At 34.2% G+C, this 141,237-nt stretch overlaps 12 protein-coding genes, 1 long non-coding RNA gene, 1 other non-coding gene and 2 pseudogenes across 27 annotated transcripts; 8 read left to right on the top strand and 8 right to left on the bottom strand.

The window, feature by feature from the left end:
* Positions 1-8,345: 8,345 nt before the first annotated feature.
* Positions 8,346-12,418, top strand: LOC7473229 (transcription factor BHLH094). 3 transcript variants are annotated; one of them, XM_024606206.2, is made up of 6 exons: positions 8,346-8,764; positions 8,924-9,154; positions 9,320-9,385; positions 9,817-9,885; positions 10,003-10,074; positions 12,106-12,418. In XM_024606206.2, exons 1-6 carry the CDS (start codon positions 8,522-8,524, stop codon positions 12,160-12,162), a joined length of 738 nt encoding a protein of 245 aa, XP_024461974.2. In that variant the 5' UTR covers positions 8,346-8,521; the 3' UTR covers positions 12,163-12,418. The 3 variants fall into 3 exon arrangements, with proteins under 3 accessions (XP_024461974.2, XP_024461975.2, XP_002311780.2); XM_024606207.2 differs by lacking the exon at positions 12,106-12,418 and adding an exon at positions 10,741-11,274 and having other exon boundaries at positions 8,347-8,764; XM_002311744.4 differs by lacking the exon at positions 12,106-12,418 and adding an exon at positions 10,754-11,274 and having other exon boundaries at positions 8,350-8,764.
* On the bottom strand, positions 11,328-13,830 carry LOC7473230 (protein SHORT HYPOCOTYL IN WHITE LIGHT 1). Its single transcript, XM_002312655.4, has 4 exons — positions 13,563-13,830; positions 13,273-13,485; positions 12,146-12,211; positions 11,328-11,765 (listed from the first exon to the last, which is right to left on the bottom strand). The coding sequence occupies exons 1-4, from the start codon at positions 13,749-13,751 to the stop codon at positions 11,622-11,624; spliced, it is 612 nt and encodes a 203-aa protein (XP_002312691.1). The 5' UTR covers positions 13,752-13,830; the 3' UTR covers positions 11,328-11,621.
* A 505-nt stretch (positions 13,831-14,335) lies between these two features.
* Positions 14,336-14,407, bottom strand: TRNAN-GUU (transfer RNA asparagine (anticodon GUU)). The gene has a single exon. It is a non-coding gene; the product is annotated as a tRNA-Asn (tRNA).
* Positions 14,408-17,343: 2,936 nt separating this feature from the next.
* On the top strand, positions 17,344-32,880 carry LOC112328341 (DNA mismatch repair protein MSH6-like; annotated as a pseudogene).
* LOC127905706 (histidine kinase CKI1-like) lies at positions 25,353-30,138 on the bottom strand. The gene is made up of 7 exons (XM_052455530.1): positions 30,085-30,138; positions 29,596-29,832; positions 28,794-29,462; positions 28,160-28,535; positions 27,506-28,062; positions 26,014-27,354; positions 25,353-25,574 (listed from the first exon to the last, which is right to left on the bottom strand). Exons 1-7 carry the CDS (start codon positions 30,136-30,138, stop codon positions 25,353-25,355), a joined length of 3,456 nt encoding a protein of 1,151 aa, XP_052311490.1.
* A 7,379-nt stretch (positions 32,881-40,259) lies between the features above and the next one.
* On the top strand, positions 40,260-52,703 carry LOC7473232 (phospholipid-transporting ATPase 3). Of its 2 annotated transcripts, none has more exons than XM_024607705.2 (27): positions 40,260-40,657; positions 40,753-40,818; positions 40,996-41,057; positions 42,000-42,081; positions 42,249-42,359; positions 43,502-43,579; positions 43,742-43,838; positions 44,512-44,618; positions 44,867-44,932; positions 45,957-46,078; positions 46,181-46,265; positions 46,354-46,431; positions 46,534-46,650; positions 46,820-46,969; positions 47,110-47,214; positions 47,731-47,873; positions 47,955-48,056; positions 48,150-48,213; positions 48,307-48,519; positions 49,106-49,271; positions 49,389-49,468; positions 49,563-49,802; positions 50,447-50,668; positions 50,745-50,912; positions 51,455-51,799; positions 51,901-52,007; positions 52,134-52,703. In XM_024607705.2, the coding sequence occupies exons 1-27, from the start codon at positions 40,481-40,483 to the stop codon at positions 52,438-52,440; spliced, it is 3,660 nt and encodes a 1,219-aa protein (XP_024463473.2). In that variant the 5' UTR covers positions 40,260-40,480; the 3' UTR covers positions 52,441-52,703. The 2 variants fall into 2 exon arrangements, with proteins under 2 accessions (XP_024463473.2, XP_024463475.2); XM_024607707.2 differs by having other exon boundaries at positions 40,482-40,657; positions 41,001-41,057.
* Positions 52,704-56,572: 3,869 nt separating this feature from the next.
* Positions 56,573-57,750, bottom strand: LOC127905620 (uncharacterized). Its single transcript, XR_008059809.1, has 2 exons — positions 57,612-57,750; positions 56,573-57,456 (listed from the first exon to the last, which is right to left on the bottom strand). It is a non-coding gene; the product is annotated as an uncharacterized LOC127905620 (long non-coding RNA).
* LOC7473233 (CLAVATA3/ESR (CLE)-related protein 25) lies at positions 57,749-59,803 on the top strand. The gene is made up of 2 exons (XM_002311747.4): positions 57,749-58,323; positions 59,285-59,803. Exons 1-2 carry the CDS (start codon positions 58,040-58,042, stop codon positions 59,322-59,324), a joined length of 324 nt encoding a protein of 107 aa, XP_002311783.1. The 5' UTR covers positions 57,749-58,039; the 3' UTR covers positions 59,325-59,803.
* An 11,696-nt stretch (positions 59,804-71,499) lies between these two features.
* On the top strand, positions 71,500-75,393 carry LOC7473234 (serine/threonine-protein phosphatase PP2A catalytic subunit). Its single transcript, XM_052454850.1, has 6 exons — positions 71,500-72,203; positions 72,700-72,814; positions 73,852-73,960; positions 74,040-74,117; positions 74,562-74,753; positions 74,849-75,393. Exons 1-6 carry the CDS (start codon positions 71,948-71,950, stop codon positions 75,020-75,022), a joined length of 924 nt encoding a protein of 307 aa, XP_052310810.1. The 5' UTR covers positions 71,500-71,947; the 3' UTR covers positions 75,023-75,393.
* A 302-nt stretch (positions 75,394-75,695) lies between these two features.
* LOC7469067 (transcription factor MYB1R1) lies at positions 75,696-81,278 on the bottom strand. The gene is made up of 6 exons (XM_002312659.4): positions 80,740-81,278; positions 80,372-80,580; positions 78,723-80,132; positions 78,532-78,652; positions 77,992-78,285; positions 75,696-76,025 (listed from the first exon to the last, which is right to left on the bottom strand). Exons 1-3 carry the CDS (start codon positions 81,017-81,019, stop codon positions 79,683-79,685), a joined length of 939 nt encoding a protein of 312 aa, XP_002312695.3. The 5' UTR covers positions 81,020-81,278; the 3' UTR covers positions 75,696-76,025; positions 77,992-78,285; positions 78,532-78,652; positions 78,723-79,682.
* An 8,420-nt stretch (positions 81,279-89,698) lies between these two features.
* Positions 89,699-93,983, top strand: LOC7469068 (protein COFACTOR ASSEMBLY OF COMPLEX C SUBUNIT B CCB4, chloroplastic). 4 transcript variants are annotated; one of them, XR_008059864.1, is made up of 9 exons: positions 89,699-89,916; positions 90,026-90,186; positions 90,300-90,399; positions 90,491-90,564; positions 90,712-90,890; positions 90,959-91,029; positions 92,069-92,152; positions 92,348-92,505; positions 93,417-93,983. XR_008059864.1 is itself a non-coding variant. In XM_052455146.1 (8 exons), exons 1-8 carry the CDS (start codon positions 89,737-89,739, stop codon positions 92,435-92,437), a joined length of 939 nt encoding a protein of 312 aa, XP_052311106.1. In that variant the 5' UTR covers positions 89,699-89,736; the 3' UTR covers positions 92,438-92,617. The 4 variants fall into 4 exon arrangements, 1 of the variants encoding a protein (XP_052311106.1); XR_008059863.1 differs by having other exon boundaries at positions 93,604-93,983; XR_008059865.1 differs by lacking the exon at positions 93,417-93,983 and adding an exon at positions 91,824-91,918 and having other exon boundaries at positions 92,348-92,395.
* Positions 93,984-94,101: 118 nt separating this feature from the next.
* On the bottom strand, positions 94,102-96,314 carry LOC7473236 (glycosyltransferase family 92 protein RCOM_0530710). 2 transcript variants are annotated; one of them, XM_024607126.2, is made up of 2 exons: positions 96,055-96,314; positions 94,102-95,957 (listed from the first exon to the last, which is right to left on the bottom strand). In XM_024607126.2, exon 2 carries the CDS (start codon positions 95,803-95,805, stop codon positions 94,285-94,287), a length of 1,521 nt encoding a protein of 506 aa, XP_024462894.2. In that variant the 5' UTR covers positions 95,806-95,957; positions 96,055-96,314; the 3' UTR covers positions 94,102-94,284. The 2 variants fall into 2 exon arrangements, with proteins under 2 accessions (XP_024462894.2, XP_002312696.3); XM_002312660.4 differs by having other exon boundaries at positions 94,102-96,226.
* Positions 96,315-98,047: 1,733 nt separating this feature from the next.
* Positions 98,048-102,022, bottom strand: LOC7469069 (TORTIFOLIA1-like protein 4). The gene is made up of 5 exons (XM_002312661.4): positions 100,987-102,022; positions 100,645-100,753; positions 99,893-100,467; positions 98,996-99,442; positions 98,048-98,584 (listed from the first exon to the last, which is right to left on the bottom strand). Exons 1-5 carry the CDS (start codon positions 101,788-101,790, stop codon positions 98,573-98,575), a joined length of 1,947 nt encoding a protein of 648 aa, XP_002312697.3. The 5' UTR covers positions 101,791-102,022; the 3' UTR covers positions 98,048-98,572.
* A 20,729-nt stretch (positions 102,023-122,751) lies between these two features.
* On the top strand, positions 122,752-133,011 carry LOC7469070 (paired amphipathic helix protein Sin3-like 4). 7 transcript variants are annotated; one of them, XM_024606271.2, is made up of 24 exons: positions 122,752-122,821; positions 123,268-123,458; positions 123,901-124,092; positions 124,203-124,389; positions 124,477-124,575; positions 124,733-124,897; positions 124,981-125,320; positions 126,189-126,325; positions 126,900-126,975; positions 127,060-127,089; positions 127,326-127,606; positions 127,705-127,859; positions 128,192-128,319; positions 128,432-128,686; positions 129,020-129,694; positions 129,831-129,922; positions 130,531-131,172; positions 131,274-131,374; positions 131,448-131,586; positions 131,683-131,835; positions 131,935-132,098; positions 132,172-132,271; positions 132,398-132,575; positions 132,695-133,011. In XM_024606271.2, the coding sequence occupies exons 2-23, from the start codon at positions 123,379-123,381 to the stop codon at positions 132,545-132,547; spliced, it is 4,341 nt and encodes a 1,446-aa protein (XP_024462039.2). In that variant the 5' UTR covers positions 122,752-122,821; positions 123,268-123,378; the 3' UTR covers positions 132,548-132,575; positions 132,695-133,011. The 7 variants fall into 7 exon arrangements, with proteins under 7 accessions (XP_024462039.2, XP_052310926.1, XP_024462037.2 ...); XM_052454966.1 differs by having other exon boundaries at positions 122,763-122,921; positions 132,673-133,011; XM_024606269.2 differs by having other exon boundaries at positions 122,763-122,921.
* Positions 133,012-135,588: 2,577 nt separating this feature from the next.
* LOC18101699 (uncharacterized) lies at positions 135,589-138,153 on the top strand. Its single transcript, XM_024606593.2, has 4 exons — positions 135,589-136,519; positions 136,696-136,893; positions 137,030-137,121; positions 137,247-138,153. The coding sequence occupies exons 1-4, from the start codon at positions 135,740-135,742 to the stop codon at positions 137,956-137,958; spliced, it is 1,782 nt and encodes a 593-aa protein (XP_024462361.1). The 5' UTR covers positions 135,589-135,739; the 3' UTR covers positions 137,959-138,153.
* Positions 138,154-139,069: 916 nt separating this feature from the next.
* Positions 139,070-141,237, bottom strand: part of LOC18101700 (DExH-box ATP-dependent RNA helicase DExH15 chloroplastic-like) — a 2,310-nt pseudogene continuing 142 nt past the window's right edge.

A 141,237-nucleotide genomic window follows, 5' to 3' on the forward strand; every position in this document is an offset into this window, starting at 1 on the left:
GCTGTCACGTGGCCCAATTCTTTACTGGATACGGAAGCTCATGCTGATTGCTGACAAGATGGGCACGTGGGTGAATCTATCTCATCCACTTCTTTTGGACACGTGAAATTACAATATCTAGGACTCGGGGAAAGAAAGCAATCTCTCTTGTTTCTTTTCCAAAGCTCGCAAGGGAAGATGCCTCTTTTGTTGTTATGCCTGAAAGGATAAGGAAGAGTTATTGCGATAGCGAAATATGTAATAGTCTTCTAAAAATATGTTTTCTATTTGAAATGTGTTTTTAAAAAATTTTAAATTTTTTTTATTTAATTTTTTTTTATATATTTTCATATTATTTTGTTGTATTGATGTTAAAAATAATTTTTAAAAAATAAAAAAAATATTATTTTAATACATTTATAAATGAAATGCACTTTAAACCAGAAATGCTATCATATTTTCAAACACATTCTTAATATATACCGATATTTTTTGTGGTTGTCACTAGATTTTAAAAAAATTATAAATTATAAATTATTTTTAACCAATATTCATGAAAAGAATATTAAACTTGTAGTCGTGGTAAAACATAATTTCAATTGTAATGTCAAAAGAATTCTAAATAATTAAAAGCTAAAATAAAAAGGCTTGTAAAGAGCAAGTAAATATTTATTTTTTGAGTTTTTGAGTTAAATATTTATTTTTTTAACAATGATTATTGGTGTCCTTGACTTTCCCTGTATATATCTTTTGATTTTTTAGTTTTTGATGGTGGTTTCTAGATTTTGATCTAAATAATTTTCCTAAATATGATGTAAGAATGGAATTATTAGTTGAATCCAATTCATTATCCGAGATCGTAAATCAATCTAATAAAGCTTTTACACGTCATTAAATTTGTTGACGTCGTTATGTGATCGATACATTAGTAATTGTTTAATTATAAAATTATAATTTTTATATTAAATGTAAAAATATTTATTTTTTAAGATTCAAAAATTAAATTAAAGATTTGGAAAATTTTAATTGGTTAATGCATGATTTTAAATAATAAAGTAGGTTTATCTAATAATTTTTTATAAAAATTAGTCGATGATGCTTAGTTCATTGTGTAAGAAATTTTAAATTTCTGGATTATGTAAAAGCCACCTCCTACAGTGGATCCAATAGAACATATCAATATATAAAAAGCTTTTGAAAAAACGTTTTTGATGTTTTTATATAAAAAATAATTTTTTAAAAATAAAAAAATATTATTGTAATATATTTCTAAATAAAATATATTTTAAAAAATAAATATAATTACACTTCCAAATACGATAGCAAACTGCAATCACACCGTGCGAATTTTTAATGCAGAGAATTCTTTTTACCATTAATTTTCAGGGGATGTTTCTCCCAGTTTATTGTTTGTCTGCTACATTTTCGTTTAAAACGATCAGAACTCAAATTCATAAGTCTTGATTTAAGATGCAAGTTGTATATTTTTTTTGTTAGTATGTATAAAAAAAAGGCATGGATCAAACATATAGGGTGACCTAATTGAAAGTCCGTCATTGTTTAAAATGTTACTGCTGTATCAACTTCGGATTATATTACTATTTACACCTCTACTATAGTTTAATTAAATGTTCTTTTATGTCCCACTATACTGCGGTTCAAATTAATTTTTTTAATATAAAAAAAAAACATCTAAGTTGTAGTTAATATTTTTTAGTAAAAAAAACTAAAATTGTATTGATATTGATCCAATATAACCGGTTAATTTAATTCAACTCGAGTCATGAGACCGGGATAACACCAAAAAAAATAAATCGAAACAAATTATGAAGCTTAATTTAGAATCAACTCAATATTGAATGATAAAATTAAAAAAAACAAAAAAAACAAAAAAAAAACCGTTAAAGTCAACAAAATAAACTTGTGACCCGAGTAATAAGACTGTGATAACCTCATAGAAAGTTAATAAAAAAACAAACTATGATGCTCAAGTCCCAATCAACCTAATGTTAAATAATTAAATAAAAAGCAAAATCAAATAAAAAAAGATAGAAACAATGACCCGAGTCAACCCGAATTAACCTGTCAAACCCGAGTAAAGAGACCATGATAACTTCATATAAAACAAATCAAAACAAGTTATGAAGTTTAATATCCAGTAAACCTAATGTTGAATGATAAAATTAAAGAAAAAATAAGTTGAAAACTAAAAAAAAAATATCATAAATGTTTTTTTTAGGACTAAAGTGTATACTGCCTTGGCCTTTAAGTGTTCACTGCTACAATGAAATGCTAGGGGGTTTTAGTATATTAATAGGATTTGGGTCCATGCTTTGCTGCGAGTTGGATAAAAAACATATAACCACACTAAAAAATATAAACGGTGTTATTTCTTCTTGTAAACAATGAAATATTTGAAATGATGATTAAAAACTTGACTAGTGTATCGGAATAAATTAATTAACCACCATAAGTGTTAATAAATAAAAAAAAGTTGGCGTGACTTGTTTGACCAAGCGGGCAAACAACTAACTGGCCGTTTAACTCAAATAATAATCTCATTAAAAAAAAAAAGCATCCATCATTCTAGTTTTGTCTAGCTCTAACTTAAATATGAAAACAAAAAACTGCCAAAGCATTAAACTGGAAAAAAAAAATGAGGGAGTGAAATGAGAAAACGAAGATAAATTGTATCGATCCGAGTTAATACACTAAATTTATAACTTGGATAATGAACAAGACCGTAACGAGTTAACCCGACTAGATAATTTATCTTTCATTTTCCTTCCCTCACTCTCTTTCTAATTGGACCTTCATTGAGTTTTAATTGACCACAAATCGGATTAAATCTAGAAGCAAATACAAGAGTTATGAAAGAATTTAAGTTAAAACTTTAAAAATATGGCATATTATATTGATCTCAGACATCTTTAATAAGCAAACTAAATTTAGAACCCGAGTTAAAATATGATCCCAATCAAGCATAATGTTTTTAAGCTAAGCGATAAAAAATGATAAAACTATTTTTTTAAAAAAAAAAACAATGATAACAAAAGGCTAAATCAACAAGGTCTAATAATTTTTTTTAATAAACTTATATTTTACCTAAATAAAGATTAAAAAGAATTGCAAAACAAAAACCATAAAAAACCTAGGTACATGGGCCAAACAACCGAATGCCTCTAAACATATGAAAAAAAAGAAGCCCAAGCCCTATTTTTTTAAGTCGTCTGCCCTTTTTATTGAAAATAAATAAATAAATCAGGCGACATATAATCTACTGAAGTAAACAATGTGTTGCTCATCTACCTAGAATGCGGCCACCATAATGGTGGCCGGAAAATCAAGGCAAAGGTATTTTTTACTAAAAAACTCTTTATTTTTCAACCCATTTTAACTTAAAAAATACCTTATAAACACCCACACAACACTCAGAAATCAATTTATCAACCTAAAAAACTAAAAATACAGCCCAAAAACATGAAATCAATTCGGATTAGATTTTTCTTCCTCGACCTTGATCTTATATGTTATCTTAAAAAAATTGCAAAAACCCCCCCTCCCTTCCTCCATATTCGTAAACCATCTATATAATTTTACATATTCATTGTTATAAAATTTGATCAAGTTTAGCACTTAACTTATTAATTTAAAATGATAATATTTCAAGATTTAGAATATTTCTTAAAAAAAATAAAATAAACCAAGTTGACCATGTTATTGGTTAAATTACTGGGTTGATCATGTTTGATCACATCAACTCCTATATAGTTCAATATGAAACTTGGTCTGGGCAAACAAATTATTAGATCAACGTACCTTATATCAAGTTCATCTATCCTACACTCACATGAGATGTTCCCAACTTTTTTTTTTTACAAAACACTTAGGTAGCGTTTAATTGTTGTACCGAGACAAGGACAATAAATACAAAGAAGACAAAACAAAATAAGATTATGACATAATTGTATTTGGTAGCATTAGACAAGACAAAATGACTGTTTATATATCATGTTTGATTATGGTGGACAAAACATGCTAAATTATAAAAAAAATCTATTTTTCTCTTAATATGTATTTAAACTTGCATATTTTAAAAAAAGTTATTTGATATTTTATTTTTTTACTTTGGTTTATATCAAGTGCTAAAATTAATAATATTACAATAACCCTATTTATAAAATCATAACTGACTTAATGAGTTGATTTGGGGTCTAAACTGGTTTAAGTTTAAGAAAAAATAGAGGAAGTATTGACTAGACTTGATCAAGTCAAAAACTCAGGTCAACTCGGGATAAAACACAGGTCAAAAACTCATTGACTATTTTTGAAAAAAAAAAAAATTTGGGTCAACCGAGTTGACCCTCCCAACTCATGACCTGAACCTTGTCTCGGGTCGACTCCCGAGTCGGATTTGAAAACTATGATAATAATCATTTTTATTCATACATTGACGCGAGTCAACCCATGTTGACCCTTCTAACTTGTGACCTGGGCCTTGCTCCAGTTGATTCTCGAGTTTCTTTTTAAAACTACAATAATAACAACTTTTATCTTTATATTGATCTGATCAACCTCAGTTGACCCTCTCAAACCTTAATCATGGCCTTACTCCAGGTTGACCCCTCAATCAACTTTTAAAACTATGATAATAATCACTTTTATCTTTATGTTGACCTGGGTCAATGATCAACCCCAATTGTAACCCGAGCTTCGCCCCGGATCAATCCTCGATTCGGGTTTTAAAACTATGATAATAACTATTTTTATTCTAACGCTGACTCGGGTCAACCCGAGCCTCGACCAGTGACCCGAGCTTTGCCCCCGATCGACTCCCGAGTTGTGTTTTAAAACTATGATAATAATTATTTTTATTCTTATATGTTTTAGTTGGACAATTTTGAAATTGAGAATTTTTTATATGAATTTTTTATTAAAAAAATTATAAAACATGTTATCTCTAAACCTTCTATTTTAAAAATATAAAAATTCACTTTAAAACTATAACAGAGAATTATTTCTATAACTAAATATATCTTTATCTTTATTTTATTTTTATCTTCCTTCCCTGCAGTAGACCAACCAAGTGCTACCCTAAAAACACGGAAGAAAGTATTAGTGGACAGACCCACGCTAATGAGGAGGTTAACTGTAGAAGAGAAGATAACACGGGGCCACTCAACGATGGTCCTCAAATATCAACTCATTAAGACCCATGATTATCTGAAATCAACAACTCAAAAACCATCATCATGCAACTCTTCTACGTCGTTTAACATCATAACTAGCTTTGATACCCGCGCGATGCCGCGGGTCATTTTTTTTGCATAAAAAAAATAAAAATTTAAAAATATTGGGTTTTTCTGCAAAGTTATACCAAAGAATCTTGGGTTTGGCTAAAACGCCTGACCTAAGAGTAATATTTATAATATTAATAATAAAATTAAACTTGTATGACCCAAGTTTAAGTGAGTCTGGCTGTAACACCGGACCCAAGAATACTGGATGTGGGTCTGGCTATAAGGTCGTGTCATAAAAGTGTGATAATTAAATAGATTAATTAAAAAAAACAAAGAACAAAAATTAACAGGAAGGAAAAAACTAATAAAGAAAAGGAAAAAAAATTGAATTAATTGGGTCAACCTTTTAAACCAGGTTATCCCGTAAAACCTGGGATTTGCGTTATGAAAGTTTGATAACTAAATAGAAAAAAAAATGACGGGTTTACCTAGAATTAACCGGGTTAACCCATCAAACCAAGTTAACCCGTCAAGCCCAGGATACGTGTCATGAAAGTATGAAAGTCTGATAATTAAATAGAAAGAAAATTAATTTTAACAAACTAAACTAAATGAAAAAAATAACTCGTCAAATCAGGTTAACCCATCAAACCCGAGATTCGTATCATGAAAATCTGATAACTAAATAAAAAAAAATTCAACATTAACAAACTAAATAAAAAAAAAATTCATAAAAAAATTAAAAAGAAAAAACAAAAGGAAAAAACAATTATATAATATAATACAATATAATAATAATAATTATTATAATTATAATTATAATGAAAAAACGTGGGGAAAATTTCAAAAAATGAAAAAAAAGTGGGGAAAGGTAAAGCTAAAGCTAAATTCTCAACTAACTCAATATTGAAAAAAATAAATTTAACAAAGATAATTTTTTAAAAAAAACATGTGGGGAAAACACTGTAGCCAAACAAAAATCATGTAAGGGAAACACTGTAGTAATCCATAGTATTTTTTTTTTAATAAAAAAAGCTACAAAGTTAATCTCTCAACCAGCTTAATATATAAAAAAAACCGACAAAGGCTATCTTAAAAAAAACGAAGAAGTCAATTTTGGGTAAAAGAAATGAAAAAAAAATCTACAAAAAAGGAAACAAAAGCGAAAAAAAAACACGTGAGGAAAGCTACAGTGTTTTAAAGAAAAAGACAAAAAAAAATAATAATAATAATAATAAAATATGTAAAAAATGACAATTTTGAAAAGAAAAAAAAAACTACAAAGCTAGATTATCAGCCAGCTCAATATTGAAGAAATAAATTCGATAAAGATAATTTTTTAAAAAAATATATTGGGGAATTTTTTTTTTTTTAAAAAAAACTACAAAGCTAAATTCTCAACCAACTTAATATAAAAAAAATAAAATCTACAAAGACTATTTTGAAAAAAAAAAATAAAGAAATCATTTAAAAAAAGAAAACAATGTATGAGAATATTATAGCAATCCATAATGTTTTAAAGAAGAAAACTACATAGTTAAATTTTCAACCAGCTCAATATTTAAAAAAAATTAGCAAAGATAATTTTGAAACAAAAAAATTAAGAAAAAAAACAAAACAAAAAAAAGAAGAAGAAATCAATTTTGGGTAAAAAAAAAATCATAAAAAAACATGTTAAAAAAAAAAACAAAAGCAAAAAACAAAACCGAAAAAAAAAAAAAATACAGTTAAAAACCTACGCGTTTTAGAGTTCTTATTAATGATACACATAATTATTAGACATTAATTATCATGGAAAATGATATCCTAATCAAGAAAGAAATAAAGCATATAAAAACTATGACGTCCATCCAAACCATTTTTACAGTATAAGAAACAAAATTTTATAAAAACACTTAATAGATAAAAATTTAAAAAAATAAAGAGGAGTAGACAAAATATAGTCGGATTATAAATTTAGGCGGACCTAATTAAAACCTATTGGTTTTTTTAATAAAATATTTTTTAAAATAATATTATTTTAATTTTGTATTTGAAATAAATGAATTAACTAAATCAACTAAAACCTAAGCATGGACAAAGAGCTCAGAGAAAGAGAGTTTAAAAGGAAATTGATTAAAACAAAAATTGAAAGAGGTGGATAAATTACTATGCACGCATAAAAAATATTAACTCGAGATTTTAAATCAATGAATGTTATTTATTTCTTCGGTTTAACTCGAGATTTTAAATCAATGAATGTTATTTATCCCTTCGGTTTTTTATTTAATAGTTCTTATTTTTTTATATTATTTTTTTGAGCTTTTTATCAAATTGAATTTTTGTCATTTTCATTATCTAACATTGAAATGTTATTTTTTCTATTGATTTGTTTTGTTTTGGTTTTAAATTTGATCTTTCTTTGTTTTCTTTTGATTTTAGATTTTTGATTCGATTTGTTTTGTAAAATGTTTGCTTTTTTTAATTTTTAAAAAAGAAATTTCACCCTTGAATCATCAATGTCTTTTTCACCATAATTTTTTTGTTTGGCATTTAGTCCTCATTCTTTTATATTACTATTTTATTCAAGAGGGGCTTTTATCAAATTATTATTTTTTTCAATTTCATCCTCTGATATCGGGTTGGTTGTGAATTGAGAGTCGTGATTTTCATCATTAGAGTTGCATCGGGTTCATGATCAAGATGACTAGTTTAAAAGGTTGACTCGGGTGACATTGGTTTTTTTTATCCTTCGACACCTTGCATTCTATCATTTTTTCAGGTTTTTTTAAAAATTATCATGGCTTCATGCCTGAATTGTATGTCAATAAACACACTCAAGTTTGCTTAGTCATTTATTTTTTTTATTTTTTATTAATTAAAAAAAAACAATAAAAATACATTTTAATCTAATATTATGATGGGATAAGATAATTTTATTCGATTTTATGATCTAAATTTTAACTTTTTCTTATTTTTTTAATCACAATTGTGATCTCTTGATTATTTTTATGCTAATATTTTTTTTTTCAGCCCGCAGCACAACATGCGTCGAGTCACGGACTAGTAAAGTCTAAAAGCTCACAATAACTGCTGACTCCCTGTCTCACTCCACTAGAAGTAAGTGACCACTTCAGTAGTCAGAGTCCTATTTAGTTCCAACTCCCAAGGAAGTGAGTGATAGATAGCACAGTGCACACAAACCTCCACTGTCTAAGGAGATCACACGCCAACATCAACACTTGTCTCCCCCTCCCCCTCTCCTTGTCTCTCTATTCTAAATGTGCTAGTTCTCTTCTTTATTTACTGGGATTGGGGTTTTAATGATCAGGATGGATCCGCCTGCAATGATGAACGAAGGGGGCCCCTACACTTTAGAGGAGATCTGGCAATTTCCCATCAATGGTAGCGGAAGAGGGCAGTTTGAATTACTTAATTTGGAGCGGAGAGCAGCAGCTTCTGCCAGGAAACGCCGCGAGGTTGATTTGGATGTTGATGATTCTTCTTCTTCAAAGCCTACAACTCTCTCTCCTACCAATGCCAATACCAACACCAACGGACTTCTGGTATTTTATCCATCTCTGGATTTCTTTCTGATCTATTTTATTTAATGTTTTATTGATCTAAATCAGCAACAGTCTTGAGGTTTACAGTTCAAGATTTAGAACGAGGTTTTTAGGACTTAGCTGTTCCTGTTTTTTACTTTTGAACTGAATTGGGAGCAGAATGATTGTGGTGGTAAGCGGCTTAAAGCATGGGGGAGTAGAGATGACAATCATCATCATCATCATCAACAACAACAACAACAACAGCATGATTCTAGAAGTGAAGCAGAACCCAGTTCAGGCAAGCTTGTGGAACACAAACCTCAACCACCAGAACCGCCCAAACAAGATTATATCCACGTACGAGCAAGAAGGGGTCAAGCTACTGATAGCCACAGTCTAGCTGAAAGAGTAACTTTCTTTGTTTATATCCTCTTAAACTAATATCTATTTTGAAAAGAGAAACTAAAAAATGTATTTTTTTTAGTATTTAGTGAATGATAATCATGACATTTGATGGAGAGTTTTCATCCAACAACGTATGACTTTTGCTTATGAGAACTGTTATGTGGACAGGCTAGGAGAGAAAAGATAAGCGAAAGGATGAAAATTCTTCAGGATATCGTCCCAGGTTGTAACAAGGTATGGTACAGGAATTAACTTAAAATCCATATTTGTTTCCTTTCTGACAAGGAAAATTTATTTTGATTGAGTCCCAAAACACTTGCATGTTTGGTCCATCATCCATCTAGTCTTGCAGAAAAATATTGTGAAATGAATTTAGATGTCAATTTGTCAATAGATATGTTAGAGTAATGGAGGACTGGGATTTAGGCAACAATAAGCCTAAATTCACTGTTGTAAAAATTGTGGATTATTATAAAAGAACACTTTTGAGGTTGTTCTTGAGCTTCCTTATGCTAACATTTGTTTGAGCAAAGTTTGACAAGGCAGATGTTTGGAGTTCACTTCTGTAAAAATTATATTATAAAGGAGTAGTTTTGAGCTTGATTTTGATTTTTTGGATTATATTTATTAGAATACTGTCAGATAAGGCAGATGCTTTGATGCAGGTTACCGGCAAGGCCCTGGTCCTTGACGAGATTATCAATTACATCCAATCATTACAACGTCAGGTTGAGGTATGAATTCTTATTTCTTATAATGGACTGAGTGCAGAAACAAGCTGTATTCCTTTTGTTCTCGTTTTATCCCTATTGACTTTAGTATTAAGTCCTACAAATTACTGGGAATTGCAGTTTCTATCAATGAAGCTTGAAGCAGTTAATTTGAATATGAACCCTGGAACTGAAGTCTTTCCTTCTAAAGATGTAAGTGCCAACACCCTGTCCTGTCGCTATTTTAAGCATACTTGAATTGTTAGAGTACTCAGCATTTCCGCGGTTGTTTTATGCTCTATTGTTACACATGGTGGTTTATTTCAAACCACCAAGAGGAAGAGGGCATCCAGAGTCCCTCAGTCATCCTTTACCATGTAGATGAGATGGTTGGCAGTTCATACGAAGCAGAGATGTATTATCAAAGGAGGATTATTGAGGATAGTTAAACAATCTCTGCTTCTTTTAGATTCCTCCCTCCTTATTTTCTTTGATTTTTGATCTGTTAGGAAATAGAGTTTATCGTCTTACCAGAGTTTGCATGATATACTTGGTTGTGCAATCTTGCTTTTGCTTTTTCCTCTTTCTGCTTAGGCATTACTATAGCACAACATTAAATTCTGTCGTAGATTAACCTTGCAAGTGGCAGACATGCTTAAAATGACAGATTGCCTTAATGAGTTGACCTCCTCTATATGATCTTTTAATGGTGATTTTCCAAGGTGATGACTTCTAGCTTTGTGTAGTTTGATTTTTGACATTGATGAATAAGAGAAAAGAGTTGAGAGCCGGGTCTAAGTTTATGTTGATAAATAGAAAGTGAGCAAAGATGCTGTGATTTCCTTTGTTTCATGAATCATGAATCTCATGAAGAATCAGTTTTCCATTTCAGTTTGGCCAACATACTTTTGATACTGCTGGCATGGCATTTGGTTCACAAGCCACGAGGGAATACAATCACTGTACATCACCGGAATGGTTGCATATGCAGGTTGGTGGTGGTTTTCAAAGAACGTCATAATATAGAAAATCCTCCTCAATTACCAGCAAGAACCTTCAAGTGGCAATGCTTCTTCTTCCTTCATTGGCTGTCAAAATATACGCGCTAGGTTAAAACGAATAACACGTTTCCAATTCAAGCTGCTCTGAACATCTCCATTTGTGCTGCTCTGAACATCTCCATTTGTTTGTGTTGGAAAATGATCCTTTTACTCCATATATCTTAACAGGCATAATGTTCTTGTCTGTACTAATACGCGTACAGATCCTCCTAGAATGGGTATTAATCTTGTTAGATAAAGTTGCATGTCTAATATTTCTAGTGATCACATCTTGTATAAACTTTATTTTTGCGTTGTGTTTGTTAAGAAGCTGAAAGCTTATTCAACAAAGGATGCCTGTTTGTGTTGTGTATCTTCGGGAGTCCAAAGTTGACGAGGGTTGCTCTCTGTGCTTAACTCTGTTCATTTTAGCTAATATGAAGAGACTGCACTTCAATCGTCCCATTATTTCGAGAAAAATGAGTGATTCTTCTTTACAGCCTGCTGTGGTGATCTAAAAATAATAATAACAATAAAATCCTAATGAATTAAGCCAATAAAGGAGCGTGCGCTATCGGGAGAGAGGGGGTGCGGGGGGTTGGAGCCTTGGAGGTATGTTCGGTACCATTGGTAGCAATCCCATTGCCAAATTTTAGCTTGTAGAAATAACCAGCAGCATTTGCGAGGAAATCCAAAAGAGTGCTCCAGAAAAAAGTAATATTATGCCACTGGCTGTGTTGTACCGAAGGAACTTCCACCCTTGCTAGAAGTGTTCTCGCTTGACTGGAAGTACGAAACGGCTGTCCAGACAACACGCAGGAGCAGGATCACCACAAACACGGTGCTTCCAAGAGTGCAAACCACCTGCAATAAACATTTACCATCACTAAGTTACTAGCTCATTTCTCCAATATACCATCGACTGTAGAAACCACATCACCTGGTAAAATACTTTAGGTTCACTTGCCTGTTGATAGGTTTGATCAAGAGAAATATTTCTCCCACGGAAACATGGAAAATATGCTATTTGATTGTGCTTATATTATATTATATAGTGGTCCTAGCAGAAAGTAAAATTAGAATATACTCTTAGAAGGAGGTCACCTTCTCAACTTCTTTTCCCAAAAAAGATTATATATATATATATTACCTACTTCCGCATATCATACATGTTCCTAATCCTTGTGCTTTTTCAACATTGAAGGTATCTAAACCACTCAGAATTGGCAATGGTCAAGGGATACCTCAAGAAGCGCTTTAACAATAGAAAGTGCAGCCAACAGCAGAATCCCATCAACAGCAAAAGACACCTGAATTCCCGGTATGAAAGATTTTAGAAGAACAGAAGAAAATAAGAGTAGGCAATCATATCCTCAAAAGAAAAAAAAGGAGTGAGCCATTAGCAGCAGTTTGAGTGATATTCAGAGTTCATAATTTAGCAATTTCTATGCAGTCTTTTCTTCTCAAAACAGGATCTGTTAACTACATAAAAAAACCACCACCATTATTTCTGCCAAGCCTTGCATGTGTCAGGTTCGATAAATATTTTCATGGCAGATGGTTTCCTACTCAACTTCAAGTGAAACTTGAGGAGTGTCAATGTTCCAGTCACAAAAATTGTGATATAAGCTATACCTCACTAAACTGCAATTTAAATTCCTTCCATAAATCACTGGTTGGCATACTTCACTCGTATCAATAAAAAAAAAGATGTGAATTTTCTACTAAATTCAAACTCTCTGTTAGATCCTCTACGATAAGCATGCTAGAGGGATTTCCTGGTGAAACACTTCAATTTTATACTTTTATTTTCTCAACCAAGTCAATCAAATTCACTGGCATCTCCTCACACTTCAGACTTCAGCATCCCTGTGCTATACAACCTGCAAACTAGAGTCTATTTTCTACTGCCATACAAGAACTGCATCAGCTCACGGATACATGAACAGACCTTTCTCTATGCTGTGACCAGAACGGTTCAACTACATTAGCTCACAATCCAGAAGAATAATTTAATGTTTTAGACTTGCTCACCCCTCGATCATGGGGATAGGCCATAGCCTGCCCATCATACAACCAAGCATATCTGCAATATAATAAATAGCCTATTTACAATATTAAACTTCCCAGCCTCCAATTTGAGGGATCTTGTTCAAACAGTACTTAACCTCATCAGCTGCCTAAATCAACTAAAATATAGAGAAAAAACATGACCATTCGAGGGAGTATTGAATCTGCTGGCTTTAAACCATTGAAAAAAAAACCTTTCATCCTATATTCTTAATGGGCATTTTTAACAATTCAATGTTCAAATTAAGCTACAACAAAGGTGAGCAGCCAAGACTGGACAAGAGAAGAAAAGATAATTTACCAACTGGGGTGATATAACAGCAGGTAACATAGAGCGAGAAGCTTTCTTGGCTCTCTTAGATAACTTCTTGAACATGCTTTGCAAGAACCTGATTAGTAAATCAATGCTACTCTCTGTCTCATCCTCATCACTGATCTCCTCTTCGTCGACCATCATGTCATAATTATCATCAAAGAAGACTTCATTAATCTCCTCAGGCACGTCACTATCCAACTGGGGAGGATAAAAATGTTAATTATATAATAATTATTAAATGATGAACTGATCAGTATTACAAGGGATACTCTCACCTTGCCATGACAAATGATGAATGGATTTTTGGGGGTCTTGTAAGGAGGGGCGAGGCAGCGGAAGTAGAAGGATTGGTGAGAGAGTGAGAGCTTTGGAGCGTGTGAGAGCACTGTGAGATGGAGGAGATGCTTGGTAGTTGGTCTGAAAATAAGACTAAAACCTAGTGATAAGGTTTTTGTTATTGCCATTTTTTCAGTTTGCCGGGTGTGGCTTCAGATTACTGGAAGCCTCGAGTCGAGTAGTGAAGTGGCATATTAGGCGCGTGTGGAAAAAGGAGAAAAAAAAAGTATAACAGCAAATTTATTTAAAAAAAAAAAATTAAAGTGAATCGAATTAAACCAAAAAACAACCGATTGGTTCAGTTTTATATTTTTTAAAACTTAATAAATTTAATTTAATTGATGAAACACCTTTTAGTTAACTATTTTTACATGTTTTAATTTAATTAATTTTTAATTTATACTGAGTTTTTTTATTTGGTTTAATTTTTTTAATTTTTAAAATTTAAAATCAAAACCAAGCCTGGCATGGTATTTTTAAATTTCCTAATCAAAATTATCCAAAAATTCAAAAAACTACTCCATTCAAGTTAATTTCAGATTAGTTTTTATAAATAATTTGATTAATTCACCCTCTACTCATTTTCATTGATCCAAGCTTTTGTAATCTGATTAATTAAATATTTTTGTTAGTTTAAGCCTTAAGGACCAAGGACTTGCTGAAAGAGATGCTGAAGGCGATGCATCGTGAAAGAATTCGGAATGAATCAAATCTCCCCAAGTAGGATTCGAACCTACGACCAGTCAGTTAACAGCCGACCGCTCTACCACTGAGCTACTGAGGAACAACGGGAGATTAGATCTCATAGAGTTCAATTCCCGTTTTCAACCCACGACCAATATGAGCTCGAAGTTTCCTTCGTCCTGACACGTGGTACGTCTTTAAAAAGAAGAGAGTTCAAGTATGGACGAAACATTTAGATTTTTTTTAATCTTAATTGCCTGGGCCATGCAAGTTAGTCAGGCACACCATGTTTGGGCCAGGCCTAATATCTTTTTCTTTTATTTTTTTTTTAATTTTTGGTTTTGTTTTTTTACTTAACAATTTATTTTTTTTAAATTCTCCCATGAATTCATACACTTCCTTTTAAGTCATGGTATTTTGTTTTTACATAAATTAAAATATAGTATTACGATACAGATTTATGATAGGTTTTTTATGGAAAAAATGTTAAAAACTTGTAAAAAAATAACAATTTCAAATAAATTAAGAACTCGTTGTAATAACAGTTTTTGTTTAGTATTACAAATATTCAAAGAATATAGTGTTGAAAATTAAATATACATTAGAATTTATTTAAAATAAAATTTTTCCTCAGGATAGATGCCCTGAAAATTACAATAATTTCTTAATAGTAATTTAGTATTTAAATACTTTTTAATTCAATGTACATAGTTTAAAAACTATATCTTTGAAAGGGATCTTAGTGTTAAATATTTTGAAATTAATTATTAATTGATATAACGCGTGATTCACATGATATTTTTTTAAACATAAATGATCAAGTTCTATTAGGCGTAAAATCGTTCGTTTTAAAAAAGTTTAACGTTTAATAGATATTAAGTTCTCTCAAATTACATGTGGCAATTTAAAAATCATAATACCCTCCAATAATTGAATATAAAAATCAATTATTCAATGTAAAAAAAATTAAAATGCCCTCCAATAATGTGTAATTAACAAAAACAAAAAACATGCGAAAATGATGAAAATGCCCTTAGACAATTTTGTTTTTTGATTTCAATGGTAAAAATATATTTTTACTGAATTCTAAAAATCAAAAGACATAAATACCTCTCGGTCAACAGTTCTTTTAATTGCTAGATATGCTCTCCTTCTCCTTTTCTTCATATTTCAAGCTTGTGCTCTCCCCTCGCACCTTGCTTCTTGGTTGTTGCAAGCCATCAACACCATATGTCTACATCTCCTCCACCTTCAGCAAACCCACAACTAAACATTTTCTGGTTGGAAACAAGTTTAGCCAATTAAACAACATAGCATTAAATAACCAGATGAATATCAATTAAATATTAAAGAAAGGTTAATTTCTTTAAAGAAAAGAAAAGTTTTTGAAAATGTTTTAAGGGATACAAGAATTAATATATTCTTAAAAAATCCAAAAATCTTAAGAAATAAAAAAATTCCAACAATACTTGGCAATTAAAATTCTTAAGCATTCTCGAGGGAAAAAAAATCCTTTTAATACAAGTTAACCCTTTGAAGATGTTTAGTAGTAAAAATAATTGACATGCTTAGATAAGAGTTATCAAAAACTCTCAGCCGTTAAATTTGTGACATTATTTTAGAAAATAGGAAAATAAAATACTCAAATTAATATTTAACAAATAAAATATTTTGGAATTTATTTAAGATTAAGATTAAGATTAAGACTAAAATCTACAGTTTACTTTTAAAAATCAAATTTTTTATTTTATGAAATGAAATATTTAGGAAATAAATAAATGATCTAAAATTCTTAGCCATTAATGTTTTCGAAAACAATTAAATTTCTGTACATTTCCTAAAAAAAATCGATTTTTTTTTCTTGGAAATATGAAAAATTTTCAACGGCTAAGAATTCCTGAAATTTTTATAATTTCATTAATAAATTCAATATTTTATTTTATAAAAGATAACAATTAAGATTCTTAAAAAAAAACAATGACCGAGTATATTTTTAAAGTGGTTTTACTTCATATCTTGATTTAAAAAAAAACATTAAATAGGCGTCGATTTAGAATTTAAGATATTGGACCAGAAAAAATGGGACTCGTAAAGATATAATATAACTAATATTTCTTAACATTACAGATTATATTAGAAGGGAAAAGGGGCTTGTAAAGATATAATATAACTAATATTTTTTGTTTAAACTAATTTCATGGATGATATGTGTCGAGGATAAGGGTATTAATTATAGATTAGATTTGACAAACCCCTTCAACTGAATCCCCCTATTTTTTTTTTTTGTAACCAGTGCTGCAGCCAAGACATAAAAACATTGTGGGGTTGGGTGGGGATTGGAGACCACGTCGACGACGACTAGTTAACAAAAAAAAGGCAAGGATTTAGATTTTTATTTTAACAAATACACTCTTATTATAGAATCATGAATTATAAATATTTGATTCGACAAATGCACTCTTATTATTATTTCATATAATTTATGGCTAAAATATATAGATTTTATCTAATGAAGACAATAAAATACACAAAAATAATTAAATCTTTTCTTAGCTTCGTCTTTTCTCCTTTTTTTTTTTTAGGATTTGAAACTGAGATGAATTTTCACTCCCTTTTTGGAAAAGAAACTATCATTCATGTGGATTTAATCAAGGTGATTAGGCATTTAAACAGCTAGAAATGAATCTATTAATCAATAACTCAATTTTTCTTCATTTTTTCATTTTTAAACATCATTATTAACATGCATGGGTGACAGACAACTAATTAGTGGTGAGAGTAAAGGCTTAACAAAGAGTAACATATTCCAAGCACTTGGTTCCCGTAACTTTTCTTTATGCTTTTAAATGTTTTTTAAAAAATATTTTTTATTTGAAAAAATATTAAAAAGATATTTCTATATATTTTTAATAATTTTAATTTAATAATTTTAAAAATTATTTTAAATTTGTTTTTTTAAAAAACATTCTCCCTATCTCAGTCAACTCTTAGAAGTGCAGCGAAGTAAGCTTTAAACGCCCGCAATCAATGATCGCCCACATTCCCGCCAATTAACGAAGATCGAGAACACTTGCCGGGGACCTCATTAAATTCCCGCCAGCGACATTCCAAATCATCATTATTATTATTATTACAGTAATACCTGGAAGCCAAATTTAAAAAACTCCACTCTCCACCTTTTTCGTTCTTCATCTTCCCAATCCATCTCATTTAGTTTGCTCGCTCTCTGTGTTCAGTCTCTACCTCTCTCGAAGCTGCAAAAAATAAAATAAAGATTGAAAAAATGGCACCGTCGCGTAGACAGATCAACGGTAGATCACCAATAGTAAATCCACAGCGCCAAATAACTGCCTTCTTCTCCAAGACGACGACGACTCCTTCTCCATCTCCTTCTCCCACGCTCTCTAAAAAACAAATCCCTAAATCTTATACTAAACCTAACCCTAGCCCTAGCTCTCGAACCCAAAGCTCTAGTTCTAGCCCAACTACTCCTTAGCCACTCCAATCTAAGCCTAAAAAACCCCTACTAGTTATTGGACAAACTCCTTCACCGTCTCCTTCAACAATTGGAGTGTATGGCAAAGAGGTGGTGGAGAGGAGGGTTAGGTTTTACTGGCCCCTGGATAAGAGCTGGTTCGAGGGTCGTGTCAAATCTTGCGATGATGAATCGAAGAAGCATTTGATACAATATGATGATTCTGAAGAGGAATTGTTGGATTTGAGCAATGAGAAGATTGAGTGGGTAGAGCCATGTTTTAAGAAATTTAAGAGGTTGCGCAGGGGTTCTTTGGGTTTTTGGAAGATTGTGCTTGAAGATGATGAGATGGAGAATGTCGAGGGCGATAATGGCGGTGCTGGTGGTGGTAGTGGTGACGACGACTCGAGTGATGAAGATTGGGGAAAGAATGCGGAGAAGGATGTTAGCGAGGAGGAGGACGTTGATTTGATGGATGAGGAAGAAGCGGATGATGGCAAGAAAGGAAAGAGAGGTGGGAAGGATTCGAGGAAAAGGAAAGCGAGTGGAGAAGGTGGAAAGTTGGATTTGGGAAAGAAGGGAAAGAGTGGTGGGGATGCAAGTACGGGAGGAGTCAGGGTTTCAGTTGTGGATCCTGTAAAGAACAAGGAGAGCAAGTAATTGTTTTTCCTTCTCTATTTGTTTGGGATAAGGGGGGTTGTTGGAAGAAATTTATGACATGGATTCATCACATTTTATTTAGAAAATCCTAAAAAGACGTACTGAAGTCAATAACAAAATGGGTATTGTTGGACAGGCTGGAAATACTGACTCGTTAGACATTACATGAGAGTTTCTTTATGATTCAAAGGGCTTCCTTTTCTTTGTAGTTTCTATCTGGATATGTTTGTCTCTGCAGTAGCATATCTTCATTTATGCTATGATCACGGTTACTGCCCAAGGATAATTATTTCGCTACAGTAAATGTTTGCTTCTATAAAATTTTTGAATAAAAGGAGCTAGAACAAGGTTTTACATTCCCATAAAAAGGGAAAAAATGACAATTAGGTCACGCATCGCTGTTGTTGAATTTGTGCATGTTTTACTGCAGATGGAGTTTTTAATGGCTTTGAAAATGCCTTGATGACTGATGCATCAGAAAGATTTAGCACGCGTGAAGCTGAAAAGTTTCCATTTCTTGGACGGTAAGTTCTCATTGCAACAATGTGGTCCATATGCTCTAGTCTTCATTCATACCTATGATCGTACATCATTTTGAAGAGAATGGAGAAACCATGCACTTCTTTCAGTGCATTGTTTGCCTGCGTTATTTTCATTTTTAACCCTTCTCACGCATGTGAATCTCATGTTTTAGGCCCACTGATGTACATCTTGATGTAGTGAGGTCAACCCAGCAAAATAATTAAGTAAATAAATAAAGAACACAGTAAATAGTTGATGAAGCTCCAACTGTTTGTTGTTTTGAATGAAGCATCACCCTTGATTGCTACTTGCCTTGATTCTGAAACAGAGAACGCAGGGATGCAAAGAGAAGGCGTCCTGGAGATGTAGCAGGACTCTATACTTGCCCGCTGAGTTTGCAAAGAGTTTAACAGGTGGCCAGTTAGGGGCTTTCATACACTGATTGGTTTGAAACTATTGAAGGAGCTGTCTTCTTGAATTTCATTGTTTGTTATGTGCAGAGACAACGGTGGGAGTTTAAGTCAAAGCACATGGATAAGGTTTTGTTTTTCAAGGTATGTACATAAGTCAGATGGATTTCATACATTCATCAAATCTCTCTTTACTAGGTTCTGCCTAATAATAATTATATCATTTCTGCTGGTGCAGATGGGCAAATTTTATGAGCTCTTTGAAATGGATGCCCATGTAGGAGCTAAAGAACTAGATTTGCAATATATGAAGGTAGGATTCATTAAGTGCTAACGATCATGAATACTATCTTTTGGACTCTGCTGTCTTTGTTGACTCTTTCTCAATGCAATCATTTAATCAGAAGGCATCAAAATTGGCCTGAGGCATTTGTCTTCTATTCTTGGTTACATATTTTGGAATTTATTTGTTTCTTTGGATTTTGACTCAAGTTATTATATGATTCCTTCTTGGATGCTTAGGGAGAACAACCTCACTGTGGCTTTCCAGAGAAGAACTTCTCTTTGAATGTGGAGAAATTGGCTAGAAAGGTTGGCCTGTACTTATTTTCTCCTTTTTTTATTTAGCCTCATTTGTTTCTCCAATGAAATTTAACAAGCTGCCTTGAAGAGCAGGGTTATCGAGTTCTTGTTGTAGAGCAGACAGAAACACCTGAACAGTTAGAGCTTCGTCGCAAAGAGAAAGGTTCTAAAGACAAGGTCTGAATTTATTTCACGTCCCTGAAATGATTTCAGTTTTTACCTCGGAATTTCATCTTCCACTGTTATTCTGCATTTGATTGAGCGGACTGCTCTGTTATTTGTTGATGATCAACCTGCAGTCATTTTAGGACCATGTTTAAATCAGATTCATAAATCACTTGAAACTTAGGCTAGATGTTAACACTAATCACATGTTGGATTACTTGTCTTAATAATTTTTTTTACGATGTTTTAGGCATTCTCTTGTTAGTTTCTTTCATCCCAAGTTTCGGCAATTATTTCCCATTTGTTTAGGTTGTAAAACGTGAAATATGTGCGGTGATTACAAAAGGAACACTAACTGAGGGGGAGTTGCTTTCTGCAAATCCTGATGCTTCTTATTTAATGGCACTGACTGAAAGTCGCCAGAGTTTGGCAAACCAAGGTCTTGAGCGGATTTTTGGTGTTTGTGCTGTTGATGTCACTACTAGCAGAATCATTCTTGGACAGGTTTGTTGATTTTTATCAGATTCTATTGTGTATTAGTTGATGAGATTGTTTTTTGAGGCTTTGTTGATAATTCCATTGTGTCATCTGTTTTGCTAATATCTTTTATTGTCAATTCCCTTTTCAAGTTTGGAGATGATGCTGAATGCAGTTCATTGTGCTGTCTATTATCTGAGCTGAGGCCAGTGGAAATTGTAAAACCTGCTAAAATGCTTAGCTCCGAAACTGAGAGAGTAATGGTGAGACATACAAGAAATCCCTTGGTCAATGAGTTGGCTCCCCTCTCAGAATTCTGGGACGCGGAGAAAACTGTTCAGGAAGTCAAAACTATCTACAAGCCTATTGGTGATCTTTCAGCTTCTGGACCCTTAAATAAAACAGATTTGGATACAACTAACCTTAATGTTGGAGAATATAGGCCAAGCTGCCTGCCCAGCATTTTGTCAGAGTTTGTCAATAAAGGAGAAAATGGAAGCCCTGCTCTCTCAGCTCTTGGAGGCGCTCTCTATTATCTAAAACAGGCATTTTTGGATGAGACATTGCTTAGATTTGCGAAATTTAATTCCCTTCCTTGCTCTGATTTCTGTGAGGTTGCTAAGAAACCATACATGATTCTCGATGCTGCTGCCCTGGAGAACCTTGAGATTTTTTAGAACAGCAGAAACGGAGACACTTCAGGGTAAGGGTGTCATATGCTCTTAAATATGCCATTTTTTTTTTCTCTCCTGAAAATTGTTTGAGGTATTTTGTTATCTATGAAGGACGCTGTATGCGCAATTGAATCATTGTGTGACGGCATTTGGAAAGAGGTTGCTGAAACATGGCTAGCAAGACCATTATGCCATTTGGAATCAATTAAAGATCGCCAGGATGCTGTAGCAGGTCTGCGGGCAAGTTTGCAGTAGGTATTCATTTTCTAGCATGAGATGTTTTGCTGGGTGAACTTTATATATATGTAATTGGAATTTTAGACCTTGGTGAACAATTCCAAAGCCTCTAATGCTTGAACTAAAAGTTACAGTTTATGGATTGATGATTTATTTTGAGGAAAGTGTCAATTAGCTATCATATGCCAGTTTTTCCATTTGAAAATTAACGGGCTGTGTATTAATGAAAAACCTAAAACAGTATTACTGTTTTGATTCCCAAATAAATATGGGGCTGCTATCATTGGCATGGTTCATTGCCTTTTCTCTTTCCATTTTCTTGCTCCAAGTTTTTCAAAAAAATGGATTTCTTAAGGTCTTCATTGTTGCTTGCAAAACTTGAAATCTCGGGCTTGCAGCTATGATGTTGCAGGTTCAAGGCTTGAGAGCAGCCACTTCTAGAAAAATTGCAGAAGGGCAGGACTGTTTTGAAATGGTCCCTTCAAAGTTTATACTTTGATGGGACCATAAATATCTTTTGGTTTTCAAAGTCCAAGGAGTATAGAGTGCTTTTCTCCATATGATTAAGTGCTCTCATAATTTTTCAAGTTTTATTTTTGAGCTGAATATTTTGATCTCTTCAATTTTCTGCCTGATAGTTGCATTTCTTTTATATTTTTCATTCTCTAACCAGCTAATTGCTGTTTGAGTTTGCATTCTGATATCATAGCTAACTTTCAACCCATGATGGTTGAATTTCAAAAGGTGATGTCCGGGCTTCCAGACATTGAGCGGCTGCTTGCACGCATATTTTCTACCAGGTAAGGATAAGAAGGAATAAGCATGCATCAAATGTATTTTTCTAGCATTATGGAAGTACCGAGCTTCATGTAAATATGTTTCTTGTTCATTATTTTTATTGAAAAACAGCGAAGCCAATGGAAGAAATGCAAATAAAGTAGTTTTACATGAGGATGCAGCAAAGAAGCAGCTTCAGGAGTTTATATCCGCTCTACGTGGCTGTGAATTAGTGGCCCAAGCATGTTCTTCGCTTGCTGTCATGTTGGAAAATGTGGAGTCTGGACGGTTGCATCATTTATCAACACCTGGTACTTTTCAGTTTGTTGTTCTTTTAATGTTTTTATAAGATTGTAGTTTGGCATCTTATTTTGTTATGTAATTGTAGGTAAAGATCTTCCAGACATCCTTCCAATTCTTAAACATTTTAAGAGTGCCTTTGATTGGGTAGAAGCCAACAATTCTGGACGTATAATACCTCATGAAGGTGTCGATGTGGAGTATGATCCTGCTTGTGAAAAAGTTAAAGAGGTTGAATCTAGTTTGGCTAGACACCTGAAGGAACAACAGAAATTACTAGGGGACAAGTCAGTAAGATCCTCTCCAGAAATATTAGTCTTCTCTTAATTTGTTTTAGTAAATAACATGTTCTCTCATTACATGACCTATTTTACAGATTACTTATGTCACAGTTGGAAAAGAGGCATACCTGTTAGAGGTTCCTGAACATCTGCGTGGTAGTATTCCTCAAGATTATGAGCTGCTGCGTTCATCCAAAAAGGTAAGTGATGCATATTGAATGCTTGGTGTATGACACTTTCTTGAAAAAATAGCAAGTGTTTGGCCAATTAATCAATGTGACAAGTGTAACATCATCTAATTTGTTGATTCTATTGTTAAAAACATTTGAAAAGTTATCACCATCTGTCCTGTGGTGATGCAATACTGTTGTGGTAGAATGCATTAACAAACATTGTGAACACGTATGCAAACATAAGCAAATGAATTGTGTTTCTTGCTTTTTTAGCTTCCTTAAGAATGTGCTTGTCATTGTGCCATGGAATTGCAACAAAAGAACTTGGAATTTAAGTCGTTTATACTGCTTTTGCCTAATTTTTATCATGGTCATGTGAAATATTTAAAGAAAAGGCCCTGTAAACATGGTTTTTAATATAAATAGATAGGGTCAGTATCAGCTAGCATGCCCATAAAAGCTGGCAGGTTCCAAATATGTGATTAGGTGTCAAAGAGTGTGAATGAGAATGATGGTGTATGCATGTATAATAACGACCTGATTTTACATTTATTTATTACAAACTACAATCTATGTTAACTGGGTCCCTTTTTTTGTCGGACAAGGAAACATTGTGGCTGGGATCTTAACTTTGGCTATAGCAAATAGCTTACTGGTCTTAGGAAATTTGGTTTTCCTTGTCGCTATCTTGTTTAAATTCTTGTTCTACATGCTGCCTGGGACATGCAGGGCTTCTACAGGTATTGGACTCCCAAGTATAAAGAAGTTCTTAGGAGAGCTCTCACAGGTTGAATCTGAAAAGGAGTCGGCATTGAAGAGCATTTTGCAGAGGTTAATTGTGCGTTTTTGCAAGTACCATGACAAGTGGAGACAATTAGTTTCTGCAACTGCAGGTTTGTGCACCAACTTTATTCACGCAGAATAGGATCTTGATTATGAATATGCATCTCTCTCTGCACTACAGCATGTCTGTAGAAAGCTAACAAGAGCAAATTGTATTTCAAGTAGAATCCAAATTTTCTCTCTTTCAAACACGCAGGCGCTCCCACTCCTTTGTGGGATGAAACTATTGTCATGGTATGATTTCAATTCATTTTTCTTGACTGAGACTAGTCACACATGATGCAGAACTGGATGTTTTGATCAGTCTGGCAATTGCAAGTGGCTATTATGAAGGACCTGCATGTCGTCCAACCATCGTAGGTTCATCATTGTCAAGTGAAGTACAAGTACCATGCCTTTCTGCAAAACTATTAGGACACCCTGTTCTTAGGAGCGACTCTTTGGGAAAGGGTGCATTTGTCCCAAATGACATTAGTATTGGGGGTTCTGGTTGTGCCGGCTTTATCCTTCTCACTGGTCCTAACATGGGTGGAAAATCTACTCTTCTTCGGCAAGTTTGTTTGGCTGTGATTCTGGCCCAGGTAAATTATCTATCCTTCAAAATATATGTTTTGCCTGGTAACCATCCACATTCTCCATCTTTGATTTTTTTTTCATAGATTGGAGCCGATGTCCCTGCTGAAAGCTTTGAGTTGTCTCCTGTTGACCGCATCTTTGTCAGAATGGGTGCAAAAGATCATATTATGGCAGGCCAGAGTACATTTTTGACAGAGCTTTCAGAAACTGCATTGATGCTGGTGAGTTTTCTTGGTAATTTTGAAGCATTTCTTTTAAGAGAAAGGGTCATGGTCCCTATGACTGTCCCAGTCTATAGATGTGGCTGAATCGATGATGTATAGGAGGATGTTTGTGATTGTGAGTAAAGTGCCAAAGTTTATGCAGCTTTTCCAGTAAAATCAAAATAACATCATAGAAATCAAATAAAAAAAAAATATGAGACTCTTTTTTCAACTAGTCAAATATTGAATATCCAGGTTGTTAGCAAATCAGGTAAAGCGTCGGAATCAAGAACTGAAATAAGAATAGGCCAAAAACAAGACTATAGGAGAACCAATTAGAAATTAAATAAACCAAAGAGCAAATGATGAGCAGAGGCATTCACGATTAGAGAAAAATAAAGCCATAATGCAAAATCATCTACCCTTTCAACTCCCGTGCTAAACTATCACAAACTGCACGGGGAGTATTGTTGTCTTACTTAAAATATTCTTACTGAAAAATCTCAACCATTGGATTTATAAGGTCCACTCATTCAATGCATGAAATTTTTAGAACTGCTTTTGAAAATGATAGACGTTAAGGTTAGCATTACTTTTAGGATAAATTAGTACAAGGACTCATTTTGCATGCATGCATAAATCTTATATTTAGAAGCAATGCAAAATTACAAGGAAGATACATTAAAGGGATTAAAGATGCATTCTTTTTTGTTGAATGTTTCTGATGGTCTCCTCCAGCTGTTCCATATTGATTTTTTTGTTCACTCGACCATCTGTTCCAGCCTCCTTCATCTTTTTACCTTGACCTCCTGAGTTATCTGCTGAGAATGCTAAGATAGGGATGTGAACGCCATAAAACTTCTCCTCTTTTCTTATCTGTCTTGTTGCTTCACACCCATCCATTTTTGGCATCTGTTGAATACAAGATATTAAAACATGGTTAACGTAAACTTTATCATAAGATAAAATTATTTGCATGAACCAAGTTTAAGTGACAACATATTTCCCCATGATCTTCTATCCTGTATACTAGTTGCAAGAACTAATAAATCATTTAGCTGTCAAAATTCGCCTCCATGGCCTTTTCCCCTCTTTATCCTCAAATAAAAGCAAACTGACAGGATAATGTTTGGGGGAAAACACGAGGAAGGTTAGACAGCTACAATGCGTACTGCTTTATTTCGTGAGATTTGCAGAAAACTTCTTGTCAACCAACTAATTACTAGTATGTTTTAAGTTTAATGTTGGGTGCTATTGTTGTTTGTTTTAAGAAAATAAAAGATAAGTAGGCATTTTTAGCGAAGAAAACAATTGATAACAACATGAAAGTAAAGAGATTCATATTCTTTACCTCGCAGTCCATTAATATGTAGTCATAAGGAAGCACAATAGAGTGGCTATGTTCCCTTTGGTTGTGTAGACCTATGCGAACTAGTTGGAAAGCTTCCTCCCCATTTTCACAAACCTCAACAGTTGCACCATGCCCTTTAAGAATGTGCCTGGTCACTTTGCGGGATATTTCATTATCATCAACGACCAATAATTTCAACCCGCTTAAGGATTTGTCTTTGCTTGGATTACCACGTGCTTCTTGGATCTCTGATGATCTAACCGGTAGCCTTTCAGTTGGAGACTGTCTTGATTTGGATTTAACATGAGAATGATCTGGATCATCTAACAAAGGATTCTTCCTGTTTTTTTCATTTTTTGAGCTGCCTTCTGCTTGTGAGTCCACTTGTTGAAATGAGTTTTCACAAGTTGATGGAACCTTTAACTTTGTTCCTTGTGAATGTGTTGATGAAGATGAACCAGGATCTTTAAGAGCATTTGTGGCTTGGATTGCATTTTCTCTCTTTGATCTGGAAATAAGTTCATGACCCCCGAATTCAGGTAGAAGTCGTATCACTTGATACAAGCGAGAACCATGAAATGGTTTCAACAAAATGTCGTCCCTTGGATTGATCAAGTCATGTTCAAAGCCTCTCAAATTGATACTTCGTGAAGTTGGTTTATCCAGCCAAACAACCTTGTAGCAACTGCTAGGAAGGTCTCTTTTAAATTCAGCAACGACTCTACAAAGTTCCTGAAATGGTCCAGCACCAGCATCAATCACAAGCAATACAAAGCCTGATGCACCTCTAAGATTACTACTTCTACTTGCGGATGGTTTTTGATCTATCCCGTCCATGGAATTTAAAGGCACATCCTTCATTGATCTAGAGTTAAAATGGTCACTTCTTGAGCCCAAATCAGATTTTCCTGAAGAACCATATGGTGAAACATTCTGCCTGACTTTTATCCTTTTTAGGGTAGAGTGAAGATGCTTCCATTGCTTCACAGATGATGCTTTTATCCCCAAACCCTCTATATATTTATGTGAACTTCTTAGCCGCTCTTCATTTTGAATCAGCAGAACAACATGGGATCCTTCAATCTTGGGACTAGAACCAAGTATAGACAGCCTAGGACTAGGGGTGCGAATCACTAGGCCTGGAGAAGGAGTTTGAATAGGCAGCACCGAATAGTTAAGTTCACCATCAGGCATGGAATCCCCTTCAATCTCAACTTCAGCATTTTTTATATATGCTGAAGGTATCTCGCATATGTCAAGGAAAACATTGAACTTGAAGCAAGTTCCCTTCTTGCCATTCTCTTTATTCACGATTCCTATTTCTCCTCCCATTAGACGCACCTGGTGAAAATTATTTAACAAAGGTTGATCAAAGAAATATAATCAAAAGCAGAAACAAGAATGGAACATGTTTTGAGGATTTAAACAGGCTTTGGTACTTAATGTGCTATAGAAAACTACTAGTTAATTTGTGCAAAAGTTGAGTACGTACCAAAGATTGAACGATGCCAAGTCCTAAGCCAGTTCCTCCTTGTCCAAGAGCTGTTTCTTTGACTTGAACAAAATTCTCAAACACTGATTTTTGTTTTTCTCTCGGAATTCCTTTACCTGTATCATTCACCTCAAATACAAATTCAATGGAGCATTGTTTTTGCTTCACTTCATCAAATTCTTTTTTGTTCTTGGAAAAAAGGCATAAAAAACATCTCCACAAACCATTCTGATTGGAAGCGATTATCTTGTTCTCTAAACTGGGTTTTTGAGTCCAGGCTCGAACTGATACATGCCCCTCAAATGTAAACTTAACAGCATTGCTAAGTAAATTGCAAAGGACTTGCTTTAGTTTTACCCTGTCGCCTTTCACTCGAGAATGTTTGAGAATGGAACCATCATAGGGGTCAAGCACCACATCTACACCTTTTTTCATGCCCACAGGATGATACAAATCAACTGCATCTTCAAGAAGCTTGGCTAAATCAAATTCTTCTTCTTCAAGTTGCATTTTGCCGGCTTCAATTTTGCTGGTATCAAGAATAGAATTCAACAAACCTGTACAGGTAAGAAATTTAAATTATTAAAGAGAAGATTCTATACAAAAAACTATAATTCTAATGTGCTAAAAAGATCAGTCCATATATAAGCTTACCTACTAGGTCTTTTGTGCAATCATCCATTTGTTGTAAATTTGTATCTAACTCAGAACCTGCACGCGCTTCTGCATAGCATATCTCTATCAAACCAGTAATGCCTGCTAAAGCCGCTCGAATGTCATGGCTAGCACTAGCAAATGCAAGACTCTTATTCATGCTCTTTCGTTCTGCTTGTTGCGTTGCTTCCATTTGCTTTATTAGTGCTGAACACAAGTGGATTTCCCTTCCTGCAGCCCTAACCACTAGCAATATGAAACTAACAATCGAAATGAAAATCGCAGCAATCATTATTATGAATAGAACGAGGGAAATTTCGATGCTCCTGTTAACACTGCTTGCTAGTCCATTGTATGGGAAAGCCAACGCATATACCTGCAATCCAAATTCCCATAAATTGTATGAATTCAGAAAGCAGTTATCAATAAAATTGAAATTAATCTATGAGCCGATCTTGCATGAATGATTTTTAAGCGACAACCACATGTGAAAGGCTCGGATTTTATGATCTCTAAATGAAAACACAGCAGTATAGCACAACAAAGTATGAAAAGTGACCAGAAAGTAACTCGTGACTAAAAACTTGTTCAAAGACTCATTGCTAAGATGCATACTTTTAAGAATGATACATACCGATTGCACTCCCACAATTTCAACCTGGGAGCATAAAACTCTGTATTTTGCTTCCTCAAGGTACAACACTGAATCTTGTAGTTTGCCATTGTTCGGCATGCATGAAACATTTCCAACGTGATCAATTTGATCACCATTCAGTTTTGTCATGTATAGAGAAACTGAATTTTCCTTTATCACAATTTGAGTGTTAGGCAGTCCTCCTACAAGAACTTTGCCGGATTGGGTAGCCAAATACAAGCTCCCACCATAAAGTTCTACGTTGTTGAAGAAACTAGTTAATGCTTTAGCCGAAAACCCTAAAGAGAGGACTGCTTGTCCATGTAAACTAACTGTGTTAAGGAATAGAGGATCTTGAGCACCGTTCCATCCACTCTCAAATGATGCATACCCTTGACTACTATTTAATGCTTGCTCAATCCAACTTGCATTGGTTGTAATGAAAGGAAGGGTTTTAACTGCATCTCCATATACTTTTCCTGTGTCTGAATCTACAGGTTGTCTATACCAAGAAAAGTTCCTCGCATTTGAAGCTGTAGAGTTAGAGTACATAGCAAATACTTGGTTTCCTTCATAATAGTATGAGAAGAAAAGACCTCCCAGTCCAATATATGAAATCTGTGATATGAAAGGAATTACTGGAAATGCTTGAAACAATGAGGGAGCTACCTGCAAACATAAGGAGAAGAAAAAAAAATTGAACTTAGCACTCTTAATGGTAAATTACCCCTCTTTTTATAGCATATTATTATTACAAATATTAATAACTTCTAAAATATATGAATTGAGTATGGACACAAACCTTATTCTCAACATCGTATGATGAGAGTATGCTTCCATTGATGGAGGAACTCATAACTCTTGCTAAATTTATTGCAGATGAATTTATAGGGTGCAATAATTTAGCTATGTTCTCAATTTCAGATACCAATCCAGATTGAACAACATGGGCATTGAAATCCATGTGCTTCTGCATCTGTTTGATCATATTATACCACCATGGTACCACTACACAAGGGAGTAGCACAACTCCAATTGCCTGCATTTAAGTTTGTACAAACCTTGAGTGCAATTCCATTTGCAGTGGAATAAAAGAAAATGAACATAACAATTATTAAAGAAATATTAGATGAAAACCCATTTTAGAATAGGTGATTATCATCGAAGAAATTAAATATTTTCATCAGTATATTTCAGGCATGCAGTAATAAGCTACGTTGAAAATCAAACAAGTAATAAGAGAATTTTGCATGCAACTACGTAGTTTTATTAAAATGAGCGAGTGTAGTACCAGAATGATGAAGATGAGAACAGGCCTTGACGCTATCAATGAGCTGAGCTTCATTGGATTTTGTAGGTGTATTCAAACAAGGCCAAAATGAACTCTCTGCATCCATGAAAACCATAGAGAATCAAATCAATAATATTTCCACAAATATAGAGTGGCTAGACAGTTTGAGACTATGATGTCAATGCTTTAAGGGATGGGTGAAAAAAGGCTTTTGATGTTAGACACATTTTCCATTGCAATGAGAGCTTTTGCTGCTACAAAGGACAGGAAAAAGGCTGTTGGTATTTTTGAGTTAATGAAGAATCACAAATATAGAGTGGGTGTCGAGACCATTAATGCTCTGCTTGATAGTCTTGGGAGGGCCAAGCTTGGAAAAGAAGCTCAGGCACTATTTAGGAAGTTGGAAGGTAGGTTTATGCCAAATTTGAGGACATATACTATATTACTTAATGGATGGTGAATGGTGAAAAATTTAATGGAGGCAGGGAGGATTTGGAACGAGATGCTTGATGAGGGTTTTAAGCCTGATATTGTCACCAATACTATAATGCTTGAAGGGTTGTTAAGGAGTAAAAAGAGGTCTGATGCAATCAAGTTCTTTGAGGTCATTAAAGCCAAGGGCCCATCACTTGATGTTCGGAGCTATATAATTTTGATCCGGGATCTATGCAAGCAAACTAAGATGAAAGAGGCAGTTGAATATTTTTATGAGATGATTGATTATGGTTTTCATCCTGATGCTGCAGTTTACACATGTTTGATGACAGGGTATGGGAATGATAAGAGGATGGACAAGGTTTATGAATTGTTGAAGGAGATGAAAGAAAAGGGTTGTCCACTTGATGGGAAAACTTATAATGCCCTTAACAAGTTGATGACCGGCCAGAGAATGCCAGGTGATGTAGTGAGGATATACAAGAAGATGATTCAAAATGGAATTGAACCTTTAATATATGATCATGAAATCTTACTTTCAAATAAAAAACTATGAAATGGAGAAGAAAATATGACAAGAGAATAGAGCAGCAGAAGATGGTGGAGAATTAATTCTCTCTTAGTGATAAATAAAATGAGACGTAAGCACACACAATACAACTTGTGCAGGATGTAACTATATATATAAAAAAAAGAGTAACTGTTGACTTTCCATACCTGATGGGAAAACTTATAATGCCCTTATCAAGTTGATGACCAGCCAGAGAATGTCAGATGATGCAGTGAGGATATATAAGAAGATGATTCAAAATGGAATTGAACCTTCAATCCACTCTTACAATATGATCATGAAATCTTACTTTCAAATAAGAAACTATGAAATGGAGAAGAAAATATGACAGACGAAGAGAAGAGAATAGAGCAGCAGAAGATGGTGGAGAATTAATTCTCTCTTATTGATAAATAAAATGATATGTAAGCACACACAATACAACTTGATGTAACTATATATACTATTGACTTTCCATAGTTGTATTTGTTTCTATAGTTACATGATTTTTTCATTATGGAGGCTGATTTGCATCCAGCTAGTTTCCATGTATGGTGGGTTGCCATTCTGGAGTGTAGTGCCATTGGAGTAGGATTTCTTGATTATGGAGGTTGATTTGTCTCTAATTTGCTTTCAACTGTAATTTTCATGTACGGTGGGTTGCCATTCTAGAGTGTAGTATCAAGATTTGGTTAAAGATTTGGTTAGAGGATGCTGTGATGCTACTGCTGCAGTGGTGCTGGTTTGTGTTGTATAATTTTGTATTCATTACGTCCCACATTTCTTGTTTTAATTCTTATTTTAGTAATTTTTCAAGAGATATGTTAGTTGTCTTTAATGCAATATAAATTGGTCCAGTTTTTATTGGTACTATACTTTCCTTCTTTATGATTTTTCTTCTATTAAGCATTAGATCTCTTCTTTCCTGTAGCGAATAAAACTATTGTGTTTCTCTGCCATTTTCCAGTGTTGTTGCTGAGGCTTGCATTGATTTAATTAAACGTAAAACAAATCATTTAAAGTGAATTTCCTGGGTCACTTTTGAAAGAAAGTGGAGGCTGCATGGGCTGAATTCATGGCTGACGTGGGTATGGGTGAATGTTTAGTGAAATCCTCCTGAATATCTGAACCATGTACCATTTTTGCTGCAGAAGTTAGTTTTCAAGATTGAGGCCACAGCTATAATCACTAATGAATCATATAATCTAAAATTTCTGAGGCAAATAATTGAATTGTTTCAGATGACTGGTTGTGGAAGGTCATACTGCCATGATGTTATAACTTAAAGTACAAATTTTTAGGGCCGGCCAGCTAGCATTGGAGTCCAAGGTTCTGTCACACTCGTTATGACATTTGATTCACCAGAGGTAAAATTTACCCCCAGCTGCTATTTTTTTGTCTGGCGTTTTAACTGCGATTAGTTTGTTGATCTGACAACTTTGTGGAATTTAATTTCAGGCTGAACAGCGTAACAAAGACATATACGGACAGGCCGGGGCTATTACTTTTCCACAAAACTTGTTTTAAGCAGTTTAATTTGGTCCAGAAGTGCCTCGAAATTCGAGTTGGGCGTTTGGTGTTGAATGCAAATTCCGTTACCCTCTTGTTTTGATATTAATTTCGATTGATCTCTAGGATTGATTTGTGACGTTACTTGGTTTGCTTGATGACGATCAAGTATTGGATCTGATAAATTATTGATGTGGTTCTTGCAAAGGAATCAGCGGGGTAAATTTGGACTAGTATGCTCATGTAGCAACTGCTGGTTATTGGTTTTGTGTGGTCTAATTATTATCAGTTTTACTGTTAAACAGAGGACCTCATTTTCTGAACTATGCTTGATTACTTCTGCAAAGTATACTCAATGGCTTGCCTGGATGAGATGTTTTGGATTGAGTCCTTTATGCAGCATTGAGATATTCAGTGATGAGTTTGATATATTTACTTGCGATATATTTAGTTGCTGTTCCTCCGGAGGTGCTTCATGATGCTAAACTCGGAGATCACCAGTTGGTCTACTCTGTTTTGTTATGGGCTTGCAAACATTTCACTTGATCCGCACTGCTTTCTGGTATGATTGAGGGCCAATGCTTTGTTTGATTGAGTGCTTTCGTCTGAGATTGTTGACTCTAATGTCTGGTGTGATCAGATGCCAGTGTTTTGACGATTTTATTGCAGGCCTCCACCAGCGTTGCCTCCATGCTTTGATTTGGAGTTATAATTCTAGTGTAGTTATTTTGACTCTTCATTGTTGAGTTACTAAGCTAATGGTGTTATTCTCATTGCCCGCCCTTATCATCACTCAAGACTTCTGGGATTTCTCTTAACAATATTGACTCTGATTTGCCCAGAGGAAAGGAACTTTCCTTTAGGAAATTAAAAAAATAATAATTAAAAGCGTCTGCCTTTCTCTGAAAGCTTCTTCTAACATTTCCACGAGAGAAGCCCTATATGAATCATTTGATGAAAGTCAGGCGCACCAGGTATGATGAGTTTCTCAGAATGTAAGCACCACAGATGCAAGTGTGATTCCAGTGGCCGAATGCGGCTGTTTGAAGAGGGATTTTGTTTTCGACGTCGTTTTTATTTCCGTTGCTGGTGGTCTTTCGCTGCCTTTGCGATTCCTGTTGTGGACGTTTTCCGTGAACATCACTTTTTTCAAGTTTCTACTGTTGTCCGATGATTAGTTGGTCTGTCTGAGTTCCTTGTACACCCATTAGTTTCTGCTGTTGTTCTGTCTGAGTCCCTTGTACTGCCGTTATTTTGATCTACCTTTTCCTTGTAGGTTTGAGATTCCAAAAATCGTTATTAAAATAAGAGATTTCAAAGATGACACAATAAAGTTCGATACTGTGTTTTCATTGAGATTTCAGAGTATGCATTAATGGAGTTGCTCTTTTCAAGACATATTCAGGTATGGGAGAAAAAAAGCCACATTCAGCGTGCTTCGCTACACTGTATAAAATTCGTTCATCTGGATGTAATTCACGTTCACCGAAAGAGTTTACATGAATTGACTTCATATTGATACTCAGGTCGTTATATTTTCCCACGATACTAAGATTTGTCATGTCAGGTTCGATCTCCCTAGAAATGGAAGGCATCATCATCATGTTCAAGGTGAGGTCCTGAACCTGAACCCTCCAAAACAAGTAATCACCCCCATTGTAACGGGCCTGGATATCAAATTATCAAAGCAAACATAAATCTCGACACTCACTAACACTCTGAACAGGGGACACTTTGCTTTGCTTCTTGAAGTGCAGGATTGCTACCCTTTGAAGCTTTGCTTTTGAGCACTACAGTGTCTAATAAATAAAATTTATTTGACAGGATTGCTACCCTAGCTCCCTCAGTTAGTCTCCCAAATAAAAAACTTGGCATCAACAATAAACAGTATAGACTACATTAAGTATTGACATAATAAGATACTATAATTCGTAAGTTGAGAGCTGTGCAGCAAATTTTGTGCTGGTTAAGCTTCGGAAAGGAATGAATTTTCTGAAATTGTTGATTAGGAGTGTTTCAACCAGAGGATATAAGGGAAGATATGGGGAACATAGCAAGTGAGATAAAAATTAACCTCCTAATACAGAGGACTATTTACATCCTGAAATCAATGCTCAAACTCAAGCATTTGAAAGAACACCATAAATAAGATTTTTTTGTAGCCAAGCAAACAGCAAACAAAATTGGGTTAAACTTCAAATGAAAAGGAGTAACATCTGAACCTCCAGTCAGGAGAAGTGTATGCCAGCCATATTTTTTCATCATTGATTAGTGATGAAAAAACAAGAAGAAAAAAAATATTTTTTTTCATCATCCATGAAAACCATAAAAAATTAAATCAATAATATTTCCACTTAATTAGGTTGATTAACGTTATTCATAATTAGAAGAATATATATTTTTTTTATAAAAACTGTATGTAAGAGAATTTAAATCATATCTAGTTGATATTCAAATATACATGATAATTAACGTTTCTACTTCCTTTCTTATTAAATCATTTTGCTTTTAAATCCTCATTTTCGAAGAAGAAAAAACAGGAAAAAACATATATTTTCCCCTTGTAGTTAGTGTTTAAAGACTTATATAATGTTAGAAAATGTACTAGCGATTATCTTTTAAAATATTTTTTATTATAAAATACATCAAAATAAAAAAAATATTTTTGATATTAATACATTAAAACATAAAAAAAAAATTAATATTTTTAAAAAGTAAAAATAAAGAGTTTGTTAAGTAATGATATTGTGATGTTTATAAAGTATTTTTCTTTATCTTTTTTTTTTTATATATATATATAGAGAAGGGGATCGTTATTACTTATTTTAGAGACTCTTGCCCGGTATAAATCGTGTTTTGTGATTTGGATATTAAATGCAATGATTTGGTGAGTAAATTGCTAGGTATAGTTTTTCTTAAAATTACTAATTAATGTTACTAGATCATGTAAAGCAGAGTAGAACTTTGCAGGCACGAACTAATTAATAATTAAGTGGAACATTTTTGCAACACGTTTGTACTTGTGTGAGGATTCTATCATACACTTTACCTTGAACCGCCACTTTAATGGTACAAGAATAGAAGAATTTTAATTATTTGAACACTTTAAATAGCTGACATAAAAAAGCCCAACAATTCTTGAGAGAAAAATCTAAGTCATCAGAACTTCTGCCACCCTATGTATTCAATAATCTTTCTTGTGTAAGTGTGTATTTGGCCTTATAATGATTTTTATTGTTATATAGTTTTAAAAAAAATAGTAGGTATAATAAAAATTATAAAATATATTTTTTATAATTAATATTTTAAGATATAGTTTTTGGTGAAATTTAAATTAAATTATAGTATATGTTAATTAACTAAATAACAGTCGGTGCAGAAAATTAGCTACATAAAATTATTTGCATGCCTTTAACTAGAGAAAGAAAATAAAAATTAACTTTTGACTAAATAAAGAATTGATTATCTTATATATACCATTCATTGTATACCGAAACAGGAGAATTATTCTTAAAAACTTTTATTATAATTATATATATACCATTCATTATATATATACACGCGCGCGCCTAGAAACACTTTTATTATAATTTAGCATAGCAGCGGATATTTAAAAATCATATAAAATTCACACACATGTATTGATAATTAAAGAAATTCAAGAAATTAATAATAAAATGCACATTTTTAATGAAGACAAAAAAAAAGGTATATGCTTGATTTTTTTTTTATCTTTTCTTTCTCATTCTACTGCTTCTCTCCAAACAAACAAAAAAGAAGGAAAACCATGTTTTTCTATTCAACACTACAGGAACAAAACTCTCTAGAAATTAACTATAAGTATTCTTCTAGGAATAACTTGGAATATTATTCTTAAAAACTAATGAAAAAATCTTTGAATATTTTTCTCCGTATAAATATACATAAACATGATTTTCTGAAGTAATAAATCATCAATAAAAATAATTAAAAAAGAATATCTACGTACTTCAAATAGTGTTATAAAATCTCAACCATCCTTAATTTTCAGTCTTCTACGAACATATATAGACGATTCAATCGTTAAATATTTTTTTTTATATGATATAGAGGGATAGAGAAGATCGACTACGTACTCCACACATAGACGGAAAAACACAAGGAAAACAGTACAAAAAAAACGTAGAGAAAGATATTAGTTTTGAGAGAGAAAAGGAGAGGACCTGCTTTGACTGCGCTGCAAAAGAGGGGATACGGACACAAAATCATGTGCCTAACTCTAACTCTTTGTCAATGTCTTCCTCGTTTGAAGCAGAAAACGTCACTCTCTATCTGTGTTTTTTCCTTTTTCTAGGAGACTGTTTGGATGTGCGTTTCAACCTGTGTTTCGCCAAATTTTGAATTTTTTTTTTACTAAAATTGAGTGCGGTTTGTACCTTTTGGATCGTTTTGATGTGCTTAAAAATAATTTTTAAAAAATAAAAAAAATATCATTGGCATGTATTTCAGCACGAAAAGCTATTTGAAAAGCAACCGCTACCACACTGTCAAACACACTCTAAATATGTTGGTTTAGCTTGTTAAGGTACGAATATATCTATCAAGGAAGATTTGGCACTTATGTAGATATATTTAGAGTATATTGAAAGTCGAAATACCGTTCATGTATTTATAAAGAAAAGTTAGTTTTTTAAAAAAGAAAAATATTAGGTAAGTAATGGGAATTTCGATATTTTTGGCTAGGGACTTATCATTCAGAAAAGCAATTGATTGAAATAAACAAATTTAAGCTATATATGACAAGGTAATTATCATTTTGTTGACAAATTTTAGGATACAACCACCACGTTGGCTCCATGCAACAACAATCTCTGCATGAATTGATTTGAAAAAAGCGAAACATACATACAAAATAATTGAATAAAATAATTAACTTATAATTTATTTTCGTTTTTTCTTGTTCATGAGAGAACTATAAGCTCCTGCGGTTACTTTTTGCAATACTAGGGGTACTGACCCTAATAATTTATTTTCCTTTTGTTTTCCTTTCTCAGCACTGTTGATTTCTCTATATATAGTTAAGACATTTAATTGAGAGACAATGAGAGAATCAAGCAGTATTGTTATCAGCATGGCAACAAATTCTATGGAGTAAAATTAAAAAAGGAAATTTTAAGAGCACATTGTATTGTTTAATATCTTTCAAGATCTTGGTATATTTAGAAATTCAAAAAATATTGGGGGGGAAATACAGGTTTATAGACAAAGTTGATAATGTTATTTTTGTGTGTAGAAAAATATAATTATGTAACAAAGCTAAATTCATATCAATTAAAAAGTATACTGATGGCCTAAATTTAATTTATTTAAGACCATACTAAAATATTATATTTTAAAAAAAAACCCTATACCTTCTATTTTCCGTACAAATTTTCTTAGTAAAAAATAAAAAATTATCAAATATAATCATTAATTTATCGTATCTTTAAATTAACAGTTCGTTAATCTTAAAAGTCTGGAGTCGTCGAATGAACTCATTATTATATATATCTTATTATTACTCTATCTTTAGATTATCAGTAAGTTCGTTAATCTTAAAAGTTCAGAGTGATCGATTGAACTCATTATTATATATATCTTACTATTCTATCAATTTATACCGTGTGTTATCATGAAAATAAATCATTTGTTTTAGTAAGTCCGTTAATGCTGAAAGTTTGGAGTGATCAATCGATTAAGCTCCTTATTATACATATTTTATTATCCTATCAATTTATATCATGTGTTGTCATGATAGTAAATCATTTGTTTTAGTAAGTTCATTAATTTTAAAAGTTTGGAGTGATCGATTCAACTCGTTATTATATATATCTTATTATTTTATCGATTTATATAGTGTGTTGTCATGAAAATAAATTATTTGTTTTGGTATTATATCAAGAGAAATAATTATTTTCTTAAATGATAATTTTTTGATGATATGGATGTTGTAATGGTTGATAACTCATGAGTTACCGGGTAAAGATATTTTTTAGGTCGTAAAGTAAAATATTTTTTTTTATTAATGTGGGCGTCTGGGTCAACGTATCTCAACTAAACTTCAATTGTTTATTTACAAGAAAGATTCGATGTACTTGATACTCTATTATATACAAGATTTGTTTTTTTTTTTAAATAGTAGTGAATGTATTGCTAAAAATGAATTACATAAAATTAATATTTGTTAATTTCTATTATTTTCTCAAGAATTAATTATCAAAACACAAAAATCGGATTTTCTTACGTATTGAGAATAAAAAAATATGGCAATTAAAGGTATGAGATGCAGCAATTACTCACTCGTGGACCCAGTAGATACTGCATTGAATGGAAATGAAAATCATGATTAAAATTAATTAAATATAAGAACATAAGTTGTGAGCAGACGAGCAACAAACTATGAATTTGTTTGCTTAGTTTTTATTATACAAATATTTTTTTTTTGTTTTCTTTTTAATTTAGTCTTGATCGACTGTAAGGAACCCTATTTGATCAACGATACAATTAAAACTTGTCTACTGACGGTAAACAAATGATAATATTTTTTTATAGCACTCAAAAAATATTTAATACAATATTATTAGTTATTTTATAACCACTGTAAAATTTCTTGATGAACGAAGGAAGGATAATTTTATCAATGGAGGATTTATTAGAAAAAAAGGAAATAAAAAGACAAAATTAATTAAATGTAATATATCTGCACATATATACATGCATATATTAAATGTCAAATTATGATTATAAAACTTGATTTGATGGTCACATTGATTAAAGGTTCGGTCCGTGGGTCAATGATTTAATCAAAGTTTCCAGTTTTTTTTTTAAAACTCTTAAATATGCTAATATTAAAAAAAAAATATTTAATATATTTTTAAATAAAAATTTATTTTGAAAAACACATTCCGAACACATACTTTATAACACAGGCAAACGCATCCTTAACAATATAAACGTGGGCCACCTGTTCAAAAGCTCTGATATAAGTAAAACTAGCTCAACCAACCCCTATCTCTTCACAACTGATTACAGGGACATGTCTCACGGTCAGCAGACTCATCACACAACTGACAAACTGAAATTCAACGAGATGTCATAAAACGGCGCCGTCCAACACAAGTCCTCTTCCTCCGGGCTTCTTGGAAACTTCCTATCCTAATTTTTTTGAAGAAAAAGGTGGCAAAGCGATCCAACATGCGCGTGTCTTTATCCGGAAACCATCACTTCATCCAATGCCGATCGAGAAAATGATATATTCAGTATCTATACTTATTAAACTTTTCTAATCAAGTCCCTCTACTTTATTGTTTCAATTTAAGTGTCTTAACTTCTTCTTTTTTCCTAATCAAGTGTCTCCCCTATATTCTGTTAAGGCACTTGGTTAGAAAAAAAGAGTTCAGACATTTAGATAAAAAATAAAAATAGAAACACTTGATTAGAAAATTCCAATAAGTATAAGCACTGAATATATCATTTTCATAATGCCAATCCCACCAATTATGGTTAACTAGAGTGGAGAGACTAGCTTATAGATTTTCAAACACGAAGGACTAAATTATAAATAGTTTCAAATATCAATACTAAATAGTCATTACTAATTACTAATCAATCAATCAATCAATCAATAAATAAAAACCGAGAAAATGCGGTGTTATGTAATAACTGCCAAAATAAATAGGAAAAAGAATCGAAGGAGGAGTAGAGAGAGGGGAAGGGATTTTCTTTTCATTTCCCTCTCTGTTTCATCGACCGTACGTACAATAGAGAGAGAGGGGGAGGGGGAGGGAAAGGGAAGCTTCTCTATGAACCGAACGGAACCTCTGGATTCCACATTTTCTTGTTGAGAAAAAAATTGAAGAAAAAAATTTGGACCGGTGAAAGAAGATGAGCGGTGGATGGGAAAGGGTTAGGGGTTCCAGATCGAGACCGACTCGCGATTCCAGCTCTGGTCTAAGGATGCCTTCTCGGAATGTAACACTCGGCCGAGTCCAGCCTCAAGCCCCTGGTCACCGCACTATTTACTGCAATGATCGCGACGCCAATCTCCCTGTCAGATTCAAGGTCTGTTTGGCTTTTTCTTTGTTTATTCATCAAAATATCTATATTATGTCATGTTTAACTTAATTATCATTTTTAATATATGATATAATATCCAGGGAAATTCAATATCAACCACCAAGTACAACTTCTTTACTTTTTTCCCCAAAGGATTGTTTGAACAGGTAATAATAATTTCCATGGCTTAATGCATTTCTCAGTTTCAAGTTTAATAATTGTAGGGTTTAGAATATATAATGTAATTTTGTTAGTCTCAAGTGTAAGAGTCATTAGGTTGATTCGTTTGATCCTTTTGGTTATCTTGATTCTTGAAAATTCTGTGTTTTTTTTAACACTGGCAGTTCAGGCGGGTGGCGAATTGTTATTTTCTCATGATCTCGATCTTATCAACGACACCAATCAGGTATGTATCATAATTCAAACTTGTTCTAGATAGACCTGCATTGCTAGTAGCTTGCGCAAAGTCTTTCCTGAAAATGCCCTAGGCGAATATCTTTAACCAAATTTTAACTTGTAGTTCGTTCAGGATTACGCACATAAATGCATGTCTATAGAGATACAAAGAAAGGATTTTCTCTTAGCGTTTTCTGAATTGTTTCTTACTCCTTGTTGTTGTATGACTTGGCAGATTTTTACTTTTAAACTTGTAGTGTGTTATTACTTCATGGGAGTTGTAAATTTATGGCTTTTGCTTGATATGCTCCAAGTGGCATAGTTTAGGGAGAAAAAGAGCAATAGATCAGCAGAATTAGGGCTAGAAACAAGTAGGAAAGAAGCTGGAACTGCAAATTCAATTCAGGGTTTAATAAAACCCCTAGTTTCTCAAGTTTATTGATGAATAATAGCTTTAAATATGATTTACAGATTGTTTATACTAGGTTCGCTATTAAATTTTTTAATTCTATCCCTAGATTAAACTCCTAAAAAAAACTTTATAATCCTAGCCATCCAATATTTTAAAGTCACGTGCTAGATGCACGGTTACAAACAATTAAAATAAAAAAAAATCACGAAAATTATAAATAACTATAAAAGCTCCTGCATAACCAAGCTTCTGAAGCAGTTAGCTTACTTCAATTCAGATGTGGGACTTTTTTCATTTTTCTTTGCACAAGTTTTGATCCTCTGTCCTTAGTTATCATTTCAGCTTTTTTTGAGTGTTGTTTTTAATGTCATTGAAAGCTGTTTGTTCTTTGTTAAGATTCTGCGTGTGCTATTGTATACTGCTGAGGTTGTAGCGCTTTTTGATAACTATCCTCAAGATTTTTCTTAATCCTTGCTTTTACATTTTCTAGTATCTAATATGCATACACATTGTACTTAAGTAGTTTTTTTGATGGTTCAGTCCTGTTAATCCAGTGACAAATGTTGTCCCTCTGACCCTGGTGCTGCTTGTCTCCCTCATTAAGGAGGCATTTGAGGACTGGGTGAGTGTTATTCATGGTTCTTGTGGTTTTCATGCTTTGTCTTTCGATTCCTCTTTCAGAATGATGTGTTAAAGAGTGAATTACATTAGTGTCTTCTTCACTGTTAACGTCAGTGTTGGGAGAAATGCTCACTTCCTATTCTTTTGTTTCTTAATTATGTTCAACAGAAGCGTTTTCAGAATGATATGGTAATTAACAATACCCTTATAGACGTGTTGCAAGATGAGAAGTGGGTGGCTGTTCCCTGGAAGAAGTTGCAGGTTGGAGACATTATCCGGGTGAGTGTGCTTACTTTTGTTGTTATTTCACTGTAAAGATGAATTCTTTGTATTTAATGCCATTATCCCTTCAAATGGGTGCAGTTTGGTCCTTGAGCCCATAACAACCCCTCTGTGTAAGGGTACAGGTCCCTGGAGCTTAAAGGCTTCTGTGTGCTGCAATTTTATATTTTCCATTGGATGTTGATGTGCTTTAGGACTAGATTAAGTTTTGAAGAACATTCTGGTAGTTGATGTCATTCTCTTTATGGTATTTTCAGAGTTTCTTTAGGGATGCTTGTCATAACCTCCTTATTATTGGCCCTGCCTTGACTTCTGTAACTTATTTTGTAATGTTGCTATGTCGCCTTATAACATCAGCTTTCATCATTTTCATTTTACCTGCTATTCGTTATTGTAACTATTAGAGGAGTGTATTTAAAACGAAACTTTCCTTGTGCTTTTGCTTAGCACATCTTGTTAAATTATTTGTTAGCTTCTGCTTGGTAGGCTTATCATGTTTTGGGATTTAAGTTTTATTGGAAGGTGGAATTTGGGAACCTAATGAAAAGTACTGCTGTTTGAGCATTAAGAAGTTGCTACTTTTGTGGGAAATAAATATGCTAAATGGGACCATCTTAGGCAAAACCCATACTGCTGGAGAGTGTTTTATGGATACGTTATTATTGCTGGCTTTTTCCCCCCTTAAATTCTCTTTGTTTATTTGCTGCTGCTATTGTTCTTTTGGTGGTAGTGGTTGGTTTAAGTGACGTAATGCAGCTACAGGTCAAAGGTGACTAGATAAGGCTATACAGATTTTGGATCCTTAACCATTTTGTTCCCTGACAATAGTGAAATTATTGGCTAGTTCTGACTGTTATAAATATTGTCTGTCACCATGTTGCTGTTGTGCTGATTGTGCGAACTGTAAGAGACGTGTGGAAATGCATTTTATGGAAGCACAATTCTCTTCTATTTTTAAAGATGACTTGATTTATGTTGAATATTTATTAGGATTTGGTATTCAAGATTGACTCAACTACCTTATACATATTATATGGAAAATAACTGTCGTCATTATAATCACTATCCATAAAAATTTCTCTGAAAGCTTCTCCTCTCATTATCTGTTCTTTTATAGCTTTATTTTGCATTGATTACAGGTTAAGCAGGATGGATTCTTTCCTGCGGATCTGCTTTTCCTAGCAAGTACAAATGCAGACGGTGTCTGCTACGTTGAGGTTTTCTTTTACCATACTCTGTATAGTTACTATAATAATTGTTGTTGTTTCTGCTGGTCTCCTTATTTCATCGATATTGCCTTGAAACTTGAAAGTGTGAACTGATCAGCTGGTAATATTTATATTTTCATTTATTTTCTTTAATTTGCCTTATGTTTTCAGACTGCAAATTTGGACGGGGAAACAAATTTGAAGATCAGAAAGGCACTAGAAAGGACATGGGATTACTTGACTCCTGAGAAAGCTGCTGAATTTAAAGGTTATTTTGGGTTTGCAGGCCACAAATATATGCATCTGGGTGTTTTTACATGCTTAAGGTTTAGAATTATGTGCTTAGGAAACTTTCGTTAATAATGTCAAGAAGTCATTGCACAGACCATATAACTCACAATTAGCTAATATGTGATGGAAGGAACATGTCGATTTCTGATTCCCTCTTCTGTTTTTCAAGGCAGTGATTGTCTTCTGGAGAGAATGAAAGTTAGTGACTAGATAGGGTGTCCTTCAATGTCCATGGACTGTCAGTTTAAGCTCCTCAATTATCATATTTTTGGTAGATTTTTTTTTTCAAACTTAGTTTTCTCCTTGTCCTCCTTATTGTCACATTCTAGTGCTCTATGCACAATATTCATATGTGCTGTGTCTGAAATTGCTAGCCCAATATCTCACACATTGCCTTTGGCTGTACATCAATCTTGACTTAATGAGAAGTGGTTGGTTTTCAGTATCTTGTCTTTATTTTGATTACTTATAGTGATTGGTGTTGCATAATTTTACTTGTTTCCATATACTAATTTATATCGCAAATACATATTATGTATTGTTCTCATTTAAGCAATATTCCTTGTCTTTTCTTTCCCGTGTGGTTTAAATTCCACCTTTTGAGCATGATTGCGTGAATGACCTTACAAGTCTTCCTTTTGTTGCTGCAGGTGAGGTGCAGTGTGAGCAACCAAACAACTCACTATACACTTTCACGGGAAATCTCATGTTCCAAAAGCAAACATTGCCTCTCTCACCAAACCAAATTCTTTTAAGAGTATGTTCGAATCCTTCTTCCTTAAACATTATCCTAATATTTATGTTCCTCTTCTTTTTCTATCACAAAATTAGACAGATTATAATTATTGTACGCTTCTCTTAACTGCTGCATGATTCTCAATTTAAAAGAAAACAAATGGAAAATATCCATTTTCTTAAATCTCTTTGATCAGTGACTTCCTGTAACTCTTTGGTGAAGTAACTAATCTAGGATTTGCTTGTTAACCATGTATTTTTTGTTTCCAGGGATGTAGTCTTAGGAACACAGAGTACATTGTTGGTGCTGTTGTTTTTACAGGTCATGAAACAAAGGTCTGTATTACAAATTGCTGTGCAGTTCTTGTTAATCCTTGCTTACCCACATTGCATCTCAACTTCTTTAACAAATGCATGACGGATTCCCTTGTTTTTGGTAATTGAGATAGCCCCAGTAGGTTTCAGAAAAGTAATTCTATGTTGACTGTAGGTCCTGACTTAATTTGTTATTTTTCTTCTACAAATGTGGAGTGCAGCAGATTCATTTGATAAAGTAAATTCTATTAATGACCAGACAACTCGAAGGGAAAGGGAAAATATCCTACAAAAGAAAAGCTACAGATATTAAACCAGAACAGTACCTTTCCTGTTGAATGCTAAGAAAACATATATAAAATAAAGCTTACATTTGAATAGAGAATTATACTTGAGAATTCTCAATAAGAGACTGTACACTGACACATTGAATATTGTAAAAGTGGCGTATATAACGCTTTGCTGTTTATTCCCTCTCCCAAAACCTCTTGGTTGGAGTAATAACTCTTTATCAATGCTTACCACCAACCACAAGAAGGCAATGCAATGAAAAATGAAGGTGGATATGCGAGTCCCTGCTAATTTTAAACATGATGCTAATGTTTGGCAACAACGCCTTACAGCCTACAGGGTCTTTTATTTGTAACTTGTCAGTATTGACATTTTTGAAGAACCACCTTCTAGATGAATGCTTTATTCTTGGATGGAACCTAGGGTTTCAGACAACGTTGACCAAAGGGAAATGAAGAAAACCGGAGGCTGAAGATGGGTAAAAGGCTTTACAACAAAGATAGACCTGTCCAAGATTTAAGGATTGGAAGTCTGGAAAGGCCCTATTTTGCCTCTGGATGAGTTACTCTTTTCTTTTAGGAATAGTTTTTCTTTAGAAGAATAGAAACAACTTTTGTTATCAAAGTATGCGAATGCTTTATGTTATAATGCTACAAAATCTTGTCATATAAACTCACTTGTTGGTATCTTCCATTTTGTGTCCTTTACTCACACTTTACTCATAATGCTTTATGATGACTTGATTCAATAACAGGTCATGATGAATTCCATGAATGTTCCTTCCAAGAGGAGTACATTGGAGAGGAAACTTGATAAACTTATACTCGCTCTTTTTGGTACTCTGTTCATGATGTGCCTCATCGGAGCCATTGGGAGGTATGGTATTTACTAGCCTTTAAGATTTTTTCTTAAATTGCTATTTCTCTCCCTTTTAAATTGGGCAATAGGTAATGTTTTCTGCTTCATGAAAATCTGCAGTGGCATTTTCATAAACCGGAAGTATTACTATCTAGGTCTTGATAAAGGCGTGGCTGCAGAGTTTAACCCTAGCAACCGATTTGTGGTATTATATGCTTGCTTCAGTTATGTTTTTGTTTTGGCTTTTTCTTCACACTTTTCTCATGGTTTTACTCTCTTTGTTGGATCACTAGGTTGCAGCTCTAACTTTCTTTACCCTAATCACTCTATACTCGACAATAATTCCCATATCTTTATATGTTTCTATTGAGGTAGGTATCTTGGATATAATCATTTTCATCTGCTATAGTATAATGGACATACATTCTTGCTGAATGTGCCATTTTTTATAATGATTTTAAATTCATTTTCAGATGATTAAATTTATTCAGTCCACTCAATTTATCAATAAGGACCTACATATGTACCATGCTGAAACTAACACCCCTGCATTGGCCAGGACTTCCAATTTAAATGAGGAACTTGGACAGGTAAACTGATAGTGTATGCGTCCAGCTAGCTTATTTATTGTCAGTATAGTCATCAATATGAAAATTTTGTATGCAAATTGTATTTTGGAGGACTGCCATTGTGAACAATATAATTTGTTATTTTCCACTTCATGCTTTGTGAAGTTTTTTGAATGGATGCTCTTGTCAGGTTGAATATATCTTTTCTGATAAAACCGGCACTTTAACAAGAAATTTGATGGAGTTCTTTAAGTGTTCAATTGGAGGAGAGGTTTATGGATCTGGTGTCACTGAAATAGAGCAGGGAGGAGCTCAGCGGAATGGCATAAAAGTTCAAGAAGTATGTATTGCTTTTTAATTTAAAAAAAAGCCACAATTTGTTATATTTGAGAAAAAAAGATGTTTTTCTTCCTATCAGTCTTTTCTCTATTCTCCATGTGTGGAAATCAGGAAATCTGAATATTTTTGAATTTCTTACAGCTGCGGAAATCTACCCCTGCAATTCAGGAGAAGGGGTTTAATTTTGACGATCACAGGCTTATGCGAGGAGCTTGGAGGAATGAACCCAACTCTGATTCATGCAAGGTAGCTCTTTATTCAGCAGGATTATGATGCAATTTGTTGCTTTATGCGAGCATATTTCTTAGAAACATAGAGCCTTTTTCTGTGTATTTTAGTTGGAATGATTTGTTGAAAAGAGTGATCTTGGTTTAGGTTATTGTCACTTATCAAATTGATCTTTCTCTCTCTCTCTCTTTTTTTTTGTATTTCTGATAAGAGTTTTTGTTTGTTATTGCATGGATATGACAGTACCTTGGATGCTCTCTATATATGATTGTTTACTCTGTATTATATGAAACCATTGTTGATGGTAGTATATGATTGCTAAGACTAGTTTGACATAATTGTACTTCTACTTTTATCCACATATGAATGTGGCCGGGAAATTGTCATGATCTTGAAAAGGAGAGTTACAATTTTTTCCCCTCTTGCTTGGATTGAAGTATGATTCACTGGCTTTTGCTTTCTTTTATTCTACTTTTATGTATGTGATCCATAATTCATGGTGTTTCAAGTCATATATCTTCATTTTTTTTTTAGGAATTTTTCAGATGTCTTGCTATTTGTCACACTGTGCTTCCTGAAGGAGATGAGTCCCCAGAGAAAATTACATATCAGGCTGCATCTCCTGATGAGGCTGCTTTAGTTACTGCTGCAAAGAACTTTGGTTTTTTCTTCTACAGGTTTGTGATTGCTGCACTAGTAGATGCTTGCTTATGAAACCTGTGAATAATTGTTGAGGCTAATAGTTGGTTTTTCCTCAGGCGCACACCTACTATGATATACGTTCGCGAATCTCATGTGGAGAAGATGGGTAAAATTCAAGATGTGGCTTATGAAATTCTGAATGTTCTTGAGTTCAACAGGTAAATGCACATCCTTCCTACCAACCAATATTCCATTTAGGAGCTCGTGTTTGATAACCCTAACATCAATTGTAATAATTGTTGTTAATATAGCACAAGAAAGCGCCAGTCCGTTGTTTGTCGATATCCGAATGGTAGACTTGTATTATATTGCAAGGTAATATTTTCTGAAGATTTGTTATATGAGATGGATATACAATTGGAATTTGAGTTGGAAAATGACACCAGGCCTGAAACCTGCTTTTTACAGGGTGCTGATACTGTAATTTATGAAAGATTGGCTGGTGGAAATGATGATCTAAAGAAAGTAACCAGGGCTCATTTGGAACAGTTTGGGTCTGCTGGGTTGCGTACCCTTTGCCTTGCCTATAGAGACTTGAGTCCTGAAACATATGAAAGCTGGAATGAGAAGTTTATACAAGCTAAATCTTCTCTCAGAGATCGTGAGACGAAGTTAGATGAGGTATATATACCGTCTGGACATTTTTGTTTGGTGTTGATGGGTGGGGTTGTGTTTTATAAATGATGGTGAAAACTGATGAATGATCATTAGTTTTATCATCTTTCACATTATAAGCTATGCATCAAATACTTATTATATAGATTTTGCTTTGAAAGAAGTACCTTCATTGCCATAGCTTTTTTCTGGGGGGCCATCAAAAGCTACATGTCTTATCTTTCATGTGAAAGCCTTTGATGTAGTATATTTAGAAATTTTTACTAATTTTTGTTTTATTATATGTGATTCAGTAAATTACAGGGTATGTTGGGATGCCAGATGCTAGTGCAGTTTGTTATTGTGTGATGAATGTTTGAAAATTGTTATTTGTTAGGTTTCCAACTATTGCAGCATAGAAATGCAATGAGCTTAGATTATGTCATACAAACTCTTGCCAAATACTTTTTAATGGTAGAATCCTGAACAAGTCAATTCTTTTACAGTGAACAAGTCCTTTTTCCCCATAGTCATCAGATGGTTAAACTTGATGTCACATTTTATTTGGATGCATTTTAATTCACCCTCTCATATAGCTTGTAAACTTGCTTAGGTTGCAGAACTTATAGAAAAGGATCTTATTTTGATTGGAAGCACAGCTATAGAAGACAAGCTTCAAGAAGGAGTACCAGCTTGTATTGAGACTCTTTCTAGAGCTGGGATTAAGGTTTGGATGCTGACTGGGGACAAGATGGAAACAGCAATAAATATAGCTTATGGTATGTGATTATTCTGTTGGACCAAATTTTCTCTATTTTTGTCTTTGAGATGTGTGGCTTTTCCTTATTTTCCACCCTCAGTTTTCTGAATTCTCTGTGGCTATATCATTCCTGAAGCGTGCAACTTGATTAACAATGAGATGAAACAGTTCATCATCAGTTCAGAAACTGATGCGATTAGAGAAGTTGAAAACAGGGTAAGTAGCATTTCTTAGCCACCTTGTTGTCAGATGCATACCATATTTCATTGTAAACAACTCATCAATTATGTTAACTGAATTCTTTTTCCAGGGTGACCAAGTGGAAAGTGCACGTTTTATCAAGGAAGAAGTGAAAAAAGAACTGAAGAAGTACCTTGAGGAAGCACAGCACTATTTACACTCTGCACCTGGACCAAAACTAACACTTGTTATAGATGGGAAGTGTTTGATGTATGCATTGGACCCAACTTTACGAGTAATGTTACTGAATTTGAGCTTGAATTGTACTTCAGTTGTTTGCTGTCGGGTTTCTCCTTTACAGAAAGCACAGGTGATTTTTCCCGTGGAAGATTTATCTATTTGACGCTTGTGTTGGGCCCTGTTCTCTTTTTTATTTTGCTGTTCATGCTATGCCTTACACCATAATGAAGTCCTAGAATGTTGTATGAAAAGAAAGTATTATATTATTTTTATCCTCAGGAATAAAGTTGCAAAGCCTATAGTGTCCTTACAAATGCAAAATGGATGTGATTGACTCTTAAAACATTAGAACTATGGTCAACACCTTACTTTTGGCATTCTAACTGGTGGTAAAATGCTGTAAGACACAAGATGATTCAGCTGCGGACTAGATGCTATTCCTGGAACAACTTTTGCTAAGTTTACCAAGAATGTCTGGAAGAGCTCTATCTTGAGTGACAGAAGCTTCTGAAAAGTTGCACTAAAATTGAATTTGCTTTCTCCATAGTAAAAGAGTATTGTGCTAGTGAAAGAGATGGAAAAAGTCCTACCTCAGGCATTATTGCTTGAAGTGGTTGCTTACAAGACTTGAACGTGCAATCTTGAGTTTGTGAAACCAAGCTTTTTAACGCTGCATCTAGTAATTGTTCCTTAATACATGATATGTAATTATGAATATGAAATATGAATCATTTCCTGGCATTTGGTTCCAACAACTTTGAATTTATTTTGCAGGTAACTAGTTTGGTAAAGAAAGGTGCTCGGAAAATAACGCTCAGTATAGGGGATGGAGCCAATGATGTAAGCATGATTCAAGCTGCGCATATTGGTATTGGAATAAGTGGGATGGAAGGGATGCAAGCAGTGATGGCCAGTGATTTTGCAATTGCTCAGTTTCGCTTTCTTACAGATTTACTTCTTGTGCATGGACGATGGTCTTATCTTAGAATATGCAAGGTCTGTGATTCTACCAATTTTTAGATTTTATGAAAACTAACTGGGCGATAACATTCCTGATGTTTCTTTATTGCAGGTCATCACATACTTTTTTTACAAGAACCTTACATTCACTCTGACTCAATTTTGGTTCACCTTTCAAACTGGTTTTTCTGGTCAAAGATTCTACGATGATTGGTTCCAGTCATTATATAATGTCATATTCACAGCCCTGCCGGTGATCATTGTTGGGCTTTTTGATAAGGTGCTTCTTCCTTTCAAAACTCATTCGGCAAGAATTTCTCGCATCAGCCATGCAACTGAATGTGGTTATTTTGGATTAAGTTTGTGAAATCAATCACTTAGTGGCATTCTCAATATTTAGAAACAAAATAAACTGAAGTAAAAATACCTATTCAAATTGAGAATAACTACTGGTTTGTTCAGTTTGTTTGATTTTTTGGCATTCTGGCTTCTGGTTTTAGTGAAGGTTCAAATTAAAAAATCTTATTTTATGTAGGTTAAATATCAGTTGGTTGGTTTATCTCCTTATTTGGTTTTAATTGTCCAAACAGAACCGAAAATGTTTATTTTTTTTAATTGTTTTTAGCTGAATGTTTTTATAATCGAACTTTAGTAACCAAAATACATCATTTTGAAATTCAGTGCTGACTGAATAATGCACGTAGCTAGCTTGGACTTGTGATTTTCCTTAGGTAATTCAAATTTAGGACAGTGTGCGATGCTTAACTTTTTGTTACACGCTTCATTTCTTATTTATATCTGGAACTCGATTTGTTTTGCCAGGATGTCAGTGCATCCCTTTCGAAGAAGTACCCTGAACTGTACAGGGAGGGAATAAGAAATGTCTTTTTCAAGTGGAGAGTTGTGGTCACATGGGCTTGCTTTTCTGTGTATCAGTCGCTTGTCTTTTATCACTTTGTGATCGCCTCCAGTGCCAGTGGTAAAAATTCATCAGGCAGGATGTTGGGACAATGGGATATCAGCACGATGGCCTTCACTTGTGTTGTAATCACTGTCAACCTGCGTATCCTTATGATATGTAATTCAATTACAAGGTGGCATTATATTAGTGTTGGAGGGAGCATTTTGGCATGGTTCATGTTCATTTTTGTATATTCTGTTTTACGGGTTAGTCCTTTTCATTGCTTCTCTTCAATTCTCTTGTCTGTCTCCTCTAGGATAATGGAATTATGTACATGCTAACTTGCTCCTCCTTCCATTCACTGTAGGAGAATGTTTTTTTCGTCATATACGTGTTGATGAGTACATTCTATTTCTACCTCACGGTTTTTCTTGTTCCTATTGTTGCACTCTTTGGCGACTTCATTTATCAAGGGTAAGATTCAGGAGTAGCTCGAAGAGTTTCATGTATTTTTTACGAACCAATTGCATTTTCAGATAGTTCTTCTTTTATGGACATTTTCCTGTTGTTTCAACTGTTTGTTGGTTTGTTTGGACACAGGATTCAAAGATGGTTCTTCCCCTACGATTATCAGATTGTTCAGGAAATTCACAGGCACGAGCTTGAAGACAACACCAGTGCAGGATTACTGGATGTTGGGAGCCAGCTTACACCACAGGAAGAAATGAGCTATGCCATAGCTCAATTACCACGAGAGATATCAAGACACACTGGCTTTGCTTTTGAATCACCTGGGTATGAGTCATTTTTCGCGGCGCAGCAAGGTATACAGGCCCCGCAAAAGCCATGGGATGTTGCTCGGAGAGCCAGCATGAAGTCGAAACGAAAGATGCCCAAAAGGAACTAAACGAACAGATTTTTTTATTATTATTGTACAAATTGTTTTTTTAGGTTCCATTTTAGGGGTCAATCTTAGTAATCTGTAAATTTAGATCTGTCATGTCTGTTTAGAGCCGTGTTATGTTCTCATCATATCATTTTAAAGTTCTACCTTAAAATATGTCTGCTTGAGGAACTTTAGAGGTTTTTCGGGTCGCAACGAGTGTACAGTTAATTGGGATAAATTTAACTAAAATGAGCATTATTTAGGACCATTTTACTTTATTCAAATTATATGAGTTCCCAACTTGTATGGATTTTAACTAAGTTATTTAGTAGTTCTATTTATTTTTTACTAAGTATTTTTTAATAATACTTATTTTTTTTAAAATATCAATTTCAATTATGTCTTCAATGGTAATTATAATTGAAAAAAACATAGCAGTGGATTATCAAATAGGTAAATAATCTCACTCACAGAACAATATAACGGTTACCGTTAAAGCCAAACATGCTCTCATTTTGGTGTTTTGGATGGAAGTATTTAAAGAATAATTCTGTGTAAGTTGGATGAAATCTTTTAACTATGATAGATAGAGGGATGACTACCGGTCTTTGTTTTTTTTAGATAAAGTCTTGTTTGGGTTGAAGTAAATAAAGTATATTATCGCTGAAAGAGCTTTATCTTTTAGTAGATTGATGAACTAGCTCAATTGAATTAGTCGAGGTCTAGTAAATTTTTAAATACCGGAGTTTAGATAAAAAAAATTTAAAATTATATTCAAGATAAAATTGATAAAAAAAAAAGATTTGAGATTTAAATTGATCATGGAGTAATATGTTGCGAGCAAAATGGTTTTCATGTTGCTTTAAGGTTTTTCCCATTGGTATATTATCACTCCAAATTGAGTAATATGGGAATTTTATCCATTAAATAAGTGGATTTCATTAACACATCTCATGGGTCCAATGGTTGATATTTTTGAAAAGTACATTTTGTAAGATTGTTACATAAGACTAGTAGTAATCCTTTTCTTTTGATCGTTTGTTACTAAATGTTTGAAAAAAAACTCTATTTAAAAATGGTATTTTACCTCTCAATATAAACTTATAGACTCCTTGAAAGCAACACCACGAACAAGCTAAAGGAGGTCGAAATAGCAACATCTATCAGGGAACACCGATTGCTCTTTAGAAGATAATAGATCCTTGACATGCGTGGGATTGACATCTTGTAAATAAATACACAAGTCTTGCTAATAATTTTTCTAGTAAAAAAAACCTTAAATCATATAGAAATTGATTACTTGTGACTTGTTAATTTAACAGATTTAAAAGCAATTTGAATAACCTATAAAAATAAAATTTGATTAAAAAAATTCAAGATAATATATATTTTTAAATATATTAAAATGACAACATATTAAATCAGATAACCCAATATAAAACAAATTAAAATAAATTTTAAAGCTCAATTCCTAATCAATCTAATGTTGAAAGATGAAATTAAAAAAAAATAACAAAAACATAACCTGAGTCAACCCAGATTAGCATGTCAAACCTGTAACCCAGGTTATGAGACCAAGATAATCCTACAAAAAAAAAATCAAAATAAATTATGAAGCTCAATTCTCAATACACTCATTGTTGAATGATGAAATTGAAAAAAAAAATCAATCTAAAAAAAAAGACAATAAAACAAACCAAGCCTACCTTGGTTAATCCGTAAAAACTATATATATTAATCCATGTCATGAAATTGAAATAACTACTTAAAAAGCAAAAGCAAAGTGAAACAAACCATATAAAAGTATATAATTTTTAATCAATTTAATATTGAAGAATGAAATTGAAAAAAAAATATTAATTAAAAAAATAACAAAAACTCGAGTTAACATGTTAAATTTGCAATACAAGTCATGGGATTAAGATAACCATATAAAAAATAAACATTAATAAATTATAAAGTTTAATATCCGATAAACTAAATATTAAATGATAAAAATATTAGGGGATAAACAAAAATAAAATTACAATGAATAATATCACGTGATGTGAGGTGATGTAAAGTAAAAATACTATTTTTTTTTTTAGCTTTTGTTAATAATTAATTACTAATAACGCATTAAAAAATTAAATGTACCGATACTTCTTCATGTTACATCAATACACGTAAATAAGTGGCCTCTTGTACAAAAACTATTTATAGATTGGATCTTTATATGAGATAGGAAAATACAAACTTTTCAAAATATTGAATAATTTATCGACATGCATGTTGTTTTCGTTGTTGTATGAAGTGTCTGTTTGAGATTGTGGTAATAATAATAGTTCAAAGTATTTTTCGTTTAAAAATGTATAAAAATAATATATATTTTTTATTTTTAAAAAATTATTTTTGATATCAGCACATCAAAACAATCTGAAAACACATAAAAAATTAAAAAAAATTCAAAATTTAAAAAAATATAGTTTACACTGCATTCCCAAATATTGTTAGAAGTAATTAGATTATAGGTTGCATCTATGAATTAATTTTATTTTAACTGATTTTGTTTTGCTAAATTACAAAATTGTAACTTTAACACATATACTAACATTTTCAAAGAACTGGAGAGAACTTCTACACATGGAATCATTAAAAATTAATGCAGCAAACCACTTTAAATTAATTATGCAAAATACTCTCTCAATACGTACAGAACATGTACAACTTAATCTGTACGTATAATGAAAATGGAATGCAAATGTAATTCTCCTTAATTCGAAAGGAAAACGGCGAATTATTAAGCAGATCACAGATCGGTCACCCAATATATATTACCTTGAAGAAGAAGCTGGCCGGCTAGCTATATATATTATGCTTTGATCAGTGAAGCATTGGATTCTTCGAAACACACAACTTTTTTGTTTCTACTGTGAGATTCAAATGGTATGGATAAGACAAAATGTGCTATATGCTTTACCCTTCCCTTATCGACTGAGCTTGCAATATATATATTCCCACACCCTCCCCTCCGCCTATGGCTTCATCCATCTCCCATCGATATTCATATATATAATTACTTTCTTGTTTTGGGTTCAAAAACGAAATATTAATTAATATATGAATTAATCAAGTTAGCAAATTCTTTAAGATGATATATTTTCATAATTCTTCTAAATAAAGGGTTTAAATTTAGCACTTCCAACTAAGAGTGGTTCAAGTGACTAGGGCATATTTACGTGGACCATGCCCGGCTGAGTTGTAAAGTAGATAAAGAGATGTGGTCACTGTAGATATATTATTATTGCATGTATGTCATTTTTTTTAAATATTGTATCCGGACAGTTTATATATATCTCGATTAATTTCTTAAGATTCTAAAATTAATGATTATATAAGTATTCAGTAGCCCTGAAATTTATAATACTCGAACTGATAACTTCTAAAGAGTAAAATCATGATCTAACCAGTTAAGTTACCTCCATCATTAAAATTGCATGTATGTGATTTTTTTTAATAGTGATGTTCTGTCAGCTTTTTATATATATATAATCGTTTATATCTAGACCAACTTATGTATATTTTAATTAATTTTTTAAAATTAATAATTAGATAAATTTTCAATAACATAAAAATTTATTATTTTTAAATTGATAAATTCTAGAAAGCTTATTCCATGTATGTGATTTTCAATTCTACTGGTAAAGCCTCAGTTTCTCTTCTGCGGTCAAATAATTTAATTAATAATTATGTATACTTGCAGAATATGTAATTAGGTGCGGTGCAGAAATTGGTTAATTTTGCCCTCCTTTTAACTACACAACAAAATACACTTGGGAATATAATAAAAAATAATTATCAGATGAACTGCTAGGTTCATCACTTCAAATTAATATAAGAAAGAATGATATATCATTCTATTTAGCCATATTAATTAGAAATTAAGATTATTTTTCTCTTTTCTTAATAAAAAAGTTATTTTGTATTATGTTGAGTATTTTAAATTAATTTCCTTCACACAAACCTCGATATGGGAAAGATTTAGAGAGAGATAGAGATATTCCTATTGATTAATACTTTTGAGATTCATTTGGGAAATATAATTTTTTAATAGTTTTTTAGTTTGTTTGGAAATGCAGTGCAAAATGTATTTTTTTAGATTTTAAATAAAAAGTTGTTAATTTTTTTTTTATGTTTTTAAATCATTTTAATGTGCTGATATAAAAAATTATTTTGATGCATTTTTAAGTAAAAAATACTTTGAACCGCAACCGCTACTACAATCTCAAACACACCCAAATATCTTGTGTAAAATATTTTATAAAAAATATTTTTGAATTTGTTTTATTTATTTTTTCATAAAATAATTTGCATGATAATTAGTCAATATCAATTTTTAACTCAATTGATGTATTGAAAAATTATTTTTAATTCATGAAATTTTATAAAATATTTTATAGATAGTACTTTGAACAGCTATTACAATCCCAAACACACCCTTTATCTTGTGTAAAATATTTTATAAAAAAATATATTTTGAATTTGTTTATTTATTTTTTCATAAAATACTTTGCATGGTAATTAATCAATGTCAATTTTTAAACTCAATTGATTTATTAAAAAAATATTTTTAATTCATGAAATTTTATAAAATATTTATACAATAATTTACACTGTTATTACCCTATAATATTTTATATAATAAGATATTCGAGAATGTGGTAGTAATTGTATTTTAAAGTGTTTTTATTTAAAAATATATTAAAATTATTTTTTTATTTTTAAAAAATTATTTTTAATATCAAAATAATCTTTAAAAAATAAAAAGAAATTTAAATTTTAAAAAAATACTCGCGCTCTCAAACATGATGCTATTACTCGATCCCTTACGTAATGAAGGACGATTTCTGTCACTATGCAGCACATGTCCTTTGTCTAAGACCAATGGCATCTAAATTCGATCTCATGGCACACAGGCTTCGTCCTCATGGTCTCTCCTTTCTCCCGATCGTACGCAAGGGATGGTAGCAAATGAAGGGACCAATTAATTAGCTAGCGCTGCATGAAAATACACGTCAGGGCAAAGCAAGGGACCGAGTAATCGCTCACCCGTAAATCATGTCAAGAAATTTGTATGTATGTATGTAAATAAAAATAAAAATAAAAATAAAAATCAACGCGAAAAGCAAAAGGAAATTAAAGAGTAGTGGTACCTTATCATCAGTATCAGTATAAGCTATAAAGTGAAGGCATACTTTCCCTCCTTGTAATGTTCGAAACCAGCCTAGCTAGCTAGCATCTCTCTCTCTCTCAAGGTTCGAGAAAGGAAGGGCAACAGAATCGCTCAAACCTATAAAGAACACCAAACCCACCCTATTCATCCTCGAAGTGAGTGAAAAATAATAAAATACTAAATAGATAGAAGAATTCCTGCCTTGCCCCACTCTCCTGCTTCTCACGCAGCTCCTCCTTCTCTTCCAGGCCTGGCCATATGAATCAAATTAGCAATCATGCAAGAGTAATCTTCGTGTGATTTGTTCTTCATCTGTACTATATATATAGGCATCTTGAAGAAAGAAAAATATATATATAGGGATAAATTAAGAGAAGATATATATATTATTTACATATATATATATATATGGGTGGTGGTGGTAGCTGCTCTTTGTCTTTCAAGGTGTTGCTGGCGGCAGTGGCAACGGTGATGCTTGTCTTGCTTTTGCTGGTTGGGGCCTTGGAAAGTGGAGCGACCAAGATGACAGAAAGGACGCAAACCGTTCTGGATAGTATTGCTCAAGATGATCTCAGACGTCGTCATGAGGAGCTGATAGGAAGAGAGAAGCTCGTTTACAATCCGGAGTTGGATCTCAACTTCGTGATGAACAAGAGAAAGGTTCCTAACGGGCCAGATCCCATTCATAACAGGTGCACCATAATATATAGCAGCTGTTTTGCTGAAATTACGTTTTTAATTAATTAATTATATATAGCCCTTTTGTGTGTGCATGGATACTCTCTGTTTTACTTAATTTCCTGTGTTTATTCATTTATTTTTCAACTTTCAAATCTAGCTAGCTAGCTAGCTAGCAAGTACTATATATGTTTTGGTATATATTAGTAAATCATAACTTATTAATTATTTCTGAAAAATCATTTGGTTAATTAATCGAGATATTATTTAAATTTTATATTTAATTGGGTCCAAACAAAGGTATTATTTAACAAAAAGATTGTTAATTATTTATCGAGGCTATATATATATTTTCTAAAATAGGAGAGAATTAAGTTAGGTTTGTAAAGATAGAGTACAAATCATTTATTTATTTATACTTTTATTAGTATTGATAAGATATATATATATATCCATAGATATGCTCACTAAAAAAAAAAACTGTTACATTCATCTCTAGTCATTAGCAAGGATTACAAATTAAAAGCAAATGGAGTTTGTCTCTTCACTTTATTCCATTCGTCACCCAGAAACTTGTTTATTCAAAGCTAAGTGATGTTTTATTTTGTTCTCCACATCGACGAGGCCTTTAAACCTTTTCATGGTATCTTTTGTTTACTCTTTTTATGCTTCCTCTTTCACTAAACGTAGTCCAATTACATGCACCAACGGATTGGAATCGCAGCCAATTAATGGCTACCAGCTGAAAAGCATCCATGGGAAGTACTTCAGATATGCTAGCCAATTAATCTAATCTACTCAGGCATCGTTTTATAACATTAAATATTTATTACAGAGTTAGAAATTCTTCTGATATTGTCTTCAAAGTAAGCAATATTGCTTCGGAAATTCTTGATGTAATCAGCCATGCATGTCGATCCTGACCATGCACTATTAGTAACTTCAGCTTTGCCTTTTGTAACTTTTTTTTTCCAGGAGAGCTGGGAACTCCAGACGACCACCCGGACGAGCTTAGGTACTATCGTAGATTGAGAAGCTTCTGCATGCAAAACGATGAGACAAGATGTCTGCTGTCTTGTATGTATTCTTTATAAATGGGACTACAAAATGCTCCTCGTCGTGAAGAATTTACTTGAGAATCCCAGCTTGAAGTCTTTTTTTTTTTTTTAACTTGTTCATGGGAAGTAAGCAAAGGAAGCTTGTCGCACAAACTATGCTCGAAAGAATCCAGCTGGGGAAAAGATAGGTTAGGCAGCCTTTACAAAAACTATGATTTAGTGTTTTACAGTTTTTTTAGTTTTTTTTTGTAATTAAAGTGTGAGAAAGAAGACAGGGATATAATTAATCAAGATTTGCTAGCTAGTGAAGAAGAAATTAAGCATATGGAACATAGAACATAATTCCAAAACCAAGCATATCTGTTCTAGCAGCCATGCATGGAGAGGACATGTACGAATCTCTATCAATCAATCAATCAATCAATATTATTCATCATGGGCTCTTATTTTTTCGAACTTATTTTTGCTAGCCATTCTAATTATGTCATTGGGGCAAAGGCGGCATGAGCTGCCACAACTAAAAAAGTGAATCCACCAATTAAAGGTACGTATTTAGTTGGTGAAAATATATAAATAAATAATTAAATAAAGTGAAAGGCACTGTTCGCATCTTGTGCTAGTCCTTTTCCATGGATTCTTTTGGTGGGGATGATGTACTGTTCTGGTCTTTGGTCTATTCAAACTCGCTAGACTGCACGAGATTCTTCTACTGGTTCGTGGCAATCAAAACACACAAAAGAGCACGCAAGTAAAAGAAGGAACAAAAACATATGGTCTCCATTGTCTAATTCAGAGTAAAGATCAAAAGAGGTTCTCTACTAATTGAGCTTTTTACTCCCTTTATCTTTTCCTCTCTTTCTTGTTCGTTTGATTTGATCGAGGAGCAAGACTGTATATATATATATATATATATATATATATATATATATATATATATATATATATATATATATAGACACTTGCCGATCCAGATTGGGGCAATTATCGAACAAGGCAAAGAAGAAAACGAAGACACAATATGTTCGAAGCCGGTGCTGTTGTTGCATGCTTGCATTTGAGCAGCCTAATTAACAACAATAAAAAGTTTATCTTGGTGATCGATTTACACATCTAATGACGGATCGATCGAGTCGAGTCGAGAGTTTTATCTTGGAGGGGTGAAAGAATGTATACAGATGAGAAAAATGATTCACACACGACAATAAAATTGAAAGTTATAAATTCGAGACTAAAACATAGCTTCTTCGTTCAAAAAAAAAAAGAAAAAAGAGAAAACTATTTAATATATATACAACTAGTAGAATTTAAGAGTTATTTAACTTTGGAGGGTTGGGGCTCTCCCACTTCCTCCCTTTTGTGTATACTAGTTTTTTTTTTAGCATGTGCTTTGCACGTGTATTATTCAACTAATATTTCTTTTTTAATTCTTGATGAGTTTTGATTATATATTAAATAAATATTTTTTATTTCAAAATAATTTTATATGAATTCTTATAAATCTTGATTAAAGCGCAAAACGCCTATCAAGCAATGCACCAAGATCCACCGATTTTTTGAAACCAAGGGCAATATATGGCCTGAAAAGAAGAAGAAAAAAAAAAGGAAAAAAGATTTACTCTTTTAAAAAAAAATTAATTATAGTTCCATCTCGATTTTATTTTATGTTCAGAGGAGTAGATTATTATCGAAATTAAAGATTTTTATAAATTCAACTTAAATATATAAAAAAAATGATAAAATCGTGTATAAATTGAAAATATAACATTAATTTTTTTTTATATACTTGTTTTTTCTTTCGTTTTCGGTGGATTTCTTCCAGCCACACCCGCCTGGTTAGCTGAAAGGTCTACCTTTTCTGAGTAGACTTGGGCTCAAATCATACTCAACTGGAGGCATCAAAATTCAGAGCCCACAACGACTTCTCACGATAGTTTTAAAACTTATCCCGGAATCAACCATACAATTTTTAAAAAGAAATGTTTATAACCTAATTTATTTTATTTAAATTAGGTTATAAATCTCTTCTTTTAATTTTAGCCTTCAATCTTTTTAATTTGGTCAATTAGGTCATTAATTGAATTTTGATTTTAAGAATAAATTCAATTTTACTCCTTAAAAGTTTTAGACTCTTCTTGATTTAAGCGTGTTTTTCAACTTGGTCATTGATCTTGGATATTTTCAGTTTTATCTTCAATTAACTTTCAAACTTCTAATTTTTTCATTTTCAACCGAATTGGATCCCCTAATTTACACTTTGTACAAAAAATTTTGGTCTTAAATTTCTTTAATTTGATCCCTAATTGATCTCCAAAATTTTATTTGCTTTCAATTATGTTTCTGATTTCATTAAATTGAGCTTGGAAAAATTAAATATGGTCCTTTAAAAGTCTAATCTTTTCGATTAAGCTCAAATTAGACTTCCAAATTTATTTTCCCCCAATTAAGTCTCTAATAGCCAAGCTACCGGGTTTTTTTATTTTTTTTTATTTTTTGTTGCTTTTCATTTCTTGATTTTATTTTTTTGTTTTTGTTTTTAAAAGAAAAGGAATGGGGTAAACCCAAAATTGCGTTATGATAATATCGGTATTAAAAAATTCAAGTTAATCCGTGGCCTCACTAGCAAATTCCATACTTTTCGGGCTCCAGGGCAATCGCGTAGGACATGCATCGCATTCTCTACAGTGTTTGAGAAAAGTTGAAAATGAGACTGGTTTGTCAAGTGTCTAGCTGCTCTGTTATCATTGGTCAATAATTTAGTATGTGCCACAAGCCATAGGAAACTTTTGATCCTCTCAGGACCCTGCCATTTCCATATAAGTTGCCAAATAGAATCCCTACCCTGGTGGGGACACCAGATCCACACCACAAACTACACGAGTATATGGACAGAGGCGACGTAGGATGGCCCAACCCGTCACGCTTTGGTTGGGGGACTAAGCCCATTTGGGCCTATTTCATTGTAATTTTATTTATGTAGCCCATTTGGGCCTGCTCATTGTTATTTTATTATTTATGTTAAACAGTTTAATTTGATGGGCCGAGCCCAGTGGGATGTTCTAAGATTTACTATTTATATGTTCTATCATCTTGAGACATGGACATTATTGATGATTAATGAAAATTGCAGATTTTGCATCTCCTTACTCTCCTCTCTTCTCTTCTTTGGGCTTTCTTCTTCTTCTAAAGCTTCTTTCTTTTCCCGGCTTTAATTCTTTTATTTGCTGTCCCGCATCAAATAAATTTGGTATCAGAGCAAGGCTTTTAATTGTTCTTACAATTAAACGATCTATGCGTTTATGTGAAACCCTACTGTAAAAAAAAAAAAAAAAAAAAAAACAATTCCCAGATCGAAACCCTACTGTTCTGATTACAAGAATCTACTGTTCACTATTCACTGTTCGAATCACTGTTCATCATCCACTGTAATCGGGTTTCCAGCAGCGACGCCCCTGCCATCTGCGGCGTCTCAGCGGCAGACCCACCACCGAGAAGACCTGCAAATCAGTCCACCGATCCACGCCGATTTGCTACCTCCGACACAGACCAGCGGCAACCACCAGATTGACACCGCAAGAGACCATCAGTGGATCTCCGGCTTCAGCAGCACAAAACCACCAGCAACAGCTACCCACAACACCCATCACAACCAACATCGGTTCGGGTTTATAGCAGCAAAGGCAGCGCCTCCGCCAGTGTCGTCCTCAACGCCGATCACAGCCATTGATCGCAAGCCCACGCCGAGTTACTGCCTTCAACAACCCGCAGCGCCGCAGCCACCGTAGCTCTCTGTCGCCGGTTCCAGCGTTGCTAACCATCAACACCAGCCGCAACCCACCATCCACAGCGCCCTCACCTTCGGCAGCAGCCCCCGCCCAGCAGCGACACCGAATCAACAGCCCCGCCCAGCAGCAACACCAGACGCCACCACCTCTTCCCCTCGCGCCGATGGCCCCAAGCAAGAACACGGAGTGAGCCATCGCCGACAGCGGCGGCAACGGGTCACAGAAACTAGGGAAGCAAGAAAGAATGGAAGAAAAGCCACAGCTGAGAATATAATTAACCTAGACATGTCATCGCCACGTCAGCATCTGTGTCACCTGACACATCAGCAGATCGTGCCACGTCGCTGACACGTCATTGTCTCTGCCACGTCAGCTTTCCCTGCCACATCATCTGTCCCATCAGCATATCCTGCCGCGTCAGCTGCCACGTAATCCTTCGCTGCCACATCATACGGTTAGAATTTTTACCCATTGAAAATCATCATTCCTGGTATGTTTTTTTCTTAACACTTGTTAACCAAGATTTAGCATTAATATTATTTTTTTGTGCTTGCCCATAACTAAATTAAATTACCTTAATTTTGAGCTGGTTTAGCATTGAAGATTTGATCCTCTTGATTAATTGTGGAGCTTGGGTAAATTAGTGGGAAAACTGAAACATTGTGTTGGGATTACTTGTGTGCATTTAGAGGACTTACACTGCCTGCTTGTGAATTTTCTTGGTTTAATCTGTCATTACTTAGTCTCCAAGTTAATTAAAAAAAAAAAAATTTAAAATTATTTTCTTTATTCTAATTTTTATTTTCTTTTTATTTTTCATTTTCTATGTTACTAGCTATAATTTCATTTTGCGTTTTACTTGCAAGTGTTAGTTGGTGATCTCAGTTTTAGGATTAGTTTTGCATGCATTTACGTAGTGGTCGTCTAGTACACAATCTAGAAGTCACAGCTACCATGGACCCGAACTCCAGTAATGTTCTTAGAGATATTCAAGAACAATTACAACTTATGCGAACGGAAATGAGCAACCTGTCCAATCAAATGAACAACCTTTCTGGGAGGGTGGAGTCCATAGAAACTTTGCAAATAAGACCGTCTAGTGAGAGTGAGCATTCTAGTGACAACCATAGGAATCCTCAAAGACCAGTTCCTCGTAGGAACCGCCACCATAACCAACACCAGGGCCACAATGACTTTGATGACCCTCAGGATAGTGAGCGTTCCAATGATTATCGTCAAAGACCAGCTCATCCTAGGAACCGTCAATACAACCGCAATCAGGGCCATCAAGACTATGATGACCCTGATGAGCGCGTCATGAGGCACATCAAGGTGGAAGCCCCAACTTTTGAGGGTCAACTTGACCCGTGGATTTTTGATAGATGGATCCGTGACATGGATCAATTCTTTAGCTGGTATAATCTGTCTGAGAATAGAAGGGTAAGATTTGCGAAGATGAAACTTAGTGGGACCGCTCAGCTCTATTGGGAAAGTGTAGAAGAGTCTTTGAATAGGAGAGGTCAACCCCCTATTACTGACTGGGTTGAAATGAAGACTAAATTAGAAGAAAAGTACTTGCCTCGTTCTTATAGAGGAAATCTTTTGGACCAGTGGAATAACTTGAGGCAAGGAGGCAAGTCTGCTAATGACTATGTGGCACAATTTGATGAGTATAGGATGAAGTGTGCAGTTAGGGAGGATGAAGTTATGACTCTAAGTAGATTTCGAAAAGGTTTAAACGATGACCTTAGGAGAGAGATCGTGCTTAGGGGTGTTTCCACCCTTGACGAGGCTTATACCTTAGTACAAAATTATGACTTGGTCACAAAAAGTCAGTGGACAAGACGTCAGGACACTCGTAATACCCCTTATAGGTCTCAACCTGGTAGTAATAACTCCATATTAGGTGCCCCACCTCGTAAGCCCAATCCTTTGATTTCCCAAATACCTAGAGAAGACAAGGGTAAGGGAATTTTTCATGAAGCACCTAAAACTTCCAGAATTCAGTGTTTTAAGTGTCAGGGTTTTGGTCATATCTCCTCTAGCTGCCCTAATAAGACTTTGTTCATCAAGGAGCAAGAGGATATGGGCGAACAAGATAATTGTGATGATAAGATATATGAGCCCAATCCCGATGATTTTCAAGATCTAAATGACGAGGATGATGAGTCTAACTTGCTAGGTTGTGTTAGGTCTATATCCACTCAAATCAAGACAACTAGGTTAGGTGTGGTTAGATGTGCTTTAACACAACCTAAAAGAACCGAGGATTGGAGAAGGACTGCTATTTTTTACACTTACATCAAATGTGGAGATAAAGGGTGTAAGATCATCATAGACAGTGGTAGTTGTATCAATGCAGTTTCCTTAAGTAGTGTATCCCGCTTGGGCTTAAAGTCTGTTCCACACCCTAAACCCTATAGCGTGTCTTGGGTCAATGATACAGCTATAGCAGTCAAAGAGAGATGTCTTTTTCCCATTAAGATTTTTGACTATCATGATGAAATTTGGTGTGATGTCATCCCCATGGACGTAGGGCACGTCATTTTGGGTAGGCCTTGGTTGTATGATTTGGACGTTACAATCTTTGGACGATCAAATTCTTGTTCATTCACTTTTCAAGGTAAAAAAATCCAACTTATTGGGTTACCTCCAAGGTCTAATGATAATAGTCAGAAGAAGAATAAAGTGAGAGAAGGAGGGCTTAACATAATAAGTCCTAGGGAGTTTGATAAGGAGATTTGTGAGGAGGCTGTTGTGTTTGCTGTAGTGGCTAAAGAGATTGTAGAAGACTTTTTAGAAGAGCCCCCTGAAGAGGTAAGAGAAGTGTTGAAAGAGTTTCTAGATGTTTTCCCTTCTGAACTACCTGATGTTTTACCCCCTATGCGTGATGTTCAACATGCCATAGATTTTGTCCCTGGGGCCACACTACCGAACTTGCCTCACTATAGGATGAACCCGAGTGAACATGCTGAATTGCAAAGGCAAATAGGTGAGTTGTTACAAAAGGGATTTATACGAGAGAGTTTGAGCCCTTGTGCCGTACCTTCACTGTTAACACCCAAGAAAGATGGATCGTGGAGAATGTGTGTTGACAGTCGAGCCATCAATAGGATTACAATCAAGTATCGTTTTCCAATTCCTCGATTGGATGACATGCTAGATATGATGGCAGGAGCCCAGATCTTCTCTAAGATTGACTTGAAGAGTGGGTATCATCAGATTAGGATCCGTCCGGGCGATGAATGGAAAACGGCATTTAAGACTAAAGATGGTTTATATGAATGGTTAGTCATGCCTTTTGGCCTTTCCAATGCCCCCAGCACTTTTATGAGAGTAATGACACAAGTACTTCGGCCATTTATGGGAAAGTTCTTGGTGGTATACTTTGATGATATTCTTATTTATAGCAAAACCAAGGAAGAACATTTCGATCATCTTATCCAAGTTTGTACCACCCTAAGAAAGGCAAGTTTGTTTGCAAATGTCAAAAAGTGTTCTTTCTTTACAGATCAAGTGGTCTTTTTAGGGTTTATAGTGTCATGGAAAGGAGTCTCTGCTGACCCCCAGAAGGTCCAAGCGATAGTAGATTGGCCTGAGCCTAAGACCATTCATGAGGTTCGTAGTTTTCATGGACTTGCGACTTTCTATCGTCGTTTTATTAAGGGATTTAGCACCATCATGTCGCCTATTACAGATTGTTTGAAACAAGGTGAGTTTAAGTGGAGTAAAGGAGCTAATAAGGCATTTGAGGAGGTTAAGAAGAAAATGACGGAGGCCCCAGTAATGCGGCTACCTGATTTTACTAAAGTGTTTGAAGTAGAATGTGATGCTTCGGGAGTCGGTATAGGTGGAGTACTTAGTCAGGAACGTCACCCTGTAGCCTACTTTAGTGAGAAACTTAATGAGGCAAAACAAAAGTACTCAACTTATGATAAGGAGTTTTATGCGGTGGTTCAGGCCTTGCGTTATTGGCGCCATTACTTGCTACCACAGGAGTTTGTTCTTTACTCCGACCATGAGGCCCTTCGCTACCTTAACTCCCAAAAGAAGCTTAATCATAGGCATGGTCATTGGGTTGAATATTTGCAGGCATACTCATTTGTTTTGAAACATAAATCTGGAATAGAGAATAAGGCTGCAGATGCTTTGAGTCGTCGGGTAACGCTGTTATCCGTAATGAGCGTTGAAGTCACAGGATTTGAGAGACTCAAAGAGGAGTATGAATCTTGCTCAGAGTTTGGAGAAATATACTTGACATTGAAGGATGAGAGTCACCGTGCTATAAATGGTTATCACCTCCAAGGTGGGTACTTATTTCGGGATAATAAGCTTTGTATCCCGAAAACATCTGTGCGTGACTTTTTGATATGGGAGATTCATGCTGGAGGTCTCTCAGGACATTTTGGACGGAATAAGACCATCGAAGAAGTGGAACGCCAGTTTTTTTGGTCTAGCTTGAAGAGAGATGTCGCCAAATTGGTAGGTCAATGTCGAACTTGCCAACTAGCTAAGCATAGAAAACAAAATACTGGTCTTTACACCCCATTGCCCGTTCCTACTTGCCCTTGGCAAGATGTGAGCATGGATTTTGTGCTTGGGCTTCCACGTACTGCAAAGAAACATGATTCTATTTTCGTGGTTGTCGACCGCTTCTCTAAGATGGCCCATTTTATTCCTTGTACTAAGACCGCAGATGCCTCCAAAGTTGCCAAACTCTATTTTGACGAGATTGTCAAATTGTATGGTCTCCCTCAAACCATAGTGTCGGATAGGGATGTTAGATTCACAAGCTATTTCTGGAAAACCCTTTGGCATATGGTGGGCACCAAATTGAAGTTTTCTACTGCTTACCAACCCCAAACTGATGGTCAAACCGAGGTGGTTAACAGGAGTTTGGGCAACCTTTTAAGGTGTCTAGTGAGTGATCATAATCGGAATTGGGATCTGATTCTTCCTACAGCCCAGTTTGCCTATAATAGCTCTATTAATAGGTCAATAGGCATGAGTCCCTTTGAAGTTGTACATGGTTACAAGCCTAGGAAACCTTTAGACCTTCTTCCTATGTCCCCTCATGCTAGAGTGTCTGAGTCAGCCGAGTCTTTTGCACGTAGAATTCAGGATTTGCATATTGAGATCACTAAACAAATTCAAGCAAGTAATGCGCATTATAAACTTCAAGCTGATTTACATAGACGACATAATGAGTTTAATGTGGGAGACTATGTTATGATACGGGTTAGACCCGAGCGGTTTCCTCCGGGAGCCAATCGAAAGTTACATGCGCGCAGTGCCGGGCCTTTCAAAGTGCTACAACGAGTTGGTCCAAATGCTTATGTTCTTGATTTACCACATGATTTTGGCATTAGCTCTACATTTAATATTGAGGATCTAGTTGCCTACCACAAACCACTTCCTATCCCAGATGATCCATTTGAGCTACCACTTAACTCCCCTCCTAATGAACCTATTGAAACCTCTATCCCTTTCACCTTAACATCAGCACAAAAGGATAATATTGATGCTATTCTGGATGAACAAGTTGTTTTTAACAGGAATGGTGAGGTTCAACGGTTTCTAGTTCGTTGGGTAGGTCGACCTGACTCAGATTGCACTTGGATTACTAGAGATACTTTGCAGCAGCTTGACCCAGATCTTTGGGAGTACTATCAGAGTCGGCCTGTATTACACTCGACGGGGTCGAGTTTCTCTAACCCCGGGAGAGTTGGTGGGGACACCAGACCCACACCACAAACTACACGAGTATATGGACAGAGGCGACGTAGGATGGCCCAGCCCGTCACGCTTTGGTTGGGGGACTAAGCCCATTTGGGCCTATTTCATTGTAATTTTATTTATGTAGCCCATTTGGGCCTGCTCATTGTTATTTTATTATTTATGTTAAACAGTTTAATTTGATGGGCCGAGCCCAGTGGGATGTTCTAAGATTTACTATTTATATGTTCTATCATCTTGAGACATGGACATTATTGATGATTAATGAAAATTGCAGATTTTGCATCTCCTTACTCTCCTCTCTTCTCTTCTTTGGGCTTTCTTTTTCTTCTAAAGCTTCTTTCTTTTCCCGGCTTTAATTCTTTTGTTTGCTGGCAAATTCCATACTTTTCGGGCTCCAGGGCAATCGCGTAGGACATGCATCGCATTCTCTACAGTGTTTGAGAAAAGTTGAAAATGAGACTGGTTTGTCAAGTGTCTAGCTGCTCTGTTATCATTGGTCAATAATTTAGTATGTGCCACAAGCCATAGGAAACTTTTGATCCTCTCAGGACCCTGCCATTTCCATATAAGTTGCCAAATAGAATCCCTACCCCCTGCTGAATAGATAGTTGCTCTTGTGCCTCATCTGCAGACTTCAGCGTGAACTGACCACTCTGAGATCGACGCCAAAAAACTGCATCTGTTACCGTATCTTGACCTGGCGGATGGTGACCTGCTAAAGTCATCACCACATGCACAGGAAGCTTGTGAGCAAAAACTTCCTATTTCCAGTGCATATTCGAATCCACCATGTCTGCTACAGTCACGTTACTTTCCTCTTCTGTAAGTTCTTGTTGAGTTTGTTCAATTAAAACCCCGACGTTATCCAACCATTTGTCCTTCCAAAACCTCACATTCTGGCCATTTGCAATTAACCAAGTTGTTCCTGCAATGACCTGTGGCCATACTTTGCAAATAGCTTTCCAAAATGGGGAATCTGTTGCCTTGGCCTGTGCCTGTAGGGTTATATCTTGCGACTTCACGTACTTGCTTCTCAAAACACCCGAGTTTCATTACAAAGGCCTTATTCATTTGCTGCATGTTTCTAAAACCCAATCCTCCATGAGACTTCGGTTGGCACAAAGTCTTCCATTTAACCAAGTCTGTCTTCTTATTATATATCCACATTGTCTGCCCCTATAAATCTTCTGCAGATTTTCTCCATCTCATTGCAAATGGACTTCGGGAGTAAAACTGACTGCATCGGATACAAAGGAACTGCTGCGCGCAAGTATAGGTTTACACAATGCAATCCTTCCTGCAAGAGATAAATTTTCTGCCTTCCGCGTAGCTAACTTTTGCTGCATACTTTCGATGATGAACCTGTACGTCTGTTTCGTTATTCTCTGATGCAGTACAGGCACTCCCAAATATTTCCCAAAATCCTTCGTAACTGCAAGGCCACTTATGCTACGTACTAAGAGATTGAGCTAGGCCTAGAGACACATTCTTAGAAAACAAGATCTTTGTTTTATTTGCGCTGACTTTGTGGCTCGAGGCTGCACTGAATAAATCCACTCAACTTCTTTATTAATCATCTGAGATAGTCTTTCTAGGCACAAGACAAATAAGTACGCGGATAGCGGGTCACCTTGTCCGATTCCTCTTCTGGGAAGAAAAGTTTTGGATGCCCTCCCATTCCATAACACACTAAGAGAAGCAGTTTCTACACATTTCATATATAATCAGTTCTGTCAAGTAGTTTGGAATACCTGCAAGATTCAAAGTTTCCAGAATGAAACCCCATTGTAACCTGTCATTCGCCTTCTCCAAGTCAACTTTAATCGCCATTAATCCTTTCCTTCCCTTTCTCTGACTCGTAGAGCGAACCACCTCCTGATAAACTACGATATTATCGACAACATGTCTTCCAGGCACAAAACTGCTTTGATTATTGCTAATCAAAGATGACATCAGACGTTTTAGACGGTTCACCAGAACCTCAGTGAGAATTTTGAAGCTAACATCACATAAACTGGCCGAAACTGGTGCAAGAACTCGGGTTTAGGCAACTTTGGTATATTAAGACCAGAAAGGAACGATTTATTGCAGTAATGTCTTTTTTATTTGCTGCTTCATCTTTAATAAACTGACATTGGTAACTGCATTCAAAGGCTTCATCACGCCTATTACAACAGGTAAGTCTCTTTTAAAATAAAATAAATAGAGAGAAAGTTGTTGTGTAGGGCTCCTACCACTATTTTAAAACCCACCCAATATATCTTACCTAACATATTAATTTGTTGATATGATGATTTAGAGCTTGGATCATGCTTAGATCTTGAAAAAAAATTAAAAAAAAAATAATTTAATATGAACCGGTCAAGATTTAAATTTATCTATAACCTAGCTAGAAAAAACCTAAATAAAATCTAAATTGATATGTAACCTACCCAGAAAAAAATATATTCAAAATCTAACCAATTGATTTTTATTTTTTCTCATAATAATATATTTTTAATCATTTATAAAATAATCTGAGACAATGTACCTGATTCGTTGCTAGGACTCCTACAAACCACTACTAGTTCCACTTCAAAAATTCAAAAAAGAGGAGCTTTACCGACACGTGTCTTCCCTCATTGATTTGACGCGGCGGAGCCGCCGGAGAAAACAAATTTCTCATTGCTTACAAAATAATTTGTGGCGTTGTTGACAACCTTAAAAAAAATCCAGGAAAAAAATAAATAAATAAAATTCTTCCATTTCATTTGCATTTGAGTTTCATTTCAGATCTCCCTTTTTTTTTTTTTCTTTCTTATAATATCCCAATAATAATAATAATAATTGTTAGTACAAAACGACACATAAATTTTTATTTCTTAAAAAAATTAATTTCATACCTCACGGCTCACAGAGGAGAAAACGCAAGGCAGAGAGAGAGAGGGGAATGGTAGATAGGTAGATCTAATGTTTGGGTCCTCTGTAAATTCGAAACCCTAAAAAATCCGAATTTTAAAAGAAATTATTGTTTTAAAAATAAAATAATTGAGATTGAGATTGAGACAGAGAAAGAGAGGATGCCGTCGTCGCACGGGGATCTGGACCGTCAGATCGAGCAGCTGATGGAGTGCAAGCCTTTGGCGGAGGGGGAGGTGAAGACGTTGTGCGATCAGGCGAGGGCGATTCTGGTGGAGGAGTGGAACGTGCAGCCTGTGAAATGTCCGGTCACCGTCTGTGGCGATATTCATGGCCAGTTCTACGATCTCATCGAACTCTTTAGGATAGGAGGGAATGCACCTGATACCAATTATCTCTTCATGGGAGATTACGTAGGTCAGTTTTTCTTTTCTTTTATGTGATTAAAAATGATTAAGGGCTATTTTTATGTTTTCTATTGTTTCCCTCCTCCTTTTGAAGGAGAAAGAATGATCTATTGATAGTTTTCTAACTTTATAAAATCGTGTTGGGAATTCGTAAAACTGCTGAGAATGTGAGGCTGTAGGAGCTGGCTGCGTTTCTAATTGGGCGGCAGACTTTGACTGTTAGGAGTTGAATTTCATTTGCATATGGGTTAGCTAAGTTGTATGCTTGGTCGAAATGCGAGAGCCGCTGAATTGCCATTGATGGAGCTTGAGATATATGCTTAGTTCTGATAGAAATACTGATGACCTTTACGTTTGTTGTTAGGTTATGGATTTTTTTTTTTAATTACTTCCGTTTTGTTAACATTGTTTTTAAATGTTGAATGGGGATGGTTTAGAACATTCTTTGAAGTTTTACATTTACTAAACTCTAGCTTTTTCTAATATTACCGATTACATCAATGCAGATCGTGGGTACTATTCAGTGGAGACGGTTACGCTCTTAGTGGCCCTGAAAGTTCGTTACAGAGATAGAATTACAATCCTAAGAGGAAACCATGAGAGCAGACAGATTACTCAAGTGTAAGATTCTGTTTTTCTTTCTCAATGGAAGCTTTACTTGTGATTGAATAATATGAATTTTGATACTGCTCAGCGAACACCAGAACCCATGTTTGTATGTTTCTGCAGGAAGAGCAGGTTTTTTTAATCTTCTGTCTTTCATTGTTAGATTTCTTGTTTGTCTTCAAGTTTCTGTCATGATGGCACTGTAAACATCAAATATTTGCACAGAATTTATGATATTTGGCTGCTCAGATCTAACTTGTAATACTCTATATGGAGACCACTTCATTTTCTGTCCATTCATTTTTCCCAAATAAGTGGCTGTAAAATATGTCGTAGCCGGGTCTCAAATTTCATATTATCTGCTCTTGTGAGTTAACTCAAGTACGAGCTGCATCTCATCAGTGGAGTTTGTGGGTTCCATTCTGGTGAGTTCTTTGACAGGAGCATGGTGATGTTTACCCATACAGTTATATGTTGGCTTCATTTGAAACCTTTGTCTGTAAAGGAGAGAATTCTTGTTCCTTGACTTGAAAGGAAACACTGTGAAGCCACATATAATTGGAAGCTTTAATCAAAGCAATTTTCTCTTCTCAAGTTGAAAGGGAGACTACATGGATCTAGGATGGTAACCGATTTGTTTTCCAGATATGAATTGTTGTTGCAACAGTATATTGTGTCATTTGATGTTATTGTGGGACTTGCTACTAGACAATCAACTAATTAATATCAGGCCTTGGCATTTGACTGTTCTCTACCACACTCAGCTAACTTTAAGTTCACCTGTACACCCTTCCAAAAATATATGCTGTTAATTTTTCCAATAATCTGAGACCAATTATTTGCACCAAAGACTTCACTTGTTTTGTCCCTTCCAAAAGAACATCCTCAGCTTGTTTGTAGCCTAAAGGCTAAACTTTGTTCTAAGAATGTTCTATTACCTTGAGCCCCCCCCCCCCCCCCCCCCCCCCCCCCACATGCATATGCAAACACATGTGAGCAATCATGCTGTTCTCACTTTGATTACTAAATGATTCATTTCAATTCATTTTCAGGTATGGTTTTTATGATGAGTGCTTGAGAAAATATGGAAATGCTAATGTCTGGAAGCATTTCACCGACCTTTTTGATTATCTACCCCTTACAGCCCTCATTGAAAGTCAGGTTTGTCACAAGTGCTGTAGGATTTTTGCTTGATGCCATCGATTATCAGCTGCTCACTGCTTCATTTTTTTTATTGCAGATCTTCTGTTTGCATGGAGGACTTTCACCATCTCTTGATACGCTAGATAACATCCGAGCTTTAGACCGTATACAAGAGGTATGAGTAACTGCTTCTCATATTTCAAATTCTCAATAAAATTGAAGTATATAATGGTTATGGTGTGCTAATCAGCAATAATTGAAGGTGGTTTGCAAGCTAGCATGATGTCCTCTTCCTGTTATGTGAACTTCCATGCAAGCTTTTTTTCAGATTAATGGAATGTAACTATCATAGAAGTACTGCATCCAAAACTTGGTTATATCAGTGATGTGTGCTATTTTTTAGCATTTTCTTTTCTGGTCAAGGATTAAAAGTAGGATACCTGACATTCCCTTCTGCCCAATTTCACTGCTATACTATCATGTCATCCATATCTTCATGCAATAAACTTGCACACTATTCAGTGCATTGCCAACAGCGGCTTTTTGATTTTGCTAGCGTCTAGTTTTCTGCAGTCGATTTTGGTTAAACAATCACATCTGTCATTCTCTGCACAAGTAGGTTCCACATGAAGGTCCAATGTGCGATCTCTTGTGGTCTGATCCAGATGATCGTTGTGGGTGGGGAATATCTCCTCGTGGTGCTGGATATACATTTGGACAGGATATAGCTGGTCATTTCAATCATACCAATGGACTCACTTTAATTTCACGGGCTCACCAGCTTGTCATGGAAGGGTACAATTGGTGTCAGGTGACTGAACCTGGACAAGTCACGTCTTCTTTCCATGTTTTTTTTTTTTTTAAATGAAACTTGTTAGTTATAAATCTCTCTCATTTTTATTTCAGGAAAAGAATGTGGTTACTGTATTTAGTGCTCCAAACTATTGCTACCGTTGTGGGAACATGGCTGCAATTCTAGAGATTGGAGAGAATATGGACCAGAATTTCCTTCAATTTGATCCAGCACCCCGGCAAATTGAGCCTGACACCACGCGAAAAACTCCGGATTACTTTTTGTAATTTCCATATTCCCGCCAGCTGTTTGTAATCTTTGTTTGCTGCTGCATCACTGTAGATGTGTCTTAAAAAGAGGAGCTTTCGTTGTTTAAGGCGAGGTTGATCGATGACATCATTCTTTATTTGGAATCTGCTGTTGCTGGTGCTTCGTTGATATGCTCGAGTCATAAAAAAACTAACAGAAGGCACCAATGGCCATATTTCTTGTATATTCACAGAAGACGGAAGCAGCAATAACATGGTATATCCTGTGCTGTAATTTGACAAGTTGGAGTTAGAGAACAGGTGTTGTTTTATGAGCAAATGTACGCTGCTTACTCTACCCTGATTTATAAACAGAACCACAGCCAAAAGTGTTGCATCCTTGCAGAAAATGCTGCGCATCTTCAGTTCCAAAAAGAAAAGGTTAATGCTGCATAACCCATAACAATGCTGTAACTACACTGCTGTGTCCCAACAAAATTCACTCATGCTCGACATGATCCTTGTATACTTTTATCAGTGGGCGTATGCTTCCCCTGTACATGGTGGATGATTTTCGGCCCTCTCGATCAGTATGTGATTCGTACGGAGGGTTATTGCAGTTGATACGACAGGCACACGTTAATGCTGTCGCAGTATAGAAGGAACCGCTGCCATTCTTACCATCTAAAGAGCATCTATAGCTCTCTCTCAATGGTTCCCAAGGGTTTTGTGCATCAGGAAAATATAACGTAATGAATACATTTCAGAGCAAAAACGAAGAATTCAAAGAAGAAAAGATAATATGAGCTGCAAATGATAAAACACTTTTGTACACAAACCAAAAGCTTCAAACCCTCGGATATCATTAAAACTGGCTGGCTTCATGCGGGGGGGAAAACCTCAGTTGAAGAAAATTTCAGAGTTAAAATCTGGAGTTCATCTGGATACTCCCTGGTCCAGCTCCAGACGCCCTGGTAAAGGTCTGCTTTCTTCGGAAGTACACGACTGAACCACTTGCGAGTAACAAACACAAAATTATCCCCTGTTGAAAGCAATTCAGACCATGAGAATGAAGACTAGCATTAAGAGACCCAACTACAGTAACAGAGTGCTTGCAATTCTACTTGCCAATCTCACACCTCATTAAATACAAGGAAGAAAACTAAGCAAGGAAGCTGCTGCTCATAACATTCCATTCAAACATTGACCTCCTTGAATCTATAAGTTGATTATCGCACATGCTTTGTACTTTTCATTCACTGCTAGTCTCAAGATAAAAAGACATGGTATACCATGCAATATAGAGCAGATATCTATATTTTCTTTCTAAATTGTCTTCTTTAAAAAATCATTAAACTTGTTGAAACATATAAATCAGAAGACGTTTCTTTCTTCAGAGATTTTCTTTGAAAATAGGAATTGGAGTCCTGTGCTATAACTCCATGCTCGTGATCTCAATGAGAAGCATTGCTCATACAGTATGATGCATGAAGAATAGGCAAAAGGTAGTAAACACAGCCAAAGGCTGGTTGTCAGGACTGAACAGCCAGGCAAAAAAAAAAACTTTTTATAAAATTCTCAAAACATCAATAACCTCTGTTATTACTACAGTAACAACCCTCAAATAGTCAACAAAACATTTTAAAAAAAAAATTCCTAGCCCTTAAAAATAATTAAATCCTAGCTGTTCAAACTACTATTAATAACTAATACAAATCCTCATTATACGACAACTGCTACTATTAGGATTTGCTCCTGCATCACAGAACCTCACTAACCAAAACCTCAAGGCTCCCATTTTGAGGCTCAACATTCACCAGACAAAACTCTGAGATTGAAATACTTGTGAACATGCACCACTGTACTAAAGGAAAAATATTAAGGGTTAATGATACTTTCTCAAATGAACTCCTAAGGCCTTTGACGAATTAATTCTCACTCAACCGGGAATCCTCTTGAGATAGTGAATAGTCAAAACTTTCGGATCTAAATATATATCGACAAGCATAACAAGTCAAACCAATTACATATAGATTTGACATTTAATCACTCTTGTTCTTACTAGTCCTTAAATTCATGACAGTGACGCTCTACTCTTATCATAAACATAAAAATTATGAAAACTAAGGTGGCAGAAATTTAGCAACCAAGTAGCACATCTCTTGGATTTTCAATTTATATCATTCTTGAATTAGAGGATTGAGACTAAACAGCAAATGATCGAAGGACCACAGTGATGTAGCCAAGGGAAAAGAGATATATAAATTATCTCATTTGATTTTCATTTGTATATGTTCTAGTTTTCCTTGTAAAATCTAGTCTACTTAGGAAATTTAGGAACCTTAACACTGTTAGGTATTATAGTTTATTTCATGACTATAATATTAATTAGGAGAATTCTATTGTTATTTGTTGTTGGTGTTGGTGTTGCCACCGCTGCTGATACCTTGGTTGAGTGGTTGAAAATATAAAACCAAGCCACCAGGGCTAGGAGCTTTTCTTATTTGAATTCCTGTTTCCTGTTAAGTTCTAAACTAGCAATGCTTTTGGTGCCTATAACAGGAGCTCCTATATTATGTAATCAAAGAACTTTGATAATGGATCTACAAGTATTTTGGTCTGGTCTCAGACCTGCAGCATTGAGTTTTCTTTCTCTTTTCTTTTCTCCAAACGTTATTTTCTTCTTCTGCCTGTTCTTTCATTACATCCTTGCTACGATAACATTGGATTGCTCTTGACAGCAATATTAATTTCCTAGATTCGTACACATCAAACCACCACTCACCACAAATCCTCTGAGACACATATCTAAAGTATTCCAACATGAATTCAATATCAATGCTGAAGTGATCCTTCTCTTCCATCACTCATTTAGATTTCTAACCTACCACCACTTAAAATGCTACGCAATGATCAATGATTTCAATTCTAAAAAGCCAAAAAAGAATCCCCCCCCCCCAGTCACATAAACAACAAAGAGAATTATATTTGGAAAGACGCCGAAATACCTCAAAACCAAGTACTGACAACTTCTCTGCATTAGCTGATATACAGCTTCTGTAAGTAATATAAGTCTGAACTCCATCCTTAGCTGAAGACGAACCATCCAGTAAGATTCTACCCTCGTTAGAGGCAGCATCTTGCAACGATATATGAGGATTTACATTGTCGGAGATTTCGACAGCAGATCGACCATTTTGAGAATGCTGCTTCCCATTTTCATTCTTTGTATCATGTTTAATCTCAATACATTTAAAAGGGATACGATAGCCAGTCTCGCTGCATCGATAGTTTTCATCACTCTGCCAAAAAACACACAGAAAAACACCAAAATTAAGCACATATAAATAACAATATCTCCTCAAATCTTAACAAAATTATCATCATCATCATTTTGCATTCTTTACAAACAAATCCAAGGAATAATTGAGAAACAAACTAAATTAACAATTATTATACCAAAAAACGTCGGAAAAAAATCAAGAAATTATTATTACTATTATTATTAAAAAGAAGAGGAGGAGAGAGAGAGAGAGAGATCTTGAAACCTTCTCAGAGTAGGCGCAGGGAACGCAGGGACCAGAAGGAGAGCAATCGAAAGTGAAGTTGCTGCCGTGAGGTTTTTCTTTGAAACTAAGTAATGTTCTACGCCCTACGCCTCCTCCATTTCTGCTCCAATTCAATTTTAATTAATTTCATCAAGCACGTAAACTTGTTAAAAAGAAAGATTTATACTCACTCTGTGGCGTGAATTGAAGAGAGCAGCGCGAATATTACTGCTGCTACTACAAGGATCCATGCTGATTTCCAGCACGCCATACTGCTCTCCTTTCTACTCACGATTCATTCCTCTTTATGTCCTCCAGCTAGCAACCATGCTGCGCTGATCATGGAATAATCCTGACGCTTTCTTAGATGTTGGGCCCTTGGCCCATAGACAATATTTTTTTTCTTTTTTCTTTTGTAAATGAGAATGATTACAAGTAAAGAAAATAATTTATGAGTAAGAGAGGGAGAAGGAACGTGAAACATCCCTACGGCTCTTAAGTGTTGGGCCCTTGGCCCATGGACAATATTTTTTTCCGTAGAATTATTAATTCGGCTTGAATAATCATCAACTTGTTAATTTAGGTACACGTTTTTTAAAAAAATTTAATTTTTTTTATTTTTTTTAAATTAATATTTTTTTAGTATTTTTAAATTATTTTAATATATTAATATTAAAAATAATTTTTAAAAAATAAAAATACACTATTGAATCGCATTGTCTAAATGGACACAAAACAATTTGCCTTTTGTTTTTTTTTCCTGCGAGGCAATGGCGTAATACCTGCAACACTTCTCCCCCACTAAGAAAAAACATGGAATTTCTTCCTGGTTCTAGTTGTAAGAGATTCTGATACATATATGGTAGCTGACACAGAGTACTGGGTGCCCTATCATTTCACCACAAAAGGAAGCATACAAAGTAAACAAGAATCCATAAATCTCCCCCACAATGGAAAAAGACATCCAATCTTTTTCTTCAAATCTCTCTCTCTAACGTGTACGAGCAAGAATCACCTAATAGTAGTAGTCTAATATTAGCCCTAGTTCTTCTAATTAATCCAATATTTTCCAACCTCTACAAGTACGTGCCCCCCATTAATATAATATCACATATTTATATATATGTAAGGCAATTGTATATACATATTCTTCAAGCAACACTAATGATGCTATCACTACTCGAAATGGCCTGAAATGTTGATGAATGTGTCGATGCTGGTGGTGACTGCTGCTGCTCCTCGGAGGATGGAGTAGAGAGCTTGAGTGATAGAGCTGGGAATTGGTCTTCGGGGCTTTTCTGATTCAAGTTAAGATCAGCCATTTTTGAAGATGGAGGGATTGGAACAATTGGTACTGGACGAACAAGCTTGGATGATTTTTTATTTACGTTTGTCTGTCCTGATGTGAGCTTCTCCAGTGGGTTGTCACCACTGACCGGTGAAGTTACAGGACTAATTGCAGTTACAGGAAAAGTTGACATAGGAAACCCTCCAGGCCTATTGTTGTTCAAACATGGCCGTGGCTGTAGCTGTAGCTGTGGCAATGCTGGAGTTGCAGTTTCTTGGTGTACTTGATCTTCTTCCATTGATGAACCCATGAACTGTAAATCCAAAAGATAAATTAATTGTAATATTGTATAAAGTCTAAAAAATGTATCACCAGCAGATAGAATAAAATCAAAGTCTTTAATTTTGTTCTTTCCCTTTTTTAAATTGATGGAGAGAAGAATCGTTTAAAAAAAAACCAAATTAATAAATTAAGTTTTTGAACAATTTTTTTGTACAAGATTTTTCTTGGTACAAAGAACCAGTTCTAATTGGAGTTGAGATTATAGCTTACTGTATCAGTGGTAATATCAAAGAGACTAGATCTCCGTCGTCGGCGATTCTGGTTATTTCTGCGGAGGAAGTACTTTTGAGCATGACTAGCCACCTGCGTAGGGGTTCGTGTCTTGACAAAGTTTCTTGAAATCCCTCTCCAATCTCCTTTCCCTACTTTCTGCAAGCCCAACAAGAAAAGTTTGTGTTCTTCCTCTGTCCATGGAACCCCTGTAAATTAACACACGTAAAATCCAATTATCACATATTCTAGTTGAATCCCCCCGCCCAGAAGAAGAAAAACCTGTATGGTTGTAGCCGTAAGAAGACCTGATGACGATCGATCCAAGATCTAGCAGAGCTAGTTAATCTATATATCTACGTGCGTACCTCTTTTGCGCTCGCGGCTTCTGCCAGAGGCGTGAACGACGTCGTCGGATTCATAACCGGCGGCTACATCGGCGTTGGGTTCCTCGTGAGGCTGTTCATCATACTGCGAGAGATTGTTCATGCTATAACTTTTTCGAAAAGAAGCAGCTACTTCAGTGACCCTCACACCAAACAGCATAATACCAGTAGAACTACTCTGATCCCCACCAGCTGGACTCTCCCCGCATGTGCGCGAGTTGTGGCCGTTGTTTCCGCACTGTGAGCAACTGCGAGGCATCATGTTCGGTTTCTTCTTGTGATCAGAGACAGGATTATGGTAATAATAACACTTGTACTATTCCATGCAAGAGCTAGAGGGAGAGAAAAAGTGAAAGGAGAGAGGAAACTAAAAATGGCCTGTGATGGAAAATCTGAGCGAAGGCAGGGTAATGGTTGTCTTCAGAGTGAGAATTTGGGGGGTCCTCCAGTTTTTAATGAATCTATACTGGCAAAGCGTGGACTTTTTTTAATCGCTAAAGGCAAAGTAAAGCTATGGTGCTTCGCCTGGTGTTGGTTGTTCTGTGCTGTAATAATATCAAATGGCAAAATTCTTTTCAGATCAAGGAATCATGATGGGTTTTTTTATTTAGATATTTTTTTACTTGTATTATGGGTAATTGATGTAGAAAATTTCATAGCTTTGAACGGTCAACTGTGGTGAATGATGCACAAAACCTTAACAAGTTTGTTATGGAATGGGTGGATGAAGATTAATCAAATAAGTGACTTCTATAGGCCCAATTTAAAAAAGAGCTGGCTAGTTGTGATTGGTCGAGATTCCAGAGGTTTTCAATATTTTTCTTTTTATTTTTATGTTTTAACTTAATTTTAATTTTCTTATATTATAAAGATTGGTTTTTGATTTATTTAAAGAGTTGAAAATTAAATTAAAAAGAAAATCAACAATAAAATTTCAAATTAATACTTTATGCGGGTATATTTTTGAGATATATTCTATATTATTTTTTATTACATCATTAATTATCAAGGATAGGATATAGAGTTTCGTAATATCATAGGAATATCACACATGCATGGATGACATAATTATAATAATTAAAATGTTGATATATTAATCATTATATTTATAAAAATAACATGTCAATCTATCACCACATCAAGGGAATTAGTTGCTAACGTAAATCTATCTACATTAACAGCATAATGTGTAGCCGCTTATAATCGTGATATTCCTGCAAAAAAACAAGGCCAAGTACTTAGAAATATCCCACCTTTAAAATCTTGGCGACCGTCCAAAGGATTTAATCTTACAAGTGGGTATATCCTAATGTTTCCACCAAACTAGTTCTAGTCATAGGTTTGTTGTCTTGGTAAGGATTTAAATCATACGAAAGTTTTGGTGGATAGTCCTCCAATGGTTCTTCAACACGATATGATGCCTTGATCGTGATTTAATCTAAGATGGGTTATATACTTTTAATTTATGGTTCCTTGATGTTGAGAGCTATAATAATTAGTGGGAAATGTCTGCACATAAATGGAAATTTATGTCATGGATTATTTTTTTTAACTTGGAAATAGTACTTTAAAAATTGATGGTGGAGGAGCGAAGTGTTTCTCCACCGTCTACTTGGCATATTCGCTGCCTCTTTAGAAAGATTTCCTTGTCTCTTACTCCGTGCCCTCCCCTTATTTGTTAATAAAATAAGCCTATGGTGGGGGCAGGTGGTGGAGGATAAGAGAAAACGGACCCCACCTCATCAGCTATGAGCCCGTTCTTCTCACTCCAGCGCTTTCCCGTTGCCTTCTCTCTTTTTGCCTCCACCCTGCTTCGTGGCTGTGGCTGTGGCTGTGGCGGTGGATATGTCTTTCGCTTTCAATCTTTAATCCTTGGATTATGAACACATCTGTAAAGTGACAGCGAATTTATCTACAGGATAATTACAGCCCAATAATCCTAAGCCACGTTATCGGTGAAAGGAAAATTAGCTTATTTAAGGTTGTTTTATGGGTAGTTATAAGATTTGATTTAGAATTGTTCATGGATCAAATTGAGTAGATCCAAGTTTTTCTAAAAAACCACTTATAAAATGATGTCAGGTTCTGTTTGGAAAAAATAAATGTTTAAAAAGATTTTATTTTTTTTAAAAAATGAAATTATTTTACTAATTTCATCAAATCAAATGTTAAATTAATAAATCAATATATTTGCAATCTAAGCATTACAAATAACAATTATGATACACAAATTACATATAACATCTATAATACTTAAGTCTCATATAATATTTGTGACTCAATTGGAGAGATATTTTAAGAAATAATCTTTCCATTTATTAAATTCCCGCAAAAAAAATAATTTATACAAATTAAATAATCAGTTTTTTTTCTTATTAAAACACAATGGTGTAAATAACATCTTCAATCCTAAATATTTATATAAATAATAAATTTATTAAAATAAATTTTATTTTATTATTATTTAGAACCAACAGATAGTGACGTCTTAGTAACATTGTGTAGCATATTATCATCTCACTCTCTAAACATCCGATATATATATACTCACACGAACAGAAATATAATAATTAACTTTAGGAGATCTAAGTTAATTAGCATATGTCATTTGCAGCTCATCAAAATATATTATATCCCCAAGTATTTTTTTTACAGTGCGTCACTTTTTTTTTACCGTGCTGGAAAAAAAAAACCCTGTGATTGTACCTTTATTTAGTGTCTTGTCACATGCTCTCTGATTCGATGCGTACGTTGTCGGGCCACCTCGATACCCACGAAATCCTGGCGGCTAAAGTTTCGTTGCTGGTCCCTGTCGCCGGAGATATCTGGATGGTTAGGAAAATCCAAACTATTGAATTTTAAATAAATGGTTTGGATGTTTAAAAAAGAAAAAAAAACTACTGAATTGTAAAAATTCATACTGCCACTAATATGCTGAAATGAAATTCTTGATTATTGAGATTCGAATTAATGTTTCAGATTTGAATAAGACGCAGTTCATATTATTCTTAATTCGAGGAAATTTAATTTATATAGATTATAATTGTAATCAACTTTATAGATATTTTTTTTTATTTGAATTGAGAAAGGCATAGATATTCTTTTATAGTTGTTTGAGAGTGTGGTTGCGATTGTTTTTTAAAATGTTTTTTATTTGAAAATAAATCAAAATAATATTTTTTATTTTTTAAAAATTATTTTTGATATCAACATTTAAAATAAAAAAAAATAAAAATATTTTAATTTAAAACACAAATATAAAAACAAACAGGTATTTATTCAATAAAAACAGATGTGAAGAGAGGCAAAAATACTCGGACTTGTCTGGATAAGAAGATAAAGACTAATAAAAATATCCCTTTGCATGGATAAGAAGACAAAAGCGATCTCTTCTAAAATGATGGACTTTCATGTTCGAATTTAAATAATTTATTTTATTTATATTTTGTTAAATGTATATTAAAATGTTATCTGTGTAGTTTTTTTTTAAGTTTTCTTGTTAACTTTTTTTAATAAATATAAAATATTTTATTTTTTTCACAATTCAATTATTTTATTTGATAAAAATTGGTTATTAAAAGATTATGTAAACCTCCAATGAAAAATTGCTTTTAGAAAAAACATATGCGGAGGGAAAAAAATATAAAAATGATATGAAATTGTATTTGGTCTCTATTATTTTAATTGTTATTTATTTTTATTTGAAATAATTTATGAAATTATAATTTTTTTTTAATTTCATCATCTTTCAACCTTTTTTTATCTCAGACTTGATTTTTATTATTTTAATTGTTATTTATTTTATTTGAAATAATTTATGAAATTATAATTTTAAATTTCATCCGCTAGCTTTTTTATTTGTAAGATTTGGTCCTCATTATTTTAATAAACTTGAAAAAAAACTAAAATATTAATAAGTTATTTTTCAACTTATTTTTCATGACTTAGTCAAATATTTGAAAGTCTTTTCTAACTTATTTTCCATGACACTATTAAATATCAAAAAATAATTTATTTTTCAGAAAACCACATTTCAAAAAAAAAAAACTAGGGCCGAAGTCACAAGATAATCAATAAAGGGAGGCAAAATAAAGAAATATTTTTTTTTTACTCTTGATAAAAAAGAAACAATGGAACTAGTATATTATTGATAAAAAAAAAATTAATGCAGTTGCATAAAAAAAACAATAGAAATAAACAAATTTATAAGAAGCGGGTGCAATATTATCTACCTCGCACTAAAAATTATCCAAAGCTAAGATAAACTATCTATTCAAAGCTAAAGATAAATTGATATAAAACCTTAGTTGTGATTAGATATATAAACAAGTAAGGTTTCGTTTGATGTAAATGACAATGAGAAAAGAAGCCTATCGAGAAGGTTGAAAAAAAATTCTTGGGTTTTTCATGCGTCTTGTCATCTCATGATTGGTTGATTGTTACTAATTTTATGATTTTTTAAAAAGAATTAACACAGCTCTTTTAAAAAATATTCACAAACAAATATATTATTAGAAAATATAATAAATATTATTTTCAACTAATTTTTACTTGAAAATATATTAAAATAAGTTATTTATTTTTGACATCAAAATATCAAAACTTATAAAAAAAAACACTAAAAAAATATTAATCTAAAACTAAAAAATAAAAAATTAAAAAAACACGATTTAACCACAATACTAAACTTTTCCTAAAAAAATTTCAAAAACAAAAAAGCAAAAAAATCCACGTTTCGTTTGGGAACGCGGGTCAACTCACGTTTCTAAAAAAATCAGATTTTTTTTGTTAAAAATTAATATTTTTTATGTTTTGAATCGTTTTGATGCGCTAATCTCAAAAATAATTTTAAAAAAATAAAAAAAATATCATTTTAATACATTTCAACATTAAAAATATTTTAAAAAATAATTATAACTACAATACCAAATAAATATTTAATATAAAAGTATCTCCCTTTAAATATTATATTTCTCATGTACGAAGACTGCAGTTTATTAAATACCATAGCCGTGGTTTCTCCCTACTTGTTTCTTCTTTTTTAAGTACTTTACATCACATATGTTAGTTTAGAAAACACCAAGCTTTACTCTCTAAAGCATCAATCCACCTTCCACCCATGAAAAGATGGCGGTTGTTAGCGATTATATTAACATTGATGACAATAATGTTGTATTATATTACCTCTAAAATGCATTAAAAAATTGTTGCTTATCAAACATAATCTATGTTAATAAGGTACAGGGTCATCATATTGAACCCATCAATAAAAGATTCTCCCCCACCCATAATTTTCTTTGACTTCCAATAAACCATCCCAAATTAATTTAGTAGTTATCTGACTTGCGCTTTGCTGCAGGTAACAATCTCGTTCACTAAAACAATATATATTCATATTCATGAAATTATAGGTTTTTTTTCTTGTTCTTGCCATAATTTCTGTTGAAATTTCAATTTCCAATCTAATCATCCTAGACCTCAAATCACCTCAATTATACTAATCGTCTCACCTTAATCTGTATGTTAATACATGATGGTAATTATAAAATTTCAAAACAGGAAACCATCATAAATATATAGGATTTATGGGATTACAAGTATAGAGAGGAACATTTAAATTCATGCATCAATAATAAAAAAATTTAACATTAACATTACATGTTTAAGTGGATTATATTGCAATCCCAAAACATGCATATTATATATAATCTATGATAACAAATGTAAGATGGGATAAGATTACGCTTGGCATGAGTGAAATGATCTTGAAAAATACAACATTTAAATATAACCTTTTAAAAAAACTAACGATATCTAATACACTGAAAAATATTACTAAAATAAAATTAAAACATTTCTTATCATGCATTTGTTACTTTCTTGACATTGATATCATTAACCATCACTTGGAGAATGGTTAATAAAGAAAATGCTGACACCAACTAACTAGTATCGCTAGCTACCATTTTCTTGGATAGCTAATAAAAAACTTTAAGAAACATGCCGATATCAAGGTATCCTTTTAACATCATTAGCTTTTCCTATTTTCCAAGAATAACTAATCAAATTTATTTTTTATTTATTTAGGTGGTAATGCTGATGCTAGTGAACCTCATTAGCATCACTAGTCTTCCTTGTCTAGGTTGACTAATAAAGTCTGAGTAAATGCCGATATTAATATATCTTATTGATATCATTAACTTTTTGAACCCCAGAATAGCTAATCAAGTCGATGTTGAGAACCTCTTAACATCACTAACCTCCATACCAGGAGCAACTAATCAAGTTTTTCCATCCATTTCCTTCTTTTTTTTTTTTTTGCTTGTTTAACGATTTTCCATACTAATATAAGAACACAAGGAAGTGTAGCTAAGAGTTCTATTGATGTAAATTTTTTTAAAAAAAAAATTGGTGTTAGGCACCTACTTGTTGTGTGTGATGTTTCAGCACGTATTTCGCTATGTGGTCTAGCTATCGAATGATATCTATCAATACATGACCAAATCTATTATAATCAGTTTTTTTTTTTTACAAGTTCAGGAACACAATTATACTTATCCATATATTAAATGCTTTAACAACACAATAAAAAACAACTTTCGCAACATTAAAATCAATAGAACTCATTTTTCTTTTCCTTAATGTTGGCCAAAACATATAGAAAGAAACAATCTCTTTTTTAAATTCCCTTTTATTTCACATTATCCTTTAGTTATTCATAATCGACAACATCTTTTTAAATCAATGATAACATTTCAATCATCTTATTCACGTAACAATGATTTATCAAATTCTCACAATTTTCTTTAGGCTCATTTTTTTTTCTCAAGGTTGTATTTAATACTTTTATAAAATAATTTATCAAGTCAACATCATATCACATCATATAACATGTTTTAATCAAGATGCAATTTACATCACTAATTCAATTCTGATAAACCTCTTTTTTTTTCTTACTTTGGCCGCCATCCACATCACATGTCACCATAACTTATTCAATATCTTTTTATATTTTCACATCCATTACAATCCATAATACCCTTACAAACTCAATTCATATACAACTGCATTTTTCCTAATTCTCTCTCGAGAACCATAATCCAATTTTATCCTCACTTGCTCTAAAATAATTAAATTATACTCTAACATGTATATTTGAGTTTTAAACACCTTATCTGTCTATAATTTAAAATTTGAAATGCGACCAATCAAAATTTTTGTTCTCATTCTTCCTCTTCCTTTGTTTTCACTCACTAATCTCACTCTCTCTAATCCCGCTTAATTTTGAGTTTAGATGTTTCTCTCCTTCATAAACAAACCTCACCACCATTTAAACTCTAAATCTTCTCACAATTTCAAAAGAAGACAGGGAGCTTTTGAAGAAACTCTCTCCGCGTTTTCATGCTAGCAAAACATCAACCTCTCTTGCAAATAAAAAGGAGGTTGACTATTTTATATTTCTATTTTATCCCCCCTCAAATATCTTATTTACCCTTTAGTTATTTCTTTAATTAAAAAAATTATTATAATTTAACCCCATTTTAATTTTTATTCCTATTAATTCCCAAAGCTAACCTTCCTCTTAATTACTTTTTATTATTATTATTATTATTATTATTATTATCATGAAATATTTTTATTATTATTATTGTTGTTGTTGTTTTCTGGGACTTACATCGTAGGTCAAATATTTTATTTCAACAAAAAAAAAGAATATACAAGTTTTTTCAACATATTTTTTGTCTTAAAAAAAATCTCAATCATAAATCAAAAGGCTTTATGCATGAATTTAATTAAATAAATCAAGAATTATTTGTTCATATAGACAAAAAAAAAAAAACTTTTAGCAATAACTAAAGACTAAATTTAAAAACCAAAAGATAGATATAAATTAAGATATTTGATCTCGCAATATGGACTATTGATACACTCATATTATTCTATCTTTTTAGTACCTCACTCTTAGTCTTTTTATATGTGTTTTATGTCTTACAATAGATTACTTAACTTGTTTCGTGCTTAACAATATTATGGAGACACAAATTGTAAAAACAAGTTAAATGAAATATTTTTTAGCATAATTTCAAGTAAATAACTAGAAATAACACATTGGAATGAGTCATTGGAGCTAGGAAGTACAAATCATAATTGTATTAGTAATCCAACTTGAACATGGAATTCTAGTGAGATTAGAACTGGATAGAGCAAATTAACCAGACAAGACCACTGCTACTCTTTAGACCATATCTAGAGCTACATATGAAATTTTGCTAGAATTCAAGTTAAACCGGAAACTAGACATCTCAAGTTTTTTATCCATATATGATAGGTCCAATAGCTCATCCAGACGAGAGAGAATAACATCTTTAAGATCGAATATGAAATCTGCCAATGGACCAGCACAAGTCCAACCTAATTTTTCTATGTTTGAACGATGACATGGTACCTCATTAATGATATGAAAAGGGTCCCCAATAACTAGTAAATCTATCTAAAATATCAATGTTAATGTAGAAGTCTTTAAAGTCAGATAAGTATAAGAAAATCTTAAAGTAATCTGATTAGAAATTAGTTATTAACTAAAAAACTTCTCCACCTCGTCAACTCTATATAACCAGCCCTAACCATATAAGAAAAAAGGAATCATGTTCAGAACAAGAGAAGAGAATGAGGAATTCTATTGTTTTTATAATTTTTTTTTCTTTTTCCTTTTCTAAATCCATAAATAACTAAAATTACAAGTAAAAATATAGCTTGATTAAATAAAAATTTAAGATAATTTTCTTAAAATGATAAAAATAAATTGAATTAATTATGGTTAATCTAATAAATTTATAAATTCATTATAAATTATAAGATTGTAATAATTAATAATTACAAGAATAAAATTTTTTAAAAATAATTTAAAATGCTGTTTCCTTCGTGAGGAGGTGAACAGGGCCTCAATTTTTGTTACTAAGGTTGTAATTGTAAATTGAAATGGAAGAGAGAAAGAAAAAAGAAGGGGAAAAGGCTAGTAGCAAGCTAGCAAGTACAATGAAAGCGGGAAACATCCTCGGAAATGCTTGCATTCCATGGAAACCCACACTCCCACCGCACCTCCCTCCTCCCCTCTCCACCTTCCGTTGCTTCTCTGCCTTGCCTTCTTCCAGTTCACTGGTACCTAACCCCCCCCTTCTCTCTTTTACTTGCATTGAATTTGATGTCGTGCTCTCTCTCTCTCTCTCTCTCTCATTTTATCTTGTTTTATGTTTACTGTACTAAAAAGAAAACCAAAATGAAGCCGAAGAGAGATTGGGCTGCTGATTGGATATCGAACAACGACGACACCGTTCGAGGCTTTCCCATATTTTTCGGAGGTGCTTCTCTCTTAGCCGTGCTCGTCAATCGCACCGTTACAGGCATAGCTCCCGTTGCTGATGCCAGCAGGTAAAATTTCTTGCTGCTGTGTTATGCTGTGACTTGTAATGCTTGATTACCAATTTGTGTTTCCTTATCATAATTATCAAGGAAATGATGCTAAGTAAACAGATATTTGGCAGTTCACAATCGAGGGCTGATTTGTTGACACTTGGATTGGCTGTTACTAATATATTAACTGGTCTGGTATGGCTGACAATTCGCCCTAAATCTATCTCTGTGGTAAGGGCTAAATATCTGCTTTCCATGGTTAATTTTCGTTAATTGGATTGCATATTGTGAGGTGTGATTTTTATTTTCATTTGTTTTTTAGGTAAATCCTCTAGGCGTGGAATGCCGGTTTATATTTTCCCACCTTCCTGATTTTGTAGTTTCCGAGCTATTATGGTACTGCTGTAGTTGAAAAGATTTTGAGTTGGATTAATTTAGAGCTTGGTTGTCAACTGCTTGTTAATCATCAACATAATTTGGAGGAATGAGAAATAGGTAATGCATTATTGGCTATTAATCATTGCTTTTGTTGCTCGACTTTAGGGCATGGGAGTCTCTGTCAGGTGTTACATGCTGCAGGTCTCTAGTTGTTGTTTATGATTGCCGTTGTATCCTACAAATTGGGGTGGCAGCTGAATCTGTCAATAATGAAGCACTGGCTGTTGATGCAGCCAAGTTGATGCAAGGATCTCTTTACCAGGCTGCTATAAAATCTGCATCTCGTAAGTGATTGCGATGATTTTTTAGAAACAATTCTAAAAGATTGATTGTTTACTTATTCTATTTGCAGAGAGCTATTTGGCCAACCTTTCTCTCTACCCTGGGAGATCTGAGTTGCCATTTCTACCTTTGAACACACAGGTGATCTAGCTTAGTTTTCCCATTAAGTACAATTCGACTTTGTTTTCTTTTTTCATTGAGATGTAGTAACACGCTTCATATTAAAAGAGGAAATCATCACTGTTGCTGATTATTTATTTGGTGACTTTTTGCTTATTCTAGCCGCACTGGATGCTTGCATTACTGTAAACAGACCTTTTCTTTGTCTTCTGAATTAAAGTTGCTGCATATTTCTTAATTTAAGATGTTTTTTTTTGCATGGACTGTCTGAGAAATATTGAGAAGAAAATAGTCTTGAAGGAGTAAAGGTGCTCTTATTTAACCTGTGCCGTAAAAAGATTAGATATCTAGAACCATGAGAAAGTTCTGGTTAAGAAAATGAGTACATTTGTAGGAAGGTAGAGGTGGCATCTTTGAATAAAAATTAATCGTGGGCCATTTGAGATGGTTTGGCTTATATCTGATTTTGACCTATGGTTGCATCAGTGAGAAAGAGTGGCCAACTTGAAATGTTAATTGAGAATCAGGAGAGTTAGATATAAAATGACATGTGCAGAAGTGGAAGGATAATCTTGAATCTCAACAGGTTATCAAAAGTTGAGTTCATGACAGTACTGAATAGAGTAGGGGGAAGCAGATTCAGGTTAGTTCTGAATAGAAGAGGGGGAGACAGATTCAGGTAACTAACCTCAAACTATTTTTGTTTGAGGCTTAGTCGAATTGAATTGAGCTAGTACGTTTCAAGAGTAATTGGCCATGAACCATAATATTATATCGATTCATGTACAGCTAATGTTTTCTTTCCCCCATCACAGAATGTATGGTTGCTTTGTTGGACAGAAGATCATTTGATGGTTTTGAAGATGAAGTTGTCTCGGAAATGTCTATGATGTGTATATCCATAAGAAATGTACATTTAAAGTTACATTCCTATTTATATTGTGGAGAAAATTGCTCCGCTCTGGATTGTAATTCTAAACCTGCAACACATTTTTCATTGATTTACCTGCGCCAGATTTCCACATCAAAGAATTACTAAATCAATATGACAATTTGCCAGGCAGTGATCTTGCAGCCGCTTGGAGACAAAGGAATTGTAATAATTGGTGGTGACACAATTAGGGGGTTCACATCTTCCGATCAGGTCCATTCTTTTATCTTCTAGTTATAACATATATGTCAGAGCCATTTGGTCAAACTTTTTCTATTTTCTTCAGCTGATAGCTGTGTTTCTCATATCCCTTTGATTGCGAAAGGATCAAAATTAGTGTTAGACATTACCTTCGTCTGTAGTCATTTATTACTGGATTTAAGATTTCCAATTTTTATTCACTCGCAGGCATGGATAACGCTTATTGGAGAAAAACTGGATGCTACTCTTGCAAAATATGTTACAAATGAACGATTGGCAGTGCAAGATCGAGTCTGAAAATAACTATATCGAACTGTGGATTCCCATGTGTATATATATAGCATTTGCTGTGTCCATTATTTAAGGTAAACTTTATTTCAGTTTGAACTGCATTTAGGCATTATAATATTGTCAAACTGTTTCTGTTTTGAGGTCTTTTGTCCCATTTTTCTTGGAAATCCATGCCACTGGCTTTACTGAACTCAGAGATTGGTGTGTTTGTGAGTGTGATAGTGATTATTTTTAAAGTGTTTTTTTGCTTGAAAATGCATCAAAATAATATATTTTTTTTTAAAAATCATTTTTGATATCAATATATCAAAATGATATGAAAACACACTAAAATAAAATAATTTAAAGTAAAGAAAAACATAAAAAATTTCAATTTTTTTTAATAGCACTTTTGAAATATAAAAACAAACAAAGGTAAATTTTATTTCAGTTTGAACTGCATTTAGGCATTATAATATTATCAAATTGTTTCTGTTTTGAGGTCTTTTGTCCCATTTTTCTTGGAAATCCATGCCACTCGCTTTACTGAACTCAGAGGTTGGTGTGTTTGCGAGTGTGATAGTGATTATTTTTTAAAATGTTTTTTACTTGAAAATGCATCAAAATAATATTTTTTTTTATTTTTAAAAATCATTTTTGATATCAATATATCAAAATGATACGAAAACATATTAAAAAAATAATAATTTGAAGTAAAAAATAAAAAATAAAAAATTTTAATTTTTTTTAATAGTATTTTTGAAACATAAAAACAAACTTACTTGGAACTGTCTTCTCTTCCCTTCCCATGGCATGTGGTTTGTTGGATTTTGTTATATCTAGGTAGGTGTTTTTTGTTAACCTATGCGAACAATTCTTTGTGATTACATGGATCAATTCTTTGTATGATTACATGTAATTATATGTTTGATGTTTTCTTAGAATAATATGATAAAAGCATATCGCGGAGTTGTCAGGCATTTATATATTGTTTTTCATACAAGAGAATGTGGACGTTGACTACGTGTGCTGGTGTTGCTAGAGGGAAACTGATGATAGTTTAAGAACATGTTTTACAAAGCACCAAGCATCAAAATCACGCCATGTGGAGCTTAAAGATGAAACAATAAAATTTTAAAATAAGCGGATCCATTTACAAGTTCTCTGATGTCTTGCACGCTTTTGTGAACCAGGAGACAAAATGTCATCAAACCAAATCATAGCGAGGCAGAACGAAGATGGAGTGAAAACAGGAGGCATTGTATGGTGAGCCCACCTCGTGCCAAATGTGTGGTTTTCTAGGGATAGACACTTTGACTTTTGAGTTGTAAGAGCACAGGAAGCATAAACATTTTTCAAATTTTCATTAATGAGTTTACAGATTGAGCTGGTAACCTTAACATTTGTACCTCTTATGGTTCATAGCAGCTTGATCATTATTTCTTTTCTTTTCCTGTTTTCTGAAAAGCTGGCCGATTACATTCCTTGCCGAGCAAATAGTCCGGTCTTTCTGTCTCCTGCTTCATGAATCTGCCATGGTGCAAGTGCTTATGTTTTTTATTTGATTCTGTGAGATCATTTTGTTCTTGTTTAACCAAAGCAAGCAATATCTGTTACAATCCCAGGCAAATCCATTACTCCTGGCCATCAATTTTGTTGTACTATTTCTATTGAAAAAGGAAGCACAAAAGGAAGACGAAGAAAAGAATCACTAGAATACTTTTCCAACTTTACATCTGTGTAATTTGCCTCTATGACAATAAAAAATCAGGTACAAAAAATGCAAAATGAAACAATCAAAGAATGCTGCTCGTGTGATTACTCTGTTATACATGGGCGCCTAGCTGTAATTTGCAAATCCAAATGAGAAATTGTCAGGCGAGGGACCTCTCCCAGGGAAGGAACCCAGACGCAGAATCGGCAAAATTGGCCATAACAAAATCCTTTAGACCAGTGTCCCAAACCTCGCAGAATTGAAGCCGCCAATTGTGAGGTTCAATGGCTTCAGTTCCTAGACCTGGTGCTCTGTCCTTTGATCCCTTATTTTGGTCATCTTGCCAGTTAGTGACATAGGTCGAAACTCTTCTAAAGAACTTGGCTTTAAAGGTATCCCAAGCTTGGTATTTGTAGTGGTTCACTATAGCCTTGCTTTCTGGGAGATCCAGGTATCTGTATCCATCCTGCAGTCTAAAATGATGCACCGCGTTAAGAAGAGTTGTATGAAGGAGCTCTGGGCGCACAATAGATTTGTGTCTCTCAGGAGCCTCAAGCCGACAAGTATAACCTACAGTTACACCCTGTGTTGGTGATGATGTCAGTCCAGATGGCCCATAGCTGTGGCAAACTGTTCTTATCTCTGCATACGTTGGCGAATCTGTGTAGTTCATGACAAGGGCTCGTAGCGAATTTGGACCAGGTATATCTTGTCCTCGGTCATGTGGGAAGTAGAAAAACTCATCAACATCAAACAATCCGAGCCACTTGCATTCATGCTTTGCTCTCAAAGCACAGTGTGAAAAGCCTGCCTCTTGTGTTTTAACCCATGGCCAAGCATGCCTAGTAATGTTGTAGTCGTGCAAATTAAGCTCATCAATAACCTCTTGAAGCTCATCATCGCTGTTGTTGTCGTAGATGAACCATCGCTCTATTCCAAGCCAAGCGTGATAGATAATCCACTCCCGTAAGAAAGATGCCTGGTTCCATAGCATGGTGCAAGCACAAAGCTCGTATTTCCCTGTGTTACTCTTGCCCTGATGGGAGTTGACGTTTTGAAGTTTGGCAATGGAAGGCAGAGGAGCATCATCTGCACCTTCAACATTGCCATCACCACGACGACCAACAGTGACTCGAATGTCCTTAGCCTTATCTGGATTGTTTAGAATACTACGCGGCAACAAACACCGAACAGTTTCTTGTGCAGCTGCAATCGCTTGGGTAGTGAGCACAAATAATCCTCGATGATGTTGATCAAAATCAGTCAAACTGAAGTGGCACCTGAATTTCCTTGCATCGGCTTCTCTATGCGGCTTTAGATTCAATCCTTTAGCAAACACAACCACATTCCTAGTGTGAGCGTTCCAATCCAAAACCGCCTCATAAACCACCCTGTCCCAGGAAGGAACCACACTCTGATTAAGCCGCAACAACCAATCACGTCTTTCCACCACGACATTACCAAGACGCCCTCGCTGTCTCCCTCTCAAATTAACTGATGCAGAGAAGTTTAGAGGCGGAAGGTGACACCTCACAATGGACTTAAACTGATGGTATTCGTCAACAGACAAAACGGGCTTCAACACAACTTGTTCAAGCACAAGGTCGTAGTAAACACAGTCTAAGTTATCAACTGGGGGAGTTAATTTAGTGGACACGATTAGCATTAAGTGGTCAGGCATCAACACCCTGCCTTCAACTACTAAACGAGGATACTGGGATTTACTGGTAGCATGAGCACCACCATTACCAGTCAGAAAAACAGGCAAAAGTGATAAAGTGGAAGTCCTCAGAACCGGACGAAACGACACGCCCTTATGGATAGGCAAACGATCTGAGGAGATGAACAAAACAAACACGAAGAAAGACAAGCATACAGTTAGAGACCTTACAGATAAAAACTTGGCATACGGTGGTTTATATATTCTTGCCTGCTGCTTTCTCTTCCTCCGTTGCGGGGAATCCATTTTCTTGAATCTTGAATGAGCAAGAAGCAGATCTGGAGGAGCTCACAGTGAGATTTATAAAGGCCGGTCGGAGAAGGAAAAGAATAAGGGAAGCAACGCGGAGTCGACTGCTGTTGCTTTTTGACTCGTGGAGTAGAGGAGGAAAGGAAGAAGAGAAGAAGATGAGGTGGATTATGGACTTTTGATTGATTTTTACGCTCGTTTTAGCGCGTGAGATTGACACCTGCTTGTTTTAATTCAAAGGCTTGTTGTTGATGATTGCTAATTAATTCCCTTTTTTTTTTCATGTCCTTTCTATCTTTTATTTTTTTGCTAATTAAATGGAGATTTTAGCAATAAAATGATTGATGGATGGATGACAGGAGCGATTCCTTCGTCAAGTTTTCATAAATCAGACATAAAGTAATTTTATGTTTTTTTGACCGTTAAAGTAGTTTTTCTTTTTCTCATTTTTAAAAAAAAAACACAAGTGAGGAAAAAAAATGGCAAAGTATCACATTTGATTTTGTTTTTTTTTTTTTAAATAGCACATCCTCCTGTTTTTCAATGTTTTTTTATATAATTTTGATGGATTAATATAAAAAATAAATAATTAAAAAAAATAATTTTAATATATTTTCAAATAACAAATAATCTTTAAAAATACTATATATTATAATAACAAGTACACACTTATACTTCAAGTCTTACATTTCTCAAATCAATTTGCTAAATTCACTAAATTAAATTTAACAACAACTATGGTTTAAACAAATCCCACAAAACTGTGTCTACAAAATGATTAAAAAAAATCCAAAATTAACCATGGCAGAGTCTTTAGAATTTTTTTTTTTTTTTTTGAAATTGGGATTTCATCATGCACCTGGAGGATCATGGATGGAGAATCTGTCCGGCTGTTGATGAGAGGATAAAAATTGTTGTTGCCTACAACAACTTGCTTTTCATTATTTGTTTTGAGGAGTGGGTGCCGGCCACGGGAACGAAACGCACTTAACTATACGCTGGCAAAAAGACAGGTTGTTTGTAAAGCACGCATGTTGCTGCTTTGATTTTATGCGGAAATTTCCATTACCACCATGTGCCATCCATGATCGACTGCGAAGGAAGCCTCTCTCTATTGAAATTTTAAATCTTCCCACCATCATCATGCACCTTCTATACCATGTAGTGGTTAGATTTTGATTATTTGTTGTTAGCTCTAGGGACCGCTCTACCGCGGCGGTTGACCCATCGTTTTGCTATTTTTAAAACTTTTTATTTAATTAATGTTTTTGTGATTTTAAAGTAATTGAAAATCAATTTGGATCTCAATGATATTCTTGCGGATATATCTTGAATTTTAAACTCGGAGATGTATTACATTACTTGTTTATGCCAGCAAGCTGAAAAATGGAAGCCACCAAACATGGGCAGATTAGGTTTGATTGTGACGTTTCTAAACTTCAAGGATGCTCCTTGACAGGCCTGGCTTTGGTGGGAAGAAATCATAGAGGACAAGTGTTTGTTGGGAAGGCATGAAACACTAATGTTTCAACTGTTTTAAAAGTTGAAGCCATGGCTTGTAGATATGCCATGAAGACTGCGGTCAACAAAGCTTCAAGCAATGTGATTATGGAGACAGAAGCGTGGTTTGTAGGTGATGCTTTTAGGGCAATTCTGGGTCCAAGTCCGTGAGAGATTAAGTTAGCGATTCATATTTGATATAATAATGTTAAAAATAATTTTTAAAAAATAAAAAATATTTTTTTAATATATTTTCAAATAAAATACAATTTCAACAGCTCTCTCAACACTCAGTATTATTGCAGGAAGCTGAAAGCAAACATGGTAGCCGACTGGGTTTCTAGAGCCGTTAGACAGCTAAATAACCGTGGACTGGGTTCATGAGCCCCCCCGCCATCAAGGAGCTTTTGCATAATGACATTGCTAATGCTTCAATCAATGAATGCGTTGCATGTAAGAAAAGTGAAGTGAAGAATTATAAAGGGATTAAAAAGCAAAACTATCTTCTTTTTAAACAGCAGTATGGGTCTGTGACGGTGGTGCCCCTCCCCTCAACTGTTCTATCTTGAACAACTTGTTCCATGGTATACAACATGATTCTAGGAACAGGGTGGGTTTATCCCACAGAAAGATTCTTTATTCACCATACAAAGCAGTGTGAAATACTGATCCCTGCACAGCTATAACTTCTCCGTCAGCAAATGGTGAAACCCAGTTAAATAAGAATCATTTATGGAGACTAGCTCTGGTGGTGTGTTCCTAAAGACACGCCACCTCTAAATAGAGAAATCTGGATATTATTCCCTGAAGCCCGTAGTATAATCAGTGAGAAGGCAGTAAAAATCCAAGAATTTCACATTTATGCACTTGTGGCTAACTTGATCTGTGACTGGCTTTTTCTTCCAGTGCGTTCAGCTTCAGATTCTTATGGCCCTTGTCTCCCAGCTTGATGACTGTTATGAAAAATTCTTGTTTTCATTTAAGAGGAAACCTGATGGCACAAATGCAGATAATTAGAGAGATGGTCTAGAAAGCAGAAGGTTTTACTCTTGGCAACTTCCATTTCAAATAAATTTGTATCCAGAAAACCATAATTTGCTAGCTCATACCGCGCAAATAGATAACTAAATCCATAGGTAAACTTCTAAAAATTATAAAACTTAGTGATATCAACTCAAATACATGCAATGAGGAACGCAGTAAGGATCTGTAATATTTAGATACTAGTTATTTTATGCATTAGAATTTGTAGTTCTTTGCCATCACAACACTTAGTCATGATACCAAACCTTGGGGGATTTACTCGATTGATGTTCAAAATGATTTAAAAAAAAAAAAAAAGAACTTGCAAAGAGAGAATTTGAATACAGTAAAGCTAGTGTAAGATCAGATATCTAATCACCTGCTGCTTAGGTTCATCTCGACTTCTGTTATTTGCCATTTGACTTGTACAGAGCCCTGAACTCTGCCTGTTTACGCTGGAAACATCTGCCAACGTATCCACAACAAATCCACCCATACTCTGACGCTGAGATCTTTGGCTTCCTGGGTTGTATGTTTCAATGCTAGCATTCTTAACAGGAATACTGCAAACAGAATTCAATGACTGAGTGTTCCCAGAAGAAGAGAACCTTGAAGTAGAAGAGCGACATTCTGTTCTCCTCCAGAGCTTGGAACTTAAGAATTCTGCACCAGGAAGCTTGCAACATGTGTTCTCTACAGAGTCAGTTCTAGGAATCCTTCCACTTGATACTGCCAAATCATAAGAAATTTCATTGACTGCCATCTCCAGGCCGTGAACACGTGTCTCGAGAGAATTTATACCACTCTGGGAGCTCCCCATGAATCTCTAAATTCAAGAAAAGATGAGACGATTGAAGTCAGCAAATAACTTTTCATCATTTTAGCGCCCTAGTATTTCCACTAAAGTGCTACATTGCCAAGTTTAGTAAACCATAGTATACACAATAATTGGACGTTCAAGCATAACAAAGTAGATGGATGGTGACATGTTGACCCACGGCAAGGGGTTAACTCTATTCAGTGAGGGGAAAGAGTTGATTGTTCCAAATTTCACCATTAATTGGAGACACCGTAGCAAATTACATGTAGTGAAAGCATGCGTTATCTCATCTGGGCAATATGTCCAAATAGAGTGGTAATGTACAGACTACAGAGCTAGCAACAACATGCTGTAAGCAAACTGAGGAAATGAAAGCCTTTCTTCACAATTGGCTAGAATGACTTGTTAGGAGGAGAGGGAGGCAAAGAGTGAGAGATCAAAATTCTCATGTTGTACCTGGAGGAGGTCTAAAAGACTGGATTGCTGGTTTTCAATCTGAATAAGTTGTTCACGGATCAAAGACAGATCCTCGTAATCTTTATGGTTCTCATAGAAATCTTCAGTAGAACTGCTCACTTCAACATCTTTGCTGTAACAGTTTTCATCCCCCTGAATTGGAACCACGCGCGACCCAGATTTCAAACCATCATATTTGTGCCGTTTGTCAACTAGGATACTACTGAAGAGGACACGTTTTGTTTCTGGTGTGGAATTTGTATCATCCACATTCTGCCCTGATCCCAAAACTCCAGAATCATGCCCTGTAACATCACCACAAGCTTTTCCTGGTGGTGTAGCGATTTCAATTTTCCAAGCTGAATGTCTATCATGGCTCAGCTTATGAGACGTTCCTGTCTTTGAATTGCTGTCATTGCTCTTTGCCGGGCTTTGTTTTTTGGCAGCTGTCATGAACGAAGCATCAGGAGGAGGGGACCTATTTGCGGGGACTGTTTTCTTAGATAAAGGAGTTTTGAAACCGATGTCTTTGGAATTTTTGGAGGTGGTGGAGATGCATATACCAACTGCATTATCTGGTCCATGCCAAAATGCAAGAAAAACATAAATTGATCATGTGAATTATCTTCACTACAAAAACTAGCAGGAGACTAACTTAAACTTCAATGCCATGCGCGCTAAATTATTGAACCCTTCTGAATTCAATCATAATAAATAAGATTATGAGGAGAGAAAGAAGAAGAAGCTGATACCTATAGAAGAACATGTAGACTGAGATGGAACTGAAATTTCCTCAGAAATGCCTGGCACCTCCTTCCACAACTCCAATGTGCGATTCATAGTCTCCCTAACCACCTTCACCTTTTTTTTCATACACACAAATCGTATCAGTACGAAAATTCCAACTTTCAGAATCAAAATCTATTGCCACTTTTCCAGCGATTTAATTTAATTTGTTTTTACCATTCAAATTGTAATCTCTTTAGTTAAAAGAAAAAAGAAAAAGAAAAAGAAAAAGAAAAGCTTGCAATCTGTTCACAATTTTCTCAGCAACCAAACAAGTTTTAAGAGAAAGAAGATAGATAATATTATACCTTATCAAACCTCCTGGTCTCTAGAGAAGTCAAACAGGTAGCTTTATGTTCCTTCGCCAACTTCTTTTCCATTGACGCCACCTTCCCTAAGGCCTCAGCAGCAGCTTTTCTGGCTGTCCAATCTTCACTGCTCAAAAACTCAACCAAACACGGGACTAACCAATCTAAAAGCCCCTTACTTGACGCCCCACCAACGCCAACAATGCTCCCAATCAAACTCAGCAACGCCGCCTTTGCTTTAAACCCCTCTCCCTTAACCAGCTTCCCAAGCCTCGGCAGCACCTTCCTCAAGTGCTCCACCTCTGGCTCTGGCGCTGCCTCTATGGCCGCTGCCAAACACAAGGCCGCCCCGATCTGAGCGTTGAAATCCTGGTCAACAGTCAACAAGTCAATAAGCGGCCTGGAGAGAGTTGAGAAGGGTGGGTCCGTGATCTGAGAAGACATGGCCGAGGTGGCTTCGACGCAGGCAGAGCGGACTGCGGAGTCGGGGTCGCGAAGTCGGCGGGTGATGGTGGAGATCATTTTGGAGAGGTGGGGTGAGAGAGAGTTGCCGTGGGAGCGAGATAGAAGAGTTAAAAGAGAGACGCATTGTTTGCGGACAGGAGATTTAGAGGAAGAATCAGTGTTATGAATGCAGTTTAGGAAATGTAAGAAAGAGTCTGGAGTGGTTAAGTTCTTAGCTATGGACTCGAGCTCTGTGGCGGCGACAAGGAGAGTGTCACGGTCGGAGAGCTTGTTGAGACAGGCTATGACACGGGGCTTGAGATCGTTGGTAACTGCTGGTGGTTTCTGGGGAGGCGACATTTCTTTATTTGTTCTTTAATTTCTTGGCATTGCTGTTGGTTGTGGCTGGTGAATTTGGCGGGTGGGTAGGCGGTGGTGAGATGGTGCATGCAACTTAATTTTGCAAGTTAGTTGACACTAACATTCAGAAAGGTGAGACAGTCTCTTTGAGTGAAATGCGAATGAATGAATGGATTGATCATCGAGGGATGGATGGATATTCATATTTAAATGCTTCCCTTTCGCACTTGATTTTTATTTTATTTTATTTTATTTTATTTTTCACTCTCCTCCTTTAGTTTCTGTCTATGTTCGATTTGATTTTGGCTTATATGATGAATATAATTCGTATTATAGTTATTAAATCCAATTTATTTTAATTAATTTATCCGAAAAAATTAAAAATTAAAATGTTTATTTTTAATTAAATCGAATAAAATTTTAATTCAATGAAATTTTTAATGATGTAATTATCATGACTCCAACAAAGTTAATATTTTGTAAAAACAAAAATACTATCATTTTAATAAATAAAAAATATTAATCCAATAATCTAATAATTCAAACCCTATCCCATAAATTTATGTTCCACGTCATAAAACAGGGTGCAGCTGGTACTCACAGAGAATTTTCCAAGGAAAAAAAAAAGGAATAATATGCTGGGAATTTTGTCTTGTAAATTAAGTTTCCATAGAATAATTAAACTGCTGGGGGAAAATAATTCAAAAGGAAGAAGAAGAAGAAGAAGAAGAAGAAGAAGAAGAGAAGCAGATCGATCAAACCAATGATAAGGATCCTTCCTCTGGATTTTCAGGTCCTGCCCACATGGGATGGGCACATGGGAGGGAGGTCTTCAGACCCACTGGTTCAGAGTTAAGACATAACCAAACAAGACAGCAACATGCCTTGTCCGCACTATGCTCTACATCTTAATCTGCTTTATCCACTCTCTTTTTATTGTTTTGGAACCATTTTTTTTAGAAGAACTCCACTTTGTTAGTATTTTTCCCTTCTTTTTTTCACTCTTATTTAATAAAAATACACTCTGCACTGAGTGTTTGAGAATGAAATGATTAATTTCTGTTTTTTTTTTTAAAAAAAACAAATATCTTTACTTGAAAAACAATTAAATTGATATTTTTTAATTTTTTTATAGTTTTGATATGTTGATATTTAACATGAAAAATACTTTAATAAAACATATTGTATACCAATATCAATGTTTCATTCCTCTATTTCGGTCATGTTTGTTTTTGTGTTTTAAAAGAGTTTTTGAAAAAAATTAATTTTTTTTATTTTTTTCTTTACTTTAAATTAATATTTTTTTATGTTTTTAGATCATTTTGATGCGCTAATATCAAATTTTTTAAAATAAAAAAAAATTATTTTAATATATTTTTTTAAAAAAACAACTTTAAAAAACAATTATTATCACACTTCTAAAAACTTGCTCCAGTGTTATCCAAACTACTACTTGCTAAACTTGCAGTAGAGATATACCCAACTAGAAGGTTTGGGTGTTCACATGTTGATTTAAAAAGTAATCTAAAAATTTATTTTATATATATTGATAAAAATAATTTAAAAAAATCAAGTTAAAAATATATTTGATAAAAATAACTCAATACAATATTTTTGAGGAATACAAATTTTATAAATTATAGTTAAAAGTTAAAAAAACATTAATTTTTAATTAAGTCAAAGTTTCAAATTAACTATATAAACAAATCTTGATTAAATAAAAAAAATCTAACCAAACATATTTATGAATTTTTTAAAAATTCATTTTCTTAAAAAAAAGTGTAATTTATAAAAGTTATATAAATAAGATCTACGGTGTCAAGGACACATTTACAATATTTTCTTAATATTTTTCACCTTACCTACCGGTCCTCTATGGTGATAATATTTAATTAATGCTTGCATCTGCACAAGATTTTTGATACTTGGAGGTTTTGGAATTACGGTACATGGTATTTTTAAAAATATTTTTTTAATTATTTTTTCTATTGGTACATTAAAATACTAAAAAATATAAATTTAATATATTTTCAATTAAGAAATATTTTTTAAAAACATATGAAAACTGAAAATATATCAAATTTATCCAATTAGCAAATAACAATTGTTTTCCCAATACAAGGTAGATTTGGATTTCAGGGTCATCTTAGAGTTTAATTTATCTAGCTTCACGAGGACTGCCACATGTAATGCTATTGTCATTATTTCTTTTATTATTAACATAAATGAGGAGATTGGAAATCCCAACTTGAAATCTCAAGTCAATACCCATATCCTTTTAGAGCTAACATCATTTTACTTTTACTTGTAAAATCCAAACTTACTTAGTGAATCAACACGATTTAAAGCTTGAATTAACTTGAGTTGAGAAAAAACAAGATAAAAAGTTGACTCAGTATAACCTAGTTTAAAGTCTAAATTAAATCATCTAGGTAGTGGCTTAGTGGTAAGAATTTGGGACCAAGAGGTTTGCTTTCTCTGTGGTCTCAGGTTCGAGTCATGTGGTTGCTCATATGATGGCCACTGGAGGCTTACATAGTCATTAACTTCAGGGCTCGTGGGATTAGTCGAGGTGCGCGCAAGCTGACCCGGACACCTACGTTAAACTAAAAAACAAAAAAAATAAAATCTAAATTGATTTATGATTTGGTCAATCGAAGATAAAACCAGATAAAATCTCATTTAAAAATACATGAAATATTTTTATTTTATTTTAATATTAATTTATTTTTTTAATAAATCAACTTATATCGACCTTCCAAACCCAAATTGAATTGGTAGTATCTATATCTATCAACTTGATCAGGAGAGCATCTGATAAATTGGAAAGCAACAGGTACTTTTACCACATGCATAAATAGCGCAGGTGAAGGTAAAAACTGGAAAGCAAAAGATACTTTAACCATATGCATACACATAGCTTGAAAGGAAGAGAGAAATAATTATTATATCTACGTTGCTAATCAAGTAAAGAAGAGCTTAATGTGGAGCATGTGAGGGAGACACGGGAGACAATATCGTGCAAGTGATCCAAGCAGTCCATCACGTGATTCCGAGATAGGATATTCAACGAGCTGAGACGAAAAGAGTTTCTAGTTAAAGCAGGGAACATGATTGGAGATGGGATGAGTGTAGATTGTAGAAGATGCCTTGCCTCCAGATTTCATTTTCTTGCCGGAGTAGAATCACTAGCGCTGAGCGTTCCCGACCAGTCACCTCTACAAAACTCTTCTTCCTCAGGCAGAGCCTGCCTGCACAATTCACACAGATTCCAGGACCCAACTGGGGTCCAACATCCTCGTCGATATTAATAATTGTTTTGAACCACCGAATCCCATCCATTTGATCGTTTTACTTCAACGATGACTTTTTTGTGTCACGCATAGGATCCTCCATCCATAATTAATGGCTGAATAGTGAGAGATGGGCATTAATTGTTAGTATTTAATGAGATATAAGAATAGTTAATTATTACATATCAACCAAATTTATTATCATTGTAAATACGAGAGGATCCTCCAATCTCTTGTTTATTATACTCAAATAATTTTGCAACAAAGATTTGAACTCAGATCAATCCTGAGTTAATTTTTTTTCCCAGTCGACCTATCGAACCAAACTGGGTTTAATCCCAAGTTAACTTATTATATAAGCTCGATTGTAATAAGAAAATGTTTGAACTTGATGTATAACCTCAACTGTAATAACAAAATGAGACACGGAGGTATGTTGATCATGGTGATAATTGGGTGAATTTAGATGGGGACCCGCCATTTGCAACATAGTCAACACCCTGTCCATCTAAATTATATTGGCATTAAGCTGCAATATTGTCGCCATGGCACAGTCACATCCGAGCTTTTCTCGATAAAAGGAAGTAGAGAGAAGGCTAATTAAGTAGGTGTAAAAGAATAAAGATGCCCCCGTGAATCAAGTTAAAAATGCAATAATGGTAATCTGAGCATGGAAAGAGCACAAGTTCTTGGCAATAATGTTGCTTTCCCTAATTTGAAGGGAGGATGGTGACACAAAATAGGTTAGAATCCATGTGACCCTTGTTGTCAATGGAAAAAGCTTTGTCATCTTCTGGCCTTGTGTTGTTGTTATCGAATTGCGGCGATCCTTGTTAGACGCCAACAAGTTGCTAGTTGGCCTTGGGCATAAGAAACATAGCGAATTACGTTTGATATATCCTCAAGAAATATTGCGATCACACCCCAAGTTGTCTGTCTAAATTACAGACAAGGTAGGGCTGGTGAAACGGTAGGGCAAATCTGAAGAGATTGCCTTATCTACCATTACCAACTAGGTAGCTAGCTAGCAGGTTTGAATATAACGGGCATAATTAAGACTGGGATCGTTCAGATAATTGTTTTTCTGCAGAATATTGAGTCCGTTTGAGACAGCTCAACCGTCCCTGGAATGATTTCACATCTACTTTCGCGTAGATTTCATTAACTTTTGGAGGAAAATCTAGCTTCAGATGTTGGAGATTTAGGCTTCGTTGTCTAGAAGGTCTACAAGATGATAGGAACTTATAAAACAAGCTCGATTAGCTCCTGCAAGAATATTGTACCTGACGCTTAATTACATAGACATGCATGCAGCCATGGGATGTTGCAAATGAAGGTTTTTACCTTGTAGTTTTCATGCCCACAAGGGTGGATTTTACAAAGGATAGGAAAGACTGGTTATTTCGGTTGGTTATGAGTTTTAGTTCCGTAATCATTTATCGGTTTTTTGATTTGTCAAAGTAATCTAAACCTAATTTGTGAAGATAGTCTAGACTTCAGGCCTCGTATATTTTTTTAACGTTTTGAGAGAGAATATAAGTTAGAGAAATGAATGAAACTAGTCCGGCTTTCAAATGTTAATGAAATTATAGTTTTCAGACATGGTCCGGAATCTGATTCATACAAAGATTTGGGTTATCACTGTTACTGGATCATTGTGCTGGCCGCCGAGCTCATTTAAATTAATTATTTTTATTAAAATAATGTTATTTTATTTTTTATATTTAAAAAATTTATTTGATATTGATTTTATCGAGTTTAGATAAAATCTGGTTAAATTAATTAAATCATTTAAAACCCGACTGAATTTTATAGGGTAAATATCTTACAAACATGATTGAAACACTGCTTAACATATTCGATTGTTTTTTGAAATTCACTTCTCCAAAATAACTGCTTGGTAACTGTTAGAAATTATGGAAACTCTCTAGAAAGTGTTCATTTCAGCAAAGTGGGTGCAGAAAAAATTAAATAATTTATTGCGAATTAGATTTCATTCCACACTCTAATTTGGAATCGGAGTGGACCTCCAAAAATTGCTTATCAACATACGGGGTTCAAAAATTCAAGATAAAATAAAATTAACACAGCATAATTTACAGCACAAATATGAGCAACAAAGGGGATATTAAAAGAAACTAAAAAATGTCTTTTTGTTATTGCTTTTCACCACCTCACCTAACATTATAGATTGTAACAATATTTTTTTATTTTTTATTTAATTTTCAAACTTTTATTTTGCACGATGTAACCTTTTTAAACTTAGATTAGCATTCAATTGCATATTTTTTAGGAAGAAGGGTTGAATTGAAAGATAGGGAGACTGAAGTGAAAAAGACGGGTAAAATAGATGGCAGATTTGAATTTTATTTTGAAAGTTCATTTTAGTTCCTTATATTTTTTAGCTATTAGATAATCGATCCATGTAATTTTTAAAAATTCATTTTTGATACTGAACTTTATTTTTTTTTATTTTTCAGTTTTTTTCTGGTGGGAAAAAAGAGAAGGAGTCACTAAATTTTGACATAGAGAGAGAAAGTTGTCGTTAGTGACGATTTTGGCAATCAAAACAGTCAATTTTATGTCAAATGATTCCATAAAATAAGAAGAGTTCATATTATGTTTTTTTTTTACTTTGAAAATATCTAAAAAATCATATATAAGCTCTAGAAGATTTTGGGTTTTGGGTCTTTTTTTTTATGGCCATAAATGAGTTTAACAAGGTTTTTAAATATTTTGAGTTAAAAATAAATTTATTTATCAAAAAATCTAGGACCTCGTTATTCAATAGAACAACATTCTAAATATTTTTATAGTTTAAAAAAATTGATTTTAATATATCACAAAAAGATATAGGATAAACAGGACAGAATACCAATCTAGTAGATCATAAGAAGGTATAGGATAAACGGTGCCGTGGTCCATCTTTATGTTGTTTGAGTGTAAGGCAGACCAGACCCCATTTGATAAGCTTGTCCTTGGAGGATGAGATTGAGGCCGAAATGCGACCAAAAGCATCGAATTCTCTTCTACGTGTTTTCCTTCTCAAGCGACCGTAGCACATGCAAGCTCGAGTGTTGGGAACAGCAAAGCCAAGAGGATATGGACATTATTTATGCAGCTAGAGAAATTAAACCATATTTAGCCTATCACACAAAACATTCCCTTCTCGGACACCACCCCCTCTTGCCACTTATTAGGGCCCTCTGGTCCAATCTGTTATCCTATCTCAAGTGTTCATGCTGGGAAATCCAGGAGCTAACATGGTCCATTGTTATCAAACCTAAAGTGAGCGGTGTATGATTCGAGATTCAGAGTCTTTTTAGAATTGTGATAATGGTGAGTAGGTGACATTTAAAAATATATTAAAATAATATTTTTTTATTTTTTTAAAATTATTTTTAACATCAACATATCTAAAAACATAAAAAAATATTTTATATAAAAAAAATGAATTTTAAAATAACGACTGTTTACACCGCATTTCCGAACATGCTATAATGAAAAGTTGAGTTTTAAAATTCATATTTGAATTTTCTCTAAAGTGCATTGCTTTAATTGTTTTCTTTTAATTAAAATAACCTTGTTTCAATTAATCATAGTTAACTTGATTTGACAAATACCGAACCCATTAGATTCTCTTTCTCGATGTCTCAAGATCTTACACTGAATTTGCTTACCGAGGGCCTAACATCAAAGGAAACATGCATCATAAATTGTGATGATGGTTTCACATTTTGGCATGAACCTCAAAGTTCATATGCAGATTCATGATGTATTGATCGATCATATATATATATATATATATATATATATATATATATATATATATATATATATTGCAGCTAGAGAAAAAGATTGGGAACTGTTACCTCCCTTCTGTTTTGGGTAAGCCTTGTTCATGTAATTAAGAGCATGAAGTTCTTGAGAAATTCACGTAATTGCAATTTTTTAAGCTTCCTTGGCTGGCCTCCTGGCCCTCGGAGGCGCACATGGGGAGCTTGTATTTTGAATGAGAAAAATGTTCCGTTGACAGAATCAGCTCCCGAGCTTGCTAGTTCATCTTATAATTGACTAGAATCATGTGCGAATTGATTAAATATGTTCCTTTTCAACGTAAAATTTCTGAATTTTCAAATTTGTTTGATGGTATTCAATTTTTTTTTCTTGGGCTAGAATGTTGGGATGGAGGTTCCAGAGATTTTTACTTTCTGAATCTCCTAGTTAAAATTGTTGGGAGGAGGGATCACAACAACTTGTTTTTAACCTTCTAAAAATTAAAATTATTAATGTTATTACAATATCAATTCATATCCCGATTGAAACTGTATTTAAACATGTTTCAAAAATATAAAGTATATCTGACTTAAAAAATATTAAATTAATATTTTTTAAATATTTTTTTTGATAGTTTTGGTAAGTTAATATAAAAAAAAATCTAGAAAAGAATTATTAGACACACACTACGAAGGATTATTTTAAAGTTAGAGGGCATGTTTCTGAGTGTGATAGATGTTGTTTTTTAAAATGTTTTTTACTTGAAAATACATCAAAATAATATTTTTTTATTTTTAAAATTTTATTTTTGATATCATCACATTAAAACAATCCAAAAACATTAAAAAAATAATTAAAAATTAAAAAAAATTAAATGTTTTTAAAACACAACTTAATCATAATGAAAACAGAGCCAGAGTTGTAAAAGGCACGACACACATATCTCCCCTTTTCTTTTAGGAGATTGAACTCCTTTATGATTAGCAAAAGTCTTTCATGCAATCGGTGCCACAAATATTGTTTGATTTTGTGTGGTTTAAGCATAACAATTTATACATTGTTTGGCTCTACTATATATGTACAGAAGTGAGAGAATCTTCAAGCCCCACCACTAAAATAACATTACACGACTGATAATATTCTCAAGAGTTTCTGAGTCAGCATTTTAATTAAACACCATCCTCTTCATGTTATTCACAGCTGTAGCATACTCACACACTTATAATCACTTAATTGTCTTAGTTATCTTATTTAATTCATTTAATCATTTTAATTAGCTTACACCCGATAAAAAAAATATATATTAATATTAAAATCTAATTACATAACGAGATGCATGCCCGCGTGCTGCTGCGGGTTTATAAAACAAATATATTTAATAGTGTTATAATTGTGAACCAGCGCTAGATAAGTAATAGAAATTAAAGGTATGATGGAGCCAATATTTCATGACGAAAAAAAAGTTGTGTTGGTGATCAAAACTTAGAGACTGAACAAAATGATCTGCAGCAATCCACAGTGTTTTGGGAGGAAAGATACAGTGCTTTCACCACATGATTTAGTTTTTCTGTTAATAAAAAATAAAAAAAATTACAAAGCTAAATTCTCTACCAACTTAATATTAAAAAAAAAACAAAAAATATAATTTTGGAAGGAAAAAAACCCATGAGGAAAAATATTGTAGCAATTGACAATGTTTTGTGAGGGAAACTACAGTGCTTTCCCCAATAAAATAAAATAAAAAAACATTTAGAGAATTATTGTAGCAATACATAGTGTTTTGTGAGAAAAACTACAACGCTTTTCCCATATGATTTAGGTTTATTGTAATTATAATTCTTAACAAACTTAATATTAAAAAAAATGGACAAATATAATTTTGGAAAAAATAATAAAAATAATAATAAGGGAAAACACTGCAATAATTCACAGTGTTTTAAAGAAAAAAAATTTATAAAGCTAAATTATTAATCAGCTCAATATTAAAAAAATCAAATCGACAGAGACGATTTTAGGAAAAAAAATATTAAAAAAAACACAAAAAATAGGAAAAAATCATGTTGGAAACACTGTAGCAATTCATAGTGTTTTGTGATGAAATGTACAGTGCTTCCCCACATGATTTAACCTTATTTGTAATGACTTGTAATTGTAATTTTCAACAATATTTTGTGAGGAAAGCTACATTGCTTTCCCAACATGATTAAGTTTTATTACAAAGTTAAATTCTAACCAACTCAATATTAAAAAAAAAATTGATGAAGATAATTTTGAAAAAAAATATTACAAAAAAATAAAACACAAAAGAAACTAGAAAAAAACCATGTGAGGAAAAACTGTATCAATCCATAGTGTTTTGTGAGGAAAAACTTGTATTTACTTGTAATTGCAATTCTTAACCAGCTTAATATTTAAAAAATAAAATTAACAAAGACAATTTTAAGGAAAAACAAAACAAAACAGAAAAAAAACCATATGAGAAAAAACACTGTAGCAATTCACAGTAATTTACGAGGAAAGTTACAGTGCTTTCCTCACATATTGTAACTGTGATTTTTAACCAGCTCAATATTAAAAAATAAAATAAAAAAAGATAATTTTGAAGAAAATCATAAAAAAAACAAAAACAAAAAAAAACCATGCAGAGAAACACTGTAGCAATAAACAATGTTTTTTAAAAAAATTTCAAAACTAAATTCTCAATCAGCTCAATATAAAAAAAAATCGACAAATATAATTTTGAAAAATAAAAAAATAAAATAGAAAAACTATGTGGGAAAACACCGTAGCAATCCAAAGTATTTTAAAGAAATAAAATTACAAAGCAGAATTTTTAACCAGTTCAATATTTAAAAAGTAAAATCAACAAAGATAATTTTTTTAAAAAAAAATAAATGAAAAAAAAAGAAAAAAAAAGTTGGAAAAAAAAAAGAAAAGTAATTTTGGAAAAAAAAAGAGGGAAAGTTGGAAAAAAAAATGAAAAAAAAAGGAGGAAAAAACACTGTGGATTACTATTGTAATCCACAGTGATTTAGGTGTGGGGGAACCACTGTTCCCCCACACCATTTAGATATTGTTATAATGTTTAGCTAGGAAGTACTATGTCGAAGAACAAGGAGTTGGGATTTTGGTTCAAATCCAATTCTTGGCATTTAGAAAACAAAAAATTGTAGAATTGAAAGGAAACTTATGTGTGAGAATTCGTTTTCTTATCTCTTGATTAATTATTTCAATGCTGCTTCAATTACTAGAACTAAAGTGATATTTCGCAATACGAACGTCTTTATAGATCTTGTCAAATTAATACAGAGAGTCCTAGATGGGAGAAGAAAAAAAGATAACTATGTTCTTTTCAACAAAATGAAAAACTAACCTTTTCATATGGGTTATGACCCTATATATATAAGTAGAAGAAATGATTTTTTTTTAGTAACTCCTCTAAATACTTGGACCAGGTCTATCCCTCATGAGCGAACCAAGTCTAACCTAATAACCAACATCTCTCACTCGCCCATGAATGACTGAATCTATCTAATACATTATATTTCAAACTTGCACAAGAATTTCATACTTTGATGAATAAACTGTGCGACCTGAAGTGCACAGTGAAAGGAGCTCTAATATATAAACTTAATACAGGCCATATAGGAGACATCAACCTTATAATTAATTATTCCTTAAAGTGTACAAATATACCCCAAGCATTTTTAGTTACACATGACTGAATATAAATCAATCCCTCAAGAATTTCATACTCAATTCATCCATACAATTACAAGTATTCTAAATCATGTTAAATTTATTCAAGTGATATGATCTCGGTTGGTGAATACAAATAACAGGTGCAGAACTAAAATTATTTTTTTTTCTATCATACGAATTAACTCATTTTTCTAAGATTATTCCTTTAAGTCGAATCATTCCATAATCATAGGATATACTCATAAAGTAGCGATCATTTATACATCACTTCTTGATATGGTCAAAAGTCACAAAGGGCAAGATTTTGAGATCTTAGATATGATCTTCAGGACTTACATAATAAAAAAGCGGGGATCCATTCTTTATTTCTGTAATAGTCGTTAGTACATGTAATATGAAATACATGCTATAGTGGAGCTTACTCTTTTCTTTTTTGAAGACAAAGAATGTGTGTCGTTGCTCTCCTTATTAGAGGAAATACATCATACGAGTCTTAGTCTTGTCATAGAAAAAAACAAACTTCAAATCAGAAATTCTCATTTGCTCACTGTCATTAGTGGCAGATGAATAATTTCATACTCGGCTTCAATCATAATAGACATGCGAATGGTGAGAATTTATTCATGTCAATTTCTTTATTTAACAATCTCATCTTGGTCCCAACCAAGGTGACTTTTTAATAATTACTTTGAGTTAAAATTGCTCTCATTGCGTCCAAGTCACTTATTAAGCATTAAAACTCAAATAGTCTCATCTCTACTCACTTTACAAGCGCTAGAGGTGATTGTTCATGTGAGTGAGTTAATCTAAGTCTTTCAATATACGATACTCATAATATATTTCATAAAACAAATAACGAATAACATGATATACTAATGACATTTATTCATTATTCAATTATTGTAAGCCTTTGTATGATCCTTTTGATTGTCATTCAGTGTTTCTAACCAGGGTTTGATTGATATCGGCTAACCAATCCAATGACATAACATATATCGAGACGTGTGCACATCATTGCATATATCAAACTATTGATGACACTGGTATAAAGTACTTTGAACATTTTTTATTTTTCTTCTAGAGTCTTGGGACATATATTAAGGCTCAGGCTTAAGCTTTTATCAACATTGGTGTTCATTGGTTTGCTATCTTGCATGTGATAACACTCTAACGTCTTTTTGATGTAAGTCTCTTGAGTTAAACCCAAAAGCTTTTTAGCGCGATCTCTAATGATTTTCACACCAAGAACATAGTTGGCCCCACCCATGTCTTTCATTTCAAAGTTTGATGATAACCATCTTTTAGTAGTATCAATCATCTCTTTGCTATTTCCAGCTATTAAAATGTCGTCAACATATAAGGACACTATTATAAAATTATTGTTAGAAAGTTTTAAATACACGCAGTGGTCTTCTTTCATCATTGTAAAACCATTTTTTAAGATAGTTTGATGAAACTTGACGTTACATTGTCTACAAGCTTGCTGAAGACTATATATGGATCTTTTAAGCTTGCAAACTTTACGTTCTTGTCCTTTAATCTCGAATCCTAAAGGTTGATCTATATAGATCTTCTCATTTAGTTCTCCACTAAGAAATGTAGTTCTAACATCCATTTGGTATAATTCTAGGTCCATATGTACAACTATAACTAAAAGGAGGTGAATTGAAGTAATCCTCACAACTGGTGAGAATGTATCTTCATAAGTAATTTTCTCTTTTTGAGTGTAGCCTTTCGCTATTGGTCGAGCCTTTTAATGTTCTATTAACCTATCCATCTTATATTTAATTCATGAACCAATAGATTTATTGGTTCACGAATACTTCTACAAGGTTAAGATTGCTTATGATCTTACTCCATGAGAGTAAGAATAGATAAAATGTCACTCCCACTGTTTCTATGAGGATTAAGAGTGTATTCTAGGTCCTTTATTAAATGACTTGTTGTGCCATAATCTAGATTTTCCATTTCATATAATTTAAAATCTTTATTAACCTCACCTATCATTGAAAAATCATTTTCTAAGAATACAACATCACGCGATTCAATCTTCATCACTCTTCCATTAGCTTTTCACCAATAAATATAAATCCTTTGGAATGTTTAAAACATCGTATAAAAATACACTTCTTCCCCCTAGGACCAAGTTTCCTAAATTCAGATAATTATTGTGATGTAAATATAAGTTGCACACCCTCATAGATGCAAATAACTTAGATTAGGCTTGTTGTTATTCCATAGTTCATACGAGGTAGATAAGACAGATTTAGAGGGCATTCAATTAAGTATGTAGGCAAAAATTAACAATGCATCTCCCTAAAAGAAAATTAGTAAGTTAGCATGCGTCATCATTGACCTAATCATGTCAAATAGGGTCTTATTCCTCCTTTCTACTACACTATTTTATTGTGGAGTATAAGGAATAGTTAGTTGTTTAGCTATACCTTTTTATCACAATTTTTTTAAAATTGTTTAAATAGGTATTCATGTCATCGATCAGTTCTTAAAACTTTGATCTTAGTGCTTAGTTTATTCTCCATAAAATTGGTGTATCGAATGAAGCAATCCAATACTTCAGACTTATGTAAGATTAAATAAACATGACTAAATCATGTGAAATCATCTATAAATATGATGAAAAAATTTCCTCCATATCTTGCCCTCAAATTCATTGGGTCATAAATGTTTGAATGAATAAGTTGTAATGGACTACTAGCTATTTTAGCTTTGCCAAATGGTAATTTAGTTGCTTTTCTAGCAAGGAAATACTCACAAACGGGCAATATCTCTTTGGTAAGTGATCCTAAAAGACCAGCTCTTGTCAATCTATGTAATTAGTTTTGCCCAATGTATCCTCATCTAGCATGTCAAGTTATGATATCACTATTATTAGTAGTGTTGGAATTTCGAACAGTATAAATAGAAACATCATCATTAATAGATACATTAACGGAGTCTAACATCATAAAACCATTTAATACAAAACCAAAATTTTAAAAAATATTATCCAGATATATTTTTACACAATAACCAATAAACACAATGTTAAAGCTCAATTATAGTAAAGCAAGAACAAATACAAGATTTTGTCAAACTTCTAGAGCGTAGAGTACATCATGAAGATAAAGTGTGCAACCTCCTCGCAAATCCAATTTGCAGGTATCGATGCCAAGCACAACAACGAAAACATTATTCCCCATGTATATGTATATATTTCCTTTTGAAATTCGATAAAATTCCACAAAGATTGTTCGATCCCTTGCTATGTAGTCGGTTGCTCCTGAGTCTACTATCCAAAAAGGAACAAATTTAACAAGCATTAATCAACTGCTAACATATAAGTTAGAGGGATTATTATGGTTAAATATTACATTTGGTTCAGAGCAATCACTAGCAAAGTGACCAGGTTTACCACAATTTAAACAATCTATATTCTTGCCTTTTTTACCGTCATGTTTCCCACGCTTGCGTTTATATCCACTACTACTTGCTTTTATTCCTTTCTTGTCATATTTGGGACCTTTACTCTTATCTTTTTTATATTTAGAGTCATATGCTCCACACATATTAGTCTCAAATATGAAAGCCTCGTTTACAAGCATGAAGTCGATCTTCTTCAAGCTCGACATGATGAGCAACATCATCAAATATCTTGATGTTGTCATTATAGGTAAGGTTAGCATGCATATATTCCCAATTGTTTGGCAAAGAGCAGATAACAACTTGAACTTTTTGTGCATTAGTCATCTCATGCCCATCATCCTTTAATTCATTGATCATGTTAGACATGACTGTAAGATGCCGACTCATCGTCTGATTTTGGCACTTCTTATAACAATCAAATTTGAGGGTTAATTGACGAAGTTTAGTAGGAGATGTTCCCTTATACTGAATCTTTACCGCGTCCCAAATTGATTGGGTTGAACGATGCCTTTAAAAATGCAATATTATATCATTTCTCATGCTGCTCAACATCAGAATGCGAGCTACATGATCCTTGCATTTATAGATTTCATATGCTTCCATATCAAGCCTATGTTGAGCAGTGTTTTCTTGCTCAAGTTCAGTCATCGGTTGTGTGATTGTTTCCAGTATTTTTTGCTCTTCCAAGAGATATTCAATCTTACGATGCTAAACATCATAATTCTTTTCACTTAGTTTGTCTCCATGGTTCAAATCAGCAATAATACTCTTAGATGCAGTCATATTAAGTGTTGTTGACACCAATTACACATATTAGTATCTAGTACAATTTAAATGATATTTATTCCCACTCCATTCTAAATTAAATAAATAATAATTTAACACATATAATAGAAATGAAAAGAATGTTAAACACTTAATCAATTTTCATTTGTATGGTCTAATTATTATTGGAAATTTAAATGAGTGCAAAATTATAGTTATTAGTTTCAAATAATAATTCTCACTGATCAATTGCAAATATTTTCATATACATGCATATAATGTAATTAAAACTTAAATTACATAAAATATACAGTTCAAAATAAACAACCAATTATCTTAACAAAAAAAAAATACAAAATTAAGAATAATAAATTTTAGAATTATTTTATATTATAGGTACATAAATACGGTCTCCAATTATATCATCTACTTTATCAAAGTCATCTCCTCCAAGTTCATTCTGCTCAAACCATGAAATAAATTTAGCAACAGCATCCAAATGACCTTCGTTTCTTTCAGTGTGTCGTATATCCTTTTTGGTATACTGACATTCCATTTCAAGCAGCATTTTATCAACGAGATTGTTGAAATCTAAGGATTCCAACCTATATTCCAACGATTGTCGTACTGTCATCCATTCCTCAAATAGAGAATTAAGAATGATTAACATTTGATGTTCCATGTAGAATTCATAAACATCACTCATAGTCAATCTACTCAATCAAGGATATATATATATATATATATATATATATATATATATAATCAATGTGCTTTTGAATTTTATGAACATGATTTATGGTATAACCTAATAAATGATCAATTTGTTGTTGCCTATCCACTAAAACAATAAAATTCCAAAAGCACATAAATATTATAATCAATATTTAAGTAAAGCATGTATCATTTTTTTTTTGTTAAAAGCTAAACTAGCACCACAATTAATCAATTTATATTACAATTAATCAATATTAACTGCCTCTCTCACATTTTTTTAACTACCAAATAGCGATTACACATATGTCAAACCAGATATCTTGTCATGTTTTTTTTTAAATTACCAAAGGATAGTTACACATATGCCAAGCTAGATGTGTTGTCATGTTTTTTTTTTAACTATCTCAACTGTCAAATGGCAGTTGCACATATGCCAAACCATAGTTTTTAAACCCGGCCCGGTCCAAGGCCCGAGTTTTGGGTTTTGACCGGGTCACCGGGTCAGCCGAGTCAATCTCTATTTAAAAAAAAATTCAAAACGACGTCGTTTTAGTAAAAAAAAAGTCAATGGGTTGCAATCGGGTTTTGCCGGGTCGCCAGGTCGGCCGAGTCATACCGGGTCATGACTTTTCCCATTTTTTCATCAACCCAACCCAGTTCCAGCCCCGGGTCGGCCGGGTCCTGGGTCGGCCCGCCGGGCCGGGCCGGGTTTAAAAATTATGTGCCAAACCAGATGTGTTGTCATATTTGTTTTCAACTGCCAAAAGGCAGTTACACATCTGCCAAACCAGATGTTTATTTGCTTCATTTGGCAATTGTTCCATTTGAAGCAAATTTTCAACAAATACATTTTTTTTTTATTTTTTTAATTAACAAATAGTAGTTATAAAACTCTCATTTATTTGGTAGAAGGGTCTTTCTAGCTAATGATAGAAAAAACAAAATCCTAACCAAATTATAATTATTTATTCTCCAATGCTTCATCAAATTTGAATGATAATACATCTAATAAAGTTTTGTCAATCCAAGACTCAACGGAAGCATTCTTCCAACACAGGATGTACAATTAAAGTTTATGCAGTAACATATGTATTGCAAAAAAAAAGATATTTTAAACCATGACTCTGATACTAATGTAGAATTGAAAGAAAACTTACTTGTGAGAATACGTTTTCTTATCATTGGATCAATTACGTCAATACCATTTTAATTACTATAACCAAAGTTTTATTCCACAATATGAATGTCTTTATAGATCTTGTCAAATTAATGCAGAGAGTCCAAGATGAGAGAAAAGAAAGAGATAACTATGTTCTTTTCAACAAATTAAAAAACTAACCTTTTTATATGTGTTATGTCCCTATATATATAAGTAGAGGAAGCGATTGCTTTCTTTAGTAACTCCTCTAAATACTTGGATCGGGCTCATCCCTCATGAGCGGACTAAGCCTAACCAAGTAGCCAATAAAAACAATAACGTATACTTTTAAATTTTAGGAAAACATTTCATAAAGTTCCTTAATCATAAAAAAAAATATAACTTGAAAAGTTTCAAAAGTGTACTAGGCATTTTCTACATTGCCTTTGGAATTAACTAAGCATTTTCTAAAAAACTTTTTTTCTAAACAATTTCTTTTATTTTTAAAACAATTTTAGTGTGTGATTTGTATTGTGATGCATAGTGCTTTTCAAAAGTGATTTTTACTTGAAAATGCATCAAAATTATCCATTTATTTTTATTTTTGACATAAACACATCAAAACCATAAAAAATCAATTTAATACCTTTTCATATCAAATATACTTTTAAAAAGCACCAAATAACATTTAATTATTTTAATATGGATATTAAATCAGGTTTAGATGGCCAAAGCCAATGACCTTCGATCTTTTTTAGGTCAAATAGTCATCAAAATGTTGTGGGTGGTGTGATGCCTCATTATGATGTTCTATGCACCTTTTTCTTTTCAGTTTCTAGCTCATACACTAGATTGGTGGCCTACATGATACTGCAGGACGTACCATTTTTTAACCTGAAAAAAAAATATTTGAGAGATGGTTGTGTTTTTAAAAAAGTAAGAAAAATTTGATAATCGAGCTAAACATTAATTAATTTGATAATATGATAAAAAACAATAGGCAACAACAACAATAAATAATTTTTTAAAAAAATATTGTCCTTGGCAAAGCTGGGTTAACACGCGAAACTCGTGGTTTGACACATGAGATCGTGATAACCTTGTAGAAAGATGATATTAGCAAAAAATATTTGTAAAAAATGACCTAAGAAAATATCTAAGCCAACTCGGTCCAATCTTTCAAACCTATGGCCTGAAAGGTTAATAAAATCCCAATCAATAAAATATTAAGGGATGAAATTGAAAAAAATAAAGTTCCAATAAAAAAGAATTAAAAATAAAATAATAGCAATCAAGAGAATAAAGACTGAATCTAACATAGAATAAAATGAACTAAAATATTGAGGAATGCAATTAAAAAGATAATTTAATTAAGATAATAATTATATAAAAAAATCAAAATCAAAAGATTGGAGACCAAATTTGAAAGGTGAAAAAGATCAAAAGAGGGTTAAATTGAAAGAAAATCTCAAATCCATGGATAAAAGGAATAGTGACCAAATCTGAAAGAAAAATAAATCGAAGAGTTGCTTTGAAAATGTGCAGGTGCTAAATCTAGAACTGAGGAGGATAGAGGAAAGAATGAAGGGAAAAAAAATGGTCATCGACGCAAAACCCGACATATTTTGGCCACACACGCCATTCAAGAACTAAGACGGCGCCATGAGGATTAAAACGTTGTTGTGGAAGCTGAAGTTTGGCTGCCATACAGAGTCATACGCGCCGTCCGAAAACCACAGGAGAACCCACGTGCAACCACCTTTTTCATGTTAAATAATATTTTATTAATGCAAAAAATACTAAACTACCACCGGTCAAACTCGATAACTACAAAAAAAAAACCAAAATGAAAAGATAAAAACACCCATTTTCCAAGGCATAAACAATTATGATTCAGGGGTATTGTGGTAATTTTATCGCGCTACTAAAATGAAAAAGGTCAAAGGTGCCATTGCCCGCCGATGTTTAATTTTGTTTTTTTTCCTCCAAGGGCATATAAATAATTTCATTGTGCATATAATAACAAAAAGACTATTATACCCTCGCTTCAAAGGCCAATTATGTTATATTTACAGGACAAACTCATCATTTTACCATTCTAATCTACAATAACAATGAGTCAATATACACAATTATAAATGCACAATAAAACACAAGAGGCCTTTTAGTTTCTTTTAATGTGAGGTTATGCTCGCATGCTTGGTTATCTCGGGTGCATGCTTGCAGATTTGGCACCCTTAAGCTTGATTTATTTTTCTATTTTTATCACGTGCTAAAACTAAATTCCCCCGACATTAGTTTTGGACTTCTCATACAATCTTATTGAAAAACAATTGTTATTTTTAGCAAATTTGGCTTCTTTGTATTTAGTTTTGGATATTCATTATCAACAAAAATAACTATTATTGTTTGTGAAAAAATAATGATATTTTTAACAATAACAAGGGTCGATAATTTTATTTTATTTTATAATTATTTAAGAATTTTATATCCAACTGGATGAGAGATAAATTTAGTAACTTAATGGGTTAACCCATAATCAGTCTCCCAGTCAAAACCCATATAAGACCCGAATTGAGTTTTGTTTTTTTTTTAAATGATACTATTTTAAATTTTTTAAAAAATTCTTAACAACATCACTTTAAATTAATTAAGGTTAATATGTATAAATCATGAACAGATCCTTCACTAGGTTTTACAACCATGCTTAGCTATGTTTATTTTTTGCTTTTAAAAAATGATTTTAATTTTTTTTCTTTAAATTAAATGTTTTTTTAATTTTAAATCGTGTTGATATATTAATATAAAAAATAAATATTAAAAAATAAAAACTAACTTACAATTCAACGGGGGGAGAGAGTAACGTGAAAATTCCGGGCAACCTGCGAGAATTAAACTAGTCAAAATCTAGATTAGTTATTGCCAGTTGGGCTCGATACCCGCAGGTCCATGAAACAATGGCTTTTAGATTTGCCCTCTTACATCAATTCCCAGTATAAAATAAATTAAACAACAATCCCTAGCTCTTGAAGGAAGAGAACCTGTGGGCTGAAGGCTCTGCCCTTTTCCTTTACAAAGAGGCCTTAGAGCCTCAGGACCAGCTTCAGTGACCCAAAAGCAAGACTTCAGGTTTTTCTATGGCCTAATTGGGCCTTTGCAGACGTAGGCCCACTTCGGCCATTAAAAATTTAAAATTTCATTTTATGTTTTTAGATAATATCAAAAATAAATTTTTAAAAAATAAAAAACAATATTTATTACTCAAACCTAATCTTCTTACATAAAACATCTAGCGCACGCACTTCTTCAGTTACTGGAAACCGCAAGTAGTAAGAAAATAAACCACCTGTAAAATCAAACCCACAGACTTTGCCCTAATTCCAATCTGACTAGAAAATCGATTCATTCAAACTGTCAAAAAAGTCCCCAAATTTTAAATATCACGTGACTAAAACAAAAGAAACCCTTTCGCTTTCAAGTTTCAACTCTCTCTCTCAAATGTTTTGGTACATTGCCCAAACTGCCACTACATTATATTAAAACATGACCATCCAGTCCTTACTCGATTACGAATCCTGAAATTGAACAGAAGCCCTAATCCAAGCCTGCAGGCAGCCCTGAGGAGCGGCGGTGCGGTAAAACGAACGTAAATTTATCTCCACGTCACGATCGAATTCTTATTAGTTGTTTCCTCTTTATGTTTTCAAAAAATATATGAGGATTACATGTATCAGAGGGTAAAACGAATGTAAATTTATTTCCACGTAACGTTCGAATTCTTATTAGTTGTTTCCTCTTTATGTTTTCAAAAAATATATGAGGATTACATGTATCAGAGGGTAAACCTAAAAATAAATACCCAGTCATGGAACTTATCTAGATCGAGTCCCTTAAGAATATTCTATCTCAATTGCATCCCTAATTACCTGAAATTCTCAATTCAGCTCTCCACTTCAAAAGTTTTTTTTCCAAGGAAATTGTTGTGCTTCTTGCAAGGAATTTGTCAAGTATTTCCAAAGCATTTTCTCAACCAATGAAGGAACATAGATGGAAAGACTAAGAAACCTGATCGAGATAAAGAATTGTCTGAGGACTTACATAAGAGAAAGCATATAGTTAGAGGACCATTTTGAGGTTTACCCTATATATTTAATCAACATTCTAAAACTCTCTCCTTCTCTTCTTCTCAACCAAAAAACTTAACATTGCTGTATGTGTATGTATGCATCCTCTCCTCTCGTCTGTCTCCTTTTCTTCTTGTGTCATTTCGTGATATAAGCCAGTGCTCCAATTACCATATCCCTCTTCCTTTAAAGGTTTTACATCAAAAGTTCTTCTTCTTCATTAAGATAAAGCTGTGTGTTCTTGTCTGGTCCGGTCTGACTAAAATTAAAAAGAAAAAAGAAAAGAAAAGGCTTTTTTATTTATTTATTTTTTGTTTGCTGAGAAAAGGTGTGCTTGCTAATTCAGTAGAGCGTATCAAACGATCTATATCTTTGTAAAATTCGGTTAAATAAGTTGCTTTGAATTGAAGTAAAATGCAAAAATCACTTGGTGTTTCGATGAGGTGATCTATGGCTAATTATAATTATAATCTGTTGTTTTATTTTGATTCTAAAGTAAAATATCGGTTAGATCTGCTAACCGATTTTTTGATTGCAGGTCTTCAATTGAAGTTGTTCGAAGCATGACTCGTTGCGGTTGCTTTTACTGTTGTTGAAGAGAGGGAGAGGGAGAGAGTTTTGTTATTTGTAAAAAGAAAAAAAGGAAAAGATGAAGAGGTCAAGAGATGATGTTTACATGGGGTCTCAACTTAAAAGGCCTGTGCTCTCTTCTTCCACTAAAGGCGAAGCGTAAGTTTTTTTTTTTTTTTTAATTTTGCTGATTTTAGTGCTTGATTTTGGAACCAATTTATGTAAAACAGATTAATTGCTTCGCATGTTAGATATTACTGTTACTAATTTTAGTTTTTTGGGATGCTCTTGTCTGGCTGAGATTAGTTTTTTTTACCTTTTTAGGTTAAGATTCAGTAGTTGTATTTTTATTTTCTTCTTCTTTGATGAGATAGGATAATTTTTCTTCTTGCTAGATTATCTTAAAAATTCCTTCGGTTATCGATTTGGATGTGATGGAAACCATGAATTCTAGGTGGTTGTTCTAGTCTTAGGTACTATTAAGTGTACTTGTGCAACTTTTACGTGAATGAATCCGGGGGCTGAGGCTAATGATCTATTGGATGTGTTTTGGAATTTAGTTATTAAGTCATTAATTTAAATATATCTTTGTGCTATGAAGTTCTGGGCAACCTCAGATGATTGGAGGGGGAGGTGGTGGTGGTGGAGGAGGAGGAGGAGGAGGAGGAGGAGGACAGAAACTGACAACAAATGATGCCTTGGCATATCTCAAGGCTGTCAAGGATATATTTCAAGACAAGAGAGAAAAGTACGATGACTTTCTTGAGGTCATGAAGGATTTCAAAGCTCAAAGGTTTGTTGTTGATGTGCAGGCAATGAGCTCTTTTTTTTAAAAAAAAATATGTACATGTGCATGTGTTTTGATGAATTTTATCGACTTGTTGCTTTGGATGTTGTCTGTAGAATTGACACTGCGGGTGTCATAGCAAGGGTGAAGGAGTTATTTAAAGGGCACCGCGATTTAATTTTGGGTTTCAATACCTTCTTGCCAAAAGGATATGAGATCACCCTCCCACTGGAAGAAGAACAACCTCCGCAGAAAAAGCCAGTTGAATTTGAAGAAGCAATTAATTTTGTGAACAAAATTAAGGTACAAACATTGTTTCCTGGCCAAACTGCAGGATGGTTTATTGTTTTGGTTTCAACGGTTTTAATTGTATGAATTTTGTGTCTTCAGACAAGGTTTCAAGGTGATGATCATGTTTACAAATCTTTTTTAGACATTTTGAACATGTACAGAAAGGAAAATAAGTCCATCAGTGAGGTCTACCAGGAGGTATACCTGTCACACTTTTCTCACCTCCACTGACTTTTCTTTTGTTTGAATGCTCCTTTTTCTGTTTCTATCATATTCAGTTATAACTGCTTATTTTTTGTCTGTCTATGGGATATAAGAATTTTGAACAGTTTTAATGGAACTACTTCTGTTGCAGGTGGCTGCACTTTTTCGAGACCACCATGATCTGCTCTTGGAGTTCACTCATTTCCTTCCTGATTCTTCAGCTGCCGCCAGTGCTCTTTTTCCGTCTGCCAGGAATTCTGCTCCCCGTGACAGAAGTTCTGCCATGCCTACAATGCGCCAAATGCATGTTGACAAGGTTCCTCCTTTCCCTTCTTTTCTCATTTCTCTGAATTTTCAGTTAATCACCGGGCTAATGTTTGGATTTGTATCTCTTGCCAGAAAGAAAGGGCTATGGCCTCACATGCTGAACGTGACATCAGTGTTGACCGTCCCGATCCCGACCATGATAGGGCTATGATCAGAGCAGATAAGGATCAACGCAGGCGTGTTGAAAAAGAAAAGGAGAGGAGAGAAGACAGAGATAGGAGGGATTGTGAGCGAGATGATAGAGATTATGATCATGATGGAAATCGAGACTTCAACCAACGATTCCCTCACAAGCGGAAACCTGCTCGTAGAGTTGAAGATTCAGCTGCTGAACAAGGTGGGGATGGTGATGAGAGCTTCGGAGGAATGAATCCTGTTTCATCAGCTTATGATGATAAAAATGCTGTAAAAAGTGAGTTCTTAGTTGTTTTTCAGTGCTTTATGCTCATAGATGTGATTGGTTTTTGGCTAGGGCTATGTTTGTAACTGGAAATTATTATATTGTTGGTGAACTTCTGTCTGTTATTCTTCTGGTTCTCAATTTTCAACCGCATCATATTTTGTGCATCTGCAACTTCCACTTGTGTAGATTTGAGTTTTCATTATCATGTTTCCATTTTTTTTTTCTTTTGCAGATGAAGTCACAGATTAATGTTCTTTGGTTGTTGGGTTGTTTTCTTCTCTTTCCTTTTCATTAACCTTTCTTTCCGAGGGTGTGTGCTTTGCTTAGTTCACATTGCAGATTGTCTACTGTTTTATTTCGTGATTGTGCACATTTTGATTGCTTTCTGATGTAGAGTTCCGAGATATCTAATGATGCAGTAAGTTATATGTTTCTGACATTCGTATTCAAAGTAATGACTTGTGATTTTAATTCTAATATTGCATCAAGGTTTTCCCCTTTTTTCTTGAACTTTTTAGGGTCCAAGTTTTGTTTTTGTATATTTTTTATGCTGCTAGACCTGGTTGCATTCTCCATCATTTGTGAATTCAGTGAAAATGCACTTCTCTATTGTGTATATTACTTTGTAACACATCATCCCTATTACTTTTGGGGTGCTTATCATGCATTGTGTCTTTATATACCGCTTCAAACTCGAATGATCATCATTGCTGGTGTCAATTATATTTTCTTTATGGACTCTAATGCTCTTAGTGTATTTAAATTGAGTTTTCGTTTCTTTTTCTTCTTCACCAGGGGAAAGCTCCTTTTCCCTTTTCAAGTTTTGTTACCTTCCCCTTCTATTTCTGCTTTGTTGACTTGGTTCATATCATGGCAGGTGCATTAAGTCAAGAGCTTGCTTTTTGTGACAAAGTCAAGGAGACGTTGCACAATCCTGAAAATTACCAGGAATTTTTGAGATGTCTTCATCTCTATACCAGAGAAATAATCACACGATCAGAGTTGCAATCTTTGGTATGGCTGATAGTCATTTAACATTGCTCCACAACAACCAATATTAACAGAAAAAGATATACATTAATTTATCAATTAGCTTCTGTTGTTACCCTTGAATGTATGAAGAGCTCATGTCAAATCATGTATATATAGTTTATGTCCCCTATAGGACCAGAGGTACTTGAAATTAAATTTTACTTCTCAAGGAGTAGCTCTTGTTTGCTCTCCTTGGACTTTTGCATTTGGAACTGAAAACTTCAAATTATTTATGTTGTAAGGGATAGAGGTTTGAAGGTTTGACCGAACCATTTTTGGGTTACACGGTTTCAACTCTTCATTTCAAGGTTATTTACTCTTGCTTGATAGGAAGTTTTTATGCTCCTTGTTTGGTGCATTATTTGGCAAGTCTCTTGCTGTTGAATGTGCTGGGATCAACTTGAGTGCACTTCAATATTGTGTATATAAAGAAATAGTAGTATGGTCCTGTCTATACGTCTAACCTACTTATAGTCAATGCTGTTGGAATATATCTTATCTTAAAAAATGTTATTGGAATAGAACTAGTAAAGCATGAAACTCTTGGTTGTACCAGGTGGGTGATTTGCTTGGAAAATATCCGGATCTCATGGACGGGTTCAATGAATTCTTGGCACTATGTGAAAAAAAGGGTACCTTTACGAAACAAATATTTTTATTACTTGCTTTGGAAATTTTGTATTATCAACACTGTCTGATTAAAATTTGTCTTGTAGAGGGTCTCCTTGCTGGTGTTGTGAGTAAAAGTAAGTAATGAATGTTTCTTCTTGTTATTGTTAGGCTAGATGATCCTCTCATCATCTTAGCTCTCTTCATCTTATGTTGCTTTTCTAGCATGCTGGATTCATTTGGTTTAATTTGATTTTCTAGGAACTTGTGTTCGGTTCTAGTTCAACTTTTACTGAACCAACCATGTTTGGATTAGTTCTAAAATGATCTGACCTCTGTTGCATTCAGATTAATGTTTACTAACTTATTCCAGAATCACTGTGGAATGAAGGTAATTTACCCAGAGTTTTGAAAGTAGAAGACCGAGATAGAGATCGGGATCGTGAGAGAGATGATGGGGTCAAAGATAGAGACCGTGAAATCCGAGAAAGGGATAGGCTTGACAAAAGTGTAGCCTTTGGAAATAAGGACACGGGAGGTCACAAAATGTCTTTATTTCCCAGCAAGGATAAGCTTCCAGCAAAACCCATTAATGAACTTGACTTATCTAACTGCGAGCGCTGCACTCCCAGTTATCGGCTTCTACCAAAGAGTGTAATTAACTTCTTTTATTGATGATATATTTTCTTTAGTTGATTAGCACTTGTAATAGTTTTTGCTCCCTGGGTGACTTATTTATTGCATGATGGCAGTACATGATACCTCCTGCAAGTCAGAGGACCGAGCTTGGTGCTGAAGTACTGAATGATCATTGGGTATCTGTTACTTCAGGAAGTGAAGATTACTCTTTTAAACATATGCGGAAAAACCAGTATGAAGAGAGCTTGTTTCGATGTGAAGATGACAGGTTGGAGCTTGCCTTGGATGATGTTAATTTATTTTCTGTCAATTTTTTAAAAACAAAAATTGGGGGTGTTTTTTTTTATAGGTAATATAAATTCTCTTTGAGAATTTGCTTATGACTTTTTAATTCTAAAACTGCCTACTTTCCCAGACATTTCTCTTGTGATTAACGTCAAAATATAACATTCTGTCACAACGATGTCTTTTGTAGGAAACTGAGATGGCACTGTTTGCACAACTCTGTTTGTTTCTGCTATACATAAATTATCACTTTCAACGATTCTAGCGTTTTGGTTATCTTTTGGCAATTGTTGATGACCTTTCTTGTCATTTCAGGTTTGAGCTGGACATGCTGTTAGAATCTGTGAATGTAACCACCAAGCGTGTGGAGGAATTATTAGAAAAGATCAACAATAACACGATCAAAATGGATAGTCCAATCCGTATTGATGAGCACTTAACAGGTCATAACTTGATTGATGTTTGATTGAGTTATTAGAATATCAACTTTACCCTATGCTCATTTGTGAGGTGCTCTCCTCTTTTCTGATGAGATTTTCTTTTCTTCTGGTTTAGCTCTGAATCTGAGGTGTGTTGAACGTTTATATGGCGACCACGGGCTTGATGTAATGGATGTATTGAGGAAGAACACTTCTCTTGCTTTGCCAGTTATATTAACTCGCTTGAAGCAGAAACAAGAAGAGTGGGCAAGGTGTCGTGCTGATTTTAACAAAGTTTGGGCTGAAATTTATGCCAAAAACTATCACAAATCACTTGATCATCGTAGCTTCTATTTCAAGCAGCAGGATACAAAGAGCTTGAGCACAAAAGGTATTTACTAGTTGACATCCTGGTATATACACATTCAGATGAATCCATTAATATGTAATTATTTTGATATCTTGGCGTGAATGGGAATTATGATCTCTGACCATTATCTTATACATTTTGTTGTGAGTACCAAGCAAAACTAAATAAGAGTACTGAATAATTTTGGAAGTTGCTTTGTTCCATCCTTTATCAATGGCTTCTTGCATGTACTCTTGTCTGTATAGGAAATAACTTGCTCCATCCTTAATCATAAAATCATGAATTTATATAAATTTTTGACTGCATATGATCCATAGCTACATTAACATAATGGACATATGACATATTTTGCAGCCTTACTGGCGGAGATCAAAGAAATTAGTGAGAATAAGCGCAAGGAAGATGATGTGCTTCTTGCTTTTGCTGCTGGAAACAGACGACCTATTATACCAAATTTGGAATTTGAGTACCTAGATCCTGACACTCATGAGGACTTGTATCAACTCATCAAATATTCATGTGCGGAAGTTTGTACAACTGAACAGTTAGATAAAGTGATGAAGATTTGGACAACCTTCTTAGAACCCATGCTTGGTGTTCCGTCCCGGCCTCAGGGTGCCGAGGACACTGAAGATGTTGTAAAAGCTAAGAATCAGTCTTCTAAAAGTGGAGAGAGTGAAGGCAGCCCTAGTGGTGGTGGTGCGGTCACAAACTCCAAACATTCGAATCCTTCAAGAAATGGAGATGAAAGTATCCAACCTGAACAATCAAGTTCTAGCAGGGCTTGGATGCTAAATGGAGAAAACAGGGTTAAAGAAAATGGTTCTCCTGATGCGGATCACGTGGCTCGCAAAAGTGATACTTCCACAAGCACTCTTCAACATGATAAGGTGCTGATCAATGCAGCTGCAGCTGATGAATTGTCAGGGGTCACTAAACAAGCTCCTTCCAATGACCGACTACTAAATTCAAATGCATCTCTTGTCACTGGGGCAGAGTTAAGTAATGGACGAACTCTTGTTGAATCAGGTTTGATGGATGTTTCCAATCTTATTTAATTCGTGTTATTTCCTTAAATCTCTCTCCTGTATTGCAAGTCCCCCCCTCCTTTTTTTTCCTTTCAAATTTATGGCTAGATTTCTGAGATGTAGCATTTTGTTGCAAGGGCTTAGTGCTACCCCTTCAAGACCAAGTAATGGCACTGTTGAGGGAGGGCTTGGAATAGGTTCGAGTAATGAAATATTACCGTCAACAGAGGTATGGTGTTTTCATACTTTATCAGTTTACATCAATTTATTTAGCATGTTCTTGATTATGAACCAGTAAGTTGACAATAAAGGACAGGGGTGGACATGGATGAAAGGGGTATCAAAGGACTTAAAATCTTGTGCTATTGAGGTTGATTTGGTATCGAATCAAGAAACGGAATCCGGTTCTACAGGGCCAAGAAAGAAAAGCCTTTCCAGCTAGGCGACAAAAGGATCCATAAAGCGGAGACAAACTAGTTTGGAATTGAGGTTTTGTTGTTCTTGATAGACCACTTGCCATAGTCAATTGGAATTTTATGCTGTTAGCCTCGGTATCATATGGGTAGACTTGAAGCTGAATTATTTTCTCGGACATAGAAAATAAGTTGTTTTGATGGTTGGCTTGACAAGTATCTTTTACTGGTTTTGTAATTGAATTTAAAGAAAAAATTATTGAAAAATACTCCCTAACTGACCGTGCAGGCTGACATGGCTAAGGATTGTTGAGAAATAAACATCAACTAAATGAAAAACATCTTGGGTTTCTTATTTGATCATTTTTTTTTCTTCTAGTTAACTTCAGATGAAAGATGACTGTATCTATTGCTGATTTAACAGGGTGGTGAATTTTCAAGACCCCCTGTATCCACAAATGGGGTGGCAACAGAAGTCATCAAGAGTAACAGATATAATGATGAATCTGCTGCACAATTTAAAATTGAAAGAGAAGAGGGTGAATTATCTCCAAATGGAGATTTTGAGGAGGATAATTTTGCAGTTTATGGAGAAGCTGGTTTGGAGGCAGCGCATAAGGTGAAGGACAGTGCTGTTAGTAGGCAATATCAAGCCAGACAGGGAGAAGAATGTGGAGAGGCAGGGGGGGAGAATGACGCTGATGCTGATGATGAAGGCGGTGAAAGTGCTCAAAGGTCATCAGAGGATAGTGAGAATGCCTCTGAGAATGGTGATGTTTCTGGAAGTGAGTCTGGTGATGGTGAAGATTGCTCTCGGGAAGAGCATGAGGAAGATGGTGACCATGATGAGCATGATAATAAAGCTGAGAGTGAAGGTGAGGCCGAAGGAATGGCTGATGCCCACGATGTTGAAGGAGAAGGAACGATTTTACCATTTTCAGAACGTTTTCTTCTAAACGTGAAGCCTTTGGCAAAGCATGTCCCCCCTTCATTGCATGACAAAGAAAAAGGTTTTCGGGTTTTCTATGGAAATGATTCCTTCTATGTGCTTTTTAGGCTTCACCAAGTAAGGCTTGTTTTTGATTTCTGTTTATTTGGCAGGACATTTTTCATTTAATTAAGAGATTGCTTTTGTTAACATGGTTTCCTTATTTGCTAATTTGACAGACATTATATGAGAGAATACAATCAGCAAAGGTTAATTCATCATCTGCCGAGAGGAAATGGAGAGCTTCAAATGACACTAGTCCTACTGATCTTTATGCCAGGTGCCATAGCTTCAGAAATTTAGGTTATTCTATCAACTTGAATGTCTTTATTAATTTAAGTATGTCTTTACAGATTCATGAGTGCACTTTACAACTTACTTGATGGTTCTTCTGACAATACAAAATTTGAGGATGATTGCCGGGCTATTATTGGGACACAGTCATATGTTCTATTCACATTGGACAAACTAATATATAAGCTTGTCAAACAGGTAAAATGCTCAGGATTTCCTTCAACATTTTCATTCTCCTGTCTTCTGCCTTTCTTGACCTCATCTCTTCTCACCAAGTACTCTTATTTTCCTCAGCTCCAAACCGTGGCAACGGATGAAATGGACAACAAGTTGCTCCAACTATATGCATATGAAAAATCAAGGAAACATGGAAGATTTGTGGATATTGTTTGTCATGAAAATGCTCGCGTGCTTCTTCATGATGAGAACATATATCGTATTGAATGTGTAGGTCTTGTGGTTTTGCTTGTCTTTTTTTTATTGAAATGTTACGAGTTTGAAGGTTTGTTAATTCTGATGCAACTGTAACACTAATTTTCTGTGCAGTCTTCTGCACCAACCCGCTTGTCTATTCAGCTTATGGACTTTGGACACGATAAACCCGAAGTTACTGCTGTTTCCATGGATCCTAATTTTGCATCATATCTGCATAATGATTTCCTCTCTGTTGTTCCCGACAAAAAAGAGAAGCCAGGGATTTTCTTGAAGAGGTGCGTAGACACAATGGACAAAGTTATTTATTCTGTACGAGCTCCTATGTTTAACAAAGCCCCCTGTTGACAGGAATAAACATAGATATTCAGATGCTGACGAGTGCCAGGCCATGGAAGGGTTTCGGGTTTTGAACGGTTTAGAGTGTAAAATTGCTTGCAATTCCTCAAAGGTATCTTGCATTAAAAGTCACGTTTTAGTTTTTGCCTTTTTGTACTCGTGTGCTTGTAATTAAGCAAGCCCTAGCCCACTAGTTTCTTTTATCTTCTGTTGATCAATTGGTGATGTGTGCATGTAGGTGTCCTATGTTTTAGACACAGAAGATTTTTTGTTCCGACCACAAAAGAAAAGCAAAACTTTGCAGCAGAATGGCTCATGCCACGACGACCAGGCAAAGATTTCCAAAAGAGTACAACGGTTTCACAGACTGCTATCTAGCTCATCATAACACGCCTTCCTGCAACAAAGTGGATCTGGTGTGTACAATTGTTTCAGTTCTCTATTTATACCTTCAAGCAAACAGGAAAAAACCTCCTCTCGATCACTTTTTTTTAAAAAAATTTATTTGAACAGCCTCTATTACTTGTGCTCTCAGATTTTGCTCCGCAGTCTGGCTTCCGAATGCATCATATGCTTTGGCGCTGGAAATGCATTTGTTGGGGCGTCTCCGAAAATTATCTTTGATCTGTTCTCATACCCGTCTCACCAAGTGAAAGGAGATATGGGTTTGCAAGATCGTAGTGTAGTGGAAGCTTGTGGCATTTGAGCCACGATCACGCATGTAAATAGGGCTGACGTGATGTAATATCCCAATTTGACATGAATACTGAATTGTCGACCATTTTGATTAACACCCTTATATTATCTTTCTTTTGATTTTAATATATGAACTGTGATGTATTTGAATTACAAGCCTCTGCTACCGTTCGTCGTTTTAGATGTTTCCTGTGGCCATCAAATCAATCTTAAGGATCATTAAATTAATTATTTCAGCTTTTCAAGCAATGTTTTGATGGCAAACACCATTTTTAAACTTGAACTGAGCTCAAATTTAAGTTCTTAGATTTGAGAGGTGATGATTGAATTTAAAATGGACATGGATAAATTCATTTGATGGAGGTATCGTTATGAATATTGGCTGAAATTTAATAAAGATCGAAGGAGCTTCGGCTGAAGCCTAATAAAAGTACAGAAGCCTAATAAAGATCGAAGGAGGTTCGGCTGAAGCCTGATAAAAGTACAGAAGCCTAATAAAAGTGTAAAGATTGACCGACTAGTAGGTTAACTCAAAATTTATATTTGTTTGAGTTGAATAAATTGATTTGTTTTGTTTTGTTTATTAAAAATATTTTTGAAAAAATTTAAATTTTATTTATTTTTTTTTGTTTTAAATTAATATTTTTTTGTGTTTTTAGATCATTTTAATACGCTGATATCAAAAATAATTTTTAAAAAATAAAAAAAATTATTTTGATGCATTTCTGATTAAAAAGTACTTTCAAAAATAACCACTAGTCCACAATCATTCCCAAACATGCCCGGTTAAGAATTTAAATTGATTTATTATCCAGTAAAATGTGTAAAAACCAGTAAAAAATAATAAAAAACTAGTTGATTTTTTTAAAAAATATATATATTAAAAAGATGTTGGATTGATTAAAAAAAATAGTTAATTTTTCCGGTAATCTAGGTTGACGTCTGGTATGGTTTTAAAATTATGTAAAGGAGGTTTTAATCAGAACATGTCATATTCTAGTTATTAAAATAAAAACAAAGTCACGGGATGCAAATCAAAATGGCTTATAGTTCAAGGGATCTATAGCCGAATTTGACTGGTCCAGAGGTTTCTTTTGAACGGGTAGACCTAGTAAAACTTAAAGTGAAAGTTTACCTGTTCAATAATTATTTAAAAAAACAAAAAAAAAACGAAAAAGCTTAGAAAGTTCCGGCAGAGAAAACCATCGGACGGCTGCAACTTAGAATCCACGATTTGAATTGGCAAGATGATAATTTTAGGATTTTTTTTCTAATGTGTGCCCAAGTTACTAACAACTTTTGAAAGTTATAATATAACATTGTCAAAAATTTTAGTTGTAGATTTTTCAAACATAAAAAAAAATATCTCATTAAAAGGAATGTGTAATTCCCATAGCTTAAAAACCTGGCTAGAGAGCTATGTTTGAGATTAATATCAAACTGGGTTAAAAAAATATATAAAAAAATAAAAAGTTGAATGATTTAGTTAAAAATTCAGTTTGATCTGATGACCGATTGACCTAGTTAAAAACCTAATTGCAACTTGTTAACTATTTATTTTTTTACAAAAACAATATTATTATTTTTATAAAAAAAAATGGTGGTTGACCCGGGTCGATCACCAGGTAAGATTTAAAAACTATAGTCATTCTATAATTTATTTTTATTATTTAAATTTTATTTCTATAATTTGTTATAATTTATTTTTATTATTTAGATAGATAAAAATATCCTTATTTTTTTATATATAAAAGATGATAAATATATTTTTCATAAATAATGATATTAGATGTTAGCATTACATTTTAATCTAAGAATATAGTTAATAATTTTTTTTTGTAATTAGAATATTTAAATTTTATTTTATTTTAATCATTACCTATTACCAATTATCAAAAAAAAATTAATTTTCTTGTCGTATTGCATTTTTTTTTGTTGGAGATTTTTTTTGTGCTTCCAAATATTTATCTATCAATAAAATATTTATTTCAGAGAATGTAAATATAGTAATTAAAATTCTAGAAGCTTCGATTTATTTGCGTAGTTTTTTATTTTGAATAATTTATTTTAAATTTTAATAGTTAGAAAACAATATTTTAATAAATTTTAATATTTTAAATTAAGATATTTCATAAGAATACTAAAGATAAGTGGCAATGTAGTAAATATAATGAAAAATGAAGTGGGATTAACAATTTATAGAGTGGAAATAACACTATCCTAAAATAAAAATAAAATAATATATATATATGCTCACCGTTTTGGGACAACTTAATTTTCTTTTTTTAAAAAGACTTTTAATTAACTTTAAAAAAGTATAAAATATTCTAATCTATGATATTTCAAGTAATAATTTTTCATCCGAATATTTCTATATGCTCACCGTTAACTTGTTTATATAAATCAATTTGTTTTTGAATTGCAAATTTATATTTTTTATTTTTTGCTAATTATAACACTTTATTTATATGACTTTGACTTGCTAGAAAGTGTAAAATATTCTAATCTTAACCCTAACTTATGTTGTTTACAGGTTTTGAATGAAATGTAATTCATTTTTGTATTTTCCATTATTCAAATATATTTTTAGAATAATTTTCAATTATTTAAATCGAAAGCAAAATAGGAGGAGGAAATAATTAAAAAAAAAAATGGAATGTAGACAAGACCCCAACATCCGACCGTTGCAGCAACGTTCGAAAAAATCTGAATTTTAAAAAAGTAATCCACTACCACTACCACCTACTTACCGTTAGCAACACCCGACGCCTACTCAATTACCCGATAACAACCACTCCCTCCACTCTCAAATCCCAACCTTAAAATCGATTTTCCATTCTTTCAAACCATCCATCATCGGAAAGGGAAGGAAAGGAAAGTCGATATGGCAACATTGGCACCTGGAATTCTGTTGAAGCTTCTAAATGGGATGGACACGGGGACTAAGCCCACCAGTGAACACCGGAGTTCACTCCTGCAGGTAACTGATATAGTCCCAGCTGAGCTTGACGAGAAAAATCTGTGGCCCAAACATGGGTTTTTCATTAAAGTATCCGATTCTTCACACTCCATCTATGTAAGTCTTCCCTCTGATCAAGATGACTTTGTCCTCAGCGACAAAATGCAGCTTGGCCAGTTCATTTACGTTGACAGACTGGAGCCAGGATCTCCAGTTCCTGTTGTCAAAGGGGCAAAACCACTTCCAGGCAGACACCCATTATTAGGTACCCCTGAACCCCTTATGGGTCTGAGAGGAAAGGGAGAGAGAAGAAGCGAACAAAAACCACCCAATGGTCAAAGGAGAGGCTCTTGGGAAACAGGGCAAAATGGGGCAGATGGGGTTTCATCTCCAATGGTTTTAAAGCCAGTTCCTTTGGATTTTGATCAGTGCACGCCGTTGAAACAGCGATTGGCTGTAAGTTGTGTGAAATCAGTATCTCCAATGGTTAGAGGGAGAATTGCCAAAGATGGAGGTACTAATGGGGTGATTAGGTGCTCTTTTGCTGGTGGTGGATCGCTGGCTAAGATGGTGGACACCAAGGGAGAGAGTCCTGCATTGCTCAGGAAAAGTTGTATTGCATCTTCTGCTAATTCCAAGTTTCGAAGAAGCAAGAGTGTCTGTGAACGAGAAGTTCGAATTCCAATTAGCCCCGGCAAATCATTTGTAGGTGCACTTTCCTCTCACTTAAATTGAATTTGTTTTCTTGTTTTTCTATTCCTTAATTTACTGATAAGCTTGAGCTGGTACTTGGCTTTTGGAAAAATCTGAAGCCTTTTGCCCTTTAAATCTCCTTCAGTTACAAAATAATAATTGAATGCTGCTGTTTTTGTTTTGTGTAGGAAAAGAAAAGTTCAACTCCCCCGCCGAGTTTAAGAAATGCAAGGGCGGTAGCTTCTCTCAGAATGGGCGGAGATGCACAAAACTCTTCGAATTTAAAGGCCATCTCAGAGATGAAGTCTCAGCCTGGTAATTCAGCCTCTGATAGCAGCACCGGGTTGTCCATGAGTTTACCGGGAAAACTGAACGTATTAAGCAAGGTGAATTGCTGATGCTTTATTGCTTTCGCTTGTTTGCTGAACTTCTGTTAAGCTAAAGAACGTATTAGGCCAGGTGAACTCTTGACAATTGAATCGTTATTTTTTTTCTCTGTTTGCTAAACCTTGTGGTTACCAGGAAGCTGTGCAGCAACGAGATGCAGCTCAGAAGATTGCCCTCCAGGCGCTAAGAGATGCTTCGGCTACTGAAACTTTAGTTCGCTCTCTGAAGTACTAAACCTTCTTTTACGCTTGTGTTTGTGATTCACTGGTTCATTTTGTTTAATAATGTTGTCATGCTTTTGGAAGTTTGAAAATGAGTTTTGCTAACATCACAACTATGACTACTTGAGTAGGATGTTCTCGAATTTGAGCAAATCAGCGAGACCAGAAGCTCCAGCGGCCTGTTTTGAGCAGTTTCTGGAGTTCCATCTCCATATTGTGAGAGCAGTTACTGATATGGTGTCCATTCAAGCAGCCACTTCAGCTGCTGAAATTGCTCAGGACACAAATATCAAACAGTGTGAAGATTCCTCAATCTTGCATGAAATAGGAAACAATTCCATGGACCAGTGTGGGAATTCAGAATTGAACTCATCGAAGAGAAGAACAGCATTGTACAAGTCAATTGCCAGCTTCCCTGAAAGAAGTAGTGATCAGAGGATGAATTTCGAGAAACTCCTAAGATCAAATTCTAATCAAAAGGCCTCTTCAGAAAGAAAAGGGCCATTAACTCCACAGGGAAAACTGCTACCTAAAGCTACTATCGAGAATGATGAGAACAAGAGACCAGCCTCTTGCAACTTAAGCAATACAATTAGGTTGGGTAAGCAGATTGAAAATGAAGCTGGAAATTGGTTCATGGACTTCCTAGAGAAAGCTTTAGGAACTGGAATGAAGAAATCTAAAGGAACAGCAGATGAGGATGCTAAGAAAGTTCCTCAATCTCTACTATTGAAGGTTATAAACTGGGTGGATGTAGAACAGACTGACTGCAATAAGCGGCCAGTTCATCCAAAAGCAGCACAGATTGCTCGGAAGTTGAGGATCAAAATGAAGAATCCCTAGATAGGCTACTGGACTGACTGCAATAAGCGGCCAGTTCATCCAAAAGCAGCACAGATTGCTCGGAAGTTGAGGATCAAAATGAAGAGTCCCTAGATAGGCTACTGTAGAATCTAGATTGTATTGATCACATAAATGTTCAGATGACATTTGTGTCTGGAAATGATATTATATTGCAGTCAGCATAGCATTCTTAAATCACACTGTATCTATACTGTATCCAGCTAAAAGCAGATAAAAATAAGGTGGAATGCATCTGCATTCAGAAGCAGAAAGAGCATTGGATTTTGAGGGTAAAAGATGGATTTTTTTTCTTTTGGTTAAGGAAGAAGCCAAAGATCCAGACAGGCACAAAAAACCAGCTAGTCCCCTTCAACTTTTTCCCACAAAAAGGCATTTGAGGAACTAATAAAATGCACAGGTAAGCTAGCCATCACAAGATTCGCAAGGGAGAGAGGTCCACATAATAATCGGCTTCCCTGATGAGCACAGATCGTCACAACTCTCCGGTTCCTACTGAACAAATGTTTTGTAGGTTTTAGTGGTAGAACTTGTCAAATTGATAGGACTATTTAGAGCGTGTTTGACAGTGTGGTTGCGGGTGCTTTTTAAATAACTTTTCGTATCAAAATACATGTCAATGATGTTTTTTTATTTTTTAAAAATTATTTTTAACATCAGCACATCAAAACGATCCAAAACGTACAAACCATATTAAATTTTAGTAAAAAAAAAAATTCAAATTTTTTGGGAATGCAGCCGTGTTCCCAAACGTTACCTAGTGTGTTTGTTTTAGAGGTTGAGGTTGAGTTTTATATATAGTATCCATCAATAAAGCTTGAAAAAATAAGAAAAATTAATTTTTATGGTTGAGTTTTTATACATAATAGTTGTGATCTTAACCATAACTTTTAAAATAAACACACTCTAGGGCTGACTCGGGAAATAATTTGCATGCACCTTCCGTCAATACCATAAATCCAGGAACTGTCAAAAACATTGTGGTAAAGATTTCCACTTAATATTAGTATTGGGTAACCGGGACTAGGCTACATCATTCGTGTGTTAAACTGCTTTGAAGATTAAACAAGAGATATCTAGGGAAGCGTTCACCTTCAAGAAACAGCATATGAAATATATGAATCTCTCGCAGAAATAAACCTTATCGAGTCAGCTCACTAATTGGTGGACAGTCCATGATGTTGGATGCTGTCTTAGCAGTGTTTTGCAACATTGGATCAATATCAGGCAATTTAGGAATCTGAGCCAATAGGTCAATTGTTCGTCGTAGATGGCGAGCTAAATCACCATCATCATTCCCTCCAAGTGAGCCCTGCAGCCCATGCTTCAACCGTACCTGAGAATTGGCTGCCCAAACAACAGGGTATCTCTACCCCATGCTTTTCCTGGAGCTGTGAAAGGTTACTTCTGTTCATTTAAGACCTTGATAACACTGATTACATCAGAAGAAGGTTCATAAATGTAGCTGTTATTTTCTCAAGCACGAACTTTGATCCCTTCAGAAACTACACTTCCACAGACAGCAGCAAGTTGTGCAGGTTTTACATCCAATAAGATTCTATTTCGAAGAACCATTGCAAGCCATGGTTCATTTTCTCCTCGAATTGCAGCTGCAGTTTCACCGAGGGGAAATGTTACTCGCGTATTGATATCCAATGCCCTACTTTCATGTACAGCGTTACTGATCTTCTAGAATTGCAAGCCATAGTTCATTTTCTCCCCGAATTGAAAGATTCTACTTCGAAGAACCATTGCAAGCCATAGTTCATTTTCTCCTCGAATTGCAGCTGCAGTTTCACTGAGGGGAAATGTACTCGCGTATTGATATCCAATGCCCTACTTTCATGTACAGCGTTACTGATCTTCTAGAATTCCTTCCAACCAGATGGTTCAATTTCCTGTATCCGTTCGTTCAAACAGTTTGATCTTATCTTGAGGCGTTTAATCTTATTCTCTGTAAAATTCTTCCAGACTATGATCCTTATATATTCTTTAAAACCTTCACTACGACCTATCGTTTTCTTCGAACGAGCACCTTAGTTTCTTTGTTCCTTGTAACTTTCAACTGCATTCATGGTAAGCTTCTGACATATGTAACACTTCATCCACGACCATGTCTCTAGAGATCCTTCCACGCACCATAAACCACCAAGTTCAGAATCAAAAAGCTTTTCCCACCGCTTCTCCTCCCTATCAAGAAGCATCTGCATAACTTCACGTGGCAAATCAACCCCAACAGCCAGGGTAACATTAGGAAGGCCTCAACTATTAACATTTTTTATTTATTTTTCTGTAAACAGATACCAAGAGTTATCTGAACCAAGAGCTACATAATATGACGGCTCGACATCTTTATGATTTTCAACTTCGCTTACGTTAAACTCGATACAGCAGTCTGTGCTGATGAATCAATGGCAGAAACCATGTTCTTAAGTTTTGAACCATTAATTGAATCAGCATTCCCCAGATAAACAGCAGGCAATGAATGTTCCACTCCCTCAGAGTCTTTGTATTGCAAGCACAAAAAGGGTAAATGATCATTTTCCAACTCTTTCAGCCGAAGCTTCAGAGCATTTTTAATCTCTTTGTTTCCATCGTCCAACTTAGTTCTGTCCGCAGGCGTTTATCTTCCTTCAACTGTTCTTGTAGCACTGCAATCTCCTTGTATGCTACATCAGATAGGATTTTCCTGCTCTTTCTATCTATTGCATCATCACTGATTTCTGAGGTCAGCGTTTCAATCTCTCTGTATTTTAGCCAGCTCCTCTTTTGAAGCAAGCAGCATCACATTGTTGCTAATATATGTTCCAAAGCTTCGCTCAACTAGTTTCCTTGATTCTTCCAAAGTTCTCCCTGGCTGGAGAACCTTCATTTCGTTTGATTCATTTGATCTACGAGTAACTTTTGCACCAGCAAGAAGATTCAGCGCCATCCCATAGGAAGCAGTAAACTGTGATGCAAGAGGTTCTAGTCCAGCAAATAGAAGCTTGCTGTACCCTTCAGCACCTTCATTGGAAATCTGAACCAGTACCCTTAATGAAATGCGTCCGCTACCACTCCTCTTGCTGAGAGACGAGATGACAGCTGTGACATCCTGCATGATGTGCAGCTACCCCTCTTAGAAGTCCTTTGACAGCAGTCTCCCTGAAAGTATCGGGATACCGAGCACCGAACCTTTTCAACCTCACTCGTCTCACACTCATCTAAGAGCCTGCAACCTTCAAGATACTTCACGGCCGCATCACATCCTCTCTGGTTAAA

Source organism: Populus trichocarpa, chromosome 8 (assembly GCF_000002775.5).
Source record: "Populus trichocarpa isolate Nisqually-1 chromosome 8, P.trichocarpa_v4.1, whole genome shotgun sequence".
NCBI classification, from domain to species: domain Eukaryota; kingdom Viridiplantae; phylum Streptophyta; class Magnoliopsida; order Malpighiales; family Salicaceae; genus Populus; species Populus trichocarpa.

Coding starts and splice junctions, on each gene's coding strand:
- LOC7473229 (XM_002311744.4), top strand. CDS start 8,522: ATGATCAGGATGGATCCGCCTGCAATGATGAACGAAGGGGGCCCCTAC. Junction 9,155..9,319: donor GCCACAGTCTAGCTGAAAGA/GTAACTTTCTTT, acceptor TTATGTGGACAG/GCTAGGAGAGAAAAGATAAG. Junction 9,386..9,816: donor TCGTCCCAGGTTGTAACAAG/GTATGGTACAGG, acceptor GCTTTGATGCAG/GTTACCGGCAAGGCCCTGGT.
- LOC7473230 (XM_002312655.4), bottom strand. CDS start 13,751: ATGGCAATAACAAAAACCTTATCACTAGGTTTTAGTCTTATTTTCAGA. Junction 13,486..13,562: donor TCATCATTTGTCATGGCAAG/GTGAGAGTATCC, acceptor TATCCTCCCCAG/TTGGATAGTGACGTGCCTGA. Junction 12,212..13,272: donor CTGTTATATCACCCCAGTTG/GTAAATTATCTT, acceptor CCGGGAATTCAG/GTGTCTTTTGCTGTTGATGG.
- LOC127905706 (XM_052455530.1), bottom strand. CDS start 30,138: ATGAAGCTCAGCTCATTGATAGCGTCAAGGCCTGTTCTCATCTTCATC. Junction 28,063..28,159: donor TTGCACAAAAGACCTAGTAG/GTAAGCTTATAT, acceptor TTACCTGTACAG/GTTTGTTGAATTCTATTCTT. Junction 27,355..27,505: donor TTGGCATCGTTCAATCTTTG/GTACGTACTCAA, acceptor AATTTTCACCAG/GTGCGTCTAATGGGAGGAGA.
- LOC7473232 (XM_024607705.2), top strand. CDS start 40,481: ATGAGCGGTGGATGGGAAAGGGTTAGGGGTTCCAGATCGAGACCGACT. Junction 40,819..40,995: donor CCAAAGGATTGTTTGAACAG/GTAATAATAATT, acceptor TAACACTGGCAG/TTCAGGCGGGTGGCGAATTG. Junction 48,057..48,149: donor AATGTTCTTGAGTTCAACAG/GTAAATGCACAT, acceptor TTGTTAATATAG/CACAAGAAAGCGCCAGTCCG.
- LOC7473233 (XM_002311747.4), top strand. CDS start 58,040: ATGGGTGGTGGTGGTAGCTGCTCTTTGTCTTTCAAGGTGTTGCTGGCG. Junction 58,324..59,284: donor CCAGATCCCATTCATAACAG/GTGCACCATAAT, acceptor TTTTTTTTCCAG/GAGAGCTGGGAACTCCAGAC.
- LOC7473234 (XM_052454850.1), top strand. CDS start 71,948: ATGCCGTCGTCGCACGGGGATCTGGACCGTCAGATCGAGCAGCTGATG. Junction 72,815..73,851: donor AGCAGACAGATTACTCAAGT/GTAAGATTCTGT, acceptor ATTCATTTTCAG/GTATGGTTTTTATGATGAGT. Junction 73,961..74,039: donor CAGCCCTCATTGAAAGTCAG/GTTTGTCACAAG, acceptor TTTTTATTGCAG/ATCTTCTGTTTGCATGGAGG.
- LOC7469067 (XM_002312659.4), bottom strand. CDS start 81,019: ATGATGCCTCGCAGTTGCTCACAGTGCGGAAACAACGGCCACAACTCG. Junction 80,581..80,739: donor AAGCCGCGAGCGCAAAAGAG/GTACGCACGTAG, acceptor GTTAATTTACAG/GGGTTCCATGGACAGAGGAA. Junction 80,133..80,371: donor TTGATATTACCACTGATACA/GTAAGCTATAAT, acceptor TTGGATTTACAG/TTCATGGGTTCATCAATGGA.
- LOC7469068 (XM_052455146.1), top strand. CDS start 89,737: ATGGAAGAGAGAAAGAAAAAAGAAGGGGAAAAGGCTAGTAGCAAGCTA. Junction 90,187..90,299: donor CCCGTTGCTGATGCCAGCAG/GTAAAATTTCTT, acceptor GATATTTGGCAG/TTCACAATCGAGGGCTGATT. Junction 91,030..92,068: donor TTCTACCTTTGAACACACAG/GTGATCTAGCTT, acceptor ACAATTTGCCAG/GCAGTGATCTTGCAGCCGCT.
- LOC7473236 (XM_002312660.4), bottom strand. CDS start 96,090: ATGGATTCCCCGCAACGGAGGAAGAGAAAGCAGCAGGCAAGAATATAT.
- LOC7469069 (XM_002312661.4), bottom strand. CDS start 101,790: ATGTCGCCTCCCCAGAAACCACCAGCAGTTACCAACGATCTCAAGCCC. Junction 100,754..100,986: donor AGACCAGGAGGTTTGATAAG/GTATAATATTAT, acceptor ATGAAAAAAAAG/GTGAAGGTGGTTAGGGAGAC. Junction 100,468..100,644: donor GTCTACATGTTCTTCTATAG/GTATCAGCTTCT, acceptor GGCATGGACCAG/ATAATGCAGTTGGTATATGC.
- LOC7469070 (XM_024606271.2), top strand. CDS start 123,379: ATGAAGAGGTCAAGAGATGATGTTTACATGGGGTCTCAACTTAAAAGG. Junction 129,695..129,830: donor ACGAACTCTTGTTGAATCAG/GTTTGATGGATG, acceptor TTTTGTTGCAAG/GGCTTAGTGCTACCCCTTCA. Junction 131,587..131,682: donor TATATAAGCTTGTCAAACAG/GTAAAATGCTCA, acceptor TATTTTCCTCAG/CTCCAAACCGTGGCAACGGA.
- LOC18101699 (XM_024606593.2), top strand. CDS start 135,740: ATGGCAACATTGGCACCTGGAATTCTGTTGAAGCTTCTAAATGGGATG. Junction 136,520..136,695: donor TTAGCCCCGGCAAATCATTT/GTAGGTGCACTT, acceptor TGTTTTGTGTAG/GAAAAGAAAAGTTCAACTCC. Junction 136,894..137,029: donor AACTGAACGTATTAAGCAAG/GTGAATTGCTGA, acceptor TGTGGTTACCAG/GAAGCTGTGCAGCAACGAGA.